This window comes from Anser brachyrhynchus, assembly GCF_964034855.1.
Source record: "Anser brachyrhynchus genome assembly, chromosome: 3".
Taxonomy (NCBI): Eukaryota; Metazoa; Chordata; class Aves; order Anseriformes; family Anatidae; genus Anser; species Anser brachyrhynchus.
The window spans coordinates 16,674,496-16,796,391 of NC_137696.1; the positions used below are offsets into that span (position 1 = coordinate 16,674,496).

Here is a 121,896-nt window from a genome sequence, read left to right on the forward strand (position 1 = left end):
ATCTACAGACGAGGTCAAGGACAGGAGTCACATTCCTGAAATGCAGAAGCTGCAATGCAGGAGTTCAGCCCTTGGAGTCAAGACAAAAGATTGGGGTGTTGATGGTGGAGACCCACACACTACGGACAGCATTTTCCTATTCTGCAGCATAAAATCCTGTATCAGAACTGATTTCTCCAAAGAGCGTTTTCCAACATTATTTCCAGTCAATTTCCCTTTAGTTAGCTTGCAAGTGGTCTGCACAAGTCCCGTCATTCAACTTCCAATATCCTCGAGAATTGTCTCTCTCATTGTGGCCCTGGTTTCTCTCTCTTTTTCTTTTTTTTTTTTAAAGCAGCTTGTACTTCATCCATAAATAACAACTTTCGATCCTTTTATCATGCTTAGTGTCTTCTGTACCTTTTCCAGTTCTTCAATACCCTTCCTGTGTGGTCTCCCTTGCCTTTCTGCAAAGTATAATTACACTCATATACAACATCCTGCAGCACTAATGAGGTTAAGAGCATCTTTCTCTCTGCCTTTTTAAAATAAATACCACATTTCTTAACAAATAATTTAAATGTTAATTTAATTCAGGCTGCCCTTCAAGAATAATGACCTCAATTCTCTAGAACCATTCACCTTTTCTTATTGTAATATTTTTTTTGTCTTTTCTAAAGTTCTGTTTTAACTTTGAACACAGCTTTCTTTTTTAATATATATCTTTTTAATAACCTAATTGCTTGTTACACTGCCTGCCAACAACACTGTGGAGATAGATGAAAGTGAAAGGGCCAAGCTTTAGACAAGATAAAGCCAGGGAGCAACTCGTGGCTGGGATTTGGAAAAAGCACTTTAGGTGGGTATGGGATCAGGAGTGAGAAAGCGAGGCTTTCTCCACAAAAACAGAATAAGAACAGAAAGACTCTTTTCCAAGAGCATTGGCAGAAAATGTGAGATGGAAAAAGTTCAGAGGTAGGCTTGCTTCCTAGCTCCCAAACACACACCCGCGTTCCATATGATGCTGGATCTGTGGAATCTCAGAGCAGCCAGGTGGAGATAGAGGTTCCTGGAGACATCTGAAGAAATTGCAAATCTAAAGGCGGGAAGGTCACACAACGGTGGTTGTACAGCCCATCCTGGTGTTTTTTTGTTTGTTTCCTCTTAAAGTGAGATCCTGCCTATTAGAAAATGCCTAGCTGGACATGCAATCCGAATATTATACTGGAAAATTTTAAAACCTTTTAATGGTATTTCTATAACTCTGCGTAAATGCCAGAGAAATCATAAAAATGTAATACAGCTGTCTCCAAAGATTATGCAGGAAATTTCTCTTTGTCCAAATACAATATCATATGTCGTCTTTAAAGAGGACGGCTAGTTAACTTTGGATCTATACCATCAGTCATCCACACAGCCTGTTAGGAACAGAGGTATGCTTCCTTGGAGTAGAGACATCAACAGCGCGCAGACCAGGGCAGATCACATCTGAGGCCTTCTCAGAAGCTGGTCTAGAAGAAATTACCTTGCAGATGTGATAAGACAATCTGTTATGCAAACCTGAGCTCCTACGAGACTAAGGAAACTTGTAAAACCAGAATCCCAAACATCATACAATAGGACATTAGTGGCTGATGAAGACAGTCTTGAAGCAGAATGGGATCATGTCTGCGTGGTGGGGCCTTAGTCCTGCAGGAGGTTTATGGCTTGCAAAGTTACACATGATGAAAATGAGCCCCATGGACCTATTCGTGGGTGCAGAGACATCCAAGCAGACAAGCGTTTCCAGGCTTTGGTCGTGGTGTTGGAAGTGAGACTGCATGGAAAATGACCTATTTTGAAAGGACAAGCAATCAACTGTGTGGTAAAATTGACTGCAAAGTTGCCTGCTCCAGCTTTTGAAACCTCAGCAGTCACCCTGTTTAGGTAAGTATCTGTAGTTAATCTGGAAAAGAAACAAATATAATCACACCCAAATTACATAATTCCAAACTCAGAAACTGCTTTAATATGTGCAGATCAGCCCACATGTATTTAAATAGTATTGCAAGTTACTTTTAACTGAATGTTTTACTTTGTCATCATGGCGTTGCTCACCTTTTTTCACCCACTGTCTTAGGGAAAGGGACATTCATATTTTTTTTCTCTCTAAATAGTTTTAGAAATGTTATTGCCACATGCCTAGGATGAGTGAATGCTTTGCAAGCTCTACAGAGCTACAATAAAAATAAAAAAAGAAAGATCCCTACTGCATCTAGGTAGCACAGTGGTCCACCTTGAATCACTAATTTTAAAATGAAAGCTCTGGGGACATAAATGGGTTTATCTCTTACCTCTGGAGAAAACAGAACTCCCAAAGCCCAGTGACAAGAGTCCCAGCCCAGTGCAAGTGCTGGGAGCCATCTGATCCTATGACTGCACTGAGATGCAACTTAATCAGTCAGCACAGACGTACCTTCCTTTCATCTCTAACCAGAGCTCTGGAGCTCAGCAAAGGACCTGCACAACAGCAAAAGGCTGCTGAAGGCATTTCAGCCTCTTTCTTCCTTGCAAAAGTTCCCATATCAACCCAGGTAGCAAAATCTGTTTTGGGAAATAACATGTATCAGGTGTTGTGGCAAAGCACAGGAGAAATGACAGTTCAACGATGTTGAAAAGAAAACTATCAGAGATTAGTTTGCCTGACAGTCTGTCTTTATGCTCTCTGCTGCAGAAGATCAAGAGTCCTTTCACATACAATTAATTTACCTACAGCGTGAATCAGCCTCTGTCAGTAAGTAAGGGCTGTAAGTGTCGCCGTTTCAGAGCAATGGGTGTCACTGCTGCCTGGCATCTGCCCTCTGCACACCCCAGAAGGACAGCATCATCCGGCCACTTCTGCTGCAAGTCCTGCTTGTCTTATACTGGAGCATTGCATTTTGGGGATATAACATTCAGAACGTTTCCTGCACTAGAATTTTTGCCCAAGCAGGCAGTTCACACAACCAAGTGGGGAACTGCCAGCCACGGAAACCTCAGATACAGGTTACGAAGACTGAAAGAGGCAAGGGAGCAAACACTGCCTGTTATCAGGAGAGGCAATCCCAACTCCTCCCTCACAGCACCTCGCAGGTGATGCAGCCTGCATTGCCAGCTGCCCAGCACCATCTCTCTCTACGCAAGCACAAAGCGTGACCACTTCTATTGCAGCTGTTTCCTTTGAATGCTGTAGTGTTGCAGCTTGTGCAGAAACATTAATCCCTAACACAGGCACAGTTACACTACAGCTGCTCTCCCAAGAGTCTCTTCAGGTAGCAGATATGTATCATTCACTCACCACCCACTCTTCTTCCAAACCTAAGACACCCAGCACCTCAAAGCTGAGATACGAAGTAATGCCTGGAAGTCTCAGGTCCGTTTCTGATACTGGTAAGATGTCCAGCACAAATGACAGTTCTGCCTCTGGCCTGGCTGTTCTTCTGCACGCCACTCTCACAACCCAGAGGTGGTGGCAACCCAACTAAACTGGTGAGCTGTGGCTTTACTGGGAGTATGCAGAACCCAGCTCTTGCTGAAGTAGTGGCAAGAGCTCTTTGGATCTGGTCTGGTACAGCTGAGGGGAGGAGATGGAGCTGCAGAAAGAGGCCACCTCAGTTCTTGTAGTCTGTGGGAGGACTTGGTGGTGCCATCCAGGCACGCTAATGACACGTGTGGAGAAGCAGTTTGATAAAAGGTTTGCAAGTTGCATCCATTCCCAGCTCTGCCAAAGGTTAGCTTTTGCAATCTCTTAGTTATCTCTGCAATGAAAGGGTAATGATGCTTACCTACCTACCTTTAAAGTAGGATTAAAATACTCAGGCACTCTGTGGTGGACCAAGATATGCTACAAACAGTCAACAGGAAAAGCAAGACTTGCACTCTGGGTTTTGTGATTTCTAATGTACTTCCCATCCCACTAGACTATTTTTAATTATTATTTATTTATTTAGGTGAAAGGAATAATTACTAAAGAAATTCTTCTGTGCATTCGTATATGATCTTTTTGTAAGCATAGCCAAGACATGAGTGGATTTTCTCAGGACAGTGAAGAACAGCTCTACCCTCATGGGATTTTCTTTTGACAGCCTTCTAGTTGACAAGGCAAACTGCAAAGGTGATAGGACTGTGCAACTCAAAGTTGTGTGTTCCTATTGCTCGTTCAAAGCACTGCCAAAACTACTGATTTCCCCTACCATCAGTCTTAGAAGAGCTGAACTGGTTTAGCTAATCTTCCCACCCCAAAGATCAACCTGAAACAGTCAGAAAAGCAGGCACAAAGAGTTTGGCTAAACTATAAGGAACCAAACAAGGAGGCTGTGGCATCTGGCAAGCTTACTAACCGTAGATGCACTTCAGCTTGCTGGACCCACTATATCATATAGCATTGACCTCACTGTTTACTGCAAAATCATGATGTGTTCCTCAGTGCATGGCACCATCACCTCAGTGAAATTAAAATAAAACCCACAGAAAGGGTTTATATAACACCAAGACTACAAGATCTCTAATGTAGTTTTCTTATTGGAGCAAGAGCCAAGAACAGCTTAAATTCATTAGCTAATGGCCTGTGACAATGAAGGACAAAGGCAATTATTAAGCACATCTCCCAACTGATTGTTTCTATGTGAAGAAAATGCAACAAATTATTGTTCTCCCATATTAATGTACCATAAAGGATTAATATCATATCAAGAAAAACCTATCCCTTTTAAAATGCAGACTAATGCGGACAAATTTGATTTTTATAGACATAAACTTGGTAGAAAAATCAAGATTTTATTAGAGCCATGGACAATCACATTACATTTTATATGATATGAGGACTTTGCTATTGAATCAGGAAATTGATCTCAGGAAATTTTGTCTTCTGAAGACTTATCAATTCCCTGAGCATCTCTCATTGCATCTCAAACACTTATCCTTGGATATAATAGCCAGAGGCATTATACCTTAATAGCTGTTTTTATTTATAGATAAGTCAGAAAAAATATGCAATATGGAGTCTTGAAGGTTAGTGAAAGCCTCCTACCTCTCTCAGTACTAGCTGTTGATACACTTCTTTCTTCACATATTTGAAAATTGAAAGAAAAAGACAATCAGTGTAGCTATGCATCTGGAATGATAAAAACTGTTATTTCATTTCTGTGTCATTAACAAAGCTTCACTTTCGATGAAGCTTAGATTAGGAAAATCAAAATTTTGCAAGACCTTGAGACTCACAGCAAGCATAAAAGTCCATAGGAGAATTAAACCAGATTTATGGTTAAATAGCTTGAATGCTATGGGTCTGTTTCTGACATTAATAAAACAATACCCTAACATGGAAAGGGAAAAATCAACTTCCCAGTTCAGGCAAAGCATATGATACACAACTCTCCTTGTAATTTTTTAAGGCTGACAGGTAAAGCATTAAGGAGATACGTGTCACCCAAATCTGCCAAGAGCTGTAAACTCAGATTAAGCAGGACCCATCTGGATCCACTATGGCTTCAGGGCCCTATCCCGTACACATGCATGAGGGGCTGGTGGCTCTGAAGCACTACTAAGCCTCCCAGAGGCTGCTAACACCAGCTCCACATCAGAAAGGAAGGCCAGGCTATCATGCAGTCCCCTATCATGCGGTGAGGAGAGACCTGCTGAGATGCCCAGCTGCCATTGCTGAAGAGCAGACATGGCTGTCTCTTATTTTCAATATCGATTTGAGGTTTTCTGAAGCCTAATGTGCTTCACTACCACTCGTCTCTTGCCAGCAAGATGCTTGGCAACTGCTTTTAGCAGAGACTTCTCCCAGCATCCAAGCACACGACCTGCAACTCTTTATAACATCACACAAGGTTACAAAGGAGACCAAAAGCCCTGGTTTTATGCACAGTATTTTTATGAAATCACACATTCTGGGAAGCATCCACCCATTGTTTTTGGAGAACACGTGTGATTACTCAGAAACCCACTTGGAGCTGCAACCCATCCTCCTCCTCCTTTGTACTCACTCCCAGTTGTCACTCATAGGCATTCAGGCCTTCCTCTTACTTTGGTGGTAACGGGTCATTCGTGCAGGGCTCAGCAAAACCCCAAACTTGTCCTCTAGTGACATGTGCTGGCCAAAACGCCTCCTTCAGCAAGCACTCTGTAATCCAGGCCTCATCCATCCTGAAACAAAAACAGTTTGGGATGAGTTTTGGTGTCCCAGCATGGCACAGGCATGCAATTACAGCTTGTCCCCAGGGCTTTGATGGGTGTCCCCCGTGTTCCAAAAAACAGCCTTTGTACATTTTCTCTTTGCAGCTGACCTTTGCAACATAAACCACTGAGAGTAATAAAATGAGTAACATGGACTATGTATATGGAGTGGTACACATTATGAAATTCAGTGTAATTTTTTTTTAGAAGTCATAAAAACATTACCTAATTCCCAGTAACCCTCCCCCCAGAGACTCCAGAATATGCTTATACACCTAGCGTCAAAATCATAAAAAGCCTGATTTTACACTATTTGCATTGTGGTGAGGTAGCTATTACATGACACTTCATAAATACAGTGACTCAGAAATAATTAGTATGCTGAATAACAAGCTTTCCACTACAATACAGCGCTGTACATTTTAAATCACCGATTTTCAGGAAGCACTTACACAGCCTAGCTTAAACACTACAAATAAAAGAGAATTCCGGGGGGGGGGGGGGGGGGGGGGAAATGCTGCTGTTGGGTTTTGTTCTGCTTTCTTTCCCTTTAAAGGGAGGTATATTGATAGTAACAACCCCGTGGCCCCAGGGACAAGCAGCAGTAGATGCGCCTTTCCCAGGTGGCAGGGACAAAAGAGGCAGCACGTCTCACCATTACGACACAAGGGAGAGGTTCCAAGAGAGCATCGCGTTCGCGAGATTAAAATTAACCCAAACGCCGAACAAAATCTTTCTTTGAAGGAATGAGATGATTTAAAACTCCTTGTAATTAAGGGAGAAATAGCACTGCACACAGCTCTGCTCCAGCCAAGGAGTACTCCAGATTTTCAATGCTTGGCTTATAGTACTTTTTTTTTTTTTTGTAAAAACACACAGTGAATTTTATTGCCTTTTTTGGATGTTAATATGCAACCAACTATAAATTGTGACTTGCAGCACTGGATAATTTCCCTTCAAGAATGCCAAGCAGGTTCTGTGCTGGATCAGCCCATGTGACAGCACAGCAACTCACAGCATCTCGGACATTTTTCAGAAACAATTTGTACACAGCAGCTTAGCAGGGAAGCCAGAGCAAACCCCATCTCAGGGCCAGCCCGTGATGCTGGGTTTTAACCTGCTGAATGTTCTTCCTGAAAATAAAGAAAATTTCATATTTAGCTCAAACTCTCAGGAGCAGAGAGTCAGATTAAAAATAGGAAATAGCAGTATCATTCACCCGTGAAATGCATCAGAGACACTTGCCTCAGTTTCTTCTCCTGCTCTTTGCTGTTGTGCTGGCACCAGACTGAGGGCTCCCCTTCTTGCTGCTCATCCAAGGAGAATGACAAATTTTAAATGCAAGGCTAAAAAAAAAAAAACATAAAAAGGCATTTAGTTTCAGAGTTCACGTAGATACGATACACGCCACGCAGCAGCACTGTCTCTAGGGCTGCGTTGCATGAGACAATAACATATCTGAAACAGCACTCAGCTGCAGGGGTTTTCATTGCACAAATGTGGCCTCTTGCCTGTTATTTTTCCTGCAAGGAAGTATTTGCAAGAGAACTACCCTCGCTCTGAGAAAAAATATAGTTATCGGTAATTGCTGACATGAACCTATGGAAACCTTAATGACACTAGCTGGGCCAAAATGAAGCTTAAAGTAGGCAGCTGTGCCTCCACCAAGCCAAAGCAACAAGTGCCACACCTGAATTTTGACTAACAAGGGTATTGAACCTGAAAAAACACTACCCAAAGAAGCAACTATGGATGAGGATGTGCACAAAACACCAATGTTTATGCACGCTTTGCACCTCTTTTCTGTAAAAATCCCCTTTGCTCTTCAGAAAAATACTTATCTACACTGAGAGCCAAGAGAAGGCTGTTTTTTTGTTTGTTTGTTTTTTGTTGTTGTTTTTGTTTTTTAAACCTTAATCAGAGGGCTCGGCTTTGCTGAGTGTCATAATTTGGTTTTGGCAATCTATCACATAGGAACCCTACACAGTAACACCAGCTCAGACATAAAACATCGAGCTGAGGCCATAGCTGGGATATCCAATTGCCTTTGCCCAGATACTACAGTCAGCATGTCATCCTTAATAGACAGTTTCAAAGCAGCCTCCAATATTTGCAGGTTGTAGAGCACAATCTGTGTGCTGGAGCATCAAGAGATTTTAGGACACTCCAGTGACCTTGCTTCAGCACTGCCTGATGCTTTCAGCTGCAGAAATTTCCCTTTCCTCTCAACACCTACGTATCACCTTCCAATTAACAGCTATTAAAAAACTTCCAAAAGCGTCTGCAGTTTGTCACAGTCTACATTTGATGATAAATTCATTAAAGATCAAATATCTAAATTATCTCTTATTGCTTGTGGGTTTTTTTTTTTTTTTTGGTCTTCTGTTTCATCCTTCACTCCCTCCATCGTTCATCAGAGGTCCGAGCTGGGATAAGTGAACTACTGAATGTGCGACAGCATGATCCATCTAGGAAACCTAATCCAGGAGCAATGATTTTCTTACGCCTTCTACTTTCTCAGGGCCCAAGGGTTTTCATGGGAGCTTGCTAAAGAACCATTTTGATTCGCCTGTTTGTGTAAAAATAATCCATGTTTCCTTGACATGTTGAGAATACAACATACCAGCAATAACTCGCATACTTCTGAAGGTCTTTCTGCTTGTGAAAGACCAGCACGCTACTGGCTTTATCAAGAGGTCTAAAACTTGCTTGTGGAACTCGAAAAAGGCCTTTCCAACGACTGATGCAGTAAATCTGCAGGGCTAACTCGTTAAATTAGCAGAACTGTTAAGTCTCACCAGGAGTAATTGCTGTCTCATGCAAAAGATGAAATATGCTCATCCGGAAAAGGAAATTTCACATCTCTTAGCTGGTAATGAAATAACAGGCCATCACAAACTCCTTCCAGACTATTCTTATTTGGACATGCTCCGCATCCTTTTCCAAGCCAGCATTTTCTGGCCAATATAACCCCCTGGGAGATCCTCTCTCTTCTTACATCTCCTTATTTCCAGCTCCAGTCTTGCTTGGGTAGCTAAGCAGAAGCCAGCTGAGAGTAACAGCATTACCCTCATAATATGTACTAGAGAAAAGTGTTCCAGAGTTGTGGTCTGAAGGATTACCACGTCCATAGGGCTGAAATGGTTTCATGTAGCTCTGTTTTGTTTGTAGCTTCTGTAGATCACAGTGTCATGACACTTAAAGCTACAGAGGAGAGGTCTCAAGATTTGTAATATTTCCCTTGCTACTGCCATTGCAAAGAGCTCGCTTACTGCTGCAGGAAAAGGCTAGGAAAGTTGGGATATTGGGATATTTTTAATAGGAAACCGGTCTTGTAGGCAGCCTCCTGCAATTATGTTAAAGGTGAATACCAGAAAATACTATATTTTGGAGAAACTTGCCAAAATCCCAAGATCACAGGTGCCACATGGTCACTTGTACTTACACGCATCCTTTGTGACAAAGGAACAACAGCACTTGGTGAAAGCATGTGCAGATGGAGTGGATGCAACCGGTGGCATCTGAGTGCTGAACAACGACCTGACTCTCACCGGGGGTGCTTTCTGCTCTGCACCCTCTGGGAGGACACCTACAGGGCAGGCTCCCTGTACCGAGGCCAGCACTGACATCTGACCTGCAGCTGGCTGAGAAACACGCGTCTCTGGGGAAGGCACTGGGTCTGCAGTTAGTCGAGAACAATGAGTTGTCCCAACAAGGGAATAGTTTGCAGGCTCCTTCATTCACCACACACAGACTGGGTGGAAGCTGTCAAAGATGGGTACGTCTTCCTCAAGCAGTCCTACTTCTGGTCTCCCAGAGAGGTGACAATAATGAGGGACCACATCCTCAGCTGGCATCCACCAGGCCACCTTTCCCCAAATGCCTTCTTCTCCCAGCTCAACCCGTGAAATGAGAAAAGCCCTCAATCGCTGCTTTTATGGATGTCAGATTAATTTTCCATTCCTGTGGCCAACAACCAGCCCAGCAATTGCAACCAAACACCTGCCTGGGGCGACTGCAAAGTCTTATCCTAGCAGGGCTGACAGCCCCCACGGGACAGCTATGGCTCTCCAAGAGGAACCCCTGCGTGGAGAGACAGGCTTTCATAAGTCACTGCTGGAAACCTTACCCTAGAGACTGGCAGCAGGGCTGGCACGCAGAGCCTGGGCACAGAGTTTGTCCTGGGGTCATCTTGAGAAGGAATGGGGCACCGCTCCCTCATGGAAATGATTAATTTCTAAAAATCCCAGAGCTAGCAAGGAGCATTGGGGAATGCTACCATCACACACACATCCTCAAAACTCTCACAAACCGTGGCAGTTACTGCTGGACATTGTCGGGTTTACTGGCCTGGATGGAGTTTGACACAAACACCAGTCACTGGATCTCCACAGCAGGATATAGGATGACTGCCAGCTGCTCTGATTTGCAGCTCAACCTCAGCCTGGCCCTTGGAGGCTTTAGTCTACAAAACACCTTAGGGCCAGCTGCACCCAGTTGCATGGGGAGAACAAGCTGCATCTTGGGCATTAAGAGCTCCCCATAGCTGCTCCAGTGCCAGACTTGGCTTTGCTCCCCAAAGCCAGACTTGCTGTCTGGCTACCTTTGACATCTCCCCAGCCACGTATAAGCTCAAATCCTGCACAGGTGACTGGGGCTGGGTGAATTCTCCCTCCTTACTCTGCAGCAGCTCCTGCAGCTCTCCCACCTCCACTGCATGGAGAGCTGAGTGTCAGAGCATCTGCAGAGCAGCAATTTCCCAGCCAGCTCCTGCCTCTATTATCCCTTGCTGACTGCCAGGAGTTGCATGGGACCCAGATGCTCAGGCCCATGCCTGAGCTCTCCTCCACGGCAGAAATCTGCACCAGTGTTGCTGCCCAGACACCTCCATGGGCAAAGAGACAGGGATGGCATTTGCAGTTACACCTACCTGTATCTTTGTGCTGTGTGAAAAACTAGCTTTCCTTGCTCATCTAGTTTTTGGCTAAAAAGGTCTTGTATTCGATTACATCCTAAGGCACATCTGGTTTTAGCAGTACAGACTGGATACTTGAGACATCACAGAGAGAAGGTGTTTGGGTTAAGAATGCTCTTGTGATAAAAAAGTATGGAAAGTCCTCAAGTGTTTGTTTAGAGAAAGTAATTTCCATTTAAATGCTGGCAAAATTTCAACAATTTTAGTTCTGAAGTGTTGAAAATACCCTCAGATAATTTCTGTAGCATTCTAGACCCCAAAGGTGACTGCAGAAAGCAAGACACCTAAGAAATCAAGTTAACTGCAGAGCTGAAACTCATTTCCTGTTTTCTAGGAAAACAAAAAAGGGCCCAATACTCTTAAGCTTTTCTGAGAAAGATCTTCTCACAAGCAGTTTAAACAAGACCGGTGTGATTTGCCTTTTTTCCCCCCCAAACTAAACAGAGCTTGCCCCTTGAGAACGCCTCTAAGGGTTTCACAAGACATACTGATCCATATCCTTTACTGGACTTTGGTACAGAGCATACTGCTGTAAGTACTGTTTGGATTAAAGATGAGAATGATCTAAAATGCATTTCTAATGGAATTTACAATCAAATATGATTTAAAAGATGCTTAAAATCAATGATACCATATTTGTGCTCTGAATTTCATCACAGCAGTGGTCCAGCCGTCATATTAGGATTTGGTCTTGCCATCAGGAATTAGGTGAGACTTATGCACCAATGCAGATTTTTCTGTTTCATCACCGCCTCTGACTTCACCTCACCTAACAGAATCCTGAAATATGTGCAAAATCAGAAAGCTTTGCTAGTTTGGGGTCAAAGTTTGACCCAGTTTCCAGTAAAAACAACATATCAGTCCAAATTCTCTCAAATTCAGGTCTAGGTTTACTGAATCTTCAGTTCATTGAACTTGGCTCCGATATGTAGAGCTCATTCTTCAAAGAAACCAAGTGAAATTAGGTCTTTAGCTCACCTCAGAAGAGTTAGCAACGCCCAGCTATACAGGTCTCAGCAGATTTCCTTTGCAGAGATTTTGCTAGCAGCACCACTTGTAACACGATTTGCCTCCATCTAGCAAGACGAGATGTTGCAACTAGCTGCAACCACCGCTGTTGCTTCATATCGGTTTCAGGGGAGCACATTCCTTAATACGGTTTGCAAAGAAAGCTGGTTTCCATTTAAAAATGAGAAAGTGTCTCTGAGCAGGCTTTTGAATGCTCTCCTTTGTTAACTAACACAAGTAACAGGCCTGAATATGACAACGAGCTTCACATCACTAGCGTGCCTCAGAGGGAGGAAATGAGTAAAGAAAAGCAGCTTGTGATACATCAGCTCAACCAGCCATCAGTGTGAGTGCACCCGACAGAGCACAACCTGCTGTCGGCTTGGTTTAGGCAAAGAAGGAAATTATGAAGATGACAAATATTAATAGTGTTCCTCTCTGCCAGGACTTCCCTCCCTTTGCAATCACCCAGCTTTATCGGACCTTTGTGCTCACAGAGCACTGGGACAGGACGTGTTTCTCCACTAGCAAAAGAAGAAGAATGTCAACTTGGCTTTTGCTAAAGCTGATGGTGTTCTGGGAGGAAAAGGTATCCCAGCACCCTGCTAGCACAGCTACTGCAAACTTAAAATATCTGTCTGAAAACGACAGAGGCTGCCCAAATCCCCTGCAATGCTGGTAGCAGCCATTTTGACGTGGCACGAGGATAGTGCCTGGCCAAACCAGCAGCTCTACTCCAGGCACACATGGCCAAGCACAGCCTGAGGGTGGCCCAAGCGCAGATTTTGTACAAACTGCAGCTGGGAAGCTCTCCCAGGTAACACAGCAGATCAGGATTTCCACCATGGTCTGAACAACGCTATCGTGGAGGCTCTGCCCACGCCTGTCCTGGACACAGCAGAGAGACCTCCTCCTGCCGAGGAGGCAGCTTGGACACGGTGTCCAAAAGGCATTCAATGGAGCACAAACCCCAGCATGAATAGGCACATTTTTGCAGAACTAAAACAAAACCCATTGTGGGTATGGACCAGAACATTTCCCGGCTGTGCCCGAGGTTGCAGGAGGTGGGTGCCGTGGGTACCCCGAGTATTAACCAGAATTTCTCTGCTGAGGTTTACCAGACTCATGGCCACAGCTCAAGCTCTGTACTGTAGCCTTGCGTTTGAGGGGAAAAATGGGATACCCACTTTAGCATAACTACCAGTGAAAAACTTTAGCCCTCTCCTACAACCAAAGCTGAAAAACCTCCAGGAAAGCCAACTTTAGTACCACTTTTCTATCTCAAGCATCTCTACAATCTTCACAGTAACAGCCAATTTCTTTACTTGACCAGCAATTGCTTGATGCTTACCCTGAGAAATCATTAAGAGACCTTACTTCACAGAAGAGAGTTCATCCTCTGAAAAATAAGGCCATTTTAGGTATTGACAGAGGGAAAACAAAAACTGATACCCACAAAATCCTTACTTAGATTTACAAAATGCAGTCATTAACACGTTTATATTTTAATCTCGTTCTATCGTTCTCCAGATTTAACATCTATCCCAGCTTTCCATTCCCCGCAGTAGCTTTGGGTTTTATCTCAATCTTGGCATTATTAACCCACAGACACTCGCTCTCCATCAGCATTTCTATTTGGAAGCAGATAAGAAATTAAAGCTAAGTTAGTTTATTGTTGAATCATTTTATATAACAGACTCAGCGCATTAATCCTGATATATGTGGTCTGGGGAGGCGAGCAGAGAGGGCTGTTATGCTGTTTTGGGGAGTTTTTCTGCTCTGCGCCTAGCACATGTGGTAAGGCAACAGCAATAAATCAGAACAAAGGAAATAAAATACTGAGGCTTTAAGGAACATGTGTTTTAGAAGGAAAACTTGGCGCACCACTAAAAGCAATATTGCCATATAACGGATGTTTAGAATACAGATGTAAAAGAGACAGGCAAATTTATATAAATAACAGCAACTTACAAGTCTGTGCAGCTTTCAAACACTGCAAGCCCATCTGTACTCCTCGGTCTTCCTGGACCTGGTCAGATAGACCCCAAGCTCCAACAGAGCAGCACACCTCGTCTCCAAGCCGAGCTGTGACACATCAGGCTGCAGACAAAGGATCAAAGAGTTAGAACCAACCCAGGCAATCAGTATCTTGCTTTCAAGGACCAAAGCTCTCCAGCTGCTTTTGATGGCCCCACTGCAAGCCAATGTCAACTTGAGACATGCAGCTGGAGGAGTAATGTGTCTTCCCTAGGACCTGTACATCCCTCCTGCTGCAGTGGTATGGCACTGGTTTCATGCAGCAAGAGAGGACTCTGCTGAGGCTCCCTTCCCAACCTTGGGCAGGCAGAAGTGCTCAACATAAGCACTAATTACTTTGGAGCAGATTTTCCAAGATATTTAGGAGGCTAGGCAGGAAGGTGGGGTTTTTCAGGGCCTCCAGGTGGCTCAGATTCAATCCCCGAGATGGACTTTTTCCTCCTCTCTCCCTGAAACCTACTGAGGAACTTCTGAAGGGCCACTAAGTGCCTTTCTGCACCTTCAGGCACCTCAGTACCTCTGCAAAGGCTTTGAGGTTTCATATCACAACCCCTCCTCTTGTGGGCTGCCCCTGGGACTCCTAGCCAAGCCGGTGGCCACGGGCCAGCATCAGGCAGACCAGGGCTAAGGGCAGGAAAGCAACCCCAGAAGCTGGCAGAATAAGAGAAATCCCAAGAGGACGAAAGGGCTCCTGCTTGTCTGCCCCATGCCTGTTAACATTTTAGGGTAAATGGTCTCTATTTCATTTAATGCAATAGCTTTGCCACCAGCCCTCTGGTCAAGTAGTGTAATGTTAAATACACCCTGCACACACTTTGCTTGTGAGGTAGGGTTTGCCTTTCCAAATTTGCCCCTTGCTTTATCAGTTCCAAGCTTAAATAAAAACAAAGCCCAGATGCTGAGAACTGAGATGGGGGCTGTGAAAAGAGACGGAGGGGGAAGACACCATAAAGGTGAATTAGGGAAGCACAAGCGTGGGGGTGATCGACGAGCTCCAACCTGTGATGAGTCCTTCCTATAAGCAGCAGATACAGAAGCAGAGCCAGCAGTGGGAATGACCAGAAGCGAGGAAAGTGGAGCCACATCTCCCAGCATCAGCAGCTCCCCAGCTGGATGCTGGTGGGAACAAGGAGTCCAGGATTAGCACCTAAGCAGGGCTTTGATCGGGATGCACAGCAGGATGCATGAGAAGGTTAGGGAACAGCACACAACCTGCAGGAACATGGGAGAGAAAAGGGAGAAATAACGCAATTCTATTTGCTATAGGCTAGTGGTGAACCAGCAAAACCCCAGGAAAAGGAACAAGGTGCAGCCAGACGGTACCCCTCTGCAGGAGAGGAGGAAAATCATCTCAGTGAGCACTTCTTTCCACTCACCACCATGGAAAGCCAGCCAGGGGACACCAGGAGCATGCACAGGGCCAGCTGCTCAAAGCTGAGGAGCATCATCACTGCCAGGTCATCAAATTAAAACAGGATAAACCAGAACACGAGCCTGCAGACAGCATCACTCTGAAATCCTGTCATCCATACCATCCTGTCATCTGAAATCATACCATCCTTGGGGCTGGGCAGTCCTCCATGGTCCTGGAAGTCCCCAGCGCCAAGCAGAGCCTGGGCCCTCTCTGAGCACATCGGGTGGCAACCAGGCAGCAGCCCTGAGCTGCTGGAAGCCCTGAGAGCATGGCAAGGAGCTTCTCCACATCAGCAGTCCTCAGACCAAGTTGGTATTTTACAAAGTGTGGCCATTTATCACCCAGTTTTGGAAGGGTGCATCAAAGAAGCCATTTGTATCCTGCAGCAATCAGCTCTGGAGAAGACAGGACAGGCCCTCTCTCCTGGGAGACACCTGGGAAATGCACTGATTCTGGCTCCATCGGGTCACACGAGCACAAGTAACCCAAGCAACCTCAAAGGCAGCTTCCCCACACAGACAACCTCTCTAAATCTCAGTAGGTGAAAACCAAAAGAGATTGGTTTGGGCTAGAAAGAGAGGACCTTTGGCAGGTTACATGACTAATGACAAGGGAAAACACAAAACAATTTGGAGCAGCTGTCCTGCAGCATTGAATAGGATCCCAGCATTGCTGGTTTCAAAGGATAAACATGCGAATGAGGCCTCCAAAATCTTGTTGCTAGTTAAAAAAATAAAAAAATCCAAGCAAACAAAGAACTCAATGAATTTGGGGTTCTTTATTCATTGCTTTCCAGTTACTGAGCCTGTGGAGTATATTCAGGTCATGTTTTCAATCTTTCCTCCATCGTTACAAAATATGGAAGTATGCTTTATAATATTACACTGTAATGAAAACCGAAATTTCCTCCCTGTTCTCTGTTTCAGGATCCACACCTCTGAGGAAAGCTCAGAGCATTGTCAATTTGTGAGAAAACAGAGCAGGCAGAATTGGAATTCCAGAGGTGGACGATCAGGGGTGAGCTCGGTGCAGACATTTTATAGATCAGCCAAGGCTGAATTACTGTTAAAAGAAGAAATCAGTTTCAAACAAAGAAAAAAATAAGAGCTGTAACAAGCCAACCCAGTCAGAGTCTTTACAGAAAAAGGCTGGGTCACTCGAACACAGAGCTTTGGCTGCTGCTGCTGACCAGAGCCCTGCTGTGGGAGCAGCCAGGACCACCCTGCCCTTGGGATGCTGACAGTGGGATAGCCACAATCCCGCCCAAGAAGTACCCAAACACACGAAAGTCGCAGCAAATTCCCCTCCTCCTGCCACGGCACCCAGGGTCCTGCACCACAGCTGACAAACGGGGTCAGGGTAATCTCCAGCAATCCAGCTAAGCTGGCTTTCTGCTTGCTCTGCATTTTCAGCAGCAATGCAGAGCAGATGCAATGGGGGTCAGGATCTGGCACCCCACATGCATAGTTTTAAAGATTATCATTCAGCAGAAGCTGTTGTGAGGAGGAAAAAATGCTGAGCCCAGAGCCCAAGTTATTTCTCTGACCTTGAATACTTTAAAACATAATATTTTATTTGGCCGGTTATGGAAAACATGTGGCAAAGCCTTCATTTTTTGGAAGGTTTGTCCTGCAACACAAAAGGAAGGAAAATAATTGAACTTTTATTCCGCCTCTCCCTGCTGTGCACATCCCTACACCCACACAAGCTGCTCTCACTTGAATTTTAAGTTCTGAATACATTCAATAACTTTATTTGCTCAGCAGAAATACCAACAAGGTCTCAATCAAAAACTAACGCCCTGGTCTGGGGGGTGGGGGCAAACAGGAAAGTGCCCCCACGCAAAGTTCACAATACAAGTGAAATGGAAAGGTTCAAAATGAGCAGCTAGAAAGAGATGAAAAGGAAGAAGTTGAGGAAAAACTTCAACAGGACAAAACATTCACCTCATTCCTACCATAGTTAGCAGCTGTAGAATTTTTTCAGTGATAAACAGTTATAATCTCTTACCTGAATACAACGCTTAAAGACCAATTTGCAGCACCATTTTTTGGGGAAAAGGGTTGTTTTCAGAGCTCCAGTTCCAAATTTGACCTAAATTCAGCCCTCAGACAAAGCCTTTCCCTGTTTAAAAACAAAAAGGGATCAGGAGAGAAGAAGGAGGTCAGGACTAATTCATTTACCTCCCCAAACCCCTGCACGTGCCCATGACCTCCAGCAACAGCACCTGCAGGAGAGCTAGGGGGTGAGGAACATTATTTCAGACAGGAGGAGCACTGCAAGAGGGTTGCCTGGAAACTTGTTTGCTGTTTTCCCCATCCTTCCAGCTGTTACTGCCGCATCCCACTCCCTCCTAAAACTTTCCAACAGACACTCCATAAAACAAAGGGAACTTCTACAAGTAAAGCTAGAAGGGCTTCAAGCCCCCCTCCAGCAGAACAACTGCGCGCCTGCTGCAGTGACAGTGACACAAAGGGGTGCTCAGACTTCCCCCAGGAAGACTGATGCTGTGGGACCACAGGTAAAAAGAAGATGCACATCTAACCCTACCAGCCCAGCTCCAGGGAGGTTTATTCCCAGCTGAGTAACAGCATCAAGCAGCAGTAGGAGATAACCCTCCCAGCCTTTCTATCTGTTCCCATAGATAAATGGCATGGAAAAGGTATTTCTAGACGCCTCAAAGCACGCAGTGGGTCGTGATTGTTGGGACAGTGATAGCTATTGTCCTACTTCCTTCTTCAGGGACAAATCCCACTTTTCCCTATAGCCTCTCCCCATCTGAGCAGGACCTATAACTCACCTCCTTTCCCCCTGTTGACTGACCAACCAACCCTGAGCTCTCTAGGCTTGTAAGTAACAGGCAAGCCCGCTGTTTAAGGCACCTGCACTCTGTATTCAGCAAACCAGTTGCCATTATCAGTGGTTGTGCTAATCAGGCAATCAGTGGTAGCCCCCGAGCACCGTGCCTGCAGCCCCGCCAAGGGCTCGCTGCTGCTCAGCAGCTGGCACTTGGCACAGCGGCTGTGTGTGACTCAGGCTGGCACAGCTCCGGAGATGCCTTCCCCTGGTTTGTAGCTGCAAGTGATTCATTGTGTTCAGACTCTGTTGTTGGCATGCCAGCCATGCTGTAAAAATCTGGAGTTAATAAACTCCGCTTTCAGGTCACAGCAGTGCTTTCCAGGGTGTAGCTTTGTAGCGCGGGCCGTGCTCGCTCCCGCCCCGTCAGCTAGCACAGCTGCTGATGAATTTCCCACTGGAAAAAAAACAAAAACAAAAAGAAAAGAAAAAAAAAAAACGTGGCCACATACACGAACAAGCCCAGGGAAAGCCTCTTGCTCCACTTTCTCCTGCTCCCTTTGGCATGCGCAGGGGAGCCCACGGTCCTGCAGCCCTGGTCCCTCTGCCTAACCATGTGAGAAGCCTCCTGGCACCTGCAAGCTGGGCTCCCCCTGAGAAAGAAGGGAAGTTTTTAAAAAGAAATAAAAGACGAGAGATGTCGCAACCCCTCGAATCCAGGGGAATCTGAAAAACGTTACCCTAGCTCCAGGTAACAGAACTGTTGATGTCCTGGGCAGCATCCTGCTGCAGCGAAGCAGGTTCCTCCTGGGAGGGCTGTTCAGCCCCGCTGGCTCCAGCCCCTGCGAGGGGTTCTGTCTTGGGGCATTTCTGTTCTCCTAGGCCTATATCTATTTCAGATCTGGCCTTTGACCTCTGCCTCATGTCTGCAGCTGTGAGATAGAGGAATTCTTCTTTTCCTCACCTTTCCTTCAAGACAGCAAAAGGAAAGGCAAGCTTTGCCCTCCAGACATGCTTTGCAGAACCACAGAGGATAGAAAGGGAAAAACGTTAAGAGGATGGAGTTACGCTGAGGGGAAACTCTTCCCACACCTGGCATTTCCCCACCTCCTTTTTGCTGCTCTGCCGTGCGTTTGTGGCACCAGCAGTGACACCGCGCTGTCGCCTTGCAGGGCCTTGGACTGGCTGGGGTGTTCCTTGCAACGTGGCCTGCTCCTGCTTTGCTCGGGAGTGAGTTGCGCTGGAAACTGCCTGAGGAAAGGCTGTGACTCTGCACGACACCGAGTTCATCTGTGGAGCCATATAAATAACAGGAGCATCTCTGCCACACGCACTGCACTCTGCTAAGCAGCTGCTGCCTCTCTCCCCAGAACCAGTGACATTTTGGAGCAGGTAAAGTGACTCACGCGTTACACTGCAGCCTTTTTTCTGCACCAGATCTGGAGCTCGCTCGTGGATCCCCAGCCAAGAAGGGGTGGAAGCGACTTTCCCTTCTCAGCATCCCACGGGACAGGTATGCTTCAGCACTGGCTACGTTTCAGCAGAGCGATTCGTTTACTCTCGGCCGTACTTGCAGCTTGTATAAACTGGATCGGCATCAATGGAGCTCCACCAGCTTACATCAGCCCGAGAACGTGGCTCTGTGTTTTCACGGCACGGAAATTGGGCCTGGAAGGTTTGGAGCAGGCTCTCGACAGCGCAGGCTGGGTGCCCCACGGGCACTGAGCCCTGCCTGGGGGCAGCGGGGCTGGGGAGGCGGGCTTGCTTTGCGGTACTGCAGGGAAGAACAGCCGCAGTGAGCGACAACGCGAGCAGCAGAGGGCCTGGGAGCATTCCTGAGGAAACGTCCATCAAGCAAAACAAGGCATGTTAGGAGCAAAATGGGGAGCTGGGGCTGAAGGAGAGCTGCAAGAGGCCCAAGAGAGCCCCGACGTGGACAGTCAGGAGAGCAGGAGCAGACCATGGTAGAAACCAGCTCCACAAGACAGAGCCAGTGTCAGCAGCTTTTCTTACCAAGAACCAAAAGGATGGAAGCGCTTGCATTCAGCCACCCAGGAGAAAATCAGCAAGCACAGGACAGCTGCGTGCAACCAGAGCTAATCCCAAAATACCAGTTCTGTGCCCAGTCCTGAGCAGTGGGTCCTGTGCTCTGCTGGATGCTGGAGGTGAAGAAATGTGCAGGCTCCACCCTGGTCATGTCACACCCTTTGGGGTTAACGAGGGCTTGCAGCCATCCTCTGTCCCCAGGTCTTCATGGAGATTTACTCCTGGGCAAATCCCACCCCCCCAAAAAAGCCAGAAAAACACCACCTCACTGACAAACATCTCAGCCCCTAGCTACCTGGATTCAGCTTGGAAACTGATGTGAGAATGAGGCCGAGCACACAGTGTTGTATTTTATACATTGCAGTTGTCTGTAGGAACACTGACCCAGAGAGAGCAGCGCTCTTTGCAAAACAGGGCTGAGCATCCGTAAACCCATCTCACAAAAAAACTGCGAGCCATTAAGGCTACCATTGTTAAAATGAAATCAAAGCCTGCAAATACCTCAGGCACCTTAAGGAAGATTTTGGCAGATCTTGGGCCCTTTGGTTGAAAACTGCAATCCCTGAGCTCTGTGCTCCCCTTCAACTGCTGCATCCTGATTCATGTCTCAGCCTCCATAGGCTGCTATCCCGCTCCTAAGTGTGGCCAGAGCTGCTCCAGCCCCAACATCTCTGCTTTGCCTTGCACCTGAGCACCACCAGGTCCTGGCATCACTGCCTGGGTCTGGTAGCGCTGTCCCCATCCCCAGCAGGGACCAGCCTGGGAGCCAGAGCAGGTAAAAAGCCGTGGTGAGCGATCCCATCCCCAAGAAGTGCTCCTGCAGCAGCCCAAGGAAGCTCCTGATCCAGGTCCTGCCCCCCAAGGTGTGAGGAGCTCCCCAGCAGCCCCCAAGCACCCAGCTGCCCTGTAGAGAGCAAAGCACAGAGAGACCCAGGAAGGGTGAGCGTAAACAGGAGCAAAACCCTTGCTGTGGCACGGACACCAGGCGTTCAGCGGCTGCGAGGCGTTTCTTAGATGAAGGCCAAAGCATTTTAACAGCAGACATTTACAGCAGAGCCTTCAGTTATCTTCAAGCCACCCATAGCTGTGATTCCATGCCATGTTTCCCTCCTTTGCAGGTGCTTTGTGGCGTCAGTGTCCCAGATGATGCCAGCCCTTGTCCAGGGCAGCCCAGGCTTGGGTCGGCTGTGCCTTTTGCCACTCCTTCTTGTATAACTGAAGCTGGAGGTAGAGCTTTGCTTCTGAAATCCTGCATCCATTTCTCCTTCTGTTGTGAGAACAGGGTGGATTCAGACAAGTAATAAAACATACTAAGTGCTTGTGGTAAATAAGTGCTGAGCCCCAGCTCTCCCCACGCTGTAATCCTCTGCAGTTTTCTCTGGGGCTAGTGCTTATTTACCCGCTTCCAAAATTCTCAGCCTGACAACTAACGATGCATTAATCACTGTCAGAGTGGGATCTTTGTTTCTGCTCTTCTGCAGGCATCTGTCAGAATCACAAAAGATTAATTACCACACCAGGCTGGGTGCAGGAACACAGAGACTCTCTGCATGCACGTTCTTCACTGGATGCCTTGCAGCCCCTTCAGCAGCCACTCCGGCCTGCAGGAAAGCGCACCCCTTCTCCCAGCTCTCTCCATCAGCCAGAGCAAAGCCTTCCCTCTTCGATTTCTAGCTCCCCCTGCTTTCACTCTGCTTCAGGAGCTGGCTGCCTGCACCCTCTTGCCCAGACTTTGGTCTTTTTTCAGCCTCACTAGCAGCACTAAGAAAATCATCAAAATCCTTCCCTGCCGCAGCACCCCGCTCCCTTCTTCGTTGACCACGTGAGACGGTGCCTCCTCTCTGCTTCACAAAAAGTTTTCTACAGTTCTGTTCTGACCTCCCAGCCACACAGTGCTCTATGGCATATATGTAGAAATACAACAAATAGACCCAGCAGCAGTCTCCGGGCGACATTTAAGCTCCACCACAGCAGCTGAAGCTGCAGCTCTTCTTACCTCATCATTCAGAAGAGCCCTGGCAAACTGAAATACGCATTTTACTTTGCCCCCAGGAGTCTGGACCCAGATGCACCCAGGAGTCTGGACCCAGATGTCCACAGGGAACGGACACTGCCAGAAGGTGGAGGGATGCTGGGGGTTTGTCTGCTCATGGTGGCTGCAAGCATTTGTGCGTGCTGAGGCAGCACCAAGCTCCTCCAGAGCGGATGCAGTTTGTGCCAATAGTTAAGTTGTTCCCTACAACATGGGTACAGCTGTTACCAAAGGTAAAAGGAAATAAGCTCTGTCTAAAGCATCTAAAGTGAGAATAAATAAAAATTGTTTGGTTTTACTCAAATGCAAGCTACTTCCATACAGAGGGGTGAAGGAAACCCTGCCTTGGCTGCTCTACACTGCTGAGCACTGCCTGAAGAAGCCTCTTTTTTTCCCTCCCATGAATGTTTCCGTGCATGATTCAGCAGCCGTCTACAAAAAGCAATTTGGAAGATGAATGATTTCACTAGGACAGGGAAGAACTGAGAGAGAACATCTGTCTGGGTGCAAGGGGGTGTTTCAGCAGACGCACCTCTCGCTCAGGGCTCGGATGGTTTGGGACCTGTCCGGCCCTAGGAGGAGCAGGAGGGATGGGGACCCTCACACAAGGCAGGATTGTCACCTCCACAGAGCGCAGCCCACTTACCTCCTCCCATCCTTGCAAGACACAGCAGATTTGTGTCAAGGCAAAGGACTTTCCCCTCCAGCAAAGGGGCCCGAAGCCTTGATGCCTCCCCTAACCTGACAGCAGCCTCTCGTTACCAGGTTGCACGTGCTTATTTTGTACGGGGACTGAAATCACGACATGCCTTAAGGTGCAGTTTTAGGACAACCCTACAGAGGCTAAATGCTACAGTTTGGGCTAAAGCAGGATGTGCCAGAGCAGCCCTCCTACTCCCCTGGCCCATAACAGACATGAGGCTGCTCTCATCTGTTTGTTTTATCATATTACAGTTGGAGAAATTGTGCAAACCCCTCCTATTTTTTTGGCTGTAACAGACCCATTGTTGCATCTTGGAATCTGGACCCAGCTTGCTTCTTAGGAGTTTTCCATAATAAAAAAGCTTTCAGAGATAGGAAGATAATTGATTAAGTAACCACTTGCAAATATGTAACCAGGAAAGAGTCAAAACATGCATCCCTAAGCTCCTCTTAGCTATGAGGAATGGGGTTTAGCCACGGCTTGGAAGTGCGTGTCTTTCAGAGCATTCCCTGCTCTTTATCTCACCATTGCGATCAGGCAAGTACAGATACTTTTGGTGGGGCAAATTCTGCTGCTCTTAGTGCCAGATTGGGCTTGGCCTTTATCTGGGTTTCTGTGGCAAAGCTGTGGCAAAGTCGTAGGCACTTTTGAGAAATGCCAGCTCCCGCAGTCATGTTACGCTCTTACTTTATCACACTTCGAGTTCCCAGCCTCGCTGATGGCTGAAAAAAGTTCAGAGAAGATTAAAATTCAAAGCATGAAAGTGCAAGCACCAAAAGGCCCCGGCAAAAGTTATTACCCATTACCTCTGGCGATGCCTAAGGCAGCTTCGCCATTTCTGAGGATTAGTTTAATGGATTTTGAAAGCTTGGATCACACACGGTCCTCTCGCTTTTTCTTAAACAGGTCCCAGGTGCTGGAGTTGGTTCAGTTCTTGTTCCCCTCTCTTTAGTAAAGGCCTGAGAAGCAGGAACAGACAAAATCAAGCAGTAAACAAAATCTAGTATTTTGCATATAGTGCAACAGTTTTGTTCTAACAGTCTTTGAGCGCGTGGGCTCGCTTACAGAGGGAGAAGGCTGGGCACAGCCAATGCAATATAATTATACTGCCTCTGATACAACTGAAGTTGAAAGTGTAACCGGATATATGAATATCTTTTCCCTTTGGGAGATTTAGCTTATACCTCCTTCCCAGAGACAAATCTAAAGCAGGAAAAGAGTTCTTACTCCCAAACTGGAATTCTCTAATCATTACACTGCTGGAGATTTAAATGTTCAATTTGCACTAGGAAATTGCCTCCTGTCAAGAAACTCTAGTAATTTCTGTAATCCCAGCAGTGTGAGGGATCCTCATGGCTGCTGCCCTTCAAACAGTTCTCTGTCCAGAGCTTTTCAGCCCGCTGTGCTGCTTATAAACACCCGAGAAAGCAGCTGAGCCTTCTTAGAGCTTTACTTCTTATATACTTCTGAATTTTAATTGATTTTCCTGGTTTCAGCTGCCGGCTGTCTCAGCAAAAGGACAGAGCTACACTGACCCACACTTCTCTCTCCCCAATGGCAAGTCTATTTGTGGCCCTGCACAGTGTCGGAAATAAACTGCTTTTCTTGGAGAGAACCACTGGCAAGCATCAGGCTCGCTACAGAGGGCACAGCAGTCTCAAAGAGACTCGTTTTAACTCGGATTTCAAAGTCCTCACCAATGGGTTTGGAGGGTTGGAAATGCTCCTGGGAGTGGTGGTGATGGAAAGAAGAGGTAGGAAGTAAAAAAGTAAGATTCCTCACCCCATTCTATGCTTGGAAAACAGTCCTTTGGGGTCTGCCTGCTCCCTTCCATCATATTTTTTCTTATAGCTGGAAATCTCACTAGTGCAGCGCTGAGAATATTTTAAATGACTCATTAATGTTTGCATACATATGCCAGATGCTTTCTTTTTTTTAACAAACAAACAAACAGAAACCTCAAACACTCTGAGAGATGGAACATTTTCCCCTCCAGTGAAGGACAGACTGACTGCTTGTGCAGGAGAGTGGAAGAAGGTTAAAAAAACCCCACACACGTACACTGCCACCACCACCCCTCCCCCAATAAATAAATAAATAAATAAACAGAAAAACCACTTTATGAACATTTCTCCTCCCCTTCTGACCCCTTCCCCTGCCACACTGGCTATCCAGTCTCTGGGGAGGTGAGGAGGCACTGAGAGAAGTCACAGCTGTTTATTTCCTCCACAACACCTACAAGGAGCCTGGACTGGCAGCTTTGGACCACCTTAGCTGAACATAGCGGATGGGACACTGCGTTAATCCAGCTGCTGAGATCATTGATGGGTTGTTCACCAGAACATCAGCCCACGGAGGAACCCCCACCTCAGTACCTGAGGCCACCCCAGAGATTTTTTCAATACCTTATGAATGAGGCTTCCTAAGCAATTTAGGTGTTTTTAGTAATTTTATCCCAAACCCTTTTTCTTCTGATATTTTGCCCAATTCATCTGGAAATGAAGCGCTGTGATTTCCCAGTCCTGGCAGTCTTCAACTTTGCCAGGCAGTTCACCATGAAAACTGCAGAGTTACACAAGGGATGTCTGAGATAACCACTAGGTGTGCAGAAATGGGCCTTGGCAGAGCTGTCAAAGAGCTCAGATCCAAACCTGCAGGGAAGGTGATACCAGTGAGAAGTAATCTCTCCATGTTTGCTCCGCCAGCTTTTCTCCAACGCATCAGCTCTCATGAGCCAAGGAAATGACCACAGCTTCATATGCACACAGAGTCTGTGTTGTAGAGAAGTGTTCATACATGCTGAACTGATTCTACATCAGCAATCACTATAAAATATTAACTGAAAAAGTGAAGAGTATATTCCTTTTATGTTTTATGCAAAGGCAACAGCTACTGAAAGCAAGAGGGATTCAGGCGAGTGCTCCACAAGATGTGACTAGAATATGTTTCTTCTGAAGTCCTCTAATCAGAAATAGTAATATATTCCTTTTTTTCCCCCCTAAGACTTGGAAATCACATTTTAGCGCCTGCCACAGGACTGTCAGGATCAGCATTTCACGAAGCAATTCAGCCTTTATCAACATTCAACAGCATTGTAACTCAGGAATAATTAATGTAATATTAACATAGAGTTATCAAGAAAGGTAAGAACGTACGCGCTCAACATCAGATGCATTTAGCATTTACTGCAATAACGTGATCAGCATGGAGTCATTTAACATAAATGTCAGCTTCAGCGGGATGTCTCAAGGCAGTCAAGAGCATCTCCGAGACGTGCCTCTCGCTGTAGGTACCACCCTCAAGCTCTCCAGAGCTCTTCAGCGTGCTCCTTCTGAGGGCCATCTTGGGAAGTTGCACCATGTCTCTGTGTCAAAACAAAAAAAAATAAAGAAACAATTTTGTAAAACCCACTTTTCTGAGGTATATAACATGTATCTACATTTCCACTCATGAACTATACTAGACAGATCATACATACAGAATATTTAGGAATGACCGTAGTCTATAGAGAGTCTATAGATCCATATTTGTGCATTTATATAAACATACTGACGTGAAAGTAGATAAAATTCAATTCATATATCCATTCTGTCAAATGGGGGAACATGCTATGGCTTTTACAGAAATTGTTTCTTGACTTAGAGTGGATATATCAGGCAGCATAATGTGTACTACTTATACAAAATTACTTACACTTTGCTATGCTGCTATATATACACCTATATTTATATATACATACACACATACGTATTAAATATATATATATATTCAGTGGAAGGTTTTGCTTCATAACAAAGAAAGAGAGATAAGCTGCTTTTCCTCGTATGTGGAAAGGATTTAGTGTCTTTTAGAATGACCAGGTTCAGCAGTTTGGGGCCTGATTCCTGCTTTTCTGTTCCCTCTGTTCCCAGGAGAACTCCTGTACAGCCAAAAGGAAAAGGAGCTTGTCTGAAGGGTTTTGCCGCTCAGAGCTGCAGTAAATGGCTAGTGGGATTTGCAAACACAGCAAGGCTGCTACCTTATGCTGATATTAGCAGGAGCAAGGTGCCCAGGCACGCTGAAAAATCCCTGCAGCTACTCAAGTCTCACTTGTAACAGCACGGTGCGTGTGACAGACTGCCTGGAGCCAGGACCCCACTGAATTTCAGTGGAGCTGGGACACCTGGATCTAGCAAAACCCTGCAGCAGTGAGCACTGGCAGTGCTGGAGATCTGGAGCTTACACCCGCCGGTTGTGTATGTGCTGCAGCCTCGTTCTTCCATTCAGCTCATTTTTCCTCTGGCTGCCACGACTGCTCCAAAACCGGGGTACAAAGAACAGGGAACGACGAACACACACATAGGAGTAAAAACCTCTGCTCAGCAAGATAAGCCCCAAAGGCCAGATTCTGCGCCATCAATCACAGAGCTGACATCAGCAGCGTGCAGTGGAAGGGGTGGCGGATCAAGCCCGACTCAGGAGACACTCCTCATGTTATCCTAACTGCCTGAAGCAGCGGTGACACCACCTACTACAGTCTCCTTGCGATCTGTAGGGCTTTAACAGCGTGTCAAACATGTCTTGAACGAACACCACGTCTGTCTTTATTTATTTAAGAGCTTTTCCCACAAATAAAACCAGAGGCTCAAAATTATGTCTAGGTACAGTTCCAACACACTGCCTTTCCCTGAGGCACCAGCAAAGAAGGCTGATTGCAGTGGAGGCACTTGTGCGTGAGAAGGTCTCCTCACTGCAGAGCAGGCGAGCCAGCCTCTGCAGCCTCAGAAAACACGCTGAAGCTGAGTCCCACCACTTTTCAGAGAGTGCCATGCTTGTTTGACTGCGTACAGACCGAGTGCTATAGAAAAATGTAAATATTTTTATGGCCTTGCTTGCTTAAAAGCCTACGAGGATGGCTGGCTAAGTGGAAAGGAATGCTGTGCACACACAGCAGAACAAATTTAATGAAAGACAGAACCCAGAGGTATTCTTTAACCCAGAGACGGAGTGCTTTGCATTGTTAAACAGCGGTTGTTTAGTACACCACAAAGAGAGCATTAAAGTCTAGATAACACAATTAATAATGAACTCTCCAACACAAAGTACTGTCCCCACCAGCATGACCTCACTCTCTTCAAGCACAGAACACAGGCTGGCTTTACAGAGCTACTCACTCGTCTCGTCTTGCGTTTGAGAAACCGGCCAAGTGCCCGCTCCACTCCGCGCTGCTGGAGGGTGGCGGTGCAGACGGAGCGAGGCTCCTCTCCAAGGTGCACAGGGGAAGGACAAGGGGCAACGAGAATGAGATGGAAGACAGGAAAATCCACTTGGACATTAGGAAAAGTGTTTTCACTCTGTGAGTGGTCAAACATCGGAGTGCAGAGCAGAGAGACAGTGGGTTCCCTCTTCTTGGAGATACACAAACATCAGCGAGGCACGGCCCTGAGCAACTTCATTCGGTTGGCCCTGTGCTCACCAGGGACTGGATGAGGTACATACAAGGACTCCTACCAGCCTCTCTTATTCTACAGTGCTTTGGTTATCCCCCCGAAGGGTACTTTTGAATGAGGTATTTGCCACTGTCTCTTTTCTTGCCTGCCTCCTGTGTCAGTGCATCAACACGGACTGGCTGTTGCAGACACCACAGCCACTGTACCGGCTGACAGAGCCTCCAGCCAAGTGACACCTCAGAAACAGCCTGTCACATTAAAGTCACATTAAAGACTGGCTTCATCGTGCCAAAGCTAAAAGTCTACAGAAGAGACCCAAATTTGGTGCTGGATCCTTCCCACCTGACCTGCATCCCATTCCAGTTAACAGCTGAGCCCTGAAGGGGGCGGGGGAAGAAATGCATGGTTTTACCTCCACGAAATCAGCCTTCCAGCTCTCCTCCCAGCCCCAGGCAGCTGCACGTGTTGGAGAGCAGCGGTTTGGTGTCAGGGTGCAGAAGAGCTCAGCAGCGCTGCTCAGAAATCACTCCTCACAGCCCGAGGTGCCCAGCTCAGTCGTGCTGACCTCCACCCACCTGGGGAGCATGAGAGTTTGAAGACCCACTTAACAACCAAAAAAAAAAACACAGAAGTCTCATAAGACAGTCAACAAAAACCCTGAGCTGAGGTCTCCAAGCTGTCACCGCTGGGTGTCTCCAGTAACCACAGGTGAGACCTCTCAGAGTCACCTCTCTCTTAACCAAGCCCCTGCCTGGTGAGAAGCACAGCCCCCAGCTGCTTGCTACCAGGACGGCAGAAAAATCGCTGCCTGTCAACAGCGCACGTCAGCAGCAAGATCACGGGCAGCCAGCATCACCATCGGCTGACAAAAAAAATCAAAGGCAGCCTGGATCTCCCTCACCCTGCTCCGTCTTTCAACACCGTGTTCAAATCAGCTCTGAGAGCAGTCATGTTCCACTTACTTCATGGCTCTGTGTCATTTCAGATGTTACCGTCTCAGCGAGGCACGGTCTCCGGCATAGGGATCTCCCGTTCAACCCACTGGGATACAGCTCTAGGGAGGCCAGGAGAAATATGCGAGGTGTAAAAACTTTTGGAAAAGAGCCTAGATGCAATACTGAAGAAGACGTAGGAGAGGTAAGCCCTGCAAAAAGCTTGGCAGCATCCTAATGCAGTTAATTTTTTTAAATACATTTATTTAATTTATTTTACGTCATCAGTGATTATGAAGCTCGAGTTTAACCTGGGGGGGGAAGGAAACAAAGACTTGTGGATGGATAAAAGCCCATCTAAAATATTAGAGCCATTGTTACAGCTAAATATTACAACCATGTTAAATTGTTTCTTCAAATACAAACGCTGCAATTATGTTAAATGCAAGGTTACTGCTTCCCATTTAACAAGCCCCTGGCCTTCTCTGCACGTTGGGATAAAAGCAAATAGACAAGGTTTAGCTGGGCCAGGCCAAAAGCACGAAATTATTGAGTCCTATGTCAGTTTAATCTAAATTGCACAGCACATGGTCTCTGACCGCTTGGGGACATCTTCCCCTTGACGCTGGGGCTCACACTGATGTCTTGCTGCCTGTTCAGCCCCCCCCTTCTTCCAATCCGTCTTATCCCTACAGTTCCCTCCTGCCTTTCCCCCTTGCTCCTCCTGCAGCCCCTGCCTGGACGCTTGCTGCCATGAGGCACCAGGGATGCTGATCCGTTCCCCTTTGTCACCACCCACAGCCTCTCTGCTCACTGACCAGGGATGTGAATTTGTCTTGCTCCTGGATGCATTTGGGGCATCTTTACTTGAGTCTGAATTAAGAGAGGTTTCAGCAGGCTGAGTGCAGCTGCAGCAGTGAGCCAGGGAGCTGTAAGGGGCCCGTGGTCCTGTTACTGCAGGACGACTGAAGAGTGTTTCCATTGGGCTTTCACGTGGCCTCGTTCCCCTTCTCCTGCTGTTTCTGGCTTCAGTTCCAGCCGCATGCGAACAATGCACCCTGTGTGCATGTTTCCCATTTGGTGCACAACCTTGTAAAACATTTTTAATATGTGATTTACAGTGGTTCTGGCTTGGCCTGAAACTGTTAGCCTCCAAAACAGAGCAAGGGTAGACTGGTAGAAAGCATTTAGAGGGAAAGACAGGAGCGGGCAGGCAGGGTGAAGGCTCTCAGGCCGCTAGCAGCCCCAGCACCCAGCACCGCAGCCTATGAGAAGCAATAAGCAAACAGATTGTTCCTCCCTCAGCCAGCGTTAGCTCCACATCATCCCTGCTTCCAGAAGTGACATCTTCTGGCAGTAAGCAACGGTGATGGCTGCTCACTTCGACATCGTAAAAAGCAGAAGCAACCAAAAGTCACCGCAGTGTCTGAGCCAGATCCACTTATGACATTTTCTTCCCCAAGTAAACTGGAAAAAAAAAAAAAGCCCTACTGGAATCATATAAGGAATGGACAAAGTGACATTATGCTGAAGCTGGAGGGGGCGTGTGTGATAATTTTATAACAGGAATGTATTTTTAAAGGGAATTTTCATGAAAAGCAACATCTAGTTTACAAGCACCAGGCAGCCCAGTTTGTCATCATTCAAAGTCCTTAAATGATCTCTCCAAACGCTCGAGTAACTACACTAGGGACAGCACCCTGTTCGAATTCCAATTTCTTATTAGACTTCAATAAAGTCTCAACTGGAAAAGATAATATAAACTTCCTGTCCTAAAAACTGCTACCACATGCCGTTAGGGCAGTAGGGGAACGAGGCAGCGCTGTACTGTGCATCTGACCAGCAGATGCAGCAGCATTCGAGTCTCCCTCACGGTGAAAGGCATTACGAAATGGAAGACTGCTCTGATTTGATTTTACATACATACATTACGAGACGATGTAATCTCCGCTTCAAGTGCTGACAAAACACACTTAATCACCTCTTTGAGGATTTTTACAGAGTTGTTGCTACAGTGTAAAGTGCAGAGAAATGTTTCGTGCAGAGAAATGTTTCAAAGCCCTCTGGAAAGCCTAGCCAGGATGCTTTCTTCACAGGTTGAAGCACACAAGACAAGCGCAGAAATCTGAAAGGCTCCCCAGACACTGCTCTGTGAAGAGTCACTGGGGGAGGTTCTTAAAATAATCCATCAACTCAAGGATCTCAGGTTTGATCCCCGTTTCAAACTGCTTTATACCACAGTTCTGTCAGATGCTTGAGGAAACCAGCACTAAACGATGCCCAAACAGCATTTAGGCAGCACCTGACAGTGCAGGTCTATGGCGCCCGTTGGGATGTGCCTGCTGGGAGCTCCCCAAGGGGACACCCATGATCATGGCCACTGTCCTGCAGCTCCCACCCAATGGCCTGTTCCCAGCTGTGCCCAGACCAGAGCAAAGCCACTGAGCCCACTCACTCTCTGCTCGAGGTTTCAAACCTCCCCCTTCCTCTCATTAAGACAGTCTAAAGATTATAATCTCCCTGTATATGAAGCCTGCACCTCTCCCCACTGCCTAGAAACGTTGCATTCCTCAGCTGCACCTATCTGCAGTGACTGAGCTGACGGAAGGCTCCTCCAGGCACTTTGGAAGGGAAAAGGGTCATCCAGCTGCTACCTGAACCCCTTGAGCTCTGAGGCTAGAAAGGATTTGGAGTGGAAACCGTGGGGCTGCCTGACTGTAACCGGGGTTGGAGTTGCATCAGACACTGCAAATGTGCTTTGGCCACTAAAGGTGAACGGAGATGCCAGAAAAAGCTTGGAGGTCTCATTTTGTCTTTTTTTTTTTTTTGGTAAAAGTTTTCCTTTAGTTCAGCCATTTCATCTGTCTATGTCAATTCACTGAAGTAGCTCCCCCCCCCCCCCAGGTCCTGGGAGCCACAAAGGGCAGCCCACGGCTTGCTAAAGAACGACATTTCTTTTGGCATATTGATTACCAATACTGCCACTGCACTGCACATGCCCAAACAGGTTTCCGAGAACAGCAGGACTCTTAAATAAAATGCTTTAGTTCAGCAGGCGTATTTTCTAGTTACACTTCAAAACAACTGTGCAAAAGTTCTTCATTATTCCCCTCCTGGTTTTCCCTTCTCCATACCCAAATGCCAGTATTGAGCTTAAGACCTCCACAAAACATCTCTCCATGCGTTTTGTTGCTCTCTTAAATGAGCTTTTCAACCATACTCTGGCAGCAGCCTCAATATTCACTGATGGCTTTACAAAAGTAGAGGAAAGAAGCTTTCTTTCTCCCATCTCCACGCAAATATTTTTGCTTAAAAGCTAGCCAACAGCCTGACCAAGAGATGATGGCACACAAAATGATGTAAATAAGTGCAGCTCATATCAACCAACTGCAAGAGCTGAGCAAGAAGAAGTGAGAGAGTGCGTGTGTGTGTACGTGCGTACGTGCACAGGCGATAATATAGTAAAAAATTTCACTGCAGAACTGAAGCCTGACACTTCCAGATGCTAGGTTACTAGAAGTGAGGTCGTTTGTGCAAACATTTTTTGCCCTCCCTGAACATTTACCTTACAGTAGAGTCTCACATTTCATAATCACATGCTACTTTTTCCATTCCAGACAATTCGGTGCTTAGCAGGGGTGGCACTAACCAAATAAAAAAAAATATTCAACATTTGATTCTCATCACTCATGGTGTTGGCTCACGCCTTAGGTACCATGCACGGTTCCAGCACTTCTCTGAATGCACAACTACTCATTTTCCATATGGTCCTCAGTGAGATGCCTACTCCTATAGATCCTGACTGCTCACAAGCTCGAATAATTGTAACTGCGCAGCTCCCTGGCGAAACAAAGTGATGGTATTTATTCTTATTTAGGAGACGAGGAAGTAGCAAGAGAGACGGCCAGACGTGCCCCCTTACACTAGCACCTAATGTTTTTTTTAGAGGCTGCCTCTTCAGAGGCAACTGCATCCAGTAGTGCTTCCTAGTGCCTGTACCTGTCCCTGCCTTGCCAGGGAGGGAAGGATCAGTGACGTCTTTGCCTGGTGACAAGGTGGCCTTTTTCTCTTGGGAGCTGATGCTGTCGATGCTCACGCACAGTCATCTTCACCTGGGCTGCACCCAGCTCTCTACCTCCCCGGGACTTTCCTGCTGATCAAATGAAGCCCCTGCGACCTCAGCATGTGGAGGAACTGGGACAACAGCAGCCTGTATGTGCCCTCCAGGCTCTGCCCGAGCTGCCTGTCATTAAGCAAAACGCTAATCCCAATCCACCACCAGTGCACCCGGCTCGATTAGCTCTGCAGCTGTCTTGCCCTGGACACTTAGAAAATGCTTGCCGCCCCCACCCCGTATTTCCTGGGAGCAGGCAGATCAGCTCTTTTGCCTTCAGACTTGACTTCAGCAGAACTGGATTGTCCTTAGGGAGCCCTGGAAGAGCTGGCTCATCTCCAACTGCTACTGAAATCAGGAGTCCCGTTGTTTTTTTTTACTCATGAATTTTGAGTCATGCCCCAACATGGCTCTACATTTTCCCTCTGCCATAGAGTCACACTTCTCCACCGAGGCTTTTTAGATAGAAGTTCAGTTAGGACAGAGCAGGCTACACTGTTCCCGAGTTGGCAGGAAACAACAGTCCCCAGACATTAACATGATGGACATGTCGACACAGAGAAACGTATGGTACCAATTAAGACAGTATCAACAATTATGCAGAACACAGTTGAGTGGATTAATTTGTTGCCTGGAGTAAAGGCTGCCAGTACGGAGCTAGCTGTCAAGAGACACACTTTCATCTTGCATGCTGCCTTGTGCCAAATACTGTGAAGCCCATGTGCACTAAGGATGATCGCCAGGTTTTCTTTTTCCACCAGCAATGTTGAGCAGGGAATCAGCAACCAATTAATGTCTCTCTCTATGTGCTGCTTCCTTTCTTCTCTGATTAAAAAAAAAAAAAAAGGAAAAAATCCCTAAATGACCATTTTTCCCATAACACTAAAATAAGAACTACAAAGTAACTGGAAAAAGATGGTGCTTTTCTTGCTCAGAAAGGTTTTCTTTTGCTGAGGGGCTTACACGATAACTCATTTGTCAAGCACACTTTTTTCTCAGTTCTCTAAGCAGAGAGAAGAGAACTGGTTAAGGCATGTGTGACTCCTTTCCAACTTGCTATTTTTACACTGACCAGAAGGATACTTACACATGCTCTCTCTCTTGCTTCCCACACATCCTTTGCCAAAGATGCAAGATTAACTCTAAAAAGTTGTGACTAAGGTCTCCTGCCTTATCAAGTACCTTCTAGAGGAGAGCTTAAAACACCTTAATTCTTGCAGGTTTGTAGGAGCAAGCAGCTGATTGTCGCAAAAATCTTCACGTTTGCCAAATGCTTCATAAGTCTACGGCTGTCAGAGTATTAAACAGTAAACACAAAACCAGGACTTGTAAATCATCATTTACTGCATTAATAAGCAGCAACATTTGAATTCCTGCTAAAGCTTTGTACCAGCTGTGCTTTGTCTCAAAATCCAATTAAAAAAAAAAAATCTGCTTATGCTTGTGCCTGCAATATGAAGAATATTGAGCTGCCCTTCACATGCTCTACTGTTGCTTACAGAGCATACAGACCCAAATCATGCTCCCGTTGCTCCATATTTAGGCTTGTTAAACAACAGCGTGCCTACCTGAGCTATAAATTACCTCGAGGCTTGGAGTAATGCCATCCTGAGTAAGGAAACTATTCATAACACTGCACTCCTTAATTCACTGCAGGCAAAGTCCCCTACCCACTAACACGGCATAAGGTGATCACAATCAGCGATGGAGAAATCCAGTTGAAACACAACATTCCCAGTAACCACGTTGTTCTGGGAGCAGCACAACCCTGAAGTCTAGTTTTCTGTATGTTTACATCCTATGTGCCTTACTCCTCCAGCCATTACACCTGCAGAATACTTGCAGTTCAGCAGTCCTCCCATCACAAAACCTTCCAGCTCCCTCCTGGTATCTTTATTCCTACTACATCTCCTTGGGCAAGGGAGCTGGAAGCTGCAGGGTCCCAAAAATGACGAGAGGAAGAGCTGCCCTTCCCTAAGGACCACACTCCTGCAGGTGTCTCCTTCTCTTGACACTGATTTTCAGAAAAAAAAAAAAAAAAAGTATCTACCAGACCATTACCCCTTGACCAATTTTGATCAAAATCGGTCAACGTTCACCAAAGCTTAAGAGGGTGAAGGATGGACAGAGAATGCAGGAGATCGGACTAACACGAATCACATCTGCATATTTATGAGCTACACATAAGCGTGGAGGGGCTTCCAATAAATTGCTCACCAGGCGCTGAGCGTTAAGTCTGTGGGTATTTGTCTGATTAGCAATATTCGCTGGTATTGCACAGATAACACAGGGCATTTAACAGGATATCGAGCCTTCACAGAGGCACTTCATGATTTCTACCAGTGTCTCAGCCACTGCGCTCAGGAATGGGAAGAAATCTTCAGTGACTTCCAACACCCTCACCAAACTATAACTCTGTGGCATCACTTGGAGACTTACTTCTGTGCCCAAGCACTTTGCCCCATCTTTCTAACTTAAGACTAAATTTTCTTCGTCTCAAGAGCCTCGTGCACAGGGTTGTTTTCTTCATTGGGCTCAGGGATTTGCACAGACCCAACATCCTCCAAACGAAAAGATAAAATCTCTACAGGCACTTCCTGGAAAGTTATTTCTGCAGCCAGTAATCCTCTGCCCGCTGCCAGGCACGCCACCTTTCTGGTAAATACCAGCCTGGCTCTATGCTGGATGCCTGACACCTCCTCTGCATGGCGAGGACACGGGCTGTACGACTCCTGCCTCCCAGCCCGTGGCCGCTGCTCCCAAGCCGCACTAAAGCGAGGCTGCTCCTTATCTGCCATTTCCAGACGCCTCTGACACAGCCTAAGGGGCAGAGGGGACTAGCAGTAATGACAAGGAGAATCAAGGAAGGTCAAAATGGGACAGAAAAAAATATATCCGTTCAGACGTGCCCAAATAGGATTTCTTTTTTAATTGAACATCTAAACATCTACATCTTTAGGAATTTTGATGAGGTTAACAAAATATGTTCCCTCTTTTTCCTCCAGCTGGAAACTGCAATAAAAATGGTTCCTCCTAAGCATCTTTTCACTATCTCCTTTTTTCCTTTTGTACCATTCTCCTTGTCTTTTACTATTTTGGAGCTTTTCCAATGTGAAATGTTTTCAAAAATGGCAAGATAATGAAAACATCCCCAAAGCAATAAAAAGAGATGAGATAAGGAAAATAACTACAAGACTTCATTTAGCCTTTTACACTTCGTAACACAAGAAAAGGAGGACACAGCAAACTTAAAATTCTGAAATATCTTCATATCACCTTGCTAAAAAAGAAGTAAAGTAGAAAGAAACAAAACAAAACTCTGAGTTTTTTTTTCTTTAGGAAGTACTTGTGAATACATGGAGATAAGCACCTTTCAAAAGGTAAGTCAGGTTTGGTGAAGCAGGAAACATTCCACTGGGAAAAAAAAACTGGAAGCCAGCTCACTGTCATGGAAGTTTAGTCATCACCATCGCATGATCAGCGATTAATAGGAAAATGAGGCCACGTTGACTGCTTCCCTGGCAATTTAGGATAGAGAGGAGCTTCAGGAGACCTCAGCTAATGGGAGAAGATAAAGGCCAGCACATGGTGTAGGAGTGAGGACAGTTATTCTGCAGCACTGGTGGAATAAGTGTGAGCTTGCGACCCTCCCACAAGGAAGAGGATGGTGGAGCCCACATGGAGAGGGCCGGGGAGCCTATGCCATTTGGGTAAGTTGGAATAAAAGGCAGCAAAACTATCTGATTCCAGCCTGCTCTCAAAGAAATGACTCGGGCATTCAAATATACTAAAATATTAAACACTGTTGAAGTATTGATGTACTTGAAAGTTAAACGTATTCTTCTCTAGGACTGGAGACTGTGAGCTCGAGAGCGATGGCAATCCTCCCACCAACCTTTAGATATCAAGGACACCCCTAGAGACGTTTCGACCTAGACTGCTCTAAAAGCTTCCTTAAGAGAGGAGACAACTAGCCAGGCCCCTCCTGGTACTCTCTTGGTGGCTACCTTCGAGATGATGCGACAGAAATCATCAGAAAAACCTCTCCAAACGTGTGTCTTCCTGGCTGTCTCAAGAAGCAAGACCAGGCTGAGTCCTGGGATCAGTTGTCTCCCGTGTCCTCTCCTCAGGGATTGCTCACATCCTCACTCTGTGCTTCCCAAGTCGAAATCTGCAACTGCAGGGCGCTCTCTAGTGTCTCTGCTCTGCCTGGGAGAAGCACAAGTACCCCAAGGCACCGACACCATTCCAGACCGTGTATAAATGCCAGGCAGAGGGATGCCCGAGGCCTGCTATAAATTAAGAAGAGTTCGCCAGTGTATCTGTTTGAGCGAAGCGTCTGGTGGCAGCCACTGCCAGACTGGCCATCAGCATTGTGCAACCCGGGTTGTGGTCTGGGGTGTACGCTCAGGGGAGAAATTCTCATGGAGGAGCTGGCTCAGAGACGGCAGCAGGGAGGGCTCAGCAGGCCTCCTCCCACCACCACAGCACCGGGGGACGAGGCAAGGGCAGAGCATGTTTCTAGCTGCTGAAGGTGAGCACAAGCCAAAACAGTGGGCACAAACTGGCACCTGCTTTGGTTTCCCCTTAAACGGCTCGTTGATCCCTTTATTACTACACTTTCTACTGCTACGGTGCCTCTTTCCTCCTGTGCTCCTCTGAGGCTGACAACTCCTGACAGAAACGCAGCACATCCCACAGCCCCATAGCCTCAGGTCCAGCTGCGTTCGCCTAAATGACAAGATCGATGTGGCAATCTGCTGCAGAACATATGAGATTCCCCTTCTCCCTCGCTCTCTCCTCTAATATACATTTCACATTAAATCAGCATCCAAAGGGAGGCTCTTCTAGCGCCTGAGAGAACGTATTTTCTTTGAGCTCGCAACGCTGTCTGGTGACAAGGGGGGGAATATGCTTGCACCATGTAATTGATTTGATGCACGCCACGTTTCGGTGGGATAAACATCCCCCCCCCCCCGACTCCTCACATCCCAGTGTCTCCAGCCTAAGCTCCTTGTTAAAGTGCGTTGGGAGCCCATCAAAGACACTGAGTAGTTTTGACGTGAAGATAAATGCTCTTATCTTCAGCTTCCGATGTTGCTTCTCTCAATAAACACTCCTGACAGCTTTCACTGTTTAAACTGCTCTTCAGCTGGGGATGGGAATACAGAGACACCGTTTAATCCACCTTTTATTTCATCAAACTTCTCTGCTGGGACTGGAAGCTGGGCTTGTCACCAAACCAGACAACTTCCACTGGGACACAGTGCCACAATTCACAGGGAACAAATTAAGGCTTCATCCAGGCAACACACTTAAGCACCTGAACAAACCTGTGGCTTAAGCTTATCTGTTGTTTTATGGGCTTAGCATGTCCCAGATGGACATGCGTGTCCAGAACCTCTCATACAACTGCAGTACACCAGCAAAACTACACATCCCAATAGTACTGTGCTGCTGAGGTACCTTCACAGGCAGGCAAACACTAAAACATAAATAACTGTCTTTCAAGAGGCCAGTGCAAGAACCAGGAAAGAAAACCTGGTCCTTCACCTTCAAATCCTCCATCTCTTTCTGCAGCGAGCTGGCCCTCAGCTCAGCTTCTCATCCCAGAACAGAGGACTGAAAAGCCTGCTTCGTGCTTTCAACCTCCCCTTGCTGAAGGACCACCTACAGATCCCAAACCCAAACACAGAGGCACAGCTCAGCTGGAGCCCAGGGAAAGCCCCAATGATTTGAACGGATCTAGGATTTCACTCTCTGCTTCCCTACATGAAGATTAAATAAATAGTCCCTGGCTCCAAAAGCACCACACATGCCTGCCTGAGCTCAATGAGATATTTACTTTAAAGATGCAGAAAAGTTGCAATCATTTCCAGCAGTATGGCAGGGGATGAGCTTTAGGGCCAAAGAGGTATCCATTTCAGGCATCATAAATCCAGTCCATGTGTCTTTAATGCAGTGGAACAGACTTTGACAGGAAAAATGAAAGAGAGATTAAAGAAAAAAAATACAAGAGAATACACTGCCAGAAGAAATAATATAAAAATGCCTTAAGTATATGAGGAGGAAAATGCCTCGAGAAAGAGCAGGTCTCAGAGCCCCAGCAAGCAGGGGGAGCAATCAAATAAGGAGGTTGCAACCAAGCCAAAGTCTTTGTAACAGTACGCACACCAGAATATGACTGGGGTTAGGACAAGGTTGAAGAAATGGCTATTCTGGGGGTAACTGCTTATGCCGAGACACTACCATGTTCCCAAATTGAGAAAAACAGCCAAGAAAAATCATGTAGCTTGCTATGAAACCCCCTCAGGCCAAATGCAGCAGCAGATTTTTGAAGTAAGTGAAATTACTCTGAATTTCTAGTAGAGGAATCCAGCTTTGATTCTGCCCAGAGCATTCTGTATGAGCCTTTGAACTGTGGCAATGAAATATTCAGCTGCACAAATCAACAAGCCTATATCCATACCCAGCTCCAATGAAGGGTCACACAGTTTTCTATAATAAACAGCATTTTCAAACAATTTATGTTTAAAATTTCAGACAGGAGATGAACTCAGTTTTATTGGCCTCAGTTGGAAAGCCACCTAGACCATCCACGCTCATATTTCAGGGGGAAGTCTTCAATTCACGTTGCCATTGCATTCATTTCGATGCAGTGACCTCCCCTCTCTACCCCGCAAAATGCTAATCACAAAACAACCCAAATTTAATCCTGTGTGTGCAGAAGACAGCACGCTTCTGGTCCCGCATGCTAACCACGAGACTGCACTGCTTTAACAAGGGTGGATAGCCTTTGGGTCCATTGCTAACATCGACCACTAGCGTCTGAGTTCATGCAGAACAGACAGAAATAGCAGTTGTAGCTGGTGACCAAAACTTACGTTCAGAGTCCAGCTGCATAAATTTAGACCTCTTACTGAGGGAGCTCAGATACACACCTAGAACAAACAAACAAACAAAAAAAAGCAGTGTGTTGTAGGAAACAGCTGTATGAAAGCACCCAAAATGTGGCTCCCACCAACCAAACTTCCCTGGCACGCACAGCAGGATCAGATTTTTTCCTCAGAACGAACAGTTTGCTCCTACTTTGGCTTGGTTTATGACAGCTATATTCTAAGGCACCTCCTGAAAGATACGTGGAAAGCAAGACACAGATGTCTTACAGATGTTTATATACACCAGTTTTGAGTTTTACAGACATCCTGATATGTCAGAGACTGTCAGTTCTCTGTGCTATTTGAGAAACTGTGTTGTTATCAATTTAATGAATCAGCTACAGAGAAGAGAACTCTTCATAATTCAGTTTTAAGGTCTGGTCCTATCACACAAATCAAAGATTGAAGATTGAATCAGAATCTTACAGGTTCCTCGCTACAATCTGCAGCAAGGACAATAAAGGAGATCAGAATTACAAGTTACAGTTATAACCAGCTCCATGCTGGAAGCTGTGCCAATGCTCATCAGCTGATTACCTGGAAAACACTATTTTTCTATGGCACTGACACTTGTGCTTCCCTTTGGAGGGTTTGTTGAGGTCAACCTGTAAGATTAAATGGGACAAGAGTACTAGTTTCCTCGTGCAACCCTTGCACATGCTTGTGTCCAGCTGCTGAAAGGAGTGATGCTCAAAGCAACCATGTATAGCAATGTTTGCACAATCAGGTGCACGAGCAATGGAGACATGCACCTTAGCAGTAGTTGCTAACCTGCCAAATTTACTAGTTTTCTCTCAAGACTGCAGGCTTTTCACCCTGTCTGTAGATACAGCAGAAACACCACGCAGAACACTATTTTTTATGGTTTCATATAAAGAAACAAAAAAAATTTGTTGAGTAATTTACGCATTAAACTGTTCAACAGCCCATTTTTATTTCCCTCTTTCTTCTTACAAGTTATAAGATCAGACATACAAATTTACCAGCTTTCTCACAGAGCAAAATTTTAAGCAAATGCTTTGTTTTGTGTTTTAAACCCCACGTTGCTCAGACTTTGTGCTTCAGGCCACTGACATAAAATTTACCAGAAATTTTCCCTGGGGCTACAAAGAGATTATCCAGCTAGAACAAAACCCTTCCAAAAAGCAAAAACGCAGCCACTGATTTTGATTCTTGACTTCTCTCCGTCAGGTTTAGGAAGCCCTGCAAAGCACAGAGGAATTATCGTTTGAAAATAGCTTGGCAATGTTGGTGTGGATGCACTGCTACTGAGTGTTTTCTGCAGCTCCACACCCAGAAGAACAGGCAGATCAAAGTGAGCAGGATTACTTGAGTTACCTACGGACTTCTTGCTGGCAACCAGTCCAAATTATTTCTGCGTGCATATCTCAGTGTGCTCTCTGCTGTCAGCATCCATTAGTACAGCTGGATCAGAACTGCGCTGGTTTTGTGCATCGACATCTTAGCATAGAGAGGGGAAGCTTGGGGTTTCATTTGACATGATCAGCTGCAGTTGTAGGGCTTGTTATCATTTACCTACATTTACCAGTGATGTGCCTTGTATCCACGGCAGGTCACAGGCATGCCTAAGAAGTGCACTAACTGCTGGTCGGCCAGCAACACAAGCTGGTAATAACAGAGCAATCCTACATGACTTCAGCCTCGGTCCATCAGAAGGAAACTACTCTGAGTACGCTGGTGCTGTACCTATGGGATTACTGAGAAAGCACAAGGATTGATGCCAGGTAAGGAGCCCCACCAGCACACTACGTCACTAATGCCGGGGCATATCACGCACAGCGCCATGCTGAGCACCACGTACTTGTGCTGTCTCAGGTATCTCTGCAAGCAAACATCGAGCTGCACTCGAATGGCATGTTTGTCCCTTTATTCCACTACTAGATTTCAATCCATTGCTGTAACCGAGATGAATAATTCTGGGAGCACAACGGAGAATTGTTTGCGATCAAGGAGTTTTCTCAAGTTGGCAATGATTTTAAGGGCCTCTATATGCTGGTAAAACCCAAGAATAACTTAAATCTCAGAAGGTGGAGGCACCCTGAAAAAACAGACCTCTTTAAAGCATCCCCAGCTGAGAGCCCCAAAGCAGCTGGATCACCAGCCATTTTCCAAATGCTGGGCCAATGTTTGCATGTACAACGGAGTATTACGATGTCCAGATAGCAGTATGTGAAATTAATCAGCCCCAAAGCCAAAACACTTAATCAGCCCAAAACCACTTAGTACTGAAGCTTGATGAAAGTTCTGAGTGAAAATTCACGTATCGTCAGCAAAGGTTTTTTGAATGACAGTTTCTCTCAAGTGTCCTGGACTAGAAAAGTGCTTACACATAGGCAAAAAGAAACGTGAGGCAAAAACCAAATGTGAGTGTGTTTGATGAAAAATTCTTCTTTAGCTAAAAGCTGCATATTGACATCTCTCTCAGTGCTGCCTCTTTTCATTGCTGCTAGACTATGCTTGACGTCGTCCTGATTTCTGATCCTGCTAAAGGCACAGTGAGACAAGTTGGGGCTCAAAGGAGCAGGATGAAGCCTTTGCTGCTACCCAGGCACTCGTGGTCATTATCCTTTCTGTAACATTCCTGTATGAAAAGCATTTCTTAGCCTAGATTCAGCAAAGCACTTAAGCACATGCTGAACGCAGTCAAATCAAGACCGGACAAGAAGCGGGCTGTCATTGCATCAGCCGTTACAAAACTCACTGCAGAAGTACATAATGAAGTCGTATGGCCTGCCCCATGTGAAAGTTCTTACCTGAAAAAAAAATAAACCACATCCTTAACCCACTTCGGCAAAGTGCTTCGTACTGTCAGGACTTCGATCAAGCTCAGGACTGAAAATATGCCTACATTACTTGTCTACTCTTAGCAAAAATAACCTAGTCCCAAGGAATTGGGGACTTTTAACCCATTGCACTGGAAACTGTAGCTGATGAGCTTTCTTCCCCAAATAATGTGACATTCTGAAGTTTAGTTTAACTTGGCGCTTTTCCTTCTCTCTTCTTTGAAATGTATAGGGCAAAAAGCTGTTCTAATATATTTGTCTAGCAGTTCACTCTTGCAAAGTAAAGAAATATTGAGAGCAAAATGGAAATAGCAGAAGGGTAAGTTATCCAGTCGATTGACTCCACCCCTCACAAGGATGAGACTTTTGGACATAACGGCTGGAATAAAGCACTGTCAGTCCAGGCTCCAAGGCTGAAATTCTCCCTCCTGGCAGTGCAGAACACACACTTGGCATGAGGCAGCTTTATGTCCTTCTGATCTGCAGCTGCCAGACCCTAGGCCCAGTCACCCATGCGAGCTGGGGCAATCTTCTGTGCCATGCCTGCTGCCAACAGACATTCCTGCAAGCAAGGGGCAGCGGGATTCAGGAATAATCTCAACACGTCGCCTTCTGCCAGGACTGGCTGCCACGGAGGGACTGCCTAGCAATTATTTTTCAGTCGCTCTTAAACTAGGGCTCCTTGAGGCAAAGCTGAATGTCAAGGTGGAGGTGCCAACAGCTCTAAGTCTGATTTGTAAACTCGAGCAGCTAACCCAGATCTGATGTTAAAAGCCCTCCACATCCGATAACCGAGACTTTAACAATAAACAATCTTTATGAGGACTGCTTAAATTCACCTCCAGGGTTCTCCAATCTCACAGCTTTGTAGAAAAATCATCTCCTTTATGCTATTACGCTCTCAGAAATCCACTTTCAGCACAGGAGCAACCACTGACTTACACTCCCCTCTGCCTCAAGTAGCTGCTTGCCTTTTTATAAACAAATTCACCTGCAGCAGCTATAAACCAGTAACAAGTCTCAGAGGGAATGTTACGTTACATATTCACGTTACACGCTGGTGTATTTTAGGAAAGAGATAGAGTTTAGAAGTTAGAGGATAATAAAATTAAGAGAAATAACCCCTCAACTACTTCTTCAAAGAAAAAGACCATTCAGACAAACTGCTGATAGACTCCAGCCTTAAAGGAATTTCCTTCCATTCTGCATTTGGCACCAAGCTCTTTCTGATTTCTGTACCCAGACATATTTTCCTTCAGGGAAAATACATTACAGTTAGAACACTGCCCGCGATTTCATAATATGTATTTATGAAGTTAATCATACCCACGTCTCTCAAGGCGTCTGTTAACCCAGGCTGGTAAATTCCTAATTATCCTTGCAGGACAGAAATATCAATCCTGAGTCGTAGTACAGTGGTTTGCCACATTTAATGTTCAAGGGAATAACATGTTCTTTAGGCATGATCAATACAGGCTGTCTGGTACTGCAGTGAGCAATTTGCAATGTACACTGAAACACCTCCAGTTTATTCATCACCTAAACCTTTTCCCCTCTCTGCCCATTAGATTTCCTCTCACGGAAATCAGGGGAGACCTACTGTGATAAACATCTGGCATAAATGGACACGGATCCATTCAGCTAGATTTGTTTTGTTTACAGACGAGCAGATGAGGCAGCACATGATACGGAAATCAAGAAGTAGCTGCAGAAAAAAAAGCAGTTTATTAGCTCCATGCCCATGCTTGGTAAGACGCAAAGTAGAAATTGAGGAAAGCGTGGCTTAGACTAGATACTAGGGCTTAATTTTCTAATGATACGGACACCAGGATAGATTTGTCCAGGCAGACCGTGTAGTCTCTGTCATTGGAGAGGTGTGGTTTGGACATGGATAGCCTGGCTTTGGGACAGGAGGATGAAGCTGCCTCTCTGGGGCCTTGCAAAATTTGCACAGAGGATTTTAGGGAAGCCACACATACACCAGGTTACAACAGACAAGACCTGGTGGATATTTGTAACTTTTTAAATGCGAAAGAGACTAAGTAAGTGCTTCCTTATGGAAACTGACTTTGTTGTCTTCCAGCTTCTGTTCAATTACTTCTGACTGACCACGGTGGCAAAGTGCATAACCTGTCACACCGTAACACAAAGCCTACAGCACGTCAGCACAGGTCTTTTCCCAACTAAACTACTGCACTTCAGTGAAATAAAGCAGAAATTCTCAGAAGAAATCAATCACAGCAGCGTCACTTCAGAGCAGACCACAGCTTTTCTCACTGAGACCTCTTGTCATTCAAACATGTACGAACACAGCCCATATTTGCCTCTTGTTGTGGATGCTGCAGTTTAAAACACCACTTCACTCACACAGTCCAGCACTCGATATATTTCTAATTAGAGCTGCTGTATCAGCATCTGGTGTTTTAAAATACTGCTGCAATAAATCCTGCAGCTATAAATTTAGTATTTCATAAAGGCAGGCAAGATCTTGTAGACAGATTCTGAGGGGGGAAAAAAAAGCTTTCAATTGAGCCCTGTAATAAAGCATTCCAGAGAGAGAGAGGTCAAGCAAGCAAGCTAGATTAGATCCTTCAGTCTGCCTCCTCCACCATGAACAGCAACAATTCAGCATGCAGAAGGGGAATTCCTTGTTTTTAAACATCTTTACAGTAAAAAACACCATTAGACTTTCTCCAGTCTTAAGCACCACTTTGCGGATTCTGGTTACGTGAGGAACCCCATCTTCACATGACAAGCAGAAATTTTTCATTTCAAAGCCAGCAGATTGGGGAGTTCAAAATGATCCTTCACGGTACAACAGCAACTGGAACCACAGCTGAGACTGAGGTACAATGGTGCATATGGCCAGTGCGTACCCACACTTAAGAAGCCCCCATTTTAAATAATTGAAAATGTAATAAAGACAGAATTAAGCGCTCTTGGGAACTTCAGAAAGTCACTATACTCTTTCTTCGGTACTGCATGATGAGAAGCTGAGTCAAGTTTTGTTTTGTTTGGAAACACAGCAAAAAGCCTAAAGCTAACAGATTATAGAACAAAAATAAACACGCAGCCAAATCCCCGTCCCAACGGAGAGACACCGTAGATTGCAGCGGTGTTGCACTAGCGTCCCCAGCAGCATAACCCACCATGTTTGAACCAGAGGTCCCGAACCAGAACTCTGCTTCTGCGGAATTTGCAGTCATTCTCACAGTCCTGTACGCTCACAGGCATCGGCCTGGACACGAATGGACAATGGAAACCCTCTGACACAGACCTGACAACAACACACAACTTTACATTTGGCAAAGCTTCAAAGCAGAGGGAGAGTTTGTTCTTGTTTGGAAGCATAAATTTAGGCAGCGGAATGCGTATCAGGGAATCCAAATAACCAGCCTCACTTTCAGGGTGCTGCTGCAGCTCCAACTTAAGTTGCACTGAAGTTTTGACACACTCAGGCATTTAGGTAACAGTCCAAATACAAATTTAGAAATTAAAAATACAAAACCCAACCCTGCGATTAGTTTCTTAACTAAACAATAGTCCTCTCTGTCTTGTGGCTGTTTTTTTTTTCCTAAATGATCAAACTACTAACGTGTGTGCTTCACACATACAGGGCTTAGGCTTGAACTAACTGCAAAGGATGGGCAAAATTTATTGCAGGGAACTACTACCACCAGCAGCAGGCATGCAGTCACCACCAAGACCTTCCTTTGCATGGGTGTATCATCACGCTGATTCACGCCACCTCAAAGGTAATTTTTTTTAAATACTGTGCCATCTTTGGATTCTGTGATAAAAAGAGAAAGCTGTTTCTGGCCCTGCCAGGGCCCATGCCCCAGGAAGCATTTTGCAGGAGTTATAAAGAGTAACAGGTAAAGCACCTGCTGTGATGCCCAGAGAACACAAACAGGCCTCCCACCTGGGGGAGCTCATATCCACAGAACAGCCTTTGGGGAAGCTTAGATCTCTACACAGAGCTCAGATTTTAAATAGCTGGGCACCTTGGTTTAGCAAAACACTAGCCTCCATTTGCTGAGAGTTCAAACACATGCAGCAAACACATCCCTCCTTCCCAAAAACAGCCTTCTGTGGGAACCAACCCATGAAAGAGGTGAAGGTGTAACTGAGGCAGAATTAATCCCCAAAAAGATCTGGAAGCAAAGGAAGAACATTGCTTTGATCATGAGCTTTGTCAGCAAAACAAAACTTGAAGGCACCCAGCCTGTTTGCAGCGTTATAGCATGGCATTCACCAGCTATTCCACGGCTATCTTTTGGAAGTAAGGGACCCCTCTGCGCTGGTCAGGACACTCAAAGAGTCCTTTAAGGGTACTTCAAGGGCCTCAGTAGAAGTGAGAATCCAGCACAAAATCCACACCTTTACTCCCAGCATATCACACAAATTTAAAGCACTTCTGAAACACAAATGGTGAAACTTGTTTAATAGTAGCAGCAGCCTTGAGAATTTCCTAGTGTGCTTGACAAAACATCGAACCAACTCAAAAAAAAAGAGCCAAAAAAAAGCCAAGGAGCTGTTCTAACTAACTGCCTAGTACAACAGGAAGAAAATCAAACTGTGGGAGCAAGTAATAGCCCCTCTTATCGTTGTTGTTGCTGTCTTTATGCTTAAGAAAAAAACAGCTAAGGTACGTTTATTGAACGGAGCGGCTGCAGCAATCCATAATGGTTGAAACAGGAGCCTCGGAGAGGTCTCATCAGCAACAACAATTGTTTACCAGACACAAATATCCTGTAGGTATTAAACGAACACCAGGGACTAGTGTACAAGCGACACAGAGAAAAGATTGTCCTGGGGTACTGCACGCCAGGAACACAGCTGTGAAATTGCTCTGGCAGACACTGTCACAGCTAATAACACGATCCTTTCAAACACACACATTAGAGTCTTCGTGGCATTTGTAATTTGTTAAAACTCCCAATCTGTCACTTCATTCTGAGAACAGGAGGAGAAAGCAAGCCTGTACTCTGTTTGCCTGCACATACCTCGACTCACCAGCACTTTTTACATTTTACAGCGTTTCAAACAAAACACTGGGCAGGTATTAATAAGGGTCAAGCAAAGAGGAGTGTGACTTTTGTTGCTTGCACGCTTAAGGCTACATAAGGGGCAGCAGCACAGGCATGCCAGGGAAAATCTCATTTGTGAGATTCCACCCCAGCAAATTCAGAAATACAGCCATTGCAATTCAGGTGCAAAGATAAACCACTGGCACCATTTAAATGAACTCTGTGTTTCTGAAATGCCAACTGTAAAAAACTGCTGATATTTAATTTCGATAGATATACTGCATCTGGTGTTTATGGCTTAGTGCTGTTGCCAGAGAGCCCCAGGAGCTTCGGTCTGGGAGCCAAGCCAGTGTCTACCAACTTAGTTGGACTACTGTGGATACACAAAGATCCAATATTCCTCTGATTTAAAGCTTTCAGGCAGATTTTCAGAGACTTTTGTTTTATTTATAGCTAGCATGTGTGGAGAGAAATAAAACGGTCATTTAATATGCTGCGCAATTATGAGCTTATTTCTTCCAGTTTCACATTTCAGTAGCTTATTTCAACACACAGAGAAATGGAAATCTGGTTATTTCTACCTTAACCTTTCATACATGGATAGACACAAAGAAACTAAGTAGCAGAATGTCTTCACATTACAAAAGGAAAATGCCAAAACCGGTTTTAATCACAAAAGCTGGACACTTACCGTATTTACACAGATGGTCATCATAACGGTTTCCGTCACGTAACAGTTAAATGTTTTTCCTTCTTCCACTCCTTATGGCCCATATTGATATCCTAATGTTACAGGAAGCTCTGACCTGTCAGTGCAGATGTTCTGGTGTTCTGATTCTTCAAGTTCTAAGATTCTCTTCTGCTTGAAAATGGAGTGGGTGCTCTCCAAACGCCCCTACAGAAAATCAGAAGAATTTTGTTTATTAAATTGACCCCCCAAGATGTGTGCCTTGGTCTAAAGAAAATTAAACAGAATTAGTAAAAACAAAGCCTATATTCCATCTTCGGGGAATATTTTAAGTATTTACGCAGACAAAAATATTAAACAAAAAAGTGCACAATTTCATTTCTCAGGGACATGTAGGATGCTTGGCCATCTGCTGAAAATGTAAGACTGCCAAATATCACAGATTCACACCTTGAGTCTGGAAATAGAGTTCACATGGCAAATCCATGCATTTCTTGTGGTGTCTGCATTCCACCAGCCTTTCCTTTACCTGCTGCTTAGTTTTACACTTCACTGACTGCTAAGCTGGATTGCTTCACAGTTTTTGAAAGAGCAGAGCCCAATTTTGCAAAGTCCCACTGACTGCCATAGAGCTGCTGGCTGGATACCTGACTGTATGCTTGATAGGTTTTCAGAATTGGGGAACATAAGAAAATCAGAGCATGTGGGAGATCAGGGCCTCTGCTCAAAGCCACTGGCAACAGGAAAGGAACAGTATTGTGCAGTTCAGGGAAAATTCTTCCCTCAATTCTGAGAAAGTAATCAAAAGGAAAATACTTAAAGGCTGAACTTTAACAGGCCACCAGTTTATACAGTGGGAAAAAAAAAAAAAAAAAAAAGACTTCCACAAGGAACTGACTTAATCAGCCATAATTTTAATTCGTATAAACCTGTTCCTTTCGTCTAATTACCTGAGAGTGTGGGATCAGTGTTCCCCTAATTTAAAGGGTGTTAATGAGATCAGGACAAACGCAACAAGTGCCTGAAACTTTGTTTTACTATCTCGTTGGTAATATTGCACAGGTTCATCATCTCACCGCTGTCTATAGCAAAGAATTTTATGGTGAGATTTGTGCAAAAGTCACCATTATAGTTGTTGAGTCTGACAGCATCTATTGGCAATTGGCAAAATAACAAATACAGATTGCATTTTTTAATGTTCAGAAACCTACCTATGAAAACCAGCATTAATGTTAATGCTTCCTGAAACATAAAAGTCATCTTTGAGCCCTTCAATTATTTACCAGGTAGTTCGCTAATTAGCAAGCATCCGCTCCCAGATTTTTATCATTGTAACTGTGGTATAACTCTACTGCCCTCACAGCTCAGAGCTTTGGCATCCACATCTAGCTAGGACACAACTGTGCGCACATCTGTGACTGCAGCTTGTGTTGCTTTACAGCCCCCAAAACAGGCTAACTAGCACAGGCATCACCGTCACTGTGCCTGTAACAGGACAGGCTTCAAAGTTACATAGCCAGGTCAAAAAAAGCTGGACAAACATTCAGACTTGTTGCTTTTACTAAATTATTTGTTTGTAGAGCTGTCCTGCCTGTGCTACCTAGGTAGCCCTGGTGCCACGCAGACCTGATAGTGCTGCTGAGCTGCTTTGTCTTTTCCATGAAATAGGGATAAGCCTCACCTGCACTTCAAGCTTTATTTTATAAAATCACTTACACAGCAGAGCCTGCTGCCTTCCCCACCTCTAAGGGGACATGCACAGCATCCCTTCAAATTCTGGGATATCTGTAATTCCTTCTCCAAATCTGCTGCCATTATTTGAAAATCACTTCCTCCTCGTCTCTTCTGAAGGCTGTCACGGCCAGTTTATTTATTTATTTATTGTGCAGATTCCTGCTGCCATACACGTGTTTGGAGAACTCTTGGAGAAGTATCTGTTGTCAATATCACATCGTTCATCAGCTCGATAGCCAAATGGATTTCTCAGAACTCATGCTTGTTTAGCTATCTTCCTCTGTAGTTCTCCCAGTGGGATAGAAAGAAATTAAATTTAAACTAGGCTTTAAATTATTTAGTCAGAGATAATTGAGTTTGGAAAGTCATACTAGAGAACGATCACCCAGGGAAGTAGCTAAATACAATTTGGGGAAAGGAGAGAGGAGACGGGGAAAGGATTTAGGAGATGGAATGGGAGTTGACGTGTCATATTATGTTCAGTAAAACCACAATTGTTACCAATCCTTGTAGTAAAGGGCACAAGCTGTTCTTTCATTCTGGTCATGAGGAAAATAACTTCCTGCGCACATCCTTTCTCCTCAGACAGAATCAGGCCCTAAGGGAAGCCGAAAAACCTGGTGAACAGACTACCTCATTTTTAGGGTTCAGACACAAAGTGACCGTGTTTTCTAAAGCAGGAACAAGCAGAACTTGTTTTCATGTTAACAGTTTTTCTTAATGCTGAGAGGGCATCCCATAAGGGACAAAACCTAACTGGAATAAAAAGTCTGCGCTGACTGCACCGCTGCTTTTAATAGTGACACAGAGAGGCACCCTCAAGGAGAGGACATTTTGTGGACAGCTGAGGGTCATCATCTTCTCACAGGTAACTAGTGATAGGACTAGAGAGAACGGCCTCAAGCTGCACCAGGGGAGGTTCAGTTTGGAAATGAGGAGATGTTTCTTCTCAGAAAGAGCAGTCAGGCATTGGGACGGGTTGCCCAGGGAGGTGGTGGAGTCACCGTCCCTGGGGGTGTTCAAGGAAAGGCTGGACGTGGTGCTTAGGGACATGGTTTAGTGGGCGATATCGGTAGTAGGGTGATGGTTGGGCCAATGATCTTGAAGGTCTTTTCCAACCCTAATGACTCTGTGATTCTATCACAAAACGAGCCTCATGGACGTTCACTTCTAGCAACAGCACAGCTCCACCAGCTCCCCACATTCTCTCGTCCCAGCCCCTCAGCGGGAGCGCGGTGGCCCCCACCGCGCCTGCGCACCCCCGCCCCGTCGCCACGGCGACGGAGGAACCACGACAAGTCGCTGCCTCGCAACATGTCGCTGCCCGAGCCGCTGAGGCGGCGGCTGGGCTCCTTCAGCCGCACCGTCTTCACCGACAGCCGCGGCGCCGGCCCGCCGCTCCCCGGCGACCGTGCAGGTAATCGGCCCGCCCGCAACAAACATGGCGGCGGGGGCAACCGGGGGGCGGGGGGGGCGGGGCGGGGAGCGCTTGCCAGCAACCAAGATGGCGGTGCCAAGCGTCTCCTGGTGGCCGTTGGGGCGGCTGTGGGCGATGAGAGGAAGCCGACTCGACCCCAAAAAGTGGGTGGGGGTGGGATGGCGGAGCTGCCGGACCCGGCTTGGAGGGAAACCCCACCGCCCTCCTCCAAGCCTGGGCAACGCTGGTGAAAAGTGGAGATGCCCTGTACACGAGGTCTGGTTTCGCCGCCAGTAGTGTAGTGTGGCTTAGTGAATAGTTTCTGGAGTAGAGCAAGCACAGTTTCAGTATCACGCTGCACTTACCATGCTGTAGTGTTGTAGGCTTAGGACTGGTTTCCTGGACACAGAGAATATTCAACAGGATGTTTTAAAGTCAGTTGTACAGGATAGTTTATACCCATCTTTACAGCACTGGAAGAGGGTTTGTGTGAAATACTACAGGTAAAATCCATTGTTACTCACACACCAGATACTCAGACCTCCAAAATAAAAAGGAAAAATGATTTATAGGGAACGAGAACAAAAAAGAACTGAGTTACTGGTTTAAGGTCAGTATTTCTGCACAGTTTGGACACAAGATACTCAAAAGCTTGACGAGGTACACCAAGTTACAGTTAGATAGCAAAATCTCAAAGTATCAGCTTTCTTTCTTTTCCCAAGTCTGCCGTAAGGACTAATAACTATTCACCACGTTGCCAGTGAAACCTACAGGATAACATGCCCCTTTTTCATACCTTTGGAGAGACAGTTTATTTTCATGGCTACTGTCAATGTAGGAAGGTAATGTTCATAGAAGTTAACATACAAACATTTAACTGATAAATCAGTTCCTAGGTGATACAATTAATCAAAAAGTCACTTTCTTTGTGTAGTTATGCCAGTGTAGCTGTACTGCTCACACTGGTTACGAAATCATTTCATTTATCAAACAACATATTTTTCTAGGCTCCGAGAAAGTGATTGAATGTGAAGTGAGAAAATGACTATTTTAGTCATTTCTTTTCAGTTTCCTTTTACGAAAACTCCTGCCTGCGTATTCAGCCCATGGAAAGCAACAGCAAACATACAGTTAGTTTCTTACAGATCAGGATTTCAAATCTTAAGCTTACGCATATATACTTCAGTGAGTTGACCTAGCATGAAAGAATTGGCCATTGCAATAGTCTTGCATTTCCTTTTTTTTTTAAAACAATTCCAGAAAATAAGTACGAGTTAAATTAGGAATAGAAAATGAATTAGAATTGTCTTGTATTGCTAAGCATTCATTGAAAAGACAATTTTAAAACTTGAGCAGAAGTTACAAATACCACTGTTGCATTGATGAAACCTTTAATGTACTTCAAACATCATCATTGCAATTGAAATTAGAGCTCTTGGCTTCTGTTTTTGAATAGCATTATGAACTATTAAATGTTCATCCATTGCATATTATGTAGTTACATAGTGACTTGTAATTGGATGGTCTTGGGGTTTTTTTGTTTGTTGAAAAATAAAACAGTTTTGGAATTCTACCTCAGTGCCCTCCAAAATCAACTATTACTACATTAGTTTTGAGGCTGAGAGACTGATTCATTAGGACAGCTAGGACAAATTTAGGTAGATAGTGAAACTGAAATACCTATAGATTTTCATTCATTTGTAGATTGTGGCAAAGTGCTGATGCTTAAAAATGGGATTATTAAACAAGGATATTGGTTGTCTTACACTTTCTATTTCAGTATAACAAATTCCTGCCCCTCACACCCTACCCTTAAGGTCTGTCCTAGTTCTGCTCCCAAATCCTCATCCGTTCCCACCTAGTCTAGTAGCTACCATGAATACTTCTGCAACTGTCATAAAGACTTCTGGAACAGACTGTACCAGGCTGCATGTTGCTGGACTGGAAACAGGGATGCCAGACTGAGATGGAACAAAGACAGGTATGAAAATGGCCGGAAGATACGGAATGAGACAGTAATGTCAGAAGAGAGGTGGTTCTGAGTCTGGAAGCAAAGAAGTATAGCTGTCAGTCTGAGTTTCAATTGAATATTGTCATTGTAGCAGACAGACAGAAGTCTTGAATACAAATCAATAGGTCACAACAAATACTATCTAAACTTGTTTAGTTTTTAGTTAGTGCTTCTTAGTTAGAGCTTAGCTTCACTTATCAAGTGAGGAAACGTGTCTACGTTCGGGGAAAATGTGAAAAATGGGACTGCTGGTAATGGAAGTAAATGGGTTGCAATATCAGTTGACTATGACAATAAAACCTCACCCATTAAAAATGAACAATTCCCTTGGAATGCCCATTTATATTTTTCCTTGTTTTCAGTCTAATCTTTTAGATCTATAATTAAATGGTAAATATAGAATTTACAGCCTGCAGAGTTCAATATTTACTGTTCTCTACACTGAAGAGAACAAAACGTGTTGATACAGTCTTGAATAAGTTTTCATTTGATATGTATTTGAAGTTCTTAAGAACTAAAAGCATTACAGGTTTCTTGCAAGCCTGCTCTCTAGCATTAAGTCCCTACACAGGAAGATCATGTACAAAACAAGGATAATCCAGTGTGTACTCATTTCAACTTTGACCATTCTCTTAAGAACAGCAATAAAATTACCACCTAATATTTCTGCAGTATCAGTATACAGCAATACTTGAGCTAAGCCTATCAGTCAGATTGATTAGGTGGTAGCTTATGGCTTACTCCACAATCAGACACACAGCTTGAATTTACGATTAAGCAATAAAATTTCTGTATCCTGTGTACTGGAAGTTACCTTAGATTCCAGAAAATAGTGTAGCCTAAGATAGGGTAGTTTTTCTTCTTGATATGTGAAAACCTTTAACATTTAACTTGATGGAGAAAGGTGTTAATGCTCTTGCTTGAAGCTAAGATGGAACAATCTTTCTGTCTGAACTATGGTACAAACTAGGAGTGATAAAAGCTTCTGTTTATCTACAGATAATGAAATAGTTTCCAGTTTACCACTACAGATGTCCCTCTATTTCAACGTTTATTTTTTCCCATTTTGGTGGCTCAGCAGCGTTGTCATGCTCCAGCTGAAGGTAAGTTCTAAAGGAAAGTAGTTGTCTGTAAGTGTAATGTTTCTGATCAAGCACCTCCCCATACAGAGATGGTGCTCACTGACATTAGAAGTTAAGTAGGTTTATTTGGGATTTGCTTGAAACTGGAGGCTCAAGAGTATTTGAAAGCCAATACAACACTGTAAACTTACAGTAGCATACAGTTTCTTCATTTAACCACAGATGACATGTTATGACACAACATGGCAGAAACTTTTACTCTCTTCTTCCCTCTAGTATCCAGTCCTGTCAGATTACTACAAGTTCATTCTGGTCACAGTCATGATCCTAGCCTCCCTAATAGAGGGCATTCGACTGTACCTGGGATACATGGGCAATCTGCAGGAGAAGGTATGTTACTACACATACATTTTATTTTGTGCAGGAGAGCTTTCTGCAGTTGAACATAAATAAAATGGCATGGCAGTTCATTCAAGAGATTTTAAGTTGAAGTTATTTCTGATTTACAGCTTGCATCTTGTATTACCTTGGCACCAGCTTGCATTAACTTTTGTGGATTCCAAGTTCACCCTCAGAGGGGACCCCTCTCACTCCCCAAAACTGTTTTTCAGAAAATACAAGTACTGTTAAAAACGTGGTATATGGAAATGTTAAGCCACCTCACTTTGCCATTTCACATTATTTCCTGTGTTTTAGAAGATTAAAAATAAGTGGTTTTGTATTTTTTCCATCTCCAACTGCCAGTTTTTAAAAGGTGTTATCTCCCTGTTATAGGTCCCTGAGCTGGCTGGGTTTTGGCTCCTGACTCTCCTCCTGCAGTTACCTATAATTCTCTTCTTGCTATTTAACGAAGGTTTGAAAATTCTGCCACTGGAAAGATCTGTCAATATCATCTTTGCCCTCTTCCTAATCTTCCAAGTCATTGCAGCCTTTGTCACCCTGAAGAGAATGGTGAACAAACTGGCAACTCACTTCCGCCTTAATGAATTTGACAGGCTAGAGGAACACCCTGGGCATGAGTTTTACAGCCTGAGTTAAGAAGAGAGTACAGTGTCCAGGGCTGGTGGGGGCCCATGCTGAGGAGCTTCACATGACCAATGCTGGCTGGGGATCACACACCAAGGACCTAAGAAGCCAACAGAGGCAGTCCTCATGCTGCTACAGCTCTGGTTTTGTTTCGTTGGGTCATTATTAATCTTCCTACTTCAGGGGCATTAAAAAAATAGGTCTTGCATAAGAGCCAACATTAAACCTCAGAGCTGAGGTCCACACTGCAAGAAAAAAAAAAAAATCATTGCTTGCTGAGTGGACCAATTCATCTGTGCTCTGTTACTGCATGAAGTACCTACAGAGTAGGTTTGGTGGCTTTGACATTTTAAAAAGTCATGTGCCATTTCTAAAGAACAGAAGACTATTTTCCTAACTGTTTGCACAGAAATATTTTGTTTACAATAAATCCTTTATACACGTTTGGATTGACAGCAATTTTCTCTCTATTCTTCCAGGTTTTGTGGGTGTTCAAAGTCTAGTATTGCAGTTAAGGAAAAAATGAATAAGAACATAGGGAAAACTCAAGTCCCAGAAAGAACAGTAGGGATGCCAGTGATGAGACAGTAAGCAAAAACTAGAGTTTGAGGTGGTCTTGAAGATCATTCCAGCACTAGGAATTCCTAACTAATCAACTAGGAATGGAGTTTATGAAGTGTTCTCTGCTCAGAACTCCTACACTCCTCTTCTTTGGCTTAGCTAGGGTTTTAACTATCAAGCCATTCAAAATGAATGGTGCAATTTTCTCACACAGGAGATCCAATAAGTCAGCAGTAGCAAAATTATAGCCATTAAAAAAATTGGTTTGTATCACTGAAGGCAGAGCATGTTTCTTGCAAGCCAGGACATATACCAAGGTCCTCTCATTCCTGTTTGTATTAATGTCTGGACTATCTTGTTCAGTTTCAGTAATAGCTCAGTGTTAGTTTTTCTTGTCAATGAGGGAGGAAAATTAGAAGTAAAATACATTTTTATATGAATCCTTTGAGTTTTCAGTTGGGCAAGAGTATTCAGTTTTTTGGAGCTGGCACAAACATCCAGACTGCTCAAAGTAAGGTAAAGAAGTCTTACGTGAAAAAGGCACAGTATGCTTAAAGCTGATGGATGTTAAAAGCTCAAAGAACCTATAGCAAAAAGAAGGCATTTATCTTTGTTTCACATATTTGGTTTTCAATGTATGAGTGAATGGTGTTCTTCACTGGATGAGTGAACTCAATTCTACTGAATTTTCTCCCCCCCCCCATTTTGTTATTGGGAAGCATATATTATCAAAGCACATACTCGTTTGCTTTTAAACAAACCATGACTACTGCCAACAACAGAATTAGCTATTGTGCAGAAAAAGAGAATTCCTCTATGAGAGTCTCTAAGAATCTCTTTCTTAATTAAATGTAATGTTAATGTAAAACATTTGAAGCCCATCATCTAAAATCTGCAAGAGAGAAATTGAGGCTTAAGTTAGATCATTTGAAAAACGGTTTTGCAGCATTAGAAACCCCTTGTAAAAACATTTGTAACTGATGCAATATAAAAATGTGAAACAGTTCCTATCAGCTACACTGCTGCACAGCGCCAAGGCCAGGGCTGATGAGGTACAGGAGAAGCTTGGTAGGATCCATTACAGTAACAGATCACAGCATAATGGGTCCTGACAGGCCAAACAGAAATATCAAAAACCTTTTTTCTCCTGTAATTGTGGAGCATAGCTCAGATGTCTTAGTGCCTCTGTAGCCATACAGCCTCTTCCTGGCCCAGTGCAATGGGTCTAATACCGCAGGCTGCCCTTTCTGGCGGAGGATGGAGGGTAGACCTCCAAGGAGCTCACCTCCACCACTAAGGAAACCCGGCTGTTACAGAAATACAGGTTAACAAAATACAATATGGTAGTTGAGCCCTGCTAGCTTGCAATGCCTTCCAATAATTTGTTGAAGGGAACATAGGGAGTCAAGTCAGCATCTTTTTCTTACGTGCACCTCCAAACCTGCCCTTGATCTCATTAACAGCACAAGCATCGAACAGCTCGGAAGAAATTCTAGGGCAATTGCCATCCCTCCCGCCCTGCACGTAGCTTGCCTGTTCCCCTTATTAAAAACCCACTGTGGGACAGGGCGGGTATTACCAGGGAGGTACACGGAAATGGTACAGTAAACTAAGCTCTGAAGAGACAGAATGTACCTGTAGTAATCTAATCTCTTGCCTGAACTAGGGAATGCCACATTCTTTGGTTTTCTTCCCTCTATCACCTTAAAAAGTTTTAAATGTTAAACTCTGTTGTAAGATAAGAGTGTAATGGTTGGGAATGTTTTTGACACCAAATACATCACATACAACATGATAAGGACTGAAAAAAAAAAAGTTAACGATACACCAATACTGACAACAAGGAAGTGGCCTCCAGGCTTAAGGCTGTGAGACGCGATTCAAAATCCTTGCTTTAGTGATAAGGAAACCATAGGCCTGGAAGATCAAATTGCCATGTAGGACAATTATCAGGAGCCAAAGATACAGGGATACACGCCTCTTTGCTGGAGAGACAGACAGAATATTGATGAAGTGGATACAGAGAACAGCATTCAGAGAAGCACTGTTAGAAATAAGAGTTGCCTGGAAATGCTAAAAGGTAGAAACCAGCCTGGGATGTGAAGCTTCAGCAACGATATTGACGAGTCCAGGATCTCTGGACTGCCTCTGCTCAGGTTTCATACCAGACCTGGTAGTCATTTCATCATTACCATTTTGAACATTTAATTATGAAGAAAGCCTGCAAGTACTTAGAAACTTACATTCACAGTCTACAGCTGCATTTTTTCCCATGAGTTTCCCCACTCCTCACATACCCAGAGACAGGAGAAAATTACAGTAGTGCTCCAGGAAGACAGAACAACAAATGCAGAATTGCACTAGGACTTTCTCACCATTTGCTAAGTTTGGCAGGAACTGGTGAGACTTCAAACAAGCATCATCACTTCCCTCCAGCACATCAACCGCACCACACAGCTTGGTGTCATCAGCAAACTTGCTGAGGGTGCACTTGATCTCACTGTCCATGTCACCCACAAAGATGTTAAACAGCACCAGTCCCAGTATTGACCCCCTGAGGAACACCACTCGTCACCGATCTCTACTTGGACATTGAGCAGTCGACCACAACTCTTTGAGTGTGGCCAGCCGGGCAATTCCTTACCCACCGAGCAGTCCATGTCTCTCCAATTTAGAGACACGGATGTCATGGGGGACAGTGTCGAATGCTTTGCACTAGTCCGGGTAGATGATGTCAGTAGCTCTTCCCCTATCCACCAGTGCTTTAACCCCATTGTAGAAGGGCAACGGATTTGTCCAGCACAGCCTGCCCTTAGTGAAATCATGTTGGCTGTCACCAGTCACCTCCTTATTTTCCATGTGCCGTAGCATAGTTTTGAGGACAATCTGCTCCATGCTCTTGCCAGGCACAGAGCTGAGACTGACTGGCCTGTAGTTCCCTGGCTCTTCCTTTCCCTTTTTAAAAAAAATGGAGGTTGTTTCTCCTCTTCCAGTCAGTGGGATTTTCATTGGACTGCCATGTCTTCTTAAATATAATAAGAGCCTCGCAACTACATCCACCAGTTCCCTCAGGACCACTGGGTGCATCTCATCACCTGATAGCTATCAATAGCTTTCCCTTCATAAGCAATACCTTTGAACAGCAGAAGTCTACATACAGAACTCAACCCCACAGTTATTTTACCAAGTTAATTGTTAGGAAAGGTCAACAGCCAGTTTGAAATGAAATCTCTACTTCCTTTAACCAAAGAAGAAAAGTGAAGAACAGGCATATTACCTTAAAATGCTATTTTTAGATTTCTGATCAATTTGATGGAGTATTTTGTATTCAAGGGTGTAGTTGCTGAGTTGTTAAAATCTGAAGTCAGCATTCATTCCTTGTCAGAAATAGACTTTTATTAAAGGATTTTTTTTTTTTTTTAACTAGTATCTGGGCTTCCGAGAAGGTGAAATTAAATTTGGAAGAGGATTCACTTATATACCTCACTTAGGCCAATCTGATATGGCAGACACGAGAGAAGGGACAAATTTGATAAAGACAGACAATTTATGGAAGAAGGGGTGCAGCATTAACCTTCCTATACCAACAATTTACTCTTACAGATTGCTGGAAGATTTGTATCCAGAAGAGTGAGATCATACACTTCACTCTCGTCTTTGTCTCTTATAAACTAGAATAGAGTTTGTGTTAATCTTTAAATAGTTAATGAAGCTAGTAGAATCTGCACCATTACATGGTCTGATAAGGTAGTCAGTCAATAGTCATGTTTGATAGCTGGGTAAGGCTCCAGAGATCATTTATTTTGAAAGAACTAATTTTGCTTCTCTAGGACAAAGATCAGACAGCAGCAATTAAAAAGGACTTTGTTCAGTGCTTCAAATAAAGCAAAGATAATAGAGAGGTCTTCTGCAGGAGGCAGGCAAAGCTGTATATAAGGGTCAACTGATAAGAACAAGAAAAAAAACTATGACAGAATAAATAGGTTCAAGAAGTGTAACGCTGAGGGAAAATTACTATGTTGATGATAGATGCCACTGAAAGAGCAGAGGATTTATTAGAAGGAAATAAGTGTGCTGAGTTACTGGCTTGAAATCTTACAGGGATTCAGAGGAAACACATTATTTCACCAGTTAAGCAGCAGCTTACAGGATACAGTTCCACATTCATTATATAAATGCAACTTATGCACCTTGTTACAAAGAAACATTTTCCATACGATCCAAGGTTTGAAAGTAATAAAGATACCATTCTTGGGAAGCACATACTAGCCAGGAGACACGAGCACAACAGGGAACCCATAGGGAATGACAGAACAAGGCTGGCAGACAGCTGCAAACATGATCACACTAAGACCTATGGCTTCCCCAGTGAAATTCGGAAGTATTCCTGACGTCCTTAAGAGCTGCCTTGAGCATGCAGTGTTAGGGAAGGAGTTCCCACAGTCTGTGAAAGAAACCACTGTTGTTCTTTAAGGGATAGAAAAGGCCCTTCTTTATTCACCTTTGATAGAGCCATGCAACTTCCAAGTCAAAAATTCACACAAAAATGCTTGAGCCATTGATTACCATCTTCTCAGTTTATTCAAACCATGCTTTCAGCTGAAGTCTTTAAGGTGAGAAGAACATCACATACACTTACTCCCAGTCACTCATACTGCTAACGCTGGGGGGATTGATTTAATTCACATTACTCTGCACGGAGAGAGCTTGTGGCAGGCTGGAGCTTCAAACAGCCTCTCCTATCCCATGCAGCTACTGGTCCTCAGTTGCTTAAAGAGGAACCTACAGCTCGTGACCAATATGCACGATTCTGGATCGACAAGATGGTTGATCTCCTGTTTGAACTGCGAAGGATTCCAGGTTTGAATTATGTTTTTGATAACACGTCAGTTTGAAAATGAAAGCTTACCAGAAGTGCTGGAACTGACAAGACAACATCCCTTTGAACAATACCTTTACTTTCAAATTCAAGTCCCAGAAAACCTAAAGGTCACTCATTTTTTCACATGACTCAGCATGGTTAGGAAGACAACAAAAACCAATCAGTAAAAAAGGAAAAAAAAAAAAGTGCATTGCCAAGGATCTTCCTAACATCACCCAAGCCACTCCAGCAGCCTATAAAAACTTCCCAGAATTATCAGAGTAGAAAAATCCTCAGTACGTAGTAGACAATTCATACATGCACCTTAGTTAGGCTTCCACCATATTCTGAATACAGCAACAACAGCTTGGGGTGTCCTAAAGCACAGCTAAGCTCACTGAATAGAGACAGCAACGATAGAAAAATGTCAAGGTCACCATGTCCTTCAAAAAATACCTTTAAAAGTTGCTAGCATTGGTCAGCCAAGACAAAGCTACATTCCTGGTGCAACAGCCTTCACCTAAGAACATAACTCCTGAGAAAAATTACACCACCTTGGAAAGCTATCTCCAGAAGAACAAGCTTTATAACACCAAGGAAGAAGGGTTAAAGAGTCTCAGTCTTCACCCCAGCTGGGAACAACTTCAGGAGTGTCTTGCAACCCTGATTAAAAGAACTCAAAAATCAGAGTTAGTGGGTTGAATGGAGACAGCTGTGTGGGATACCCTGGGTGTAATTTTGGGGCTTTAGCAGATGTCTCCTCGTGCCCCACATACAAGGGCACCAGGGGACTGTCCTGGTGAACCACTCCAGTCTGCCGCGTTGAGGGGCATATGATGGGAGTAAGTATGCTCAGCTGATGTGTCCCACCACAAAGAAACACTACTCGGTTGTGCCATCTGACAATGATTTCCTTTCAATTTATATTTTTAAACCAATCACACCACAAGAAAGGAGTCTTGTGTTAGTCCTTAAAAGGCTAGTACACTGTGCCTGAAAATGTGTGTCACCTTCAAATAGAAAAACAATTCCCTCTTTCCACCTCTACACAACATATACAGTCTTGTACTAGAGTAACAAGCAAGCAGGTGAACACTTCCCACTACATACACACATTAACTTCTAGCCAGCAAGAGGGATTATTAAATAATCAGTCATTTATTCAGAACTCAGTGATTTAATCTGCCAAAAATAAATCACAGCTTGTCCAGTTATTTTGATAGAGCTGCTTTGGCTGACAGATAGCAGAAGCAACACGCTGCTTCTACAAAGACACTTGCTTTCATGTGTTAGCATCCTAGTAGCAGAGTGACGGTGCTGTGCAAGCTGTATTTCTCTAAACAAAGAGGCACCATCCTGTTAGGATCGCCGTGACCCCCACTTCTGGGTGTGTGGTGGGGTTTGCACGGTTAGCATGCTGCATATCTGCAACGGCGTACCGGCTGAACACATGCAGGGAGATGGCACCACGCAGAGGTTCCCTGCTCTTTCACCACTGCCACCAGTAATGGAAACATTTCCAGGTTGCTGAGTTTGGAGAATATTGAATTTTTCCTCTTCCCCAGTTGGAGAGAATGCAATCCCAGCTGCTTAAATCGGGCTCTCAGGGTTAGATACCTGCCTGCCTTTGTATGTGACCACCTCTCAGACTGAGCAAGCGCAGAGGGCGGCCACAAATTTCCTAGACCTGGGGTGTGTGGAAAAAATCAAAAAGCTCTAAAAGCCAGGAAAATAAAATGGACAAACAATGAATTACAAAAATCCTGATAAGGCAGCAGCAAAAGGATTAGGCAGGCTGGTCACAGTCAGCAACAGTGAAATGTGACACAATAAAAACTCGGTTATTGAGTTAAAACCGCCCTAGGATACAAAAGACCGAAATGAAGGAAAGCTCTGGATTACTTTGTTCTTGAATATTGATTTATTTATTTTTTTTCAGAAGCATGAGGCATGAAATATTACAGTGATAAGCAGAGATTGGGAAAGAAAAATAACCGAGGAATAGTCTGCAAGGGATTGTTTAAGATGCACTGAACGAATAATTTGGTTCAGTCCTAAACATTCCCTGCACCACATTTGCCCACATTCTCATTTGTCTGTACAGCTTGAATTATATGTTGCAAAAGGCTGGTGCTGATCCAGAAAGGCAAGAGAGCAGCAGTATGTACCCCTTGCTCCCCGGACAGCGGGTTCCCACCTTCCGTGTTTGAGCGGTCATTCCTCCCACCCCAAAGTCAGTCCCCAGCACAGGGCAGCTTTGTGACCATTGGTGCTGCTGCCCTGTCAATAGGGACATTAACTGATATTAAACCTCTGACAGAAAGATGGACCCTCGGTGGGGACCCAGGGAAGGATTATGTTTGTGTTTTTAATTTCACCATATGGCCAGCTGCCACTGCTGTAGGCTGCCGAGGCTGTATTGCTGGCAGTTAATCAGGCAGCCAGCAGCTTGAATTTTTAGTGCTGGCTGGCAGCCAGTTGCTAATATTCTGGCCCTGCGCGGTCACCAGCTGTGACAGGAGCTTGAGCGGGACCTCTGCATTCCACCTTCCTTCATGCTACCGCCGAACATGTCCCAAAACAAAAGCAAAACCAGAGCAAGCAGCGCTGAGGACGTATATCGTCCCACTTGAGTGAGAAATCAGGTGTCTTCCTCCAACCCCAGCACCCTGGGGAAGTACAACTCATCTCTCATGACACCTACAGAAAACCAGTGACCTCAAACAGTATCAACTGGAATCTCTTCATCCTCAAAAGGTGTTTGCACTGTTTTATTTTTTTTCAGAAGTCCAGACACTCAGAAATTGATACTGCTCTGTTTCAAGCTTTAAAAAAATAATTTTTAAAAAAAATGAAAAAAAAAAATAAAAAAATGCTAAACCTTTCAGGGAGAAAAGAGAGAGAGGGTATTTTCCTGGGGAAAAAAAAATCCATAGCCACACTTCCTAACTAGAACAGAAAGACCATGCTTCTCAGCATCTCTTCCAGGTAAGATCTCTGCCTATTGCCCTGCTGAACAAATGATTAAACAACAAATAATTTCTGCTTCTTCACGCTTAGAGAATCAAGAAGTCTAGAAAAATTGCGTAGTGCTTTGAGCCACTTTACTGCTTTGTTAGCACTTCTGGAATCAGGCAGTGAGCGAGTGCCAGTGTGGGTCTGAAGGCTGGCGGACCCTTCTCCCCTGAATGCCCAAAGACTTTCAAGCTGGCTCTGCTCGCCGCATGCCCTGCGTGATGCCGCGTTTCCCATTTTATACCATCAGATCACCATCCCACGTGAAAGGTATCCAGAATACACCGTTTCCCTAATTTTTACACCGATAGGAGAATGAGGCACTTTTCCAGGCACACGTGGCTCGGCCCTGCAGAAAACCCAGTGCTGTTCATCTGAAGAACAAGCATGTGCAGCTGGTTCGGTGCCTCAGCTCGGGTGCCCACGCTGGCATGCGAGCAGCTGTGCAGTGATGGCACTGTTATTTAGCACCCGTTTAATAGAGGTAGGCTGCCAAACACCGAGTTTGTCCTGCTATCAGTTCTGCATGATTTTGGTGTGTTAGACATGAGCAGTGCTTTTCAGAGCTGTGTTCAGGACCATTCTCAGGGTCTTGTTTGCTCTAACAAAACCAGAAGCATCGGTCTCACTGTCAACAACGTGCACTTACATGGATGCTGTTGCCTGGACCCTTTTGGAAGAAAAAAAATTGCTGGAAATATCTTCTATTCTGTTTTCTGCCAGCAGAGGGGCAGTCCAGCTTTTTCTCTTGCTAGCAATGTAAGAAATCCCTGTTGTAATATCTAGTGCTCATTATCCTCGTTGATAGCTTCCTGATCCTTTGCAATGTATGAAGAAGCTGTAGCAGGAGAGCAAGCACTCACAGTTTCAGTGGATTGGGCTTTAATTCACTGCTGAGGCTTCCCAAGTCACCTAAACCCTCTATCTCAGGCGCCTTCATTCTCCTGAAAATGGAAAAAAAATAAGCAGTCTGCATCCAAACCTGTCAATGGGGAGAGTCAGTGTGCGTAGCTTAGCTCACCACCAGCCAGTTAGGATAGAAAAGGGATTATTTTCCTCCTCCTCTATGGCTAGGAGAAATCAGGAGCAAGCAGACCCAGCCTGTAAAGCAGTGCATCATCTAGCAAACAGAGCTACCAGCAAAAAGTGCTTTTGAAAAGTTTCTGGTTTGTCACATTATAAGTGGGAAGCCAGCATCTTTAATTTTCAGAAAGTGTCAAATATTGCCTTCGAAAACTAAAATCTGACCACGTCAAACACTGCCAGGCTGTACCTTTGGAACCGTGTCAGGTCTTTCCCATGATCCAAACAGGTGTTGTCTCCGGAGTGCAAAGAAGTCGTGATACTGCAAACTGTGCTGCAGTACCATTGCCCCTCGCGGCAGGGAAAGGAGGAGAGTGCGACAAGGTCTGGGAACATGGAAATCTGAGAATAAGATTGCACATCATCATGGTGATCGTGGAGTCTTATTGTAGAAGCTAAGACCAGAATCCCACTACAGTTAACATTATCAGCCACATCTCTCGTGCAACAAATCTTCACGTGTGCAGCCAGCCCTGAAGAGAGCCACTTAGGCTCCGTATGTTAGAAAACCTCTTCAATACGTTTAAGCTACTGCACTGATTTAACATTCAGCCACATGCAGATGTTTTCCTGCTTCATTCTCCATCCCTGCTCCTTCCTCTTCTGAGCATGCCTAGATCACTGCGTGTCCCAAAATAATAAATAAAATAAAATAGCTGAATACATCCAAACCCATGATTACACAGTCCCACAGCCAACTACCACAAGACAGACCGACAAGAACTGGAGGAAAAATGCGAGCTCAAATACCCGTACCAAGTCAAGCTACAGTTAATCTGAATAATTTCAAGGGCAGGTCCAAAACGCACAAATATTTTGATGATCTAAGTTGAGAGACTCCACCTCTCCCTCTTCAGGGCCGTAAACAAAGTTAGGTCACTAGAAAAACTTCTTGAACTGAAGTACCCTGGCAGCAGAACATGCTCTTCCCTGTAGTTGTAATTATTACAGCTTTTATTTAAGCAAAAACATTGTAAAAAACAGGATAAAGCCAGAATGTTTAGCAGGACTTTTATTTTTTTTAAGCTAACTTAAAAGCTTAATGTTACCCTTAGGATGCTCTTAAAGCCATTTTGGTAGGATTGTATTAGTAAGAAGAAGGTTCCTTGTGGTGGAGTCACTCCAAAGCACCTGGGAGGACTTCTGGATGTGGGGACAAGGTGGCACTGCCTGCACATCGCCCGCGCATCCTGCAGGACCCAGCACCCACAGCATGGCTGGCGGCTGTGCAAGAATGTGGAGGAAGAGCTATAATTACATCTCTGCGCCAGTAATTATGTGTATTTCACACAGCTGAGCAGATGTCGTGGGGTACAATAGGTGCTGTGAAGAATACTCATTTATTAAGTAATTTATAGCATAATAATTAACAGCTAATCACTTGCAAGTTAAGATGCTCTGGGAACGGACCCAATTCGCAGTGTGCGCTGCCTCCTTCCAGGAAATCTCGCTGTTTAGACAGTGCTCCTCTGCTGCATCCCAGCAGAGCCCTTGCTTGCACACATACATCTGCAGGTAATAACTGGGTGCGTGGCAGCAGCGCTAACGAAGAAATCAAACTCCCGTGTGCTGCATCGTGATAGCCGCAGGGCAGGGTGGGGAGCACGTGCTGCTGAAGGCATAGGAAAGGGAGGAAGAGGCTTTTAGACCGTTATATGCTGTAGAAGAAAACCACCATCTTTTTTTTTTTTTTACAGCTGAGCAGGCTTCGTTTCTCTGCCCAGAGGTGGATACAAGCCAGGGGCTTTCCCAGCCTGCAGTGCCCGTGTGTTTGCCCGTGCTGCAGGGCCCGACCTGCACCTGCTCCAGCAGAACGGCTCCAGCCGAACTGGGGAGATTTGGGGTAACTCAGAGCCTCCCTTTCAGGGAGTGTACCCTCATTCCTGCATCATGAGACAAGCCATAGGATATATAACACTCCCACAGCCTTTTATTTCTTTGCTCTTGAAGTCACACTGATCCCGAAGCTTTTTATCCAAGGGTCTCTCTAAACCGAAATCATTTCCATCGGCTTCCCAGTCCCACAACTGGATTCGTTTTTGAAAAACAGCAATAAGCTGAAGCCATTTTGCCATTTCTCTTGGGTTTCAGCCTTTGTTTCTGCTTCTATCTTCTGCAATGCAAGCAGAGGCAACTCGCTGTGAGCCCGCAGTGTTGGAGCCTTTCCACCTCCTCCAAGATATGCCCAGCCCATGTGTCCAACAAAACGTCCCTTTGCAGTGGTTCTCATTATTTTTTGCTTTCACCGAGGTGCCAGCCATGGCCACCACATGTTCAGTGAGATGTTTCACGTTCTTTCTTGTTTTTCTGGGGAGGCAGATGGCAACGGATAGGGTGAGAGGTCTCCCACAGGGAAGTGCCTCCACGTCTTCTCCCCTAGCTCTGTGATTTGTATCTGATGCCAGTGCTCTGCAGCTAGGCAAGGCTTTCCCTGCCTGTTTCAAAACCCAGGGAAGCATATTAACTTGAAGCATTTTGGGAGAATGATTTCAACCAGAGCTCGGTGACTCTCTTTAATAAATTAAAGCAAAATAATAAAAAATCAGCTGACATCGGCTGATGCTCCCCCACAGGACAATCCCAGCTTCCAAGTTAATCACAGGCTCTCCCAAATCTCTGCACGCACTGCAATAGCTCAACGATAATGCATGTGGGAATGATTCCTGCTGCAAAAAAAAATCATGCCTCATAGCCCATAAATCCACAGAGTGTGTCATTTCATATGGCCCAGGGCTGCGAACGAGCTGAATGCTGCACAGAGAGATGACAAATCCATTTTGGATGTCAGAAGCAGAATAGCTTCCAGTCAATCTCAGCCTGCAATGCAAGAATTCAGATTTACAGACCCAGAAGATTCACTTTTTGCCTCATTTTATTGTCTATTAATTCACTCTGTGGCAGATGAGAAAGATTTTGGAAGAACAGGTGCCAAGACACTGACCTGCAGCAGGGAAAGAAGTCGACCCCTCTCAGTGCAACTCAGGAGAGCAGGCGAGGAGAGGGATGCAGCCCTGGGGCAGACTGTCCTGCAGCCAGCCGGCAGCCCGTAAGGCAAAGGGGGACTGCATGCAGCTCTTTTGGCCTCGGTGGAAAATAAAAAGCAACCTTCTTTGGGATAGAAAGCAGCTGATGTTTGTAGCAGGAAAACAGTAACACCTACTGCTCGTGATGGGCTTGGTGTTTGGATCGAAATCCTGCTGTTTTGCACACGTGCACCACAGATGCTTCCAATAAAAGCCTAACATTTCTCCAAAATACTGCAATAGAGGGCACAGGCTGTCCTGAAAGAGCACCCATTGGGAGCCTTGCCTGCAAATTGCAAGGGGCAGAGCTCCTCAAAAAGTTGGGGGCTGAAGCCGGCACGCGCCCTCGCCTCAGACCATGAGCTCTTGGAAGCCAGATCCTTCCCAGCCATCCATTACTCGCTCACACACAGGCACTGCAGGGTTTCCCTCAGTGGCTTCCAGTGTGAATTGAAGATGCGTATGGGAATAGGATGGGGTGGGTAGATTAAATGCTGGGGACTTTCCCCACAGCACTAATTATTCCTGGGTTTAAGGGCAAGCTGAGCAGCGCGCTGGGCGAAGCAGAGGCAGGCAGAACTTTGCTCCTTGTCCTCATTCCCCGGGAGACCCCAGCCTCCAAACCTCCACCTGGGAGCTGCTCCATCCAGCTGTAGCACGCAGACCATCTCCCTCGATCCTGTCCCTCCTGCAGTACGCAGCCATTCCCCCCTTGTGCCTCCTCCTCCTCTCACCATGCACCGATGGGTCTGTGCTCCCCACGCGCCATCCTGGTACCAGCCCCATCCTCGGGTTTATCATCACCCTGGTGCACTGTGCTACCGCTGGGGACACGCTTCCCAGCCGTTATGTTAGAGTGGGGACGAGCCATTAAGGGGGAGATGATAATTCCTCGTAGCACGGAGCTGCCAGAAGTCCCAGCTGTGCTCTGCAGTAACATAATTCTTTGCGATCTGCCTGTTAACCATGCAGCTACTACAGACGTGGCTAGGAAAAAATGGAGCACGGATCAGATTTTATTTTATTTTTTTAAACAATTCATATCCATCACACCATACGTATCTTACAACCAAAATAAAAAAGGCTCACCTTGAGCCAGGATGTCAAGGGGCTTGAACAGTGACTACCTTATGCTGGATGCCCCAGTAATGCCCTGCATGGGGAGTTTTTCCCCTGGGCTCCATGCCCATGGATGGAGGAGGACAGGTACCTGCAGGGCCCCCTTCATGGAGCCAAGGGGAAAAAAGGGGAGAGGGTGCCCGGCCAAATCCTGCTTTGGCTCTAATTTTGTAGAGGATGAGCTCCAGGAGGGACTCAGCCCAAGGCTACAAGGCAGATAGATGGCAGAAGAGACAGAGTTGCGTTTTTCATAACATTTACTGTCCAATTCTATGTGTGCTGAAAAAGTTTGTTTCCCAGCAACGAGGACAGTATTATTTTAGCCCTCGCTTTGTTGTTTGACCTCGTCGAAGAAACAACCACACTCCACAAAAATACAGACCCGCTAATGGCTTCCTTCTCTTTATGATGGAAAATTACACATGCTTATCTGCCTCCTACAGAGACACTCACAATCAAATCCCTGCTATCTGCAACATACTTCGAAAACCACACATAGAAAATGCTCTGTAAGAGCTGATAGGCACAAGTCAGGCAACCCAAGCAACAACTGGGACGTTCTGGGGAGGTCTGTTTGCACCTGGTACCCAAACCTGGACAGCACCGATGCCAGCTGGGGCTAGGGAGTCTGTTCTGTAGGCAGGAGCCCCATCAGCACCAAATAACTGGGGTGAGGCTGTTCTCAGAGGGCACACACGCAAACATCTTCCTGGAGCTGCAGCAGGGAGCAGCCCCCTCCAGCTGTGCCCCACATCTGGCAGCCCCTGCACAGGGCCAGCCCGGCAGAGCAGCCCGTGCTAGGCTTTCAGTGGCGGACAGTGCCCTCCAGTGGGACATATGCCACCACACCATTGACATGCCTTCCCGCAGAGAAGCAAGGTTATTCGAATTTAAGAAATAAAATCAGTAAATAAAAACGAAACAAAGATAGAGAAGTCACAAGCCCAGACTTGGGGACACAACTGCGCTTTATTGCCATCTAGGAGGATGAGGTGCTGGGTGTTGCTGTTTTCAAGTGGCTTTTCAGCAACCAGGATTCATAAAAGCACAAAAAGTGTTGTCCCCGTTGCTTGTCTTGTAAAGGCCAGAAAACTCGCCAAAACCTTACAGTCGAGTCCTAGCATGTTTCTCACCCCCAGTGCAAGAAGCTGAGAAGTTTGTCATTGCTTCAGTCTTGTCCTGGTTTCCTACAGAGCTCTGCCTGACAGGTAGGGAGCAGAGGTGCAAGACTAATTAATTCCTTAAATTAAGTAGCAAAACACCTTATTTCTTATTTTTTTCTTAAAAAAATAAGCATTTATTTTTTCATGTACTGGCGCGTCTGCACAAATCTCAAGGAGGGAATGTGGGAGAGGACAGAGTGCTGTGAGCAAGCTCTTCACTTCCAAAGCAGAGCAAGCATTTAAAAGCCATAAACGACAAGACGAAGACAACTGTGAGAGAGGTGTTTGTCCATAAGAGACACAAGGAGGGGCCACGCAGCCGAGGAAGACAGGACCAACAGCAGAGGTGATGGTGGCTAGCAGCATTTCAGGGCTCTCCTAGAGCGGGGGGGACTGCTCCAGGAAGACACGGTAAGCTTGCCCAGGGTGGGCCCGGGCCCCCCACAGCCACTCCGGGGGCCTGGCTCGCAGCTTCAGCTGGAAGGGGTCGAGGCGCAGGCAGTCCTCCAGGTCCCACAGCTCCATCACCGGCTCCTCCGCAGGCCTCTCCGGTGGCTCCTCAGGCCCCAGGTCCCTCCTGGGGCGCTGTCCCCAGCATTTTGCCCCACACATGGCTGCAGCGGCCACCAGCATTGCCAGGCAGGCCATGATGGCCGCCCCCACCAGGATGTCACCATGTCGGAGCAGGAAGCCCATCCCTGACAGAGAAGGTCCCACAGCCTCAGGGGTTGGGCCTGGAGCTGCAGGTGCACCTCCGGTGGGGCCACCATCCCCAAAAAAACCTCACCGCTGCTTCCAGAGCAGAACATCCCTCCCAAAACCCTGTCCCAAATTGATATTTAGACCATGAGGATGTGCTGGTTTCCCAGCAGAGCCATCACTGAAATCATGTGTGGCTGCATGGAGGCTGGGCAGCCTGCTGCCATCCCCCTGCAAACCCCAAGGGTCCTTCTCCTTCACCCCAGCGATAAAGTTGCATTTATGAAATACATTAATATAATGCAATACTTAACTGATCTGGATAGGCTTAGACTACATAAATGGTTAGTGAATTTGGAGCTGAGAGGATGGAAGAGGAAAGTAATTTGGCTGTGAGCTCACATTCATCTTGAAGCCGCTTCCAGTTTTGCAGGGATGAGGAGGAGTTTTGGTAGAGTAGCAGTGTTTTAAGTGGGTACTGCAGAATACTGGTGTACTTCAGGCTGGGAGGCCCTATTACACTGTAAGATGGGATCAGTCAGCCCTGATTACAGTTAAGCACCACATGCCATCTGGTCAGCCTTGTGCTCAATTTGTTTGAGGAGCGCTAGGGTAAACACTGGGAACATCACCATCCTTCTTGCCAAGTCCTGCAGTGTGACAGGAGATTGATCACAGGGCAGCCCCAGCAGTGACCAAGCTTACTGATCACTGCACTGTAGCAGAGGTAACCGCTAGATCACCCTTGACCACACTCTGCTTGAAGCTCCAAGCAGCCAACATGAGGAGATGCAGAAGATCTGGGGGAATAAAGGCTCATGCATGCCTAATTTTAACCCTGCTGCAGGAAAAACAGCAAAGAGGGAGGAGAGAGGCTAACCCTAATAGGGAGGTCATATTTAGAAGTACCAATGCAGCCCATAAACAGAGCACAACCACCAAACACCTCAGCTGTCATCAGCAATTAGCAGCATAAACACCAGGTTCAGGCACTGGCTGCTGCATCCACCCACTGGTCCCAGGGCACAAGGGGTTCACTGACAGCTTCCACCCACTGCCAAAGAGGGTTTGGTAAAGCTCAGTAAAGCTTTCAGGAGCCTGTGGGAGGTGGCTCACTTAATTAAACCCAGCAAGCAACAATATTTCAACCTGACACAGTTAACTGATGTGAGGTCACCCCTTGGATGCCTGTCTAGGCTCCCCTCTGAAAACTGATGCCTTTACAGCCCGCATGGGAAGAGGTAAAGACAGTTTGTCCTTCAAGTACAAGGCTCACCTCTCTGGCTTCAATACCTGACTTCAGTTTGAGAGGACTGCATAGTTCTCTGGTCCACAAGCAACTCCTAAAGAGATGCTCCTAAAGCCAGGGCAGGAAGCATTCTTTTGCCTACAAGAACATCCAGCTGGGAATTGCCTGGCCAGGATATTATCTATTCTTCCCACTCCTAAAGCCACTATGCCAGCAGCAGTGCTGTTTTTATGCATCAGATGTAAACACCCGATAGCAAAGGCACAGCTGGTTGGACCTCAGTCAAGGTTACACATGGCACGAGCTGATACGTAGGAGCCCTCTGAAGAGCGAACAACTACTGAAGATGCTGCACAAGTGACTTGCTCATCCCTGCAGTACATTCACACCATCTCTGCACACACGATCATACACCCTCCCTCCCCAACCCAGGAGCACAAAGAGATGCAGAAGAAAGCAGAGCAGAAGAGCGCTACTGTGACTCCTACCTGATGTGGGAGCACGAACGCACAGCGTGCCAGACTTCATGGGAGAACGGTCCTCATAGCCCTTCTTGCAGCGGCACAAGTAGGTGCCCACACCGTTGAAGCACTCTGCCTCCTCCCCACACAGAGTGACTCCCAAGCTGCACTCATTCACATCTGACAGGGAATAGGTGCCGTGAGTCACACCAGGCTGGGCACACAAGGGCTCTGCTGCCAGCCCAAGACAACTACCTTCCACTAGCAGCGAGACCAGCTGCAGCTTCTCCACTCCCACTGAGGCGCCCAGCAGCTCTTCCAGCTGGGAGTGCAGGAGCAAGGACACATTTCTCTCCTGGGGCTTCAGGTGCAGCCAGAAGGTGAGCAGCAGGCTGGCATTGGTCGTCCTGAAGGCAGGGAGAGCCCAGGGTGAGGCAGGAGGAAAGCATCACCGTCAGGCCCTGCCATGAAATTCAAGCCTTCCACTCTTTAGCACAGAGTCATGGTGCTTCAGGCTCTTGCAGTGAGTTTGTGGCAAGAGACGGCTTTGCTGGAGGAGAATGAGGAGCACCACAGGTTACAGAGGTGCCTGCCGAGTGGGTGGCACACCAATAACCCTACCTTCTGACTTGCTTTAACTTTATCTCATTGACTCTGTTGGCAGAGAGTTTCAGGTTCTGCTGAATCTGCAAACAAGAGTGAACAGTGATGATTCAACATTTGGTGGGCAGAGATATGGCATCAAGATTTCTTTTCCCAGTCCTCCCTCCCCTCTTGCTCTTACCCTTCACAAACCTCTCAGGACACATTAAGTGTCCCATTGCCTCATGCTCTGAGCCTTTTGCCTAGGATACTGCTAATGGCACCCATCTGCCTAGCTTCAGCTCAACTCCAAGCACACAAGGTGATTTGGGAAGGGCAACGGTAACCCCAGGTAAGCATTTGGGCACTAACCAGGGGGTGGATGGAGTGGCTGCCATCCAGCTTTCTAGAGCAGGAAGCAGGCTGAACCCTACACACACTACAGTCCCAGAAGGCAAGATCAGGTGAAGACTTGGAATCATGCAAGTCTTGCCCCTCCTGGGCTCTGACTTGAAGCTGCCCCATTTCTAGAAGCAAGTTACAACCCTTGGTTGGTTGCATCCCTGTCTCTGCAGTGCTTTCCTGCTGTCTTGTGATGGCTGCAGCAGCTGATGCCAGCCACTGCAGCCAGGCACCCTGCCAGGGCATCAGCATTGGCCTCAGCTGGTGACCAGCACAAGCAACTCAAATGCCAGCTCATCACATGGCATTGGCAAAAAAATCCCTGGGGTGAAGAGCACATGACCTCCAGTAGCTGAGCATTTGGGACATAACATTTGATTTTCCATCCCCATGCCCAGACTTACGCGGTTCTTAAGGGATTCGATAAGATCTTTTCTGAGCTCACTTCCACGAAGAGAGATCCACTCCTTGTGCTTGATTTCAGTAGTTACTTCAAACAGCACATCTACCAGAAGACATAAGATCTGAGCATGTTTTAGTCAACAAACAGGCTCCTAAACTGAGCTAGCCCCAGATAATGGCAATGGCACAACAGCTACACAAAAACGTCCTCATCCTAGTGCCACATGGGTGTTTCCAGATGCTGTGCATCAGGTAGAACAAGCTGTGGATGAACAGGTCAAGGCTAACCTCAACTAATGCCCTGTACTGAATCCCGGAATTGATCTTTGAGCAAAGAGCACACAAAGCATTAACATGCATTTGATTGCTTTCAAACTTCCTCAGCAATCATCTTTCCCAAAGCTATCTCTGTAAATTGCAGTAGCCTAAAAGCCTCCTCTCTCACCCATCTCTGTTTGGGATCAGCTTAGATAAACAGCTGTGGTCTGGCTGAATCCAGGCTAGCACAGACTTGCCAGAGTCTGTTGTTTAAAGCCTATTTATTCAGCAATATTTCTCCTATTCAAAGCACAGCCCCCTTCTGCATTGATTCCTTTTTGCAAGCTGTTTCTGGGGCTTGCTGTGCCATCCAAGCCTGGTTCTGTGCTTAGCTCCTGCTCCCATAGGCAGCTTGTGCTGTTCTCCCCAGTCTGAGGAGCAAGGCTCCTGCAGACTTCAAAACCAGGTAGTCCTGAGACACCCATGTGAGTGTATTTGAGAAAGTGAGGATAGAATCCACTCATTTACCTTAGAAAAAAATAAACTTTAAAGAGCCAACAAGTAATGCTGGAACTCCAGCCACCCTGCATTTATGCCAGCTTCAGCATGTGAACTCGGGTTTCTTCAGAGTGAGTGCAAAATGCTGTCCAAATGGCCACTGGTGAGAAGCACCCTGCACTCCTCTCAGAGTTTCACGAGCAGACAATGCCCATGCACAGCACCAGCCAGCACACCGGACTTAGGCAGTGCTTTAAGACCTGCCTGAAGTTTTTGCATCACTTACCGCCTGGGTGGTGCGGGGATTGCAGTGCTGTACCGTTCCCCAGGGATGCCAGAACAGAATCCAGATCTGTCAGAGCAAGGAGAAGAGTCAGGCTGCTGACCTCTGCCTACTGGCAAGGGGGAATAGAAAGCAGTCTACTATCAACTCCTAAACTTTAATGGGGGATGAGTGTCATTTTCCCCCTCCTCCCTCTAAATTCTGGAGCTCAGACTGCTCTAACAGCTGGGAGCATCATCCCATAGATGCCTATGATACAGCAGATAACCCTGTGTCTTCCCCAGTTCCACCTTCCTTCGACATGGTAAGAGTCAGGAGTGCTACCACATGGACCAGTGGAAGGGAACAGATGAATCTACAACATACAATAAAAACCTCTCAAGAGTGCTCCTTCTCTGGAAATGGACACTGGCCAATGTTGTGGATCAGTTTGGCCACAAATAACCCACAAAATGCCTTACCAAAGAGGTCTTCGTGTCTTTCCTGTGGTGACACCATGCCTCCAGCAGTCACACCAGGAGAGGGATAGAGAGGAGAAGGTCCTGTACTTGTGTTTAGCGGTGGCTTTTCCAGCATTGGCAGGCGATGTGTGGTGACCACCTCTGCTGCCAGGGTGCCACTGGCCTGTCCCAGGCTAGAGGAGTCAGAGAGGCCTGCAGTACTGCTGGGCGTCTCTGAAGATGGGACACCAGGTGAGCTACGTGGGGCTACAGTGACCAGAGCAGATACCAGCCGTACATCCCCCTTCGCAGCCTCCAAGGGGGGTTGCTCAGCTTCACGCCCAGCATCGCCTCTGGCTGGAGCCACCATGTTGTCAGATTCTTCCCCCTTGGTGCCACCATCCTGAAGGCTCCTTTCGATCTTGGTTCCATCCTGCAGCTCACCATGCAGGCCCAGGCTAGCGCCAGGCTGGGCATCTTCTGCAAGATCAGGAAGGTGTTGGTCTTTTTCATCTGAGCTTATGAACTCAGGCTTGAACCTGTCTGCAGGAGGCAGAGCTGATGGGCTCAGAGAAGCTCTCAGCGTGGGCAGGAAGCCTTTTGTTACTGCTGTCCTCCAGCTCTCCTGAACAGGCTCTCCAGGAACTATAGTTTCATTTGAAGAACCCGCAGCTTCATAGTCTCCAAATACATAATACTGTCCCTTAAAATGTTTGTATTCACTGCTTAGGGAGCCACCCCCGGACAGAAATAACACATGGACCACAGTGGCTCGCGTAGCAAAGATCAGAGTACCTCGGTTGTGACAGGCGTACACGACTTTGGTTTCCACACTTGAGAGGACACCCTGGAAAATCATCTTGTCCTGATTCTTACCGCAGCCTTCGCTCCCCTGAAACCCCTGGACATAGATGACAACGTGCTTCTGGGGGCCTGCCCAGATGGTCCAGTTGCACCAGATGTTGGCTTTAATGTCGCCATGTGGGGGGAGGTAGAACATCCCAAACCCACCCTGAAAGACGACGTGGCATCTCCTGGCGGGGAAGTACTCTGTTGCCCAGGGCAGTCCCAGCTCTGGCACATTGCAAACAGAGAGGGAACACCATCAGTGACTGTTATACACACCAAGGCACAGACATTATGCTTCTAGGAGTCATCGCAGAAGAAGTCCTGTTTCAAACCACCTCCTGCTGGGAGGTTCCTACAACTCCAGCCCCCAGAGCCCCATCTCTGCTCTGCAAACAGCACTGAGCAGAGGGACCTGGTCGCTCTGCATGTCTCTCCACAGCCCTTCCAGCCTCAGAGAGCTCGAGCTACTTGCTTTTGATCCTAAAAGAGGCTTAGCCAACAAGACTGCTCTGTTGGAAGCACCCACAGGCAGCTGGGGTCTCAGCTGCCAGGCGGGGACTGCAAGTGACAGGCACCCCCTCCAACCCCTTCTGCCTTCTAAAGACACCTTGCAGCAAGACACAAAGCATTCGTAGACCTACCAGCGTGTTGTTGTTGCTGTCCTCCTAGCATCCATGTCTTTCTGGACAAGGGGTCGCTGGAGGGCTGCTGCAGCTCCTGGCCTTGCAGCACTGTTTGTCCCTGCGGGGTCACAGGAGGACTGGAGTGACGATGGCTCGAGGCATTTCTCTGCTCACCTGCACCTGCTCGGAGGCCTTCTGTGTTTTTCTGTGTGTTAAATCCCCCAAGGAGGGAGGCAAAAGCCAGTCAGTCACCGGATGCTGAGGTGGTGTTGTGGTCTCCCCTCGCCCCCCAGGTGCCACCCCATAGCGACAACTCACCTGGTGCTGGGGACAAGGAAGGCCTGTGACGGGCCTCGGGCTGGGGATGGAGGCCACAGAGGGACCCCTGGCTGGCAAGCCTGCAGGAGCTGGGGTTTCTTCTCGCTGGCCACCCTCCTCCAGCACCCGTTTGCTCATCTCAAGGCCAAGGGGGCCAGGGGACACATCTGCACCCAGCGCAGGGGCTGCTGACAGATGGCGAGGTGGTGATGGGGAGAACACCTCCTGTCCTCCATGGACAGGTGGTGGGGTGCCTGCCCTTCTCCTGACAGGATCCGAACCCAGAGCTACTGCTGGAGGTGAGACTGCCCTGGAGACAGCCTCCACTTGTGAAGAAAGAGGATCCTTGGGGGCGAAATTGCCAGATCCAAAGCCTGCAGGGACGTGGTCAGGGTGAGAGAGGGCTGGTGTGGGGATTTTTTTTATTTCAGGGGGGGAAATACCCATCAGCTTCGTATGCTGGAGGCTGGTCGTTCCCAGGTCGGGTTGAGTTGTAGACAAACCCTCAAAACTGCTTTGGCTTCTCTCAGGTGGCATCTGCGAGCTGTCCTTTCTCACCACTTGGTACGGGGTACTCAGGCTAGGCGTCAGGCCCTTCGCAAGGCCATCAGCATCACCTCTTGCTGCTCCATGGCTTTTGTCCTCCTCCTGGCTCTTGTTCTCCTCCAAACCAGCTGTTCCAAGCCCCTGGTATGTGGTGGTATCAACACTGTCTTGGCTTGCCCTTCTGCCAGGGGACAGAGCCTGTGAGCGAGCAGCCACGTCCAGGTGAGTGGTGTGTGTTGGTTTAATGGTGGGCTGTGGGCTGCCCACATCTCCCAGCCTCCGGGTAGGGTGCAGGACAGACAGACCGCCCTCCTGACCTGTGCCTGTGGGCTGCAGAGAAGGCTCTGCTCCCTGCAAGGCTCCAAGCAAAGGAGTTTCCGAAGGCACACTTGAAAACCCACCGACGTCTCCACTCGTGGCAGGACCCTGCTGCCAGGAGCCCGGCCCTGCAGTGGGGCTCCCACCCTGGGCCATGCCCCCACACCGATCCTCCTGGCAGAGCCTCGGGCCTGCTGGTGGCTCAGGCCCTGGCACACGAGCAGCTTTTGTTTCCAGGAGTGGGATCTCTACACCTCGGTATGGGACAAGCCTATCGGGGCTTTCTGCAGTGCCTCTTCCCTGGGGGGACACATTGTGCAGCACCGCAGTCACACCAAAGCTCTCGGTGCTATCTGTGGTCCCAAAGCCCAGCACGTCCCTGGGGTCTTCAGACCAACCAGGCTCAAAAATACCACCTGGCTTGGGTAGCTCTGGAGACACAGTTTTGGGAATTGAAGCGCTGCTAGAGGAAGATTTGCCTTTCCCATCTTGGAAGGTGAAATACTTCCCTTTAAACTGTGAGTCTCTGCAGTTCGGCACATACCTCTTCAGCAGCACGACATGGACAGCCCGAGCAAAGGTGGCAAAAACATGCGTCTCCTTCTTCCAGCAAGCATAAACCATGCTGTTTTCCACCAGTGAAGAAACTCCTTCGAAGAGGATTTTGTCCTCATTTTTGTTACAACCTTCCTTAGTGGTAAAGCCCTGGATGTAAATTATTATATGCTTTCTAGGGCCTGCCCAGATTGTCCAGTTGCACCAGAAGTTCATTGGAGAATCACTACAATATGCAGGAGGAGAAAACTCCCCATAGGCATCCCTCAGGACTCTGTGGCAGCTTCTCATAGATGCGTATGCCATTACCCATGGAAACTCTGCCCCTGCAAGACAAGAAGGGGCAACCTCAAGTTGTCCTCCATCCCCACCTCCCAGAAAGTTACTCGTCCTTACTTCCCGAAGTTATTTTCTGGCTTGCTGCCCCAAACCTCCTCTCCATTAGTGCTCATCCCCACCAGTACCTACTCCTCCAGAGCACTTGGAGGGCTGGGGGCAGCTGGAGAAGCCCCGACTGCCACCACCACCCTCTGCCCCAGGGGGACCCAGGCTTCAACCCCACTGCCACCACCCTGGAGAAAGGAAAAAAGAGAGCAGGAGTTTGGGGATGACTGTTCATACAGTTGCAGAGCCAGCAGGCAGTGCTGTCCTGAAGGCATCTTTACCCCCTTTCATTTCAAGGCTTCAGCCAAGCAAAAAGCCCTCGCAGTCTCAGCAGGATGAGCAATGTTAACATCCCACAACAACTAGTTTAGCCCTCAAGTAGGGAACGCTTTCCCTCGGGCGGCCAGAAATACAGCATTTTCCAAAAACCACTATCTCCAAGCTAGAAGAGCCACAAGCAGTGGGTTTGCCCTGTAGGAGCATAGTTCAGATTCGGACTGAGCTCCTGCTATGTGCTTTAATTGCTCCCCAACAGCAGCTTGCTACAGCACAGTGCTCCTGCTACTCAAAATGCTGGTATAAGAGTTACACCTTACCTGGTTTCACATCCCGATGCTCTGGGCAGGATCCACAACCCTATGAAGAAAAGAGTCTTACTGCAGACACAGGTGTCAGCATCCATGCTGGTGCAGCCCAAGGCAGGTAGCAAGGAAGCAGTGAGCCCACTCAGAGCCCCCACCCCCTCCTTTTTTCCCCCTGCAGCAACAAGTGATGCCTGCTCCCCACCTCCAACACCAGCAGCGCTACCCAGTTGACGCTTTCGGGCCACGAACAGCACGATAACATCCCCAAAAAAGAGTCAGGGCATCCCCCCCATCACTCACCCCCGGGGCAGCACCAGCAGCCCCACAGGGGGGGCTCAGCAGCCCCCTGGGTGCTGGTCCCCATGCCAAGGGCACCAGCACAAGGAGCACCAGAAGGGGCAAAGGCTTCATGGCGGAGAGCTCACAGCATTAAAACAAGACCCAAAACACCCTAAAACACTTCTTCCTCCCTAAAACAACCCAGAAGACCTCCCCCAGGCACAGCAAATGCTCTAGCTCCTCTCTGCTATATGCACTCATATACCGCCTGGCCACCCGCCTGATTGCAATTAGCTCGTCAGGGACAAGCCAGCCGTCCCTCGTCAGAGGTCAGCCTCACAGCTTTCCTCCTTCCCTCCGCGCTTCGGAGAGCAGGCACCATCTTTTTGTGACATGTAGTGTTGGAAACCAGAATCAAAGCATTGATGTTGCTTGTGGCGTGACCTCGAAGCAGAGCCCAGCTTGCTTTATCTCTCCACAAAAATGATAACAAGGGATTAAAGTACTGGGGGGAAAGCACCCTCATGTAAAACCGTCTCCATTCCATTTTAACCCGTTTTGGCTGGACTCTGATTTCCCCAGCACTCGGTGAAAGGAGTGAAACCACCTCAAAACACGAGGCTCCTCTCCCTGTCTGTGCCGAACGAGGCAGAAAGCAAACAGCCCAGGTGATGATGTGCAAATTATCGGATGCTTCAAGTTCTTTCAGCTGCAATAGCCTAGCTTGTCATTAGGGGCAAGGCACAGAAAGCAATTAGGCTGTTTGATGTACAGCTTTGACAACATATCCTTTAAAATGTCAGTCATAATTTAGTACCACAAAAAAAAAAAAAAAAAGAAAAAAGAGAGAGACAGAGAGAGAGAGGAAAGAAAAAGAAGAAATCCTTTCTTCTTCTAAGTTGTCACATCTTGACAGGCTGGAGTGGGCCTTCTCCCATGGCGGTGTGTTTGCATTTACAGCATCCCAAATGTCCCCAGAGCCTTGCTCGGCCCCACTGCAGCCTCCCCATACTGGCCTGGGCATCGGGCATCTTGGCACCGGGCTTTAGCCCCTGGAGAGAAGTCCTGAAGGGGCTGAACGGGATCGTAGGGCTCCGTTTGTTGTTAATTTGCTGGTACATAAATATTTGGGTAATTTTAGAGGGCTAGGGTTTGTTTTTCTTTGTGCGGTAGGTGTTTCTGTGTGGGCTTCCTCCTGCTTGCAAATCTCCTACGTACATCTACTCTGCTGTCATTTATAAAGTGGCGTAATCCTGCCGAGTTTAGGAGAAATAAATTTACCTTCTACCTCCCCCTAGCGATTGCATTTGGGCATGAAGGGAGAGGGGAAAATGAAGCTCGACAAAACATTAATCCTCTTTCCTTTTTATAAAACCAAAGGAAGCAAACATGTTATGGGTGTCTCTTACCCGTGATTCCCTTCCCTCTTGCACACCAAAAGTAACAGGAAGAAAAGAGGTACAGGAGGAAAAGAACCTGGGGCTTCCCCCATCTCTCTCCCCAGAAATAACTGGAAGGTCTGGAGAAAAAAAAAAAAAAAGTGATGTGGATGGGAGCTAAAAGCCCCAGCTCTGAAGGTCAGTGACGCGATGCTGACAGGAGAAATGCCAACACTGCCCATAGGGTCCAGCTGTCTGTGCCCATGGTGGAGCAGCCCCATCGCAGCTGGGACAGGAGAGGCTGGTCCCAAACCAGCTCCTTCTCTGCAGTGGAAATGGTGCCTGGACTGGGAGAGAGGAAGGAGAGGGATGAAGGAAGCAAGGAAGGAGAAGGAGGGGAGGGAGAGGAAGATGATAAAAAAGACAAAGATGAAGGCAAAAACAAAGATGAAAGAAGAAGAGAAGAAAGGAAGAATGGGAAAGGAAAAGGAGGAATAGAGAAGAGAAAAAAAAAAGGAAAAATAAGAGGAAGAAGAAGGAAAAGAGAGAGAGGAAGAAGAAGGAAGAAAAGGAAGAGAAGGAAGAGAAGGAAGAGAGATGGAAAGAAGGAGGAAAAGAAGGAGAAGAAAAAGAAAAAAATGAGAAGAAAGAAGACGGAAAAGGAGGAGAAGAATAGAAGGAGAAGGAAAAGGAGGAGAAGAATAGGTGAAAAAAGGAGAAGGAAAAGGAGAAGAATAGGAAAAGAAAGGAGGAAAAGGAGAAGTGTAGGGAAGAAAGGGAAGAAGGGGAAGAAAGAATATGGAAAAGAAGAGAGAAAAGAAGACAGAAGAGCAGTGACTGCTGTGCCCGTGCCAGGGCTGTGCCCGGCGGGGCCCCTCCAGCCCCTGGGATCTCCTGGTGCTGTGCCAGGACCGGGTCCCACCAGGGCAGGGCGTGGGGCTGCCACCGGGGCAGCCCCGGGTCAAAGCCAGCCACCAGGGCCGGGCAGAGCCCTCGGGGTGTCAGCGCCCAGTTAATGGGCAACCTCGGAAATTTGGCACCGGCCGCCCTGCAAACCCAAGCCCCATTTTGTTGCTCAGAGGTGCTTTCCCTCCGTGACCCCACCCGGGATGAGGTTTTCCTGGAGGACTGCTCCCACCGCTGGCTCATCAGGATATTCGGGAAATGCCCACGTGCCGCTGTTTGGAAATTGGTGGGAAAAGGTCACGGTGGTGTGCTGCTTCTGTCCGGGCTCCTGGGAGAGGTGGAGCTCTGCCCGCGCTGTGCTCCGACGGGGACAAGGAGAAAAGAAGAGGAAGAGTAGTAGTAAGAACAGAAAGAGTAATCAGAGAAAAAGTAATAAAAAATATATAATAAGAAAAGAAATAACAATAAGAAAAAGACATTTCCATCTCTTTCATCTTAAAGTCCACACTGACATGGCGAACAGAGCACTTGATGAAATTTGTGAAACTAATGAAACTCATGAAACTGATGAAGCTCCTTTTACAGGAGCTGAAAATAACTAAAAGCCAGCCCAATAGATGAGAGAAATAAATATTTGCAGAAAAGTTTTTCAGCAAAATACTCTTAAAATTTAGAAATGTGTGCATGTTATACGCACAACGCACGTGGCGCTGCTTCCTGTTCACCCAGCCTGAATTTTTAGTTGCTTAACCCAGCATCTCTTGGTGTTTTCTTCTGGTGCATTCTTGAAAACAAAAGGACGTATTCGGCTGCCAGCAGCTCACAAGACCAGTTCTCCACCAGGTTTATACATACATAAGCTTGCAGTGATACACGGGGCATCAGACTCCACATGAAATCCCAAAAACTGGAGACAACAGAGCGCTGCATGGTGCAGGTGCCAAAAATCACAAGGAGCCCCGCTGAGAGCTGCCGCGGAGACTGCCCGGCACAAAGGGGCCGGAGGGAGGAAGCATGCAGTTGCCTCGATAACGGACCCCCTGCCATGGCCATGACCAAAAAAAGCAACAAAAAAAAAAAAAACACACCAGAATTGGGGAGGATTGATGGGGAGTGGGAGACGGTCCCGAGGTGGGTGGCAGAGGAGCGGGCGATGCCGAAGGCGAGGGCACCCGGGGCTGGGAGGCGCAGAAGCAAGGCGGCCGTCCCTTGCCACCCCAGCATGTCCCCAGCCACCCACATCCCAGCTCCCTCCCTCCCCCAGTTTTGGCTAAAAAAATAAGCAACAACAACAGTCTGAAACAGGGAAGAAATCAAAAAGGTGATGGGTGGCTTGAGAGCTGCGTTATCCCTGTGCTCCAGGCCCGCAAGCGCTAATCGCGCCACCCGGGAGCAGCCGGTGGTTGTTTTTCTGCTGGTAATTGCTCGCAGGGGCCACGTCCTCCCCAGGCAGCCCCGGAGTTTTTGCTTGCAGCCGTTTGCCCTAGGGAGAAGCAGAAACACCGCAGGAGATGTTGGCAATGACCAAAGTGTGCCCCGTTTCCTCTTCTGCAACCGCATTTCGAGAGCTGATAACGAAAATCAGCATCGGCCACCCCGCTGCGGGTGCGGGGAATTTGCCAGTGAGACACAGCCTTGCATTTCTGCATCGGTGTCACCCACCCGGGAAAGACCCGGCACACCGGGGATTTCCCCAGCCTGGCAGAAAAATCTAGCTACATTGATCGCTCTGCCCTAAAAGAGCCCGGTCTGTACCCAAAAAGATGGTGGTGTGATGCTGGTACATCGCTTAGCAAATCGGTCCGTTGGCTCCCACCCAAAACTTTCAGGGTGGCTGCAGCAAGGTGCAGGTGGTGAGAAGCACAATTTTGGGGCAGATGTCTCCCCTCCCTGTACAAGCACCAGGCAGCGCTGTGTGTGCAGCTGTAGGGTGACCCAAACCTCTCCCCTTGCCAGCCGAGTCGGGTCAGTATTGGGAAGCAGGGGGCAAAAATCCCAACCTCTCCATGTCCAACTGATCCTAAAAATATATACATAAATAAAAAAGCTGAAACATAAACTCCCATTCCCCCCTCCCCCTCACCCCCCCCCAAAAAAAATAGGAGCCACAAGCAGGCATCGGGGCTCTGTGCATGGGTTTGCTCCAGTTTCAAGGTGCTGGAGGAGGCCGGCAGGTGTTGCCAGTGCTCGAAAAGCCACACGAGTGCTAGCAAAGAAATGGAAGAAATGGGTGATCTGAGGGAGATGTCGGAGCCAGGAAGTGGTTTAAGAAAGAGTATGACGGTGTGATCTGAGAATGTCACCCCTTTTCCTTTAATGTCTCTAACTGTGTGTGACGCTGGAGAAAACCATCATTCACCATACAGAGCTTGTGCTCCCTGCCCTGTCTGAAGGTTTTGACATCAAGGAGAAGGGAAGAGAGCCCTTAAAACTCAAACAACAAAAGACCATCAGGCTAACTGGAAAGTCAGGACAAACCCTAGCTCTCAAAGGCTGCAGGAAATGCTGCCGTGTCCTCCGTACACCTGCACATCAGCTCCTCAAGAGATCAGGAACACCTCCTGCTTCAGCAGGGCAGCAGTGTCCACACAGCACGGACATCTTCAAACAGCAGGCTGCAGTGGGTGCTGAAGGGGAATCTCCCCTCTCTTCAGGCTGAATGCTCTTTTACGTCTGCTAACAACTTCACGCGAAGGAATCCAGCTGTTAGAAATCGCGGCCAAGCCAAAGAGCTGTCCCACATCTGCCTTGTGATGCTTCCACGTGTCCCCAGAGCGGAGGTCAGGCCGGGGAACCAACAGCTTGCCTCAGCTGAGCGACCACGTGCATCCCCAAGCCAAGAAGAAAAATCCCACCTGGAGCAAGCCAGGGTGATGGTTTGTTAGAAAACAGCCTGGGCAAAGGTCACGGACCTTCATAGCTTTGGGAAAAAAATAAAAAGACAACTCTCAGCCAAAAAACTAAAATTTACTGGCATGCTAGCACCATTGGCTGGAAGGGAGGGGTTTAGAGACTATTATTTATTGAAATAACTCACTGGGACTTGATGTCAGCCCACAGGCTCATAGGAAATTGCAGCAAGAGTGGGAGATGTTGAACCCTTTCCTCTTTAGGAGGCTGAGTTTGCAGGATCCGTCCATCAGGGAAAGCTCGGCAGGGTCATGGCTGACCTTCAGTGCCGGCGCAGGCAGTGCGAGACGTCCCAGGTCACCAAGTCCTCCAGGGTTACGGGGGTAAAGAGCAAAGGGTTTGAGATCTCCCGCTCTCACTGCAACCTCCTGCCCTTTCTGGCTTTTTAATAATTACATCTCTTCCTGCTGAAAAGCAGGGAGCCAGGCCAAGGAGCGGCACCAGAAGGAAGTTGGGAGAGTCAAAGCGTTACTGACGTAGACTCGATGTATCAGATTAACAGACGTGGGGGCGATAAGCACATCCACTGCCGAGTGACACCGGCTTCCTCCCTTTCCCCACCAGGTTCTTCTTGGGCAAGAAGTCATCTGCAGAACCAGTTTGCTCTTGCCTGAAAAGCTTGAGTTTTTAGGACCAGCATTTGGGGGAGTTTCATCAAAATGAAGACAACAAAGTCTTGGTAAACGAGCCCTGCCTACGTGCGATGGCTTGTTGTGAAAATGATGGAAATAATTATCTTCTGTGCAGTTATTACAGCGTTGGTGTTCCTGCACGTTAGCTATGCTGCCGGTAATTGCCAGGAATTTTGTATGCTAAGAGAGCAAAGATTTTCGGGCTGGCTCCTGACAAAACTACTGAACATGAACAAAGGAACCAGCAGCAGGTCGGCCCCGGGGTCCATCTGGCCGTACTCACCAGCAAACGACCAAGGAGAAGCAAGGACAAGACAAGCACGTAAGGTATTTGACCCAAAGTGCTCTCCTGCCTCCAACTGCTGGCAGCTCGGGGGACCTTGTGAGCCAGCCGCAGTCTCTGCTCGGTGACACCCAGCACACAAACATACCACACTCCTGAAGCACGTTCCTTTTTCGAGTGCTAGCCCAGTTCCCCCATGAGCCCAGGCAAATTTTAGCATCCAAGAACCCTAAGGCGAGGACCTGCACAGATCCATTGCCTGCGGTGTAAAACCCCACCGTGTGTTGTGTCCCTGACCGCTACTGGCTTCCTTTGGAGACCCCCCCTTCTTGCTTTTCCAGGCCACTGCCATGCCCCCCTCAGTCATTTCTTTCCAAATCCATCACAGCTGTTCCTAAGACAGAGCCTGTTCAATGTGATCTATTTCAGAACCTTTTGCTGGTTCTCCTCTATTTTTTTTAGAGGAGAAAGCCCAAACCGTGTGCACTAATGAGGATACAAACAAACTGTTGATTTAAGGTGTCATGAAGACGTACCCTACCCCTTTCCTCGTCACCTTCAACGTGTGATTGGCTTTGACCTACACCCACAGCAACCTCAAGATCTTGCTACGGAGCAGAGCCAGGTTTCGTGACTTTTTCCCCTGCTGTGTCACCATCCACCTATCTTCCTTTAAATCTACCTCCCACTTCCCCCAGCCTCCTGCAGACCTTCTGAACCACCTCCCCCCTGGCTGCCCGTGCCCACGTCACCACCCTCGGAACTGCATCTCACGATCAAGCTGTCCACTGCTCACAGAGGGTGTCTTACCAGTCACCCTCTTCTCCAGACCAGTATGAGTGTGCCAGAGATCATCTTTGGTTCCCTAAAACATTGCCCTGCATTCAGCCGCCTTGGACTGTAGATGGTAAGTGAGGACAGCCCAAACAACAGGGCTAATTTCTGTAACTGAACATTTGGCTTTTCTCAAAAATGTATTTATTTTTTATTTTTTTCCTCCTCTGAGTAGTACATGTGTGCCTGAGTGGTCAGGAACAAAATCTGTTCACTGATTTTTTTACATGTATTTATATAGCATCAGCACCCTGGATCTGAGTTTCAGAGGTTATCCTTCTTTCCCCAAAAAATGTCTGCCCAGAAGGACATGATGCAGCTGGTAAGAGCACTGGGATCTTCGACTCTGTATCCTGGTCTTTAAATACCAGACTGTTTTCCCTCCAAAGATGTGTTTATAAAGATTTTCAAATCTTAACATGAACAAAAATTCCCCGGAGTACAGGCTGGCGTCACACCACACTATATATCATTATAAAAGACAAATTCCAGACACTGGGATATTCAGAGCAGACCAGAAATAAAAGGGAAGAAACACAGGGGGAATTTGAAGCGAAGTAGGTGGAAGGGATATGTAATACAATGTGTAAGAGGCACATACATTCAAGCAAACACTAAAACTAAGCCCATAAAGGATAACTCTACCAGTTTAGGCTAGCAGGCACTTTGGGAAGGCTGTAAAAAGGATGGAATGTAAAGATGGATCTTCTCTAGCAAACCTCCCACCTAGCAAAGAGCTTCAGGATTCCCTGAGCAGAAAGCCACGCTGGCACAGCAGCCTCTGGACATGCTGTTCTCCACAAGTCCCTCTATCCCTGTCTGACCTCTTTTCTACTTTTGCCCTCCACAATCTCCATCAGAAATCCACATCTCAGGTGTGTCCTGCCCTGTTTCGGATGAGGTACAACATCACGGCGCTGAATCCAACCAGGGCTTCCTCAACAGTTTCCTTTGCTTCTCGGCGCAGGAGGCACGGGGACGTGGAGGGTTGCCGAACAGAAAATTAACAGGGAGTTTATTTCATCAAGTGCCCTTATTCTTTGGAGGCAGGGAAGGCAAAGGGCTGAATCATAAAGGTGGGGAATGAAGAACTCTTCTAGTTATTAACTACCATTAAAAATTTCAGTGCAAAACTCACCTGTGTAATTAGGCCGGTATTAATTACCCCAAGTGAATGATTCAGATCTCTATGGTAAACACTGGCTATGTACAACAAACACCCTAAAAAAGGGGAAATCCAAACCAGACCACCTGAGAACAAGCAAAAATAAACCAGGGGAAAGGGTGTTAGCTTCGTAACCTCCCAAGTGAAAGCAGAACCAGGAGGCCCACGCTTTCTCCTACCCTAAAACACGCACAGATTGGGGAAAAAGCACGCGTGCACGTGAGAGGACCCTCACGTGCCCCTTGCAGGCGGTTCCAGCACAAAAAGCAGGATAAAGCATCAGACATCACCCCAGAGTTACGACGCTGGGTCTGTGCCAGTTCTTCCTCTCGAGACACGAGCACGTGTTTCACTTCTTCAGCGGGGAAATTTTCTAGCAGGCAGCTGCAGCTGCAATCCGCAGCATTGCTCAGGCAACACTCGAGAGCTAGGCCTGGAAAACATGACAAAGAATGCAGTTTTGGTACAGCAAATAGTAGGAAATCAGTTCCAAAGTTAGAATGAAGATGAATGTTTTGAAAGTGTTTGAGATGCTTCAACCAGAGGTCCAAAGACTCCTTAACGCCCCTCTCGTGGCTCTCGCTTTTTGGCAGATCTGAAACCAGTTTTCTCACACTTAAAAATATTCTTTCACTTGTACCTAAGGTGGTTTCTTTTGCTTCACTGCAAGGAAGAAAGAACAGGAATTATAAAGAAGGAAGATTGAGCAAAATAAATGGATAATCGGCATCAGATAAGGACTGCTGACCTACCACATGAAGGTATAGTGCACGGAGGTAAAAGCTTGGTTCAATGCATCACATAATCACAGAATTGTAGGGGTTGGAAGGGACCTCCAGAGTTCATCGGGTCCAACCCCCTGCCAAAGCAGGTTCCTTAGAGCAGGCTGCCCAGGTAGGTGGGTGTCCAGAGAGGCCTTGAATATCTCCAGAGAGGGAGACTCCACAGCCTCCCTGGACAGCCCGTCCCAGTGCTCCGTCACCCTCACTGTGAAGAGGTTCTTTCACATGTTGGTGCGGAACTTCCCGTGCTCCATCTTGTGGCCATTGCCCCTTGTCCTGTCCCCACAAACCACTGCAAAGAGGTTGGCCAAATCCCTCTGTCTCCCACACTTCAGGTATTTATACACATTGATAAGATCCCCTCTCAGTCTTCTCTTCTCCAGGCTGAACAGACCCAGGTCTCTCAGCCTTTCCTCATAGGGAAGATGCTCCAGGCCCTGTATCATCTTTGTGGTCCTCCACTGGACTCTCTCCAGGAGATCCCTGTCTTTTTTGTACCGGGGAGCCCAGAACTGGACACAGTACTCCAGGTGAGGCCTGACCAGGGCATAGTAGAGGGGGAGGATCACCTCCCTTGACCTGCTGGCCACACTCCTTTTAACACACCCCAGAATCCCATTGGCCTTCTTGGCCACCGGGGCACACTGCTGGCTCATGGCCAGGCTGTCATCCACCAATAATGATATATATATATAAAACATGTAAGAGGGAAAATGGAAGGTTTTGTTACTTAAAGATCATGTGGACATTGGGTTTGAATAATTTCACCTATGGTTGTACCCCACTGGGGATGGTGGGATGGTCCATTCCAAAAGGATGGATAGATGGCAAAATAAATATATCTGTCATGGTAAATCCACGTGCCGTACGGAGTCTCATGTGGTAAATACCTCCATCCATGGATCTTTTCTTCTATGCCAAGAGCACTTCCATAGCACTTCAGGCTTTTCATGAGTAGGCACAGAGATACAGCAGAACAGTGATAATGCAATATGCGTACGTACCAGTTCTCCCAATGCTGCTGCAGGCCTCACAGAACAAGTTATTTTGTAGAAATCCCATTTTGAGACCTGTGCTGCCGAGTCTGCTCTGAGAGCAAGAAACAAGTTTCTACTGCTAAAATCAACCCTTCGAGCTTTCAGGCAGAGATGACTGGCTTTGATAAGGAAGGGGGTTAGCAATTGCGTCCACTCCAAATTGCGAGGGAGGGAGGAGACAGCTGACTAATGATCTTCTCATTCTTGTAGTGCCAGATACTGAATTTTCGTACAGCACCTAATTATGTCGCAGAGCGCTTTGCCAGAGCATGCAGTGAAGTTCAAAAAAAAAAAAAAGAAAAAGAATGAGATGAATTCCTGGAACATAGCTTTGTTGCTTGTCACTAACCGCTGTGGTCCAGAGCTAGGCAGGGTTAAAGCCCTCCAAGCCACCAGAAGCCTTCTGTGTTTCTGCCGGTCCACAACACTTCAAGCACGTGCTGTTGGCCACTTTCAGTGCCTGAAACAGAAGAGGGGCTTGGCTTGGCAGACCACCCTAGCCTTGGTTTGGCCAAATACGGCTCTCCCTAGCACATGAACAAGTTGGAACAACCCAGGTTAAATTTCTGCAGAGACCCGGTGACAGCTCTAATAACAAGAGCAAATCCTCAGACCCATTCCAACGAGGAACCTGTATGAAAGGGCATCAGCAAACCAAGAACACGCAGCAATTCTGTCCTGAAACTCATCCAATTCCTAGATATTTTAAACCTTTGCTTACGTGTAACTTCTGTGATAGTGATATTCATCATCATCCTCATCTAAACACCGTTAATATTTTTACCAAGCAACCAGGATTGTATCAAAGCCATGTAAGGAGGGATTTAAGAAAAAGAATTCCCTGGCCTCCCTGACATTTGTTTTCAGTGGTCAGCAGCGAGTAAGGTGATGAATATTTTTATTTTTTCCACTCAGGTCTCTTGGGCAACTGCCAGATCTACTTCTAAAGCAGAACCCTGTTTCCTCGCATACCAGAAGGACTGAAGGGAAACAAAAGCAGACAAACTCCTTTGTTTTTACATCTTCAAAAACATTCCCTCACACTTCACACTGTGCATAACAATGAGCCCATCTTAGCAACAGGCTATTTGTTCCTTCAGCTTAGCTTACTATTTTCTACCCTGTTCCTTACCTGAAAGTTTTTGCAGTAACTCCAATGGGGCTTTTCGCCTTCTCCCCCTAATCATTTGTATGCCCGAATACAGGACAATAATAAATGCAAACACAGTGATGCAGATTTTAGATAAAGAAGAAAGAGGCAACGATACTCTAGGTACACGAACATGTTTTTATTTTCTTCAGTAATATTATTGAAGTGTAGTATTTCAAGTCCCAGTGCAATTTTGGTCTAAAAGTGGCTATTTTAATCTCACCTCTATGCACAAGGTGAGTTTTCAACTTTGTTTTCTGTAAAGAGTTGACATACATTGGCCTCCCTACTTGGCTGAGTAGTTATACACACCGAAAAGAAACCCCATGCCTTCTCAACTCTCTCACAACAGCTCACAATTTAGTGTTACAGAATACCGGGGGGCGGGGAAGCAAAAAAATGTAATGGAAACTTTAAGAAACTGAGTGATCCTGCAACTAAGAAAAAAGGAAAGAGGTGACTCGAATAATGACATTTTATTCTTGAAGTTGTAACTCAGATTTATTGTTCCAATGGAAGGCTTGTATTCTTAGCAGGAAGTCACAGGTTTTATGGAAGGGTTTCAAATGCTCATCAGATGTGTATTATGTATGCCATACCAGCAAGGATGCGTGAGCAGTGTCCCCAAAAAAGACAAGGTTCAGACCTTCACAATATAGTTGTCATTTCTGAAGGAAGTAGGGGCAGGAGAAGTATCAGTGGTGGTAGGAGTGGAGAAGGAATAAAAGATAACACATTTCAGCCACAAGAGGAAACATGTAAATGAATGAATCATGTGCAACCCCCTCACACAGCAAAAAGCAGTTTTCAGTCAAGATTTAGCCTGAGGGATAGCAAAGGGACACAAAAATAAGCTGCAACAAATACCAAACCGCAGCGCTTGGCTTTAAAGGCCAGCTTCAAAATCGGAAAGTTTACAGCTTGATGTGCAACACTGCACTTTTTGCCTCACTTACTCCACTGTTTGGAACAGTTTGAATTAGGCTATGATGGAAGCCAGTGATTTAAAAAAAATAATCCCCAGAGAACATTGTCCAAATTCTTCCTTCCATCCATGGGGTCTGTCACTGGACATGAACCCACAATCACCAAGCAGCTTGAGACTGTTCAGCCTGAGGACGTCAAAATCCATCTACTAGAGGAGAAAACTCTGGTGAATCCGGAGAGTTCCTTCTGTTGCCCAGTAAATGCTGAGGTTTTCAAAGACGAACTAAAATGGCCTGTAAATCTTTTGAAAGTGCTGCAGCAAACTCCCTGAGGTGCTGCTTAGCCATCCCTCACCAGTCATCACCACTTTGAGAAAACTGGGCCACTACAAACATGATACTGCTGTGATCAGACTTTTAACAAACAAAGACCTGGTTTGAGCACAACAAAAGAAAAAAAAAAGAGACTTGCTCAGTACTTCATCACACTTCACGTTTGGAAATTTTGCTTAAATGTCTTAGCTGATGGCACATGGTTTATAATGCAATGTGCAGCTACAGGAAAACAAGACATCAAAGGGTTCCTGAAAGGTTAAAATCAAAGAGCATCTCTTTGCAACCCTGTCTTCATCTGCGTTCCCTTCTTGAGAACACTACTAGCAGATGTCTCTTTCTGCACAGCATGGGGCTTGTTGGCCGACACGGCTTCCAGAACTGAGCTTGTTTCGCTAAGCTAGCACTCCTACTCCTGTTCTCACCTTCATCCAGCAACGAACTGGGCAACAGCTTTAAAAAGTTTCGGGAAGAGTTTGAAGAGAATTTAAAGAACGATGCTTTGTGCTCGTGCTGACTGACATTCCTCTTTTCAGGCCTCCTCCACGCATTGTCTGTGACACGGATCCATTAAGCAGCTCTCCGTGCCCCATTTGCTTGCTAAGTTGGTTTTGTGATTATTATGTGAAAAGGAAATAGTTCAGCATAGACATGAACTCATTAGGATCGGTGCCCTCAGGCGAACACGGTTACAGTGGAAATCTTATGCACGTGAGGCATAATAAGCTGCAAGGGAAAAGGCCCGGTCTCAGGGAGTAAACTGTTTACTGCAAGCTAGGTCAGCGCAACAGCAGCAGGAGGTAAGAGCTGAATCGTTCACTACCACAAAAAAAAATTACCTGCATGAATCTATGGTGACTGATCCTTGCTGAATTGCATTCCTAATGCAACAGCTTTATTAAGTTCTAGTCCACATCTCCCTTGTGTTCTTCAGCCAAAACTCTTTCCAAGTTTGGCTTTCAGCACTTCTAACCGTACACTGGAAAACAGAAAGGATTTTCAAGGATTCTCTTATCATCAATCCAGTCAAGTGCAACGTTTCACTCAAGCCTACATATAAATAAAAAATAAAATAATGGGGGCAGGGGGTGGAATCCAAGTGTAAGGGCAAACATTTTCCCCAAGTCAAACACCTGCAGAAAACTTATTTGGAAAAGAAGGGACTTCTGCCTCTATAAGATAAATGCTGCAGTTTGTGTATTAATTACAGCTCACTCACCTTCCTCATCCAAATGCCTGTTACAACCTCCTCCTGGCTGGATTGGGAAGTAAAGGCCTGAGCCTTCACACAAACATGCTGGTGGATTCTAATGGCTCATCCTGATGCTGTCAGTTAATCACAGGAGCACTTCATTTCCCTGCTGTATTCCATAAGACTTCATCCGCATCTAACCACCTCTAAAAACCTCTCATTTCAGTTTTCAAATACCGCTATTCCAGTTATTCACACAATCAAATTTCCTTGCACCTTTATCTTAACAGACTTTCCTCCTCAAGTTTAAAAACATAAAAATAAAAAATATATCCATATCTCTGCACTACCCAGATCTCTTCTCAGTAATTAACTCCAAACATCAAGATGTACGTAATACCCTACCAGTAATCACCAGTTCTTACTATTTTCTCAACTTTAAGTTACTTCATAGGAAACCAGTGCATATTTAAAAAAATTAAATCCCTGCTCACTTTTCTTTTGAAGTATGCTCTATCTTCTGTTCCCAGATGTCCCCGAATCCCCACATTCCCAATGATACACCCTAGCGGACACCCCCATTTCATTTGGTTGCAGCCCATTTCCTTATCTTTGTTCTTATTTCATTTACTCCAGACTCTTATTCTTTGTCAGGACAATTCCTCTCCCCATGGGAGCGGACTGGCAGCCCAAGAGGGCAGTACGGTCACCAGCTTCTCCACGCCCAGGGTAAACAAGGGCAGTGAGCCCGGCTCCCTCCCCACTGTTTTTATTTACCTATTAGCTCACTGGGTCCACCCGCTCGGCCTCCTCCTCCCCTCCCTTTTCCCTGCTCGTGTCACTCAGAAGGCAGGCAGGCAGATGCTTTCTCTCAGTGCTTCCCGTGGCAAGCATTGCTCAGCCTGTTTTTTCTTATTCTCAGTCGTGTCCTGTGTAAGATTGCTTTTCTGTTCATCTCGTGGCTATGGAATGGTATAAACAACGTTGGCACCCCACAGATCCCACGCATTTCACTAACAGGTTAGTATCACAGGCACGCTCCACCCCACCTTACTCATAACACTTAACTCTCGGGCTCTTTTCCTGTCCCTTTCTTTATGCAACCTGCTCTTCGATTCTTCCCTGGAATTCATCCCCAAATTTGCTGCTCACCCTCTTCTTTCTCTCTACCCCACACTGCCCTCCTTTTCTTCTCTCCAGTCCACGAAGACTCTTAACATCTCTACTTGCATTCTCCATCACCTGTGTAACTTTTCTTTCCCTTGGCCCAAACTCCTGACAAAAATCACACTGGTACTTAGAAAGAAACAGGGTGCCTAGCATGGGTGGGAAGGCGAGTAGGAAGTAACACACGCACAGTAAAATCTGCAGCTTTCAGAGAGGTGTAATTCCTCAAGAGTGACAAGGAACTGGGGCCAAACCTCATGGCACAATACCAGAGTGCAGTCCGTCTGTCTGTCCCGGGGTTGGCAGAAGTGAGAGGTGTAAGACCAGAAAAACTTACCCCTCAACCAGGCAACAACAAGAAAATCCCACATCAAGATAAGGAAGGAGCAAGAAAACAGGTCGAGAAACCCGAAGAGGTACAGTTACCGAGTTACTTTAAACAGAAACTAAACTGTAAGCCATCCGAGGTACTCCTCAGCTCCTTTCATGGGAGGAATGGCATTGCCATACGGGCAATGATTTTTGCATGTACTGTTTTTCCTAGGGCACCTGATGTTCCCTTACCCTTGCAAGAGCTGCCATCCCTTGCAGCATCCAACAAATCCATCCACAAGTGCAGCAACATTTTCTTGATAATACCCAAGTGTTAAAGCTGCTGAATTAAGCCTCCTAACTCCCCAAATGTGTTACTGAATGCTACCGAGTGTGATTGCACTAGGCCAACACTGCATCTCAAATGAAGCATTACAAGAAATATTTAAATCACATTTTATTTTTCAAATTCAAAAATAACAATTAGCTTTATTTAACATGTTACACATCTCACAGGTTTAAAATATCATGCTCTATTTAAATATCTGAGTGACAACACTATACAAATAAAATGTTACACAAAATATATTTAAGAAAATGTTTTGGTCTTCCATCTGAACAATAAATAGACAGGCACTTCTACATATACAAAGGAAGCAATCACTATTTAGAATAGCTCTTATAAGCAAGATGTGGAAATACAGAAGAAAATCTGAACTTTGAGAACATGTTTAACTCTAGATGAGACATCATGCAACTTCAAAGTTTGTTTCAAAATCCAAACCTCTCAGGAAACGCAATCCTAGACTCACTACTGCTTTACAGGAGATCCAAACTGTGCTCTCACAAGCAATGTGCAATTTCAGTTATTTTTATCAAATCAGCTACCTGATCACTTTTAGTGCCAAAACAGAAATCAAGGACTGACCAGAGTAGCTTTTCACATAAATACCATGAGTTACAAGTCAGCTTTACCTTACGTGTAAAGCTCAGGGTGGGCAGCAGCAGAACTGTACCTACTGCCCAGCCCCAAACAAAATCTGCTCTGCCTTTCCCTTATATGTTCAGCTCTTTTATGGGGTGTTTGGAACATTACGCTCTTTTCATGTTAAAAAAGACAAAACACCAAAAAACACATTATCTAATAAAAGAGTAAGTCCTTCAGACACAGGCACACTTTGCACAAAAGGAGAAAATACTGCTTGGGGTGCATAAAGACTGAAAACTGTAAGTTAAAAAATCAAGTCTCGTGTTTCATACTTAAAGCAAAACTACATTCCCCCAATTTGTGAGTTGTTCATTTACAGTGGTTTCCACACAGCCCCACACAAACACTACTCAAGGAAAAAAAAAATTATCTTCCACCATCACAATTAATGAAAGATGCTCTGTAGTATGCAATCACTGCTTCCAATACAGGTAACCTATCACTGGCAGGCAAGCCACATCCTTCAAGTCCTTTTTAAAATTTAGATAGATACTGAGACATAATAACCACCAGTACAGTGGAAAAATCAGGACCAAGTCTTGGTGCCATCCCCTCTGACTTTAGTATTATTGTCACTTTCAAAGGTACAGGAAGAAATTTCCAGAGAAAATTTGAAAAGAACTATTAAACAGAGCTTCAATGGTTCACCAAGAAAGTCAGACCCAAACCTGGAAAGTTATGTGTATTTAAGACACTTATGCACATTACTTTAGCAATTTAAGTGTGGATCTTGCAAGCGTGTCCAAATCTTAATCATTTCTTGAGGTTTTCTGCTATGCACTAACATCAAGTTTGTGTAAGAACATATGTTATTTCTGTATTTCTCTTCAATGTCAAATGTTTTGAAACCTTTGTGTTTTTCCGGAGCCAGCCCAAGCTTCTGAAGGCACATTCCAGTATAAACGTCATCAATAGGATACAGGAGTACCTGGTCGGACGCATTATTCAGTCTTAATGCCAGATCACCAGAGTACAGAAACCCACCGCCTCCTGCGTACGGAGGATACGAACCTTCATAAACACTTTCTGGGATGTAGTACTTCAATTTCTTTTCCCTGTGAGGTCCAGCATCTTTGATCACATCACCTATGAATAAGTCTTTGGCTTTGTCCTTTGATAAGCTCTTCAAGTAATCCAGGATCTGATGGGTATTCACAAAAACATCGTCATCGCCCTTAAAAATAAACTGGACATCTGCGCAACTGCTGCTGACCCACTTGAGAAACAGCACCTCTTTCAGAGTTAAATTGAAGAAAGTGTCTCTGTAGTTCCAGAGCAGAATGTCTTGGTGGGTTTCACTCTCAAATTTTATCATGTCTGAAAGGTCAGGAAAATTATCCTCTGGTGGGGTCTGCCCAAGGAGGAAGACCCTTCTGACTGTTATATCTCCTGATTCTATTTCCTTGCCCCAGGATTCCCTAATTGCTTGCCTTCTATCAAAGTGTGGTATAAGTGACTTAATAGCCAGCAGCAGGAAAGGTTTATGTTTGCACTTGTTTGGCTGATCCATTACTAATGAGTAATTTCTACATCTCAAATAAAGCAGGAAGTCTTTGAATCTTTCTGGCAAGTTTGCAAAGTCACTAACCTCTGAAGTCACCCACGGGTCAGGGTCACAGGAACTGAGAACACTCGCGTTAGAAATTAAGTTCTCTTCCACAGTCATATTGGAAAGCAAAGTCAGAATCGGGTTGTACAGCAGCTCGAGCTTCTGTTGCTGCTTGTTCCAATAAGCTTTGTGAGGAGTGTACTTCCTCCAGAATTTGCTGCGTGGTATAATAACACGGCCTTTTGCATTCTTCTCTTGGCTGCCGCTTTTGGAGACTTCCACAATCACATAGATAAAAATGTTTACCATCATCAGAATTCCCAGCAGCTTTAATCTTCTGCGTCCAACACTCATTTCTCATATCTGGAAAGAGAAAACAACAGATTTTTAGCTTTCTTCCTATCAAGTTCTTGATTTCATAAAAATGCAGCTACTTTCAGATGAAGAACAAGCGAGATGGCAGCCTGAAGACAGAGGTCACCTATACACAACAAAAGCAAAACCTCATCTACCTCTAATACAAGCACACCTGCAGCTAGTCAGGGTTTGGGGTTCCACAGGCTAACAAAACGCTGGTAAGAAGGTAAAGATTTCCACTTCCTAATTAGGAATTTTACATGGCATTTTACAGTGTCTAGATTATCAAGCACATTTTGATCCTCACTTAAGTCTCCTTGAATTTTTTGACTGTACAGTAATTAGAACCTCACCCCTCAGCTTGGCAAAGGCAGGCAGAGAAACTTTTTTTTGCAAGCAAGGTGAGCTTAAGGGTACAGAATGAATTGCTGTACAATAAGGTCAGTTATTTTTAAAATAAGTTCCAAGCCTTTATACTTGTATTTTTGTACCTTCCAACTACAGAATAGGCAGAGCTGAATTTTAAAGCATACAGTTTGTTTCTAGCCATTTCACTTGGCCGCTCCTTGGGAGAGAGGCTGACAAAACTGACCAGCTGCATTGCTGCTATTCACATCTCTGCAGACAGAGGATACAATGAATTTTGAATTTTTTCTTGAACTGGAAAAGAGTGTGAATGGCAGCAGAAAATGAAGTGCAATTATTTCTAGGAAAGAAAAAGCAACTGAAGAGAAATTAAATAAGCAGAGGTTTCTGATACATGTAAGACCAGGAATAATAGCAAGTGTTGTAGCTCGTGGTTGTAGCAAAAGCTATATGGAAATATGTCTCCACTTCTTACTGAGAGCGCAAATGGACCAAGCCCTCTCTCTTCCACAGTTGTCAGAATGGAAGGTGTACCATGAAGCAACCCCAAAACCATGTTCCTCTACAGTAACACTTATCCAGCTGTTTACCAGCCTAGAGGGCTACAGAACCAATGTACAAGCTACATGAAAACTCAAACGAACCATTCTAAATTTGGATATCAGACTAGAAAGTAACTCGGGACGAGTAAGAGTTAGACTACATTTCAGGTGTATAGAGAACTATGTCAAAGCAGTTTTCATTTGCCTGAAGTACAATTACAGCAAGACCATAAAAAAATGAAATAAAGAACACAAGCCCAGTTGTAAATGGTAGCTCAGAAGGCAGAGCAATAGCAGTCAGGAAGGTATACTTGATAACGTGTGCACAATGTGCTTCTCTTCACCTTTTACTTACTCCCACATCACCAGAGACCTGGGCTATAGTGACCCTTGGTCTCTCCTGGTTTTAAGTCTTCTACTCCTCAGCAAGCCAAACACAACTTTCAGTAAGACAGCAGCAGGTAAATCAGTGATCCTTTTTTATTTCGCCACTGAATTGTCACTAAATCCAAAGGGAGAGTATTACTGAATTTAAATATTAAAAAAAAGGCAAAACCAAAAAACCCTCCTAGAAAGCAGGAATTGTCCAGAGAAAAATCCCTATTCTTCCTTCATTTGATCTCCTGTAGCATCTGCATATCCATCTTCAGATATGCTCTTGTGGGCTAACATTAACTACTTTCTTTAATGTCCTCCTCTCAACCAGTTGTGAAGCCTGCTGTTCAAAGTTTAGTTTTCTTCCATACCTCAAAGACACACAAACATATTTATGGTCAGTGCCATCATTTAAGCCAAACAGCTGAACGGTCAGAAAGCAGTGGCAGCCTCAACTAAAACCAGAGACCATCATCTACTATTTTTCTCCTCTTCCCATTCAGTACACACACACGTACTGGAGAAGCAGCTGCCTGCATTTCCTACCACTCCATGCAGCTCAGCGTGCGTATCAGTGCTCATTTACCTTGTCCTTAGGTGTTCCTATAGCACCCCTCGCTAGAAAAACAAGTGACGTAGTACTTTACCTGTGATCCCTTTACTCCATGGACAACAGGGTGAGAAGCTCCCCCAGAAATAGCAAACACACACAGGACTGTCAAGAGCTCAGTCAGAGCCTGATTTTCCAGAATATGTAGCGCTGTGCAGCTGATCTGGTCACAGCCCCCAGCTACTAAGCTCCGTGCGTTCAACGCTTTTGCAATTCATCTTCTGGGTGCTTGAGCTGAGATTGTTCAGAACACCACTTGCACAGACTATTTCAGCAATGTAACAAAACCCTTTACATCTCAAAGTCTTTAGGGTAAGTATTCAGATTATGTAACTACAAGATCTTCTTTCATTTTCCTTTTTTCACTTGTAGCCCTGCAGAAAATGGGACGTGGATCCTACACGGAAAAAATCTCCATTAGTTAGACTTGGTTGTATGTTTCATCAGAACGAACACCAGTCTAGCAAGATCAGCGTAGCTCCATCAAATAATGCACTGTAAGTGCTGCCAGTCCCACATATGAGCACACTTCCAGTATCAGTCTCGTTTTATAAAAGTTACCAAATAATGCTGATTAATATTTCTGAGAAAAGATAGGTAACATTCAGTATCAATACGAGAAAGACTTAAGTTATGTAAGACTTGATCATCTATCGACAATTTTGCAAAACAGCATTCTGTTCTGTAATTAAGCTGTCTACACGAGGTTTTTTTTTAATAGATGCATTCAAATAATATACATATTATGAATACTAAGCCAAGAATAAAGGCTACCCACAAAAAGGGACAAAAAGTGCTTTGTTAAAAAGGTGTTCTTCTAAAAAAGAAAAAAAACATAACACCAAAGAGGGGTTGTGCTAAACCCTAGCTCATAGCAGCAGATTGACTTCTTGAACTGAAAGCAATAGAATGAACAGAACTATTTCTGTCGATAAAGATGGAATCTCAAAGTCCACCGTTAGTATAAGCTTCTATCATCATATCTCAAGATATGAGTGATAAGGGAATGCCCATTAGACAATTTCATATCAAGGGAATAGGATTTATCACAATATACAATATTACAGTCCTCATCATAATGGGAGAGGTAGCTTTTTTTTGTATTGTTGTTGGTGCTTTTCATTTTTCAGCCTGTGTCTCAAGGCAGTTCTCTGTTCCTCATCTGCTTTGCTGACGCTGCAGTGGCTGACTGAAGCACCAGCGCAGGGGAGGTGCTGTGCTCCGGGCAGCCTGCTAAGGAGCAGCATCGTGGAGCACAGGACAGCGCCCATTTCCGACTCACGGCTTAGCGGCAGCCATCTGGACAGATCACAAGATATTTTCCTATTCCAGTAATAGCTTCTATCACCATTTGTATTACAAAATTTCCAGCTGCCTTTCCTTTGACTGATGAGAATGGGAGATCTCTTAAGGAAGCCAAAAACAAACTAGAAGGGATTCAGTTCATACTTAAATCCATCCAACAAAACTGATGCAAGAACTCATTGAAGAACCAAGATGAGCAGCACAAAGCAACACTACTTGAAAAATTCCTGCTGCTTTTTGTCTTAAAAAATAGGAAATGCTCCTGCACATAGCTCACTAACATAAAAAGTAAAATGAGCAAATCCTATGTATCAGTAAAGCAAATCACAGTACAGAACCTTAGGAACAAGAAGCCCTACAAAACCTTGTTCCAGCTTTGGCTAGGAAGGTGAAAAAACACCTACTTTCAACGGTGACCTGACTTACGGGTTTTCAGTGTCTGCTTCCCACTTCTCAGCTACAGCGATCTGAAGACAGCTCTAGCAATCAGCTCAAGTTTGTACAACTCCCCACACTTCTGCTTACACAACTTCCAGCTGCACAGCTGTGTGTCACTGCCACTGCACACAAAGTCCATTTGTTCACCGCCCTTAGAAAGCAACCACGTGACGAGAAAAATGGGTTAACGTTAACCATACTTGGGATGAATCAAGGGCCCGCTACAAAGACAGTATTTGGGGAGATTTATTCTGCATAAATGGGGGGGGGGGGGATTTGCCTTCTCCAGCTCTACTCCGCTGCAGTCAAACTAAGGTACTGATGGAAGGAAATTTGCAGAGCCACAAGGGAGCACTGGGATCAAGAGGTGGATGAAAAAGTGGAATGTGGGAAGAAAGCAGCACCACTGTGGGACCAGGCAGTGATGCACACACCCAGGAATTACACAAGACACTTTCCTGGAGGCAAGCATTCTGACAAACAGCGCCATGATACCCCGTGACAAAAGGGTCAAGTCTGGAGGAAGCCACACTTAAGGTCGAAACAAGTCTATCAAAGTGCATGCTACGGCCCCACGTGATTCATCAGTTTGACAGTCTCACACTGGACTTAGGATCCTACAGATGAGTTCTGATGAGCCCTACTAGTACAGCACCCTGTTTTCTGTAATGACCTCATGCAGTTAACATGTGAAACACATGAAGACAGTTTTAAACCCTGATAGCAAGACATCGCTACGGACAAAAACAAGCCAAGACCTCTACTGAGGTCTGGCTGTAGGAAACAAAAAAGGTATGAGGAAGAGAGGCAGGTGTTGCCAAAACAATCATCTCTAGGATAAAGACAATGAAGCCCAACGGACTCGGAGGGTGCACTAACTGGTCCTAACTAACACACACCTGTACCTGCAGACACATAACTAACACACACCTAGGTGCAACCCCATATAATCCATCCAAATTCTGAAGCGTTGGAACGTGCTTCCACGTCCAGATGTTGTCCTACTTCAAGGCACGACAGGAAGGTGCTCTGTTGGGAATGCCATCATAACCAAGGACATGGCCACAAGAAACCAAGCGGCAAAGGGGAACATTTTGACAGCCGATCCTAACAATTTTACCAGTGAAGCAAGCAACTCTAAGAAGTTTTCGTGAGAAGTCAGACCAAGCATGTACCTAACTTAGTTCATTCTGCATACACCCAACAAAACACCCACTGACTGTTAAAAATAACAGATAAGTAGCTCATCCTCTGGTAACTGAGATACCATACGTCAGCTCCAGGAACGCCACTTTCAGAATGAGTAGAACTTTCTTTTATTACAAGTTTCTTATTAGCAACCCTTGTATTGAAGCGCCCTATGTTCAAACACAAAATACTGACCCTGTTTGCTGATTATTACTGATGTTTAAGTTGCTGAGCAGTGCAGCATCCTACTAAGATGCCCCACTGCTGTACGCTGAAGCTTCCTTGGCAGCTCTCTACAGACTGTATCGTCACACTCTGTACAGAAATGAGCACCCATCCCAAGTTCCCCCTTGCAATGGCATTAAGAGCACAATTGTAACAGGAAATAGAAGAACAGGCATTCAGAAGGGAGCTACAGGAGTGAAAGCAATCCCATGCACCTTAACACTGACAGAAACGTGAAAGTCGTCGTCTTGTTCTGAAGTAGCGAAGCCCACAATAAATTATGCAAGTGGACAGACTGCTGGTGACTACTTAAATTTTAACCCCTAAAAAAAGTATTACTGTTATTATTGAAAGCGAGCTCCATCATCTCTTTCAAATAAAGAGCTAAGTTTTATTAAACACACCACTGAGCACAATGCAAAACAACACCGCGCTGCAAGCAGCTCCAAGTCAGCAGGTAGGTTCACACAGCACAACCTTGAACCACGCAAGGACGTTGGCTTGCTTTCAAGAGGCAACGTAGTCTGTTGTTGTGCAGTGATCTGCACTCAGCTCCACAACACAGCACAAGAATACCCACAAACTCTTCCAGTAAGATAAAGAAATTTCAGTATTCCTGTTTATTGCATAAGAAAGGAAAAGTTCTGGGGAGCATAAGACACCAGCCATTTTCAAGGCTGTAGTTCCATTTTAAAAAAATGTAGTTTTTCTAGATGTACTGAACATCGATTTCTTGACTCCAAGACCGGTTGTCTGCTATTAAAACATTCTTCCTTGATGCTTTTACTTACAAGTAATATTTATTGATCTCAAGTCTTGACACGAACGCTCAACAGCCACAGAAGCAAGCTGTGACTATCAGTGAGCCATCTTGACAGCAGTGTATCACCCAGGTTTGTGGCTCAGCAAACCACCCAAAGCAGAACCACCTTAAATAAGCTTGAATATTTAGCACAGACAATTAACAACTCCCCTGGGAAAGGAAGCCCAGAACAGCATGATATGGACTACCTCCGGCGGTGTCAACACCTTCCCACACTGCACAAGCATTCCTGCATTGGCAACAAGCTCCTAGATGAAATCAAACCTAGGCTCGCTCACATTGACTCCAGAGAGAAAATCAATGCGTGTAACCAGACTGCCTGCCTCTACCCTCACCTCTAACAGCAGTCCCAGGCTGTGGATCCAGGCGCAGCTGAAGCAACCAAACCACCTGAGCCCTCCTTCGGCTGGACACTCCCTCCTCCTCCCTGTCCCCAACAGCTCAGGCCCAATCCCTCCCTCGCAGCGGCTCCACCAGGCCCCTCTGTAGGTCAGTTCATATCACTAACCCTGCAGAAAACTAAGTGAGGGAAATAGCAGGTGTGCTTGCTAACTAAAACAGCTCTCAGGAAGGTTTGATAAGCATCAGAGCAACGCAGTGTGCTTTCGCTGTAGAAGAGAAAAAGAGCAGAGAGATCTCCCCTCTTCGGCAGGGATAACTGACAACACACCAGTAATGCCTTGGTCTTGGATCCGTAATCCTTGCCGCCCTTTAACGAGAGGCTAGCTAGCATCGTATCAGCAACATTACGTGCCCTGGTGCCAGCAGCCATATAATGCCAGTCTTTGAGCAGATCATGCAGAGACAGGGTAAAACATCTAATTTTTTTCTTCTTTGAGTCTGACAGAAGCCATGACCTTTACCTGTAAATACCTGTATTTTCTACCGAGGACAGGAGTTACACTGTATTTCCTAAGTGGGCTGAGTAACCTGCATGCATTATTTGACTGCCATACCCAAGCATTAAAAGTCCATTTGTTTACCAAGGCTGACAAAGGAGAGATTAATCCTTGCTACCTGCAGGCACTACACCTACCGCTCTACCGGTTCAGGATCAGACTGTAAGGAATTTGTTAAAACAAAGCTGAAATTCAATTACCTAAAAACCTCCACCTTTCTGAAAGCTCTTTGCAGAGATGAGCTGTAACTGGGGCCATGCAGACTTAGATCTCAACACGTGGCTTCATTTTGAAGCCTGATATCCTTTGTAGTAGGTGTGCACGCAGTAACTCCTCATAGTGCTAGCAACAGTGCACCCAATAGCAGCACTGCTGCTCTGAAGATAATGATACTAAAACACTCCATTTAATTAAACACATCACGAGCTATGCACAGTCTCTCTACCCACTTGGGAGAGGCATGTGTCCTTTAATACCTCGGTTCTACTCAGTGAGTCAAAAGCAGTCACGGAGTGACCAACAACAGCCTGAGAACATACAGGAGAGGTTAAGATCCCTGACCTGTTACAAAAGAAGTCTGCGCCCTGTCCAACTTTAAGAACTTGAACACTATTTGTTTTTCTAACTACACACAATCGTATCACTTTTTCCTCTCAGAACTTCGCACAAGCCCACTTTTACACAATGGTAATTAAGAACATCTTAAGAACTGGCACATATTCAACAGATACTGGTATTCTGCTTCTGGAGAAGCACATTGCAGGGGCTACTGCTGAGTAACACTCAACGTTTTCTGTGTTCTTCCAACGCCACAGTCAGCCTGAAGCAATGTCCCAGCTTGGGGAAGTGTGCTGGGTCTGGCTGGGATGGGCTGCTGCAGGGAAAGTTAACTCCATCCCAGACAGACCCAGCAGAGGAAGTTAACAAAACAACACATTACACACAAAAAGAAATTTAGAGCAGTTTGTGTTACTTTCATCAATTTCAACATGTTTTGAACTTTCAGCATGTTATTTAGTTTTTCGAGAAGGTCAGTCCTCCCACATTTCAGCACCAAGAGTCACCAGCACAACATGGGTATGGAATTTCACGATTCAAGTAACTAAAAAGGCCACGGAAGGATGTGCTTGTAATTTCCCTAAACACAGCTCGAGGCATGAAGAACTGTAAACAGTCTGAGTAAAAGCCAACCTAACTCCACGTTCTGCTTCCATTCTGTTTCCCACTAGCTATCTTCAGCACAGTTCCAACATTTTCCTCAAAAAATAAAGGTCACACCACACTAGGCCAGTGAGGCATTTCTCTAGTAATACTCACCTGGTTTGCTGCAGCAAGGTATTTGAGTACGTTCTGGGCCAGGAACTGCATGCGAACCACATTTAATTACTGTTAGTGAAGCTAATCTCACTTTTTCCACTTACTCTTTGAACCCATTTATATTTTCAACCTTTGTGAACTTTACTGGCAATGAATTCCTCGATTCTTCATACAGCAAGAACTTGGAATGTCTTGATTTTGAATTACCAGACAAAAGGGGAACTCTGTGCAAGTATAATAGAAATTTTTCCATTATTCCCCCTATCTGCTCTATAGCTGGCGTGGCAAGCGTAAATTTTCATCTGCCTTCAGTTTCTTCTTTGCCAAGGTGAAAAGTTCTAGTCTTTTTCTTTCTAGCAATCTTTTGCACTGCTGTGTATCCTTGTCATTCCTCCCTGCTTCTGCTAAGTCATTTTGGATATGGCAACAAAGAAAGCATTTACTAACTGAAGCTCACATAAGTATTTGTGAAGTCTCTTTTTAGAGCCATATCAATGGTGTTTAGTAAAGGCTCAAGCCAGATATTATACGCAGTCTTGCTAATCATCATAAGGGAAGAGAATTACTTGAAAAACAGCCACAAAATTTAAAAAATAACTTTCCCACACACATCTGAGCACATTCCCATTAGCTTAGGAAGCTTTTTAATTTATGGCAGGTAGGGTGATGCTGAATTGATCAAAGACTTCAGATTTTGTTATTTTTGCTTTCCAGGAAAGACATCATTGTCTTGTGACCTACATAAAGTTACATCACCTCAATTCATTTTCTAGCACCCACAAGTTATCAGTATTTATTATTTATTTTGGCTGTCAGGTAAAAAGTTTAAGTGGACCTGAAGCCTTAATATTAATAACAGGTTACTCCCAGACCATGATATGAGGGAATGACACATTCTGTGCACAGAACCACAGGCAGTTTAATCAGCTTTGTGCTACGCTTTAAGGTTAGCAAGGGGACTCCCTTCCCAGACTGAGTCTCCCTCCCTCTTTCCTGAGATGGACCGATGAAAACAAGTAGTCTGCATGAACAAAAATTCATCTGAAACTGCCAGGATTGTTAGGTGCTTGCCTGTTTTCTAATGAAGCACACATTTTTGTGCTCCTCTCCTGCTCAGCTCACCCTCTGCCACAGAAGTGCTGCCTCCTTGTAAATCACTGCTTTCCACCCTGCTAACCCCCACCCATGCACTCAGCCAGCTCACAAAATAAGCTCACAGTAGCTATGACAAACTTGGGCCCTCTCCAGCCCTACCACAGATTTATCTTACCAGTTGCAAACTTAGCTGGCACGCCACCTTTTCAAGTCTGAAACTGGTTCAGAAGAATTGAAGCTTCAGTTCCCTCATCCTTCATAAAAGAAAACTACCTCCAAACCTCAAGCTTCAGAGCTACCCTAGGCATAGGGACAAAGCTCTTCACTGTCCCTCTTCTTCTGGTATTGCTTTTAAGTAAAACCTCTTAGCTTCACAGGTAGAATTTAAGTTCTAAATTGCATATCCTACGAATTACAAAGAAACCTCCTGCAGCAGCAACAACACTGCAGCTACCTACAGACTTCAGGAAATAACTGCACTGTTCATTCTCAATTCATCTGGCAGGTTACATTTGCAATCACAGGGGAAAAAAGCTTGGATCCATCTTCTAAAAATAAGCTGAACAAACATATGTCTGCAAACAGATGGGTGAAAATCCCTCATTTCCAACTGACTTGCTAAAAAATGGGAAGAGAAATAAACTGTTGCAACTTCCCCACACAAAGATCTCACTCCATGTGGCAAGCATTTAATCCTGTATCCTACAGATATGCTCTCTTTTTATTTTTTCCTTCAGTGCTTGATAAACTTAAGGAAGACAAGCCGGTCTAATGATCATGTACTATTCAGTCCAACGGTAATTTAACAAGCTTGGAAAGAAGCCTTTAGGATATTGTAATGTAGCACTCACAAGGCCCATTTTTTCAGTCATCCAAGCTAGGCCCACATACTTTTTGCAACAATCCGAACTTTTGCCATCAGCCAAGGAAAAACTACAGCAAAAAGGAAATATCTTTCTGAGCTCTGACTGACTTTACTGGGCACTAATGCTATATTCTGTACTTGAACAGCTACCTTCCCCTTCGTTCTTATAGCAGCTACTGGATTATGAAGGTGACATTCCAAAAAGCCTCTCTGCATTATGTCTTGTATTACATTTCCTGTGGTGGATCAAACACAGCAATAAAGGAATAGCCTCAAAGAGTATGTAAGGTAGAAATTACCACCACTGCTATATTTGCTACTTCATAATTAAAATTATTTTATAAAACATATGAAGGTTATTATACAACATGCAGATAAACGCAAGAGAATCTAACTTTAAAGTTATGTTTTATAGAATTTTAAAAGCGCCAGTACAAAAAACACATGGCATTTTCTCTAAATACCATCTAGAATTGTTAATCACAGCCCAGTTTTGTGACCCTCAGCTTGCTTACAGAATAGATCATACAATTTGAACTACAGATTAGGCAAAAGTTTTTCTCCACACAGGCTGATAGTGCCTATGATCTAGCACTGTGTACATACACAGAAAATGGCTTTATTATGTTAGCCTTGCCATTTTGTTCATTTCAAGTATTCCATTCAGCTACTTGCAAAAAAAATGTGCAATGACGAGAGAAGGAAGGCACGAGGATGATAAAGTCATCCTGTGCCCCATGAGCTACTGCTCTGAAAGTAAAGAATGCAAGACTCCACTTGCAGCCCCTCAAACCTCATCCAAGTCACAACCACAAGCAAGTAGGGAAAGCATGTCCCAACAAAGCACCTCTACCCCGCAAGCCAGTCGGGACCACGTTCCATCATCAGGTCTCACCCAGACAACAAACCACCCGAGCGAAGACTCAGTCTGCATGAGATAAGAGCGCCAGCACACACGCTGTCACTGGAATCGTGTCATCATTGAAGCCAATTCCCCCAGCGGCAGTGCAGACAGACCCTGCAGCTACCTCAGGGGATCTGTGAGCACTACCAACATTGACGTGTCTCAGACTACCACTTCCTAAATTCAGCAGGTTTCTTCTCTGCCAGGTCTCACTTCTCGAAGCCATCATCAGATAACACAGCATTTAAAGACTTCGCTCAAAGCTGTTATGCTAAGACAAAACTCAGGAAGTTAACTTGTCAGAAGTTGCTACCAAAAGGTGGGGAAATCCCTACTACATTAGGATTTGTAAAAGCGTAATGAGAATCCAAAACTCCCTACCATCCGACTCAACTGCTGTCCCGAGACTACTGGTGTCAGCTTCCGACTGCAGTAAAGAGACTGAACAGTCTTTTCATTACTGCTAAAGAGGATGTCCTGTTATGAAAACCTCAAAGTTTGAAGGACTAAGTTATACTGTAAGCATGTTTTCTGTCACCATTCTGAGTAGCTCCTGCTGCTTCCTTCTCTCTAGCACCACAAGCAGAGCAGAAGTTACCAGGTGGTCAGCTTTAAGATACATCAATCAAACAGCACCTATGAAACAGAAGTTTTATTAACTTCATATTCCTGCTTGGAAGTATTGCAGCAACATCCACGAAGTCTGGATCAAGTTTTCTTTGTAAGGTAATTCAGGACTACAATGAAAACATTTAAAACTTCTTTAAGGACAGTTTCTGTGAAATTCCTGTCTGACAGAATCCTTACAGGGGAGATACCACAAGATCTCCAGTACCTCACTCTGAACACGTCCAACCCTGTATCAAACCAAGTCACAATACATTTAACTGTAAAGGGATTTACTTCTTACTCCTTTTTAAATTAGAAAGCCTATTACCAGTAAATCACTCAGAGAAGCCCCAACCAGTCAATATTTGAGGATATTACAGACATCTCTTATAAAAAAAAAGGTCTGGTTTTAGTTTAAAGATGATATTTAAAGATCGTGTACCTGTTGAATTCAGTGCAAGTTAAAATTGCATTTAATGCAATCAAAATTAAATCCTTGAATCGGCTGAATGATCAATTCATACTTGAATTGATTCCAATGTCCCTGTAGGAGATGAAGGTACACGAAAGAAAAGCCTTCTGTTCATATTTAAAAGTTTTCCATAAACTCAGGCTTAGCCTATATTCCACTTTTTCTATTGGTATAAACTATTAGTTTGGGCATACAACGGGGGTTTAAAAAAGCAATAGCACTCCACAGGTATACCACAGCTACATAAGGCAATTTAACCTACAGCCGTGTCTCTGCAAATTAGTGCACTGGTGTATCGTGCCGGTATTACCATTCCGCGCTAGCATGCATAGCCACACTAAACATCTGTGCACGTTTTCTTAACCATGCATCCAAAATACAGTGACAAAAAAATAGGGGAGTTGCTGTTAAGTAGTAAAAACAGTTTTTTTATTAATTGACATTTCACACTGACAGCCTTGGGGAAGGTCTCAACTTGCTATAAAAATACTCAAGCTTAATACCTCAGTATTTGAGGGCCCACGGCAGGGAGAGCGACCTGTTTTTCCCAGGCCAGTACACAAAAATCACATGCCGTTCTAAGGTCAGTTCAAGCTTTAGAGTTATGCCATTGTGACGTTTGTTAGGAATGAGCCAGAGCTGTCTGCTTCTGATTTATGAACTTCAGTTTTTAAAATACCTTTGAGTATTTTCATCTTGGATGAACAGTAAATCTTACAGAATCCAGAAAAGAACTGAATGGCAACAGAAGTATTTCTCAGAAGAAAATTATCATTCATCACTTCACTTTCAAGTGGCGTATAGTTCCATGGCAGTTTAAAGCAGTGTCAGTCAAGGCTGACAAATTCCTGTTATTTATTCCTTCCACTATAAACTGCACAGTCCCATCCCACCTTTGCACAGATCTGTCTGGGGTGAGCCAGCTCCGGGCACTGAAGAGGCCGACAAAGAACCTCGCAATATAGCAGCAATTGCTTTTCACCTGGTTCATATCACCAGCCAGACCCGCTCACCACCGTGCCACATGCAGTAACAGCACAGGAGAAGAGGGAAGACCCTCACAGCCAATCCCATTTTTTAATCTGCATAAGCTTTCAGGGAACAGCACGTTGCTGCTGCAGTCTGCTCCTGCTGATCTTGCTGCCACCTTCACCAGCCAGGCAAGTACCAGCCCCGGCCCGCCAGAAGCCACCAGCCTTTGGGCTGCCTCAACTGTACCACGGCCCGACGGGGCTCGAGTCTCTGGCACTTTTCATAACACCATCAGTTGGTTCGCTCTTCAACTAGCACAGCCACCACTACTTGTGCTGTGGTCTGGTACCTGTTAGTGGGGTTAACTCAACTCGAGCAGCATCTTCCCGTAACGACTGGAAAGCTATGGAAGGGTGTAACAAGCCACCTTCCTACCACAGTCAGCACAGGGATTGGTGCTGGTCATGGTACGAGAGAACAAAGGGGTAACAGTGCAAACCTGACTGTTGCTTTTAGTGAATAATTAAAAAGAAAGTCTGTTGGACTGGCTGTCTTACCTCATACTTTTATGCTGTATTAGTAAAAAAAAATTTAAAAATGTATTTCGTCTACCCATTGAAGAAGCAAATAACCATAATATCCACAAACAAGCCAATTCATCTCCTCAGAATCTCCACCAGCTTTATCTTATAACCAGTAATTAATACTGCCTAAACCATATTCCAACAACCTTCACATCCACATACACAGCATTCGCTATTTAATCAACTAACAAACCCATCCCTTAAGCACTGTATTTCAGGTTATCAAAGATCTTATTCTACCTTCTTGCCCATGTTAGACTGTCAGACATAAGTCACGCTAATAAAAAAGCAAGAAAACTGTAACTGTGTACATCAAATTCAGCTACTGGCCCCAGACCATTCCACTTCTCATTAAGAGAAAGAGACGCTGGTTTCAATTCACTTTCCACGAGTTGCTGCACTTGCAGCCAGCAGCTGGGTGAGGGGACACGCAGCAGTGACAGTAAGCTTCCCATCATCTCAGGTCACGTACCCCAGCCAAAGCAAACGCTATGCAGTTACTCAATCCAGTGTCAGTTCAAACCAAATCCATAACGCAAATATAATAGTCAGAATTTCTGGATCTGCCTCTCAATTTACAGTACTGAACTAAATTAATGTTAAAGAATGCAAATACATGGAAGGTATTTTTTTTCGCCTTTCTTTGGTTTAGGATTGAAGTGTAAATACCAAAAACACAGAAAAAGGTTTTAATCTTTCTGATTCATTCAACATTGAAAAAAAAACAGTGGAGTTGTGAAGTGGGGAAGTTTTCTTCCTTCAGACTTGTAGAAAGAGAAATATTAATCTCATTCTAACATATCAAGTTTAAGGAAAAGGGAACAAAATTTTCCCACACTTTTAGGCAGCTAAGGATGCATACAGTACCTAGAGGCTTTTGCAAAAAGACCTTTAAGCAGGTTAAGCAATTAACTCCCGTTCTTTTAATTCCCACTGATACCAGTAGTAGGTAAGCACCTAACCTGATTAGAGACTTCTAAATCCAAGCAGGAATTTCTCCTGTACCTGGTGCCTGCAAACCAATACAAAACTACCCACTGCAATTGAGAGTGGTTTGTGTAATCAACTTCAGGCTGTTTTGTATGTCTTATTTTTACCCAAAAGCAAATCAACAGTTGGCAGTAATGTTCTCCATCCCAAGGACAGCCTTTCACAACTATTCTAACATTTAAATGTATGCTTAAAAAAAATCATTACCCAAGTAAGGTGAAACAGCACTAAATCTGCGAGACAAACTGACATTCAGCAAGCTGTGCTCCTTATACCGAATCAAGAAATCCCAGCCTTTCCCAGATTTGCATAGCTCTCTGTATTACATTACGCATAACCCTGAAGACAAGCAAACAGAAAGGTTATTTCTCAACCCCACCGGTTCCTCAATTCAGTTCACCACACAGCTGCACAAACAGCTACACCCGCACGACAACAGGAGCACTGCTCTCGCCGCTGCTATGGCTCCCAAAACCCACCGGCTGCCTCAGAGGCCTCACCTCCACTCGTGGCCAGGCCAGTCTCACGGCTTTCCTCCCCCAAAAGGGGAAAGCTCATTCTCCCTGCGGCTGCGAGGCCGCCGAGCTGGCCCAGAGCAGCTGGAGAAGGATGCGAGCAGCAGGAAACCCGGCGCAGGCTGAGCGGCAGCCTGGGGCAGGAAGCCTTGACGGGGCACGTAGCTTTCGATACCATGCTGCTCGTGAACATTTCCTACAAACCTGCACATCCTCCGGTGCTTCGTCACCAATGAGAGTTCATCTTTTATGGAAATAGATTGAAGTGAGTCATCCGCCCAAAAAATGCAGATTTCTTGCTTGTTTGATTTAGATAGCTGGCTTGTGATTTGTGTCATTTGTCAATCCACTCGCAGAGTAACTCTTCTGTGAGCTTAACATGAAGCAGCTGTTAAATTTCAGAAGTTATTTACAAAGAGGAACAAAACTAGCTCAAAGATTATGTTTTTCAGCACTTGCTATTTTATCTGAAACAACAAAACTTTCTTAACTGCTGATGAAATCAGTTGATCAATTCTCCTTTAAAAATCTCAGCACCACACCCATCACACACTGGGATTCGTTTCCTTACTTAAATGCTAATTGCTTCTCCTGAAGCACCAACTCAGTGACTTTCTTGTACAGTTCATCGCAAGACATTTTAATGGTCCAGTCTTTTCCTTCTGTTTTACATGACCTGCAGACTTGCTGAGGACTGCATACTCAGCTTTTACATCCAAAAATGCCCAATGAAATCAGCGAAAAAGAAGAGAAATGCAGGATCAAGCTCAATGTGCCTGTCAGTTCTTCCTGTGTAAAAAGAACAAAACCATGCTGCTATCTGACCAGATCCGAGATAGCTGTCCTTCAGCTTTCACTTAGCAACGTGCTCGCTTTGTGCTGAAGTAATGGGAAGAGCCTGTGTTTTACTATTTCAACTTCATCTTTTCTTGGTTATTTTTTGCTGTTTTAAGCACATAGGAATTGCACAACGCAACTGTAAAATAGCAGCAGACCGATAAAAACATCTAAAGACACACTTGCGAGGTCAGACCATTGCATAACAGGCAGATTAAATTACTAATTTTTGTTAACTGCACTCACAGCAACAAATTCTTCTGTGCGAAGCGCTTGTCTGAATATAGCCTACGACAGTACAAACATCAAATACTAATCCCGTGCTCTCTCATGCTCAAAACCATAATGACCACACCTTCTTCCTAAATTAACTGTTAACATTTCAGTTAAAAGTGTTATTTCACAAACAACCACTAGGGATTAAAATCAGGTATACTTGAAAAAAATGTTAAAGTTGCAATCTGTAAAGCACCTGATATCTGCTCGCTTCAAAATTAGTTACGCGCTTCTACTATATAGAAAGAGAAAAGATGATAAATATACATACTGGGAAGAGATCCCCAACCAGCAACACAGGAGAGAAACAGTTTCAAGCTTTTGGAAGCTGATCAACTCTAGCAGCCTTCCAGAAACATGAAAACGGAACTTGTTAAAAGCCTCATTATTTTATTCAAATACTTTTTTTTTCCTCCCCATACTCAGTGCTTGCTACAAAGATACACTGATAAAACTAAATAAAACAGATTATTAAAACTTTGTTGCCACAATGAGCATATTCCTGACTTTTTTTTTTGGCCTATTCTTGATAAGTTTTAGAAGTATACACTTCAAGAAGCTTCAAGCGTATGACAAACCTAAAAGAAGCCTACCAAGCTCTACCCATTTACAGCACGAACACTTCACCTAAAAAAAAAAAGATAAGAAACAAATGTGATTTCTACAGCAGGAGGCATAGCCAAATCCAGTAAAAATACCGACCTGGAATGTCATTCCTTGATGCACTCCAACAGAGCCGCTCACGCACTTTCCACTGAACCCCAGAAGCATGGCAGCGAGCCCCACTACAAAACCAGCTGCACCAGGTGGCAGTAAAATGATAATTATTGAGGACCTAGGCCTTGGCAATCACAGCCGAGGAGCCTTTAAGTCACGCTCCAATCCAGCCGTTCTCCCCCCTTTCACAGCGTAACTTACTCATGCAGAGAACGACATCTATTTGTCAGCACGGAATACAAAAACACCTTATCCACTTTCTCATTTTTCAAAGCCTTTTGGAGGAATCACTCCTTTGATACCAATGCATCAACTCCCTCAGCAGCATCTTCATTACCCCGAAGCATTTTTTAAAAAGTTAGGAGGAGCCTGCAGGTAATAATAACCAAATTTTTGATTACCAGCAACATCCAGTTTGTTAGGAACAACGTCTAGGGAGACTGGTGAGCAGTACCTATTACTAGACAGGGCACAAGAGGGTTAGCTAGCACTCCCAGTCACCAAATGCATGACCTTCAAAACAAGTTCCTTCAGCAGTGTTACCTTGCAGCTGTACCTCGTTTTCCTCCATTTTCTACTTCTATTTATAGTATATGGGGACCAGAAACAAACAAAAATCCAAGCGAAACCAGTCTTCACATGACAAAATTACTCAAAACAAGTTCTAATTATTGATCACTTTATGCAGTGTTTGTTGCTTCCTTCCATCTGAAGGACAGCATTGCAACATTGCAGGGAGAAAACCACAGGTTCTGAGAGAACAGCTGAATCTGGGTTTCCTTTAAGCAAAAAGGATTTTGATTCCAACCAAATATATTTTCAAGTTATATTTTCAAGTATTAAAAAATATAGAGGGGATGAATTGAAATGCAGATATTTTGTTACTTCACAAAGAGTCCATTCTCTTTTCAAGTTGTTCGCTGCCCCCAGAAAAACAACTGAAAACAATACCTGGAGAAGCTGAACTGGAAAAGCTGATGCTCTGTTTCGTTCGCTCCACGCACCCGGCAATAATTCAGCGCTAATTCAGCTCCTCTGGTGGTTTCAACAGACGTTAGGCTGGGTCACTGAGGTGATGAGGTGGCTGGTCCCACCAGCCAGCCCCTGGGTTTATCACCTCAACAAAGCCACGACTGAGGGCACCATGAACCTGCGTGTCATCTCCCCCCACCCCACCCCACCCCACCCGCACACACCCCTCCGTGACAGCATCCAAACCTGACGCAAAAGCGGAACTGCGGGAACACAAAACCGTTTTAAGCAACTTCAAGAGAGAAGTAAAACCGAGCCTGTCCCTCGTTAACACAGGAGGAATAATCAACCAGAAATTTCCTCAAAGGAGAGCACTATAATCATGCTTCCTCAAGAACTTTCAGACTATATACTTAGCATGTAATTTTACGCATACATCCTTCCACATCCTGATTAAACTCTTCTGTGCCCAAAGTTTAAAAAAAAAAAACAGGAAAAAACAGTTAAGTAAACTCTTGACTTGCATAGTTAAACTAAACAGGGCTGTTTAATAATCAACTCCGACAGCACAGAGCATTTTGGGAGGTCAGACTAAAGGGTTACTCAAGTAACTTTCACCACAAATTTTTCCAGGATGACTAATGAATTGTGAGCTGCAGTTTGGCCACAATCGCAGTGAGTAACCTGAAGTCCCCTCCTGACACGGTACAGTATGTCTCTGTAAGTTTTAAAGGACTGAAAAGCATCATCACATGAAGCAACATATATTTTTCCAACCAACTCGAGTTAAAAACTGGCATTTACCCTCCTTTCCCTATCCAGACAGGTTCACCCAAGCCCAAACATTTGCGCTTCAAAATCAACCACCTCCTCAGCACCGGGGCTGCGGCCAAAATAAAGCTTAACGATTAACCTCCTGGGGCACAGCCTGCTGGCAAGGTGCCCCCTACCCCCGAGGAAACCCGAGGGGAGCTGCTGTGGCCCCGCATCCTCTCCTCCAGCCCGGGAGGGATTGCAGCAGCAGCCGGCACTGCGGTAACTCAACGCCTCGGGTTTTTTCACCTCAGGTTTTGCGCTGCGAGAGCTCTAGGCTTCAGCATCTCCTCCCCTACATCGAAATAAAAAGAAAAAGGCAAAGCGACGACGCACGTACGGTGACTGAAGCCTGCTGCGCTGGCCCGACCTCACCCATGCCAGGAGGCTGCGCGGCCGGCCGCCTCCTCGCCGGGCTGCTGCTGCAACATGTGCCCGTGCGCGCCGGGGGAGAGGAGGCTTCGTGGCCGCGTGCTTTAACCCCACCCTCAGCGCCTGTCACCTCCCCCAGAAAAAAAAAAAAAAAGGGAAAAAAAAAAAGAAAAAAAATCCTAAATAAATACACACGGCTCCATCCGCCCCCCCCTCCACACATACACACACCGTCAGCCTCCACACAAACAAGCACGGGGGCGGGGAGGTGAACGTGAAATAAATATATATATATATTTAATTTCTTTTCTCGCTTCCCTCAGCAGCCCCCCCGCGGCCGCTCCCGCACCCACCTCGCCAGGCTGCTGCCGCGGGGCTCCGCCGGGGCTGCGCCTGCCGCCACCTCCACCATCGCTTCCCCCGGCTCCCCCGCAGGCTGGGCTCCCGCCGCCGGCTCGAAAGGGGCCGGGAACGGGAGAAAAAGAAGGGGAAAAAAGGGGAAGAAAAAAAAAAAAGAGCCCCAAAGAGCGAATTTTAAGGGGGGGGGAGTGCTTGGGGCTCTGAGGTAGAGCCGCGCGCGCACCCGCGTTCCCGCCCGCCCGCGGCGCGCGCCGCGCACCAACCGCCCCAACCGCCGCCGCGCGAGCCCCCTCACGCGCCGCGGGGCGTGGCCGGGCGGCAAAGGGCCCGCCCCGCCCCTGCTCAAGCCCCGCCCCCGCTCAAGCCCCGCCCCCGGCTGGCAGGCGCCTCAGCGGATTGACTGGGGAGGGCGAGCCGTGGGGCCCGTGGGGAGGGGGGCGCTGAGCCCACTCCTCTCCTCCGCCCCCCCCCCGCCCTCCCCGGTTGTTTTTGTGGTTGGCGGAGCTCCGTGCCGGCCGCTGGTGTGCGGGAGGGTAGGGGAGAGGAGGGCTGGCAGCGCCCCCTCGGTTGGGTCCTTTCCGAGCAGGGCACAGCCTCCTTGTTACCGCTCTCCCGCTCTCCCCTACCGCCCCTCGGCTTGCAGGGGGCTCGGCAGCCTCACGGAAGATCCATCCCCTCGCCATCCATCCATCACGGAGCCCAGCACAGCTGCCCAGTCCCGCCGCCATGGCGCCCGCCCGCCACGTTTCCCCCCCTCCGACGCCATGATCCCCCTCGACGCCTTTCTGATGTTAACAATTATAACAATAAAAAAGAAATGAGACAGGAAAATCAATGTCCCCGGGTGCCCCCAAACCATCAAGACATCAGCACTGTCAGCACGGGAGGGAGGTGTCACCGGCTCCCCCCGCTGCAGGTCGGTGCCCACCTCAGGCGCCATTTTGAGGTGCAGGGAGGTGAACACGTTTCTGCCTCACAAAGGCAGGTTTCACCTCCTTCCCTCCTTCATACAGCAATAAAAACAGGTTTTCTGAGGTAGATACCTACTCTGAAGAATTTCTCTGAGCGGCCGCCTCTACACTCGAGGGCTGCTGATTATGGCTACAAAACATCGTTGTGACAATATTTATTCCTTCCTTCTTTTTTCCACACAGCATCGAGCAAAAAACAACACTTCCCCCCAGCCACGCTGGAAAGTGCTGTCACACATCACGTTTTTCAGTAGGTTTCTACTTTTTTAAAACAAGAAGGAAGTTGGCTCAGTTTTAGGTGATGGTCCACAAAGCTTCTGTCAGATTTCAGCTGGAAGAAGAAAGGGACCAATTTAGGTTATCAGTGCTTCCCTTAGTAAGGAAGTTTCTGAGTTTCAAATTTTGGAAATTTGCCCTGTAGAGCTGATACTAATCATGCATGACTCACTCACTCTTTAGTAACCCTCTTTTTTTGTTGTTGTTGCTTGCTTACTTGCAAAGTTGATGAGACTACAAATCCTAGCCGAGCAGCCCTATTTAAACAAACTAGAGAAATCTCTGAGACCCAGGATGCTCACTGAAACAAAACATAAAAATATACGCTGTTACAACAAGGAGCACAGTCTTCAGTCTTGTCATGGCCAGATCAACAGCAATTAGCAGACCGACTTACAGTTCCCTAGGACTGTGATCCTCACATCTTTTTGTCCTATACAGGAAGAAAATGAACACGTGCCATTTTTGTTTCTCTGTTAAGCACCTGCATTCTCAAGACAGTTGAAGGAGAGACCCAACCAAAGCAATGTCACCTCGCACAGTCATTTAAAAATTGCCTTCACTGCAAAGCAGGAATCTCCACAAAATTACACATTTATGCTCTTCCATTTTACAGTGCTCGCTTTCACCAAGACTGGGTAGCTGATGTGCACAGCCACAGCCACAACTGGTTTGGTAAGCAACACGAGTATCCACAGTACATACCAAGCTCCCCATACTCCGTGTCATGAAGCGTTGGAGGCCATAGAAGACCTGCAGCAAGTTTCCTGAAGCGGTCCTAAGACTGCCCCAAAATCTTATTCAGGAGAAAGAAAGGGCCGTTCCCATCCATGACACATTCAGAGGGACAATGCATATTTCATTCCTCTTCAAATATTTATATATGTACTTCACGTTTCACTAAAGTTGTCCTTACTATCAAAGTAGAAAGATTACAGAAGAGGGATGAATTACCCTAAACTGGCAAGCATTTTTGTCTATTAACTAATACAAGGCTTGAAAGGAGAATTAAGTATCTGGCCACCAGTAGCTAGGCTCCATTGCAAAGGACATTTCATAACACTGTACTTCAAGATCAATTAAAAAAAAAAAGGGGGGGAAAACAAAAGTGAAATAGAAGTGTTCTGCATAACACTGGGTGCTAAGGAGCCTGGAAAAAAAAAAAAACATTAAAGCTGCAGAGTTTGGACCTTGAATGATGGTGTAATGGATGGCCTGCTGTCCGGGGGAAAGACACTTCTCCCTCCTCCCGGCCCCACACCCACAACTGTGCCTGCTCCTCTGCAATCGCGCTGACTTGACTGGTCATGGGGCTGCGTTGTGAAACCTTAAGGAGGAGGAAGGGTGTTTTAATCCAAATACATTCCCTGATCCAATTCACATCGCCACTGAGCACAGCATGTCGTCAAACTACTACCTAACTGCCCTATCTCTGCTGTGCTCGGGGCAGCTGTACCCTAAAAACTTCAGTGGGGAGTAAGGCAGGAGCTTGATTTCCAGCTCCACTCCCCTGAGTTTAGGCAGTGTGACCTTCCCTGTATCTGCACATCATGCAGGGCAAAGTGTTAAATTTGGGGAGGTTTCTTACCTGGCACTGGCAATTAAACAGTCCCACCAGGAGTAAGAGTGAGTGCAATGCCAGGCTGCAGGGCTTCAACCCAAATCTCCTCTGTCAGTCATCAGGTTTAATGAAGTCGCGTTATCACAAAACAATCCCTCTGAGCAATTCTCCCCTACATCCTCCCTTCAGGCTTCACCCCCCTGCCCCAAGTGCTCTTGTTGGGGCAAGGACACATCCCTGTATGTCCCTCACCCCACTGGGTGAGCACTGTGGCTAGCGCAAGCTAACTGACAGTGCCGTCAGGAGAAGACAAATCCACCTGATGCCCTGCCATCCTGTGTCATGACCTGATACAACCTCAGACATGAATTAATGGGAACCAGTTGCTAACAGCACCTAGGCACGCTGTTCCCAGGCTCGCTGTTGTTGTTGTTGCTTTAAACAAACCATAGGCAGCTTGGCAGGGCCTGCTGGGGAAGAGGATTTTATATCCAGTTGTTGAGGCAGGTAGCGGAGTGGCAGAGTGATGAGTAACCTTATAAAATACACTTTTTAAAGCATTGGTGATGGAGTAGACACTAATGACACCTGCCAGTGTAACTGTCAGGGAGCACAGTCCCCGGGCCACCTCCAGCATGCACGGTAGGATGGAACAAGACGTGATGGACTGCTTGAAACACAGTCCCAGCACAATCTCTCCTGGATGGCTGGTTGTGCCTGGGTGAAAATAAGGAAGCCCTGAAAAAAAATTGATATTAAAATTGTTCTGAGGTTTGCTTCATGAGAAAGGAAGCAGA

General features: G+C 45.8%; 3 protein-coding genes across 7 annotated transcripts; 1 reads left to right on the forward strand and 2 right to left on the reverse strand.

Moving 5' to 3' along the window:
* Positions 1–26,362: 26,362 nt before the first annotated feature.
* On the reverse strand, positions 26,363–81,193 carry LOC308191847 (uncharacterized protein). 3 transcript variants are annotated; one of them, XR_013948311.1, is made up of 12 exons: positions 80,970–81,193; positions 80,682–80,721; positions 78,283–80,027; positions 77,983–78,169; positions 76,514–77,566; positions 76,056–76,121; positions 75,016–75,116; positions 74,249–74,313; positions 73,883–74,034; positions 73,655–73,807; positions 49,127–49,330; positions 26,363–26,552 (listed from the first exon to the last, which is right to left on the reverse strand). XR_013948311.1 is itself a non-coding variant. In XM_080584702.1 (11 exons), exons 1-11 carry the CDS (start codon positions 81,078–81,080, stop codon positions 71,597–71,599), a joined length of 3,993 nt encoding a protein of 1,330 aa, XP_080440828.1. In that variant the 5' UTR covers positions 81,081–81,193; the 3' UTR covers positions 70,929–71,596. The 3 variants fall into 3 exon arrangements, 2 of the variants coding, with proteins under 2 accessions (XP_080440828.1, XP_080440829.1); XM_080584702.1 differs by lacking the exons at positions 26,363–26,552; positions 49,127–49,330 and adding an exon at positions 70,929–71,916; XM_080584703.1 differs by lacking the exons at positions 26,363–26,552; positions 49,127–49,330 and adding an exon at positions 72,005–72,567.
* Positions 51,781–56,848, forward strand: TMEM17 (transmembrane protein 17). Its single transcript, XM_080584737.1, has 4 exons — positions 51,781–52,274; positions 55,285–55,388; positions 55,644–55,757; positions 56,142–56,848. The coding sequence occupies exons 1-4, from the start codon at positions 51,941–51,943 to the stop codon at positions 56,403–56,405; spliced, it is 816 nt and encodes a 271-aa protein (XP_080440863.1). The 5' UTR covers positions 51,781–51,940; the 3' UTR covers positions 56,406–56,848.
* Positions 81,194–96,400: 15,207 nt separating the features above from the next.
* On the reverse strand, positions 96,401–118,595 carry B3GNT2 (UDP-GlcNAc:betaGal beta-1,3-N-acetylglucosaminyltransferase 2). 3 transcript variants are annotated; one of them, XM_080585599.1, is made up of 2 exons: positions 118,285–118,595; positions 96,401–98,856 (listed from the first exon to the last, which is right to left on the reverse strand). In XM_080585599.1, exon 2 carries the CDS (start codon positions 98,845–98,847, stop codon positions 97,654–97,656), a length of 1,194 nt encoding a protein of 397 aa, XP_080441725.1. In that variant the 5' UTR covers positions 98,848–98,856; positions 118,285–118,595; the 3' UTR covers positions 96,401–97,653. The 3 variants fall into 3 exon arrangements, with proteins under 3 accessions (XP_080441725.1, XP_080441726.1, XP_080441727.1); XM_080585600.1 differs by lacking the exon at positions 118,285–118,595 and adding an exon at positions 117,900–118,056; XM_080585601.1 differs by lacking the exon at positions 118,285–118,595 and adding an exon at positions 116,726–116,935.
* Positions 118,596–121,896: the final 3,301 nt, after the last annotated feature.

What these genes read in the sequence shown, in the direction of transcription:
- TMEM17 (XM_080584737.1), top strand. Translation starts at nt 51,941, where the DNA reads ATGGTTGGGCCAATGATCTTGAAGGTCTTTTCCAACCCTAATGACTCT. An exon ending in TTGTCATGCTCCAGCTGAAG is followed by an intron (nt 55,389 to 55,643) that starts GTAAGTTCTAAA and finishes TCTTCCCTCTAG; the next exon opens with TATCCAGTCCTGTCAGATTA. An exon ending in TGGGCAATCTGCAGGAGAAG is followed by an intron (nt 55,758 to 56,141) that starts GTATGTTACTAC and finishes TCCCTGTTATAG; the next exon opens with GTCCCTGAGCTGGCTGGGTT.
- LOC308191847 (XM_080584702.1), bottom strand. Translation starts at nt 81,080, where the DNA reads ATGAAGCCTTTGCCCCTTCTGGTGCTCCTTGTGCTGGTGCCCTTGGCA. An exon ending in TTCCTTGTCCCCAGCACCAG is followed by an intron (nt 78,170 to 78,282) that starts GTGAGTTGTCGC and finishes TTTAACACACAG; the next exon opens with AAAAACACAGAAGGCCTCCG. An exon ending in CGTTCGTGCTCCCACATCAG is followed by an intron (nt 71,917 to 73,654) that starts GTAGGAGTCACA and finishes CTTCTCTGTCAG; the next exon opens with GGATGGGCTTCCTGCTCCGA.
- B3GNT2 (XM_080585599.1), bottom strand. Translation starts at nt 98,847, where the DNA reads ATGAGTGTTGGACGCAGAAGATTAAAGCTGCTGGGAATTCTGATGATG.